At 32.2% G+C, this 144,179-nt stretch overlaps 7 protein-coding genes across 9 annotated transcripts; 3 read left to right on the top strand and 4 right to left on the bottom strand.

The window, feature by feature from the left end:
- The first annotated feature begins 14,204 nt into the window (after positions 1-14,204).
- On the top strand, positions 14,205-21,025 carry LOC128984904 (uncharacterized). Its single transcript, XM_054404274.1, has 5 exons — positions 14,205-14,218; positions 16,311-16,415; positions 18,556-18,719; positions 19,197-19,606; positions 20,922-21,025. The coding sequence occupies exons 1-5, from the start codon at positions 14,205-14,207 to the stop codon at positions 20,958-20,960; spliced, it is 732 nt and encodes a 243-aa protein (XP_054260249.1). The 3' UTR covers positions 20,961-21,025.
- Positions 21,026-33,296: 12,271 nt separating this feature from the next.
- On the bottom strand, positions 33,297-39,094 carry LOC128988058 (uncharacterized). The gene is made up of 7 exons (XM_054409243.1): positions 39,052-39,094; positions 38,354-38,462; positions 37,176-37,227; positions 36,214-36,305; positions 34,736-34,898; positions 33,733-33,778; positions 33,297-33,499 (listed from the first exon to the last, which is right to left on the bottom strand). The coding sequence occupies exons 2-7, from the start codon at positions 38,429-38,431 to the stop codon at positions 33,439-33,441; spliced, it is 492 nt and encodes a 163-aa protein (XP_054265218.1). The 5' UTR covers positions 38,432-38,462; positions 39,052-39,094; the 3' UTR covers positions 33,297-33,438.
- A 9,679-nt stretch (positions 39,095-48,773) lies between these two features.
- LOC128986572 (cytochrome P450 4C1-like) lies at positions 48,774-73,211 on the bottom strand. The gene is made up of 13 exons (XM_054407006.1): positions 73,113-73,211; positions 71,548-71,736; positions 70,519-70,640; positions 67,804-67,891; positions 65,901-66,086; positions 64,747-64,822; positions 64,062-64,194; positions 63,423-63,501; positions 62,014-62,123; positions 60,444-60,512; positions 54,045-54,216; positions 51,252-51,431; positions 48,774-49,930 (listed from the first exon to the last, which is right to left on the bottom strand). The coding sequence occupies exons 2-13, from the start codon at positions 71,732-71,734 to the stop codon at positions 49,671-49,673; spliced, it is 1,662 nt and encodes a 553-aa protein (XP_054262981.1). The 5' UTR covers positions 71,735-71,736; positions 73,113-73,211; the 3' UTR covers positions 48,774-49,670.
- A 13,586-nt stretch (positions 73,212-86,797) lies between these two features.
- LOC128987863 (uncharacterized) lies at positions 86,798-94,000 on the bottom strand. The gene is made up of 6 exons (XM_054408922.1): positions 93,918-94,000; positions 93,166-93,249; positions 92,136-92,202; positions 89,279-89,373; positions 88,706-88,838; positions 86,798-86,944 (listed from the first exon to the last, which is right to left on the bottom strand). The coding sequence occupies exons 2-6, from the start codon at positions 93,247-93,249 to the stop codon at positions 86,841-86,843; spliced, it is 483 nt and encodes a 160-aa protein (XP_054264897.1). The 5' UTR covers positions 93,918-94,000; the 3' UTR covers positions 86,798-86,840.
- A 3,426-nt stretch (positions 94,001-97,426) lies between these two features.
- LOC128987327 (uncharacterized) lies at positions 97,427-102,615 on the bottom strand. Of its 3 annotated transcripts, none has more exons than XM_054408110.1 (6): positions 102,502-102,615; positions 101,444-101,527; positions 100,526-100,592; positions 99,371-99,465; positions 98,795-98,927; positions 97,427-97,906 (listed from the first exon to the last, which is right to left on the bottom strand). In XM_054408110.1, the coding sequence occupies exons 2-6, from the start codon at positions 101,525-101,527 to the stop codon at positions 97,821-97,823; spliced, it is 465 nt and encodes a 154-aa protein (XP_054264085.1). In that variant the 5' UTR covers positions 102,502-102,615; the 3' UTR covers positions 97,427-97,820. The 3 variants fall into 3 exon arrangements, with proteins under 3 accessions (XP_054264085.1, XP_054264087.1, XP_054264088.1); XM_054408112.1 differs by having other exon boundaries at positions 101,444-101,533; positions 102,502-102,610; XM_054408113.1 differs by having other exon boundaries at positions 101,444-101,556; positions 102,502-102,596.
- A 22,077-nt stretch (positions 102,616-124,692) lies between these two features.
- LOC128984905 (peptidoglycan-recognition protein 1-like) lies at positions 124,693-128,765 on the top strand. Its single transcript, XM_054404275.1, has 4 exons — positions 124,693-124,780; positions 125,861-126,094; positions 127,781-127,908; positions 128,602-128,765. The coding sequence occupies exons 2-4, from the start codon at positions 125,865-125,867 to the stop codon at positions 128,763-128,765; spliced, it is 522 nt and encodes a 173-aa protein (XP_054260250.1). The 5' UTR covers positions 124,693-124,780; positions 125,861-125,864.
- An 802-nt stretch (positions 128,766-129,567) lies between these two features.
- Positions 129,568-133,977, top strand: LOC128984224 (peptidoglycan-recognition protein 1-like). Its single transcript, XM_054403525.1, has 4 exons — positions 129,568-129,640; positions 130,928-131,149; positions 132,350-132,474; positions 133,721-133,977. The coding sequence occupies exons 2-4, from the start codon at positions 130,935-130,937 to the stop codon at positions 133,885-133,887; spliced, it is 507 nt and encodes a 168-aa protein (XP_054259500.1). The 5' UTR covers positions 129,568-129,640; positions 130,928-130,934; the 3' UTR covers positions 133,888-133,977.
- The last annotated feature ends 10,202 nt before the right edge of the window (positions 133,978-144,179 follow it).

Raw genomic sequence — 144,179 nt, forward strand, 5'->3', positions numbered from 1 at the left:
CAAGCAAACTACAACATTTTACAATATTGTCCATAAGAATAACATAGGAATTTTAAATTTACAATTTTTTAAATTTTCTCCATTACCAATAACCGAACAAAAACACTTTCATATACTAAATTAATTGTTTTTTTAAGCTCTTTTAATAGGTCTAAAGATAAATTGGGATATTTTGCGTTTTGAGGGTCAAAAGAGAGAAAAAACAATTTTTACCCCGCAAAACCCCCGTAAAGCCTCGTTCCCATGGTCCCCCATGGTTATGCTGGAACTCATTCAAGTTAAACCCGCTTTACACCTTTAAACCAAATTTTTATTAAAATCGGACAAAAATTACTCAAGTTATCGCGTTCACAGACGTATATACAGAGTGTCCCACGAAGGGTTTAAATGTTTGATTTTAGATTACTTGCCCATTTATGCTCCGAACATTTTGAAACTTTACACAATCTATAAAGTACATTTGAAAAATATTGTGGGAAAGTTTCAGCTCCCTACCTCTTGTAAAAACAAAATCGGAGCATATTGAGAAATGATGTTTTAAACACATTAAAAATAGTGTTTTTGGTTTTGTAGAACATTTGTATTAACGCATTCTATGGAAATAAGGCTTTTTCGTCAGGAAATTATACCATAGCCTAGTGAAACCCCTAAAGTAGAGTCCAAATTTATTGTAACTGTTATCCATCACTAGTTAAAAATTAATAATAAATTGATTTATATAATATAATTAGTTAATAAAAACATTCAATACGCCACAATTTTGTTTCTACAAGGGATAGGGAGATAGATCTTTCACAGACATTTTTAAACCTTCTGTACTTTATAAATTGTGTAAAGTTTCAAAATGTTCGGTCCATGAATGGGTAAGAAATATAAAATCAAACGGTTAAACCTCTTCGTGGGACACCCTGTATATATATAATTTGAACGAATGGGTTTTTTGGCCTCTAGGAAAATCAAAATGAAAAAGTAAATTGGTCCCGGGTCTAGGTCTTACCGTGCCACCTACGGTAATAGCTACTTCCCTATAGGGAAATTCGCTAAAACAAAAGAGTGTACTCTATACAATATTGTTTAATTTTTATATCAAAATTCATAAATATCATATACATCAAAAATATAATCCAGGCTTAAATCGAACAGATTAACCCTTAGTGCCCATTGACCAAATTTGTGGGCACAGTATTATAAACATCAATATCTGTATAAATATAAATTATGTTATATAAAAAATATATCTAACCCATAGATGGGGTTTTAGGAACAAATTGAGTAATTTTTGTCCGATTTGGATGAAATTTGGTTTAAAGGTGTAAAGCGGGATAAACTTGAATGAGTTCCAGCATAACCAGCATAATCGGACCATGGGAACGAGGCTTTACGGGGGTTTTGCGGGGTAAAAATGGGTTTTTCTCACTTTTGACCCTCAAAACGCAAAATATCCCAATTTATCTTTAGACCTTTGTAAAGAGCTTAAAAAAACAATTATTTTGTATATAAAAGTGTTTTTGTTCGGTTATTGGTAATGGAGAAAATTTAAAAAATTGTAAATTTAAAATTCCTATGTTATTCTTATGGAGAATATTATAAAATGTTGTAGTTTGCTTGTTTATCGATATATTTTGATCAAACTTGGCAAATTTATTTATTTTATACTAAGCTATCAATATTTTACTAAAAAAACACACTTAATTAGTTTCCTTGTAGCAGCAAACCTAGGTACTCGTTAAAGCTAATGTTATTAAAATATATTTAATTGAAAATGAATTCAGACAAATGGAAATTCGCTTAGTTGGTAGGTTTGCTGCGGCGGGGGTATTTAAATCTTGTACTTAATTTTATTGTCTCTAATTTTAAAACGAAAGTAAAAGTTTAATAGCACTCAATAGCGCTATTACCTTTCGGTCCTCTTATAAATTCCATCGGGGTGATAACGACTCACTGTGTACCACTACATTGTTATGGCAAATTTTGAGCAGTGTTTTTGTATTAAAATATAAGTAATATATACCGTTAGAAAGGTAATATTCTGACAAAAAAGTGTATGTAATACGTTTTCAGCTACGTGTAACACGATCCACGACACTTAGCAAAATGATTTAAAAAAATCTAAATCAAAAACAAAATATTTAATACAAATATAAATATTCGTAGTATTATGAATGTAAATAATGAAGTAAAGTACACCATCGGAAAGGTAATTTTTTCGTGATTAATAATCACTAAAAATGTAGGACATTATTAGAATATGAACCCGAGTTATATAGGGAAATGTAGAATCATGTCACACAACTTTGGCGGCCATTTTGATTACGTCATCAACACCCATAGAGTGCCCGAAAAATTTGTGTCTCGGACTTTTTGGACTTGTCTACGCATGTACTATCTGAATCCAAAGGGGCGCGTTGGTTGCCAGATGTGAAATATTATGGTGTAATTTGTTGCTAACCCACCCCACTATAACGTCATTTTCTTTTTGTAGACACCTGTGAAGTCCTTTTAAGCTTATATAAGATTGTTGTAAACTTGTTAGTACAACCCAGCTTGGGATCCTAACTCTAAGTTATCCAACGTTTTAACACCAAAGTTTCCATCACTCAAGTGGAAAAGTTTCCACCCTTATTTATTTATCCAATTTTTTACGTGACCAGAGTAACACACACGTGAGATAAAAAATGTTTCTTCAACACATGTTTGTACATCAGTTTAAATATAAAATTCTGCCCGAACACTTGTATAAGCACACAGTTTTATTGTAAAATTACTTACACTTTTTAATTGAAATTACCGTTAAATTAATTTCTATGATACAAGTAACTACTATATATTTTGTTTAATGAATTCTAGCTAGTTTCAATTTATGTGTGAAAAAGTTACGGCTTCTTAAAATAATATATTAGTAGAAATATAATCGTCAAAAGTTTACTTAGTTTCATAATGCAATGATTTTGACACATTAAATAAGATAGACTGTAACATATGAACTGTTCAAACAAAGATTAACCTAGAGGATAAAAATCGATTTACAAAACAGAGCTTATCCTTAGGGATTGTATGGTTGCGAATACAAATAAGAATGTGTCAAAGCCTATGTTGCGTCGGTCTGGAGAATTACTACTTCTCCTAGATCGTAATATACAGTAATACAGTGTATATATCTATGAAGTGAATTTTACTTTGAAAAATTACGGATTGGATGTAAACTAAAATTACGGATTGGATGTAAACTCATATTACTTTCCAAAAAAATATTATAAATATATTTTAACGATTTTTAAAGCTAAAACATGTTTTTTTATCAAATATATGGATCAAATTATAAATAAAACATAATTAATCAAATTTGTACATATTATGAAAAAAATATAATTTATTATTTTCTTATACATGTATCACAATTTTTTTTTTTAGTTACTGACTTGATCTTTATTACTCACATTGCACAAAAAATTGTATATGTACTCTGATCTACAATGCTTATATACTATTTTGACAATGAAACATCAAAGTTTAAGATGTTAAAGACTCAAGATCAAGGTTTTAAGACTCATAGTTAACGGGGCAGGTGATTTTCCTCTGCAATGGATAGAACTTTTTTAAGTGCTTGAATTTAAAAGTTGTTAAGAATTAAACTACTATTTTAATTGGTTTCAGATCTGTTTCTTCACCTCGTAGAGATAACTAATTAATCCATGAATATTTCAAAATTAATAATTTAATTATGATTGTATTTATGATGTTATTGCACAGGAAAAAGATCATTCAAGGAGGAAATTGAAAACCAGTCTCACACGATGTTTTATATCAAAGCAAGAGCTTTCTAGATCTAAGTCTTTGCTTCAAGGGATTTACCACTTGGCCATTCAAACGATCCTTGAACAGTAGTTGAAGGGATTATTTCTCCACTCACAGTGTAATGTACCGCCCCATCCGCATACTCCCTCTCTTTAAGAAATATTACAAAACAAAGTAACGTTAAGAAATTACCTAAAACGTATTATTAAGAAGTAATGTCAGTGTATTTGTATTACAAAAATTGTTTTAAAAGTTAATATTGACAAAAATTTTATTTTTCATCAATGTAAACTTTTAAAACTTGCGCGTAATAATTCGATATGAATGATGGAATAGGTTTATGAGTAAAATAATTAACTTACTACATTTGTCTTAGCCACAGAAAAATAACTATTAAAAACTGTAACAAACTACAAAACCATATTGTACCTAACCAACCACAGATTACAAATTCATTGATGGTATAAATTTAACAAAGGAAGAGCTAGTTAATTGAAAACTGTCAAATCATTAATTATTCGGAAAATCTTTCCTAGGGCCCCAAAAGTAATAAAGGAAGGAAACAAAACAAAAATGTGGTTGGCTAAAGGTCCCTAAAAAATTTATAGCCCAGACTGACCCAAACCTGCAAATCCCTTGAGATGATGACCGTATAATTCTGTCTCCAAAGATATTTGTCTGGTTTTGTTTTATGTGTGGGGAGAACTTATCGGAGTCGTGATTGGTATTGTAGAAACATTTTTGGTTTTATTTTATTAATTGATCTGTTTGTAATAACAAAAACATGATAACACATGTATTTGAATTTTTTTATACAGGAATGAATTTGCAAAAATATTACTGAAATGTGTGTTTTCTGTGTCCAAAGCTTTTGTTTAACTTTTTTATACGCAAGTAAATATCTTGAGGTTACGAACTATGTAAAAACTTAAATGTGATTGTTTGAGTTTACATTCCATTTTATTAGTAGTATCGGACCTATCAATTATTGTAAAAGCAGAAGTTAAAAAACTATTTCACCTCAGGTATGTGCTACCTTTTTCAACCCAAACTGATTTCTAATGCATGTTGCTCTAATTTGTAAATAAACTATTAAGTTTGGTAAATAATTGTTCCATAATTTATATTTATAGAAAATATTATAAATAATTATAACGCTGTTGTAGTATTAGCAATATTTATATAATGTGGAACAACTAAAGCCTTGAAAAACAAAACATTCTCTCAAGCTTGAGAATCTAAATCCAATTACCTCCAAAACCCTACAGGAATTTCATGAGTATACAGAGTGTTTTTTTTTAACTTGCATCTTTATGTATGTAAAAACCGCAATAGATAGAAATATGTAGTTTGCGGGAATCATCTATTGAAGTAAGGACCCAATTTTAAGGAAATGTTTGATGAAAAAAATTGAAAATCGGTTCATAAATTTGTGAGATATCCCCCCCTCCCTCCCCGGAACTTAATTTTTTTTTAATAGCAAGCTACCCCTTGTGACATATCAAATGAAAGAGCATGAAAAAAGAAAATGTTTGGTAAAAAAAATTGAAAATCGGCTCATGAATTTGTGAGATAATCCCCCCTTTTCCCCTACCCTTAACTTTTTTTAATATCAAGGTACCCCTTGTGACATATCAAATGAAAAATGAATTTCACCAAACATTTTCTTTTTTCATGCTCTTTCATTTGATATGTCACAAGGGGTACCTTGCTATTAAAAAAAATCGCGGAGGGGGGGGGAATATCTTACAAATTTTTGAACCGATTTAAAATTTCTTTTCATCAAACATTTTCTTTTTTCATGCTCTTTCATTTGATATGTCACAAGGGGTACCTTGCTGTTTAAAAAAAATAAGTTGGTGGCAGGGAGGGAAAGGGGGGGAATGTGAATGTAACGTTGAATTTAAAAGAATTGGGCCCCCTACGTCAATAGATGATTCTAGCAAACTGCATATTTCTACCAATTGCGGTTTTTACATAAATAAAGATTCAAGTTTTTAAAAAAACACCCTGTATAAATAAGAACAGAAAGACTACCATGTGCTAAAACTGTTGCACAATATAACGGAATTCAAATCCATCTAAAGCAAAGCACTCAACCTAGATTTTTAAATACTGATTACTATGCAATCGTAGAAATTCATTCAAGCCATACGTAAGTTCGTTTATTTTATACCAACACAAAATTGTATTTAAATTATCATAGTTACTAAATATGTGGAAAAATACCGTGCCATTATAATGAATAAAAAAAGTTCATGGGTATAATGAAATCAAAGAATTATTTTAAAACATTAGTGTTTAGACCTTTCCCTTTTAAAACGTAAAAAATGTAATTGTCGTTAAACACAAAAAAGTAGAAGAAATGCACTAACAGGCTTTACTTGGTTTGTGTTATTGTAAAAAAAATAAACCCATTTTTGGTAATCAATTAAGATTTGTATAATGGATGGTTAATTTTTTGTATTTGTTGTAATTTGCAAAAGAAAATAATATTAAAATGAGTAATTTCATAAATTAAGTTTAGTAAAACATTAGCACGTCATGTCAACAGAAACGGAGCCCTCTCTGTTCATTAAGAGGGGAAAAGGCTTCCATTAGCCCGGTGGAAGGAAATAAGGTTACAGATTACAACTTGAATTAGAATTTGTTTAATGTTACCTTAGTAATGACAACAATTACTAATAAATATACACTACATATCAATACTCAAAGTTAATAAGGAACGCAAACTTTTGAAAAAACCTCACACATTACAGCATAATTGATTGAAAGGTCTTGATGTTACATTTACTTAGAGGAATAGGTCCCATTTCATTTTAATTAAATTACTATTCTAGTATTAGTAGTCATTAAAAATCAGGCACTAGAAGGCTGTGTAGTTCAATTTAATTCTAACAGTAGAAATTTTACGTCAATAATGTAGTATCTACTGTATGAGTAGCCCGTTTGTATTTTAATTATTGGTAATCTTCTGGGACATTTTATTTCACATAGTATAAATAAATAAATTTACCATATAAAAGATTACAGTTTTTTTGCCTTAACGAACTCAAAATTTAAAATTTAACAAGTGTAGGCCTAACTATAAATGTGTAGTGAGAAAATAAAATGTTTTTCATTACATGTATAAAGTTTGAGATTAAGGTGGAGGTCCGGATGATCTCTACTACATAGTTTTCTTCTTTCTCGCACGTCAACAAGGCTAGAAGAAATCTGAAGGTGTCCTTACACGTCAAGAAACAATGTTAGACAATATGATGGATCACCTTTGCCCAATACATCTTACATCATCAACCGAGACAGGCGAGACTTGGTGTTGTGCTCATGTGATTGATTAGGACTAGATGAACTACTTACTAGAAGACTTTAAGTTTTAAAGACTTTAAATTATTTTAACCTCATAATTTATCACAACAATTGTATATGTCAATTACTGTTGTATGTTTATTGCTGGTTTACTCTCTGTTCTAAAAACGTATGATTTATTAACTTTTTTATTACAAAGTGTTTGTTTAGAGTTCGAGATCAAGAGTAATGTAACATACGATCAATATTTTCGTATCAATGTTTATGATCGGCTTTTGAATATGCTTATAGAAAAAAAGTATATAATTACTGCCAGTACCCGTAAAAAAATATAATTTATGAATTTATTGAAAAGAATGTGTACATACAGCTTTAAGTTCAATGCTAAGTATGTATAATAAATAATATAGCCTATCTAAAGAGGAGTAATTGCGTACATACCTTAATTCTTATGCCTTTAAACCTTGTAATTTTGCTAGTCATGGAGGAGGACACACCTTAAACCATGTAAGTTCTTATACTAATAAAACATATAATACTACGTCACAATAATTTTACTGCACAATAAAACTAGTTCAGATGACTTTGTTGGGAACTTTTTTATAATTTGAGATACGGGATGAAATAACCCTTTTTCGTAATGCCATTGTAGCATTTCAAGGAACAAATATTGAGTTGATTAAAAACAATTTTAAGATCAATGTATAAAGTTTGTTTTCAAATCATGAAGCAAGCTGAAGGAGGATAATATCCGTCATTTTTCAAATGCTACAAATCAAATTTCTTCCATACGATTGATTTGTCTCGTATTTTACAACATACGATGGCGTCTGTGACGTAATAAACGTCCCAAAAAACATCACAGTTAATTCAGGGTGTATTTTCACGCACCCAAAATTACAAGTACCGTAAGACACTTCATAGATAGTTCATGTTAATCGTCATTTTATAACTCAGCGCATTTCAGCTGAATAAATATTATTTACCATCACAGATACGCTAAGCAAGTTGATGTGTAAGTTTAACAATTTAATAATGTCTTAATAAAATAATTGTTAGGTTAAAAAAATACTTTCTCATTTTGGTTGGGTCTTTTTCAGAAGGGACCACCACTATTTAAACAGTGGAAACCCCACAGTTTAGGTTAGGTATTTTTGAGTTTTTGTGATTATTTCTGATCAGTAGGCCTAAACAAAAAAACTTGTGAGTAATGCTATAAACTAAACTAACCTAAACTGTGGTTAATCCACAGTATAAAAAGTGGCAACCCTCTTCAGAAAAATACCCCTTTTGTTTAATTTTACAAGTACTAATTACATAAATAGCATAAATATTCATATTTAAAAATGTTTAACTCACAGAACTCGTTGTAATAAACTGAACTGTTTGCAGACATATCCTAGCTTACGTCGTTAACCTGAATGCTGGGTACAAAACATGGATGAGAATAGTTATTGCGATATTCTGGCACGTTTCGTGTAAATGTTCAGTTTATATTTCCTTTAGATGTACTTTTCAAAAGCCTTTAATACTTTTTTGTGACGAACATGAAGTGTAAAAACTTCTTCATGAAGATTGTAATATTAAAATTATCACCATTCTTAGATACGTTTTCACCTTTGCAATATTTGTAAGAGGTTTAAGTAGTTGCGTTTTCATAAAATTTTAGAACTAACAGAGATAAAATTAGTAAACGATAATCCGCAATTTAAAAAATCTAAGACCCCCAAAATGGGTTTGGCGTATGAAAACTAAAAAAGTTTGGTTGAAAGAAAAATGTACAAAAATTAAATGTTATCAGTTTATGATATTATATTATGTAAATTATGAAAGAATATCATACCTTTCATTCATGAATGAATAAAATACTGATGAATGAGAATATAGATCAAACACCATTGTGGTGGGACTCAAACATAACTTCTCGAATATTTTGCTACGTATCCTAAACTAGAAATAAGTATGTGTAACCATAATTGTTATAAAATTATCTATATATACATATATATAATTTAGTAGTTTAGTCATTATATACAGGTAAGTAGTTGAATATAAAGCAGGCAGAGTTCTCGTTTTGCATCCAGCAGTTCATCATTTTAAATTGTTTGAAACTGGAGCTAGCTGGTCTTGTTTTTTGTATCTTAATAAATTTATTTTAAATAAAAAAAATTTATTAAATAAATTAAATAAAAATAAATTTATATTTAAATAACTTTTTGATCAGCATCGTACGTATTATCAAATTACATGAAAGTACAAAAATACGTCAAATAACATTTAAAATAATAAATTTTCCACCTATAATTTTGACTGACAAGATTGTAAATACACATAAAAGATAGTGAGTGGTGATCGATTTCGATTGGACAATTCATCTTTTATATGTATTTGCCATCTTGTGAGTCAACAGTATAATTGTAAATATATTATTACAAATGGAATTCAAAGTATTTTTTGTACTTTCAATTAATAATTAATCCTTTGGACTAAGATTTAGATGGCATTAGTAGTAAGAAAGAAATCCTCTAACTATTTCAACACTGATATATAGTGGATAAGTCCACTCTTCTTAAAATACATTTTTGTTATGTCAACATTTTACAAGTATAATCTACATGCAATGACATGTTTTATATAAATCTGTTTGGTGTAATTTTTTTATTTAACTATTTCAATTATTTAAGTTTATCATTTGATACTTAAAAATCCATAGAAAAATAACCGTCCATTAGCAAGTTCTCTTTAATAGTCTCTAAAAATTTACAGATCACATAGGTCTCACGTACTTTGTTTAACTTATGAATTTAATAGTTAATTGGTAACTTGGGATCAACTAGTCCAGTCCATAAACCAATTTTATAATCTACAGGAAAAAAAATACCAGTCAATGCATAAGCGATATTATCTCTTGTAAAATGTGTACTATTATTGTTTATTGTCGTTCTAGTTTGTAGATAGGAAGCTGTATTCAACAGTGCAGAGGAGAATTTTTAATTCACTAAATTTTATTAGTTAAATTCATGATTTGTTGTAAATTTGTTATATGAATTATAACTCAATTCTTTACCTTATTGTATTGTACCTGAATAAAATACTAAAATACCAAGCGTATTTCAGATATAGTTTTTTAGGTTCCACTTTTACGATAGTCTCCATTTCAGACTAGAGTGTAGAAGCATTATTACGAAGCGAAATACGTTCTAGTTGTTGGGATTTGAACCCAAGACCTTATTTGTTTTAAGCTCTGCGCTCTCCTATACCAGCTTAATTTCCATGTAATGATGAGTTTTGTATTTATAAAAAAACAAAACAAACTCATTTAATTTTTTTTTGTAAGTGCGTTGGTGAAAACGAATCAACTTAAAGCATTGATAAAAGTAACCTTGAATTTTTTTTCTAGTCCTTGTGAAAATTGCCAAATCAGCAAATTGTATTAATAAAACCTACAAAATAGAGCACTAACAACGAAAATTAAAATGACTTACGAACAGAATATGAAAATTAGAATAACAATGTCAGAGGTTTTCAGAAAGTTTTCCTGTAATTAAGGCCAGTGACCATCGCAGAAGAGGCTTAGTTAGAGTTAGGGCTTATATTATTTAGAGGCATTGCATTGTTATTGTAGTTATGTTACAACAAACTCCAAAGAAACATAGTTAAGTTTTGTCTGTGCCATAAAGGGGATCACGTAATTTTAAATTGAATTTTGTGGTCAAATTTTCAAAAGTAGTTTAAACAATGTAATGCAATGCAAGAGGTATCATTACCAAATATATTTTATAAAGTCGTCCCTAATTATTAGGAACATGAACATTTTGAATTTATTTAACCCGTTAGTAAGCTAAACAAGTTTTTAGAAGTTCAACGTCAATGTTATACAGATTTTTACCCTACGTAGGCAATGCATAGAATACCTAATCGTTCTTTAGTGTATCTGATTATATATTTTCCCGGTAAATCATACATGTAATTAATAAAGTTAAACCATTGAAAATTTTTAAACTCAAGTGATCTACTTTATCATCTTAAAACTTTTAAAAGACATCTCCAAAAAAAAACAAAAAAAACAGAGCAACAAACCTTAATTGTTTCGTTGTGGTTTCGCTTTCAGCATAGCTGAAAAAGTCAATTTAATAATATCCTTTGGGCATACTTGATTTGTACGTAAGTATATATTTATTCCCTTACGCTGCATACTATAAAAAATATCTTGGTAGTATTTCGCTGAATAAACAGTATTGCTGTAAAGTAAATAAAAATATTGAATGACATGTTTTTTTTCTCAATGCTAAAATTTTCTGTCGAAACAGTAGGCCACAATAACACCCGATCATATTTTGTCATGATTGTAAGTATGATTTACTGAGGGTTTGATGTCACATGATTAATTCTTTGTTATCTCGCATTGCAAAGGAAATGGTATGCCTGCGATAGGCAGCTAATTGTAACATTATCATTGGCACAGATAATACCAAACAAATTACCTATGTCCTGAGGTATTCATGTGATTAATCTTGTCATAATTGAGTTGCCTATGCTTAGTAACATTATAACATGTTAAATTAGTGCTATAACAATATTCACACAAAATGGATGTTCAAATACATACTTTTATGTCCGGTGATCATATCGCAACGAAAAAGTCTATATATGCCAACAAGTATTAATAATGTGATATTTTGGTTTAGGCTGAATCCCATTCGTTATTTTGTTTATTATTTTAGCAATTTATTTTGAATGCAGCATTTTAATATTAAACATATCTGTGAAACAATACATGACAACAATCTACACTAACTTGACTGAAATCATAGATGCCTATAATACACAACATGTCTAAGGAGAAAAATAAATTCACGTTTTGCTACGGGCTTTATGTAGAGGCCAGTTTTGATATGTACCATGCAATGTGGACTTTGAACTGGCTTTGACCAACGAACCTTGGTCCATCATGAGCTTAGTTCAACATTGATATTAGTTGACTCATAGCTTAGGCATGTCATGTAGAACTGATTTACTATAACCAAGATAATATGAGAAAAGTATTTTTAATTGGTTTATAATTCCCTAAACCACTTAAAACACGCATTAAAGTACGGGTCTATTTAATAGTGTAAAATCGATTTCTTGCTTAAAAGGGTTTCAGTTACTTCCATAAAAAATTCAACTGGCTTAGTCAATATAATCTAAATAATCTATGGAATTAAAATAAGTAAATAAATAAGGAGTTTATTTGTTTTATATGGCAAAGTTTTTTTTAATATTAATCGTTTTTGAAAGTAGTACATGGAGTGAAAATCAACATGTATACATGAAATTCACACGGTAGCGAGTTATTCAGGTGATTCTTTTCATTTTGTTTGGTTGGTAAAACGATGGTTAGCATTTTTAAACAAATTACATAAAATATGTTTATTTCCTAAAATACTTAACGATCACGATTTATTTTTTAATGTTTCTATACTATAAAAAAATGAATTTACAAATGAATTAAATATTGTCAAAAGATTAATTTAAGTTTAATACTATGGTAAAACGTTAATAAGACAATTCATTATAATTCCTACCTCCATGAGGAAAACCCACATTAACATGAAATAGCAATGTGAATAACAAGCTATTAGATATGCATTAAAGTTTGGTTTGGCCCCAAAGTAAAGAGACCTGTTTTATTGTTACCAAGACTAAAATTACACATAATTCAAACTTTATTTTAGGTTAGTGGTTTTTTATCAAGGCTTTAAAGTAGTTAAACAAGTGTTATTGTTGATGGTTCCTCGACCTATTAGGAGAAAAGAATCTTTTTAACAGATGATTTTGACAATGTATTAAAAACTGATTTATATGATGTCAAAATAAATGTAGGTTACTTTTAAATCCACTCAGAGTAAATGTACTAACATAGGCATACTATCGTTACTTATACACATTAAATATTAACGCTTATTTGGTGCATCATTCTTGCATTTCTGTAAAGATACATTTACAACCAAGTGTTCTTCAGTTTCAAATCATTCAAAGCCGTATTAACCAGCAAAATATATTTGTAAAGGCGTTAGTACTAGCATTAATAATAATTAATTAGTCTTCATGGATAATAAATAACCACAACTATTTTGGAGTAAGCCATCTTTAATAATGAGACCGATTGGGGTCACCGACTTGGTGACATCATCATGAGCATAGAGGATTTACATAAGTGGTATGACAATATTATATAACTATATGACATCTCCCTTCTTTACTAAAGATATTTAATTTAACACAGAATATTCAAGAAAAAGTTCAGTTGAATTGAAATATAAAAATGACAGACAAGCTATGAAATATAAAAATGACAAACAAGTTATTCAGCAGTTGGTGGTTGATCAGACATAAGAACATAATAACTTAACCTAACAAAAATACAAAAGAGTCACTGATATGAGATACAATAAAGGATTAAGGAAAGCTTTCATGAAATACAAAGTGATATTACAAGTTGAGACATTGATAATGAAATACAAAGTGATATTACAAGTTGAGACATTGATTATGAAATACAAAGTGAACGATAAATGAGCTTACATAAAATACAAAGTGATGTTACATAAAATACAAAGTGATGTGTTACATAAAATACAAAGTGAAGTTACAAGTTCAGGAATTCATAATGACATATAAAATGGGTTAATTAAAAATGTAAATGTGTTCTTGGAATATTCAATGCTAAATCAGCTAATAATAAAACAAAATTTAAATTGACAATCTTTCTTTATGGCTTACCTCCAATTTTTTTTCTTTTGCCTTATAAACAAACATTGGCCTAATAAAACAAACTCAATACCGTAACTGGAGTTACTGCTCAAAATAAAATACACTTTGAAATCAGTTTTCCATAAAACATTTCAGATAGCACGAGAAAAATAAATCATCATTAGGCCTACATAAGAGAATAATAAAAGGATGACTAAAAAATACAAATTCACTGTAGTAAAACTAAAATAAGAATTCACTGTGAAGGGAATACAGTACACATGAGATTACAAGTTCATCTTGATTGGCCTATTAACATTTCTGCCAAACCTAGTTGTATAGGGCCTACTCCCGGGACTTACATGATGGTGGTGGGCAGGTACTGGTACAACGGTTGGTGGGGTTTTTAGGACACAATCATCTTTCTTTGGTGTTCTTCTTGGGGATTTACATGGGCTAGGCCTACTAACTTTTGTGTCATAACCTTCATCAAATTCAAATGATACATTACAATTAGAGTCATTGACAGGATTACCTTGTTTTTTGTGCACTGGTTTCAAATAAAACCTGTTACGAACATATGTCTTACCATTTTCAGTATTAACATAGTAGGACCTAGGACTAACATTTGATTTTTGTATTTTACCTTTTTCCCAAGAGGAACAATTCGATTTACGTACAAACACACTTTCATTGTTAGCAAGATTACGCATAGGGCGTGTTTTTCTATCATAATAGAATTTTTGCTGTTTCTGTCTAAGAGATAGGTTATGTTTCACATTCTTTGTGATTCTTGGTTTCAATTGACAAGTTCTGAGTGGAAAAATACCTCTTATTTTCCTGCTGAACAAGATTTCAGCTGGTGATGGGAGGCCTGAGCTGATTGGAGTATTCCGATACTCTAGCAAAACTAAGTAGGGGTCGGTACCCTCTAGGCTTGACTTTTTTAACAAATTCTTTATTGTTTGTACGTTACGCTCAACCATACCATTAGATTGTGAAAAGTAAGGGCTGGTTCTTGTGTGTTTAAAATTCCAGCTACAAGAAAATTCTTCAAACAAATGTGAAATAAACTGTACATCGTTACCTGTGATAACTTCCTCAGGTATCCCATGCCGGCTGAATACTTGTTTCAATACATTTATTACATAATCAGAAGTAGTGCTAGGCAGGTGGATCACCTCTGGATATTTTGAAAAATAGTCTACGATCAGTAGATACATCTTTTGATTTAACTGAAATAGATCAATACCTATCTTCTCCCATGGAACATCTGGAATAGAATGTTGCATTAATGGTTCCTTACGATTGCTGTTAGAGTAAGTCAGACATGTTTCACAAGTATTTACCATATTTACAATCTGTGAATACATATTTGGCCAATACACACAGTCTTTTGCTTTCAACAAGGTCTTATTTACGCCAAGATGAGTTAGGTGTAATCTAAAAAGCATTTCCTTTCTCAAACATTTTGGAATGACTATTGCATTGTCTTTCAAAATCAAATTCTTAGCTTTACAGTAAGACAAACTGTCTTTAACACTCCAATATTGTCTTATAACCTCAGGAACATTTTTGTTTTGTTTTGAGGCCATTTACTTAACAAAAAATGTTTAAGATGTTTCAACTCTACATCTGAATCAGTTAGTTGAGAAAGCTTACACAGTTTGACATCAGAAATATTAATACTATTGATTACAGCACATACCTGAGCTTCAATGCTTTCGTCCACACACAAATCATCTGATTTTGTTGACATTAGACATGACCTTGATAAGGTGTCCGATACATACATCAACTCACCTTTCTTATAGATCAAAGTGAAGTCAAATTTTTGTAGCCTAAGTAACATTCTCTGTAAGCGAGGAGGACAATTAACAAGGTTTTTCTTAACAATAGAGATCAATGGTTTGTGGTCGGTTTCAACCACAAAATGTTTACCATATACATACTGGTATAACTTTTCACAACCAAAAAGTACAGCAAGCATCTCTTTTTCAATTTGACTATACGATTGTTGCACATCACTTAACGCTTTAGAGGCGTGTATGCCACTGGGAGATCATTTTGCAAAATTGCTGCACCTAGGCCATAAGAGCTAGCATCCACAGAGATGACAATAGGTTTGTTTATGTCAAAAAACTGTAAAATAGGACTGCTAGATACTAACGACTTTAAATCATTAAAAGCCTTCTCATGTTCTGGAGACCAAATAAAATCAGAATCTTTTTTAATTAGACCGCGCAATGGCAGTGTGACATCTGAGAGATTGGGTAGAAATTTGCCTACATAGTTAACCAATCCCAGAAATCTTTCAAGTTCTTTCTTGTCTGTGGGTGCTGGCATCAAAGTTATGGCTTTAACTTTCTCATCATCAGGGGTAATACCAGCCTTACTTATCTTGTGACCAAGATAATTTAACTCAGTAATTGCAAATTTACACTTACTTTGATTTAATTTTACATTTTCAGCCCTGAGTTTCAAAAGAACATCTCTCAGGCGCTGATCGTGCTGTTTACGATCAGAACCATACACCAGAATGTCATCGACATATACACTTACTCCTTCCAAGTCCTGTAAGAGGAAAGACATTTTTTCCTGAAATACCTCACTTGATACATTTAAACCATACGGTAACCTCAAAAATTTGTACCGTCCAAAGGGTGTATTAAATACACAAAGATCAGAACTTGGTTTGCACAACTTAACATGTAAAAAAGCATCTTTTGTATCCAATATGCTAAAAACCGTAGCTCCTGAGAGCCTAGAACTAATATCTTCAAACGTTGGCATTTGAAAATGTTGCCTTTTGATTGCTGCATTTATATCTTTAGGGTCGAGACACAATCGTAAATCACCATTTTTTTATGTACAATTGTCAAAGAATTTACCCAATCAGTAGGATAATCTACCTTACAAACAATGCCAGATTTTTCTAGTTGAGTTAGCTTAGCTTTGAGCTTGGCCTGCAAGGCCAATGGAACTTTGCGCGGTGGATGTATCGAAGACTAATATTGTCCTTCAATACAATAGTATATTCACCTTTAAGACAACCTATGCCTTCAAATACATCAGAAAATTCTTTAAAAATTGAGTTACTATATACACTATTTACATTATCTAGGCCTACATGACTTGAGCCTAATTGATCCACTCTTCGAATAAGGTCGAGCTTTGTACTCGCTTGGTGGCCTAAAAGACAAGGACTTTTGCCTTTAGTGACAAAAAACTGTACATCATGATTATTACCTTTGTAATTACATTTGAGCGTGCACTTACCTAATATGTTAAGCTTTTGACCTGTATAAAAGGTGAGACTAGTACCAGTAGGTATTAAATTATGTTTATCAATACCTAACATTTCAATTACATCAGTGTTTATGAGATTAGCCTGTGCACCACTATCAATCTTAAATCTAGCGTTAACAAAATCATTGAGAGTTAGGTCTACTAACCATTCTTTGTCGTCATTACTAGGCTTCTTCTGGTCGATAGCATTTATACAACCTAAAACTAGTTCAGTTTCATTCTCGTCGACTGCATGCACACTGAATGTTCAAACACCGAATGTTTCCTTAGAAAACAATACTCCACTCCATATAAGGTCAGAGGATATAATCTCGGGCGGTATACACCCCGACTCATGCAAAGCTAAAGAAGATATTATTAGTAACGACGATCAAAAAACTCTTCAAAACAAATATTCGAAGAAAAATCCCAAGTCTTTCGGGCCAAGGGAATTTAGAAGTAACAACCACAGTGACAACAACTGGAAAGCAAAACGTAATAATAAAGGCAGTGACTCTCTCGAATCTAGACGTAATCCCGTGGCCGTGAGTTATGCTGAGGTAGCAGCAAGAGAAAAAGTGAATGTAAACATAACCAAGAAAAGTAGAGACTCCTATTCTTCAACCTTAGTGTCGACACATAGGCCTAGCTCTGTAAATAAAGACTCCCTACCAGTTCCTAAGCGTATTATCATTGGTTCAAACGAAAATACTGATGTCCTAGCGGGCGAAAGGAAGGCCTGGTTTTATTTAGGTAGAATTAAAAGTGAAACTAGTGTCTCAGCTATTGAAAGCTTGATCAAGAACTCTCTAACAGGTAATTTAGACTTAGTTATTGAAAAACTAGAATCTAAAGGCTCCAACGCTAGTTTTAAAATAGGAATAAACTTTGATAGGAAGGATGAGTTGATGTGTGGTTCACTCTGGCCGAAGAACTCGATTTTCAAGCGTTTTTTATTCAAAAGACAAGTAGGGAAACATCCACTTTAGGTAGCATGCCTACTCTATCTGCACATCCAACATCTACAGCAAACACAATGTTCTTAAAAACTAAGGACCACCTAAAGGCTAAGTCAAATTTAAATAAAGGTAATAGGCCTAGGCCTACTAGTGAAGTTTTATCTGTAAGCCTAGGACTAGTCATGCTTTTTCTAAATGTACAGTGCATAAGCAATAAGTGTAATGAACTCGAAATGATCTTGTCATCCAGTAATTTTGACATTCTCTGTTTTACAGAACCCTGGTTGTCACATGATCAATTATGTGTGTTTAACTTAATGAACTATAACCTAATTTCAGAGTTTAGCAGGTCCTGTAAGAAGAACGGAGGCGTTGCGTTGTATGCCTCTAAAGATTATGCACCAAAATGTAAGGCTATAGACGTTAGTGGTTTCTGTTTGGAACAACATCATGAATTTGCTTGTCTCAGTGTGCCTGATTCCAATCTCATAGTTATAGGTGTGTATCGCTCACCCGATGGAAATCTGGAGTGGTTCCTTGACAGCCTTGAAAAACTAGTCCTATCCCTTGAAAATAGAAGAACGAAAAATAATCTGGTCCTGGGTGGTGATGTTAATATAGACATTTTAAAAGGTGAGAAACACTCAGAAGACTTTTTAAATCTTTTGAAATCCCTAAATCTTTATTGCTTGGTGTGGGAACCTACAAGAGGCAATTCGTGTCTGGACAACGTTGCGACGGATTTACCCAAAAGACTCCTGAAAACGGAAGTGAAAAGACTTGCTGTAAGTGATCACGACGCAGTCAGCCTCCATGTACAAACTGCATCAAGTGCAGTACCTGATGGTTCTGGTCGAAGAGTATGTAGGCCTATTTCAACAGACAAGATAAATAATTTTATATATCGCCTAGATAACACAAACTGGGACTTCCTTTATAATACTGGTGCGGCTGAAGATACCTTCAATTGTTTTTTTCAAAATTTCCTTCTTATGTTTAATGAATGCTTTCCCACAAGGTTACTGCCTACAAAACGCTCCAAGAAAAATCAAAATCTTCCGGACTGGAAGGACCAATCCCTAGTAACGTGGAAGAAGTAGGTGCTCCTAGCCTATGATCTCTACAGGGACAATAAAACACCCGATTCAGAGCTACGCTACAAAACTATTAAGAAGCAGTACAAACAAAAACTTCTATCAGCTAGACTGGAAAGAAATGCTCGCTTCATAGAATCTGCCAGTAATCGCTGTGCAGCAGCCTGGAAAGTTATCCATGAAGAAGGTGCTCCGTCCAAATCCCAGTTGATATCTTCAGTGACTGCGGAAGCTTTCAACGCCCATTTTATTGACTCCGTCCAGCAGACCAGAGATGCTATCAACGGTTCAGCCACTTCTGCCCTAGATATGCTGGAGAAACGTGACCCTGCAGCCTCACGGTTCAACATTACCCTTTTATCCTGGGAAAGTGTGATACGGATGGTCCAGAAGCTCAACAACTCTCCAAGCAAAGATATATTTGAGGTATCTGTCAATCTTATTAAGAGTGTGTTTCCTAGCATTGTAAAGCCTTTTACCTATTGCCTGAACCTATGTCTCTCTGAAGGAGTCTTTCCCCAAAGACTAAAGATAGCCAAAGTTATACCTATCCATAAGAAAGGTGATCCAAACAGTCCTGAGAATTTCCGCCCTATTTCCCTACTTCCAGTATTTTCAAAAATATTTGAATCTGTAATTAAGGATCAGTTGTACAAATATTTCGAAGAGCACAATCTGCTCATGACCGGCCAGTGTGGCTTCAGGGCGGGTCTCTCGACCATAGATGCTCTAGATAAGCTTGAAGCAGTAGTACTGCATGGATTTGAGGCTGGAGGCTTTACTGGGGCCACCCTGTGTGATCTCAGTAAGGCTTTCGACACGGTCGACCATCGGATACTGCTGGATAAATTGAATTTTTATGGAGTAAAGGGCTCTGAACTCAGGCTCATGGAGTCATACCTGGCTGGGCGTGAGCAGAGGGTGCTCATAAATGGACATATCTCTAGCCCTTGTCAGATCACTCATGGTGTCCCACAGGGGTCTGTACTTGGCCCCCTTTTGTTCATTATCATGACCAATGACCTCATTCCAAATTTTGGAGGAAATGTCGTCGGCTATGCTGATGACACTACCCTTTTTAGTTTCTCTAAAGACCTGATAACTCTAAATGGTCAAATGTCTGAGTCCATGGGGATAGCATCAGCATGGTTCCGAGCTAACTTTTTTAAGTTAAATGAAAGTAAATCCCAAACCATTGTTTTCACTTTAAATCAGATGGATCATGAAGGTTCAAATGTTAAATTACTAGGCCTATATTTGGATCCAAAGTTAGACTGGCACTGTCATATTTCTCATGTCTGTAGTCGTTTGTCTAGGGTAATTTTTCTCCTGAGAAGACTTAGAGACTCTGTACCCAAGGAATGGTTAAAAACAGCCTATGTAGCATTTTTTCAGAGTGTACTTCTGTATGGTTTGCGTCTGTGGGGCTCCGCATCTGGGGTCGAGAGGGTCTTGCTTCTGCAAAAGAAAGCAATAAGGATTGTGAATGGTGCAGATTATCTGGACCATTGTAAACCAATCTTTGTTGCCGAGTCCTTGATGACAGTTTACAATCTCTTCATTTTGCAGTGTCTCATGTCATGTAAGAGGAAGCTTGGCACTTTCGAGCTCAGAGGAGGGGTCCACCACTACAACACTAGGAATAAGCAGGATCTAAACATACCTTATGTTAGACTAAAGAAAACCCAGGCTAGTAAGGAAATCTTAAGCTTGAAATTAATGAACAAATTGCCTTGTACAGTTCGGAACCTGCCAATCACTAAATTCCAAAAGAGGGTGAGGGAGTTCCTATTGGCTAACCCACTTTACTCAATCCATGAGTTTTTTGAACTTCCTGACAACTTGTAAGTATGTTTTTTATGAGTTTTGCAAGTGTGGTTTTATTTTATTTTCTATGCATGGAGTGTTGCAGGAACAAACAAATCATGTAATTTTTGAAATTTTTTAGTACTCTAACCTAGTATTAGTTTATTTGACTTTTTCCATACATGTATCATGTTCACGGAAATAAAGCATTTCATTTCATTTCATTTCACACCTTTACTAAAACACTGAGAGGCATAATGCCCTATTTTGTGACATTTTGTACACTTTTTTCCGTAGGCTGAACACTGACCAAGTTTGTGGAAGTAGCCACATTTTGAACAGGGTGAATTAAATCTTTTACCTTGGGATGTCTTCTTAAATCGATTCCAGCCGCTCGCAGCGTTGTTAGGCCTACCTCGGTTGCCGTCACTATTAGGAGTCGAGTTGGATGTAAATGCAGGAGCATTTTTAGAGTGTTGTTGATTGTGACTAGATGTCTTATTTTTAACTTTAATCTTGTTAACTTCTGGGTTTAGGCCTATATTTTCAGCGTTGTTACAAATACCAGCAAGTTGAACTTTACTTTGCTCATAGGCCCTACAAACTTCAAGCGCTTTAACTAAATCAAGATCCTTGATTCTTAGGAGTCGATCCTTTAAGACAGTGTCTTTTATACCTATGATTATTTGATCTTTGATAAGGCTATCATTGAGTGAACTAAACTCACAACTTGAACTAAGGTCTCTTAATTCTGTGACATAATTGTCAATAGTCTCTCCGTCCCGTTGGTGTCTAAGAAAGAATTTATGCCTTTCATATGTTACATTTTTCTCAGGCATAAAATAGTCATCAAATTGTTTTAAGACTTTTTCAAAACTATTCCTGTCAGTTTCTGGTGAAAAAACGAAATTGTTAAAAACCTTAAGAGCCCTATCACCTATGACACTGAGCAAAAGTGATACTTAATTCTGAATCCTCTAGATTGTTCTTAGAAGCTTTAAGATAGATACCAAACTTTCGTTTAAAAAATTTCCAATCATCCGACATGTTACCTGTCCACTGCAGGTCGGAGGGCATACGTACAAAAGCATTTTGTAGCAGTTTTACCTTTTCTTCACTAGGTTTTTCTTCAAGATCTTTCCCCATTGCAATTAATCATTTCTTCAATAATTTAGTAGGTTAATTTAGAGACTGCGCCATGTAAAGGCGTTAGTACTAGCATTAATAATAATTAATTAGTCTTCATGGATTTTAAATAACCACAACTAGTTTGGAGTAAGCCATCTTTAATAATGAGACCGATTGGGGTCACCGACTTGGTGACATCATCATGAGCATAGAGGATTTACATAAGTGGTATGACAATATTATATAACTATATGACAATATTCTTTGTACAAATAAAAAATCTGTAATTAGAATTTTTTTTATACAATAACTTATTTTTAACGATGTTTGTAAAACTTACTAAGCATACAAAATAAATTACTTATTTGAACAAAGCTTAGCTAGTAAGTAAGACCTATTCCATGAACATACTTAATCCTTTTTTTATTTTCATTACTCTAGTTGACAATCTACTAACGATTTCATTGTATTGAGTACGTAGGGAGCATAATAAAAATATTTTAATTTGTAACAAGTCGTTAAAATGATATTTTCAAATGACACAATAATACCATGTAAAGTTTTGTAAAATAGATGTTATCAAAATCTTACCGAACGATTCTTAAATATCACATTGAAAAAGTTATGTGTCATAGAGTTTGCAGACTTGGCAACTTTAGGATTTCAGATGTTGGATGAGATTTGATCAAAAGGTTTTCTGTCAATCTGTCATTTATCTTCAAATGTGTTATTCACTGAAAACAACACTAATGAAAGAAATAAATTACCTTTGCGTGCTAAAGGATTCTATTTTAGTATTAATAATAACATAATTTTACTTTTACATAGTGAAATTAATTTACTTTATACGTTACGAGAATATAGTTTATACTTAAAATTGACTTATCATCAATGTATGAAATCCTAAATGTAAATTATTGTAAATCCGAAAGAATTGAATGAACACTGAAGCCAAACAAACTAATAAAAAACAATAATTAATATTAAAATTAATGGAATAACGTAATACAATTATTTTATATAACACAAATTTGTATACATATTAGGTATGTCAACGTTTCAAACCTAAAAGCTTGAACTGCAATTGGATAAGCATAATTATTTTTGTTTTATAATTTTATTCAATATGTGAATATAAAATAAAAATGTTCTTGCTTCGCTCCAAAGAATATTTTATGAAAAAACATAGTGTAACTTAAAATGGATGTAAGATAAGGACGTCTGAGGTTAAATTATACTGGTCAAAGAAGCTGTCATGTATTTGAAGGTGAATTTGTGGCACAAAAGGTTTTTACATAAATAATTCAAGTTTTAACAATTAGTTTTAGCCTACACCTTAGCCCCTTTTTCCATTTATTTTCGTTTTGAACAGTGAAAAAGATAATTTTTTTACAGCACTAGAAGTCTACTTTTCGAATTGGTAAATTTAATTTTATTTTGTTATTAATATCTTAGTTACGATATGATATAATATATAGACTATTTGATTATCTAAGGGGCTTGCAGGATGAATCTTAAAACTGTTGACTGAAATCTTCAGATATTTATGTTTCAAAAACTTTATATTCCTCACAGTTGAATTCCATAGCTACGAATTGGCTTAATTTAGTGTAAAACACCTAAAAAAGCTAGAAAACCATCCTAATCACCTGGATCTAAACCTCTTGGCCAATAGTACATGCAGACTACAAACAACCTCATGTTATAGAACTCAGTCCACGTCTCGTTTAACTAATTCCATTCTGTATTGTTTTGAATATTTTTCCATTGGACTATTTTTATGTTAGATCTGCCGTTAAATAGTGGCTAACAAATGTTTTATTGGTTGTTATAGTATTTACTGTACGTTTAAAAATCTGAACTGATTGGAAATAAAAATGTGAAAAAATCAAATAAACTGAAATATGCAACATATTACCGCACCCACTCAGTTAGCTCAGCAACGCTTTTAAGTGAGTATTGTATTTAAAATAATATTTTAAGTAGACGTAGATTAACAGCTCATTGTAACGACACACTAATATCTCCACAAAACAATCGCTACAATAATGACAATAATCTTGTTATATCAAGGATATAATCCAGGCTTAACATCGTCAATAGTTATTGCGAATGTTTGGTTCATGTCGTATTAATAGTGGTGTATTATTTTACTTTTCTGTTACCAAGGCATTAAAATATTTATGTTTCAGCATTAAATAATAGCTATAGAATGTTCAAAAGAAAGATTTGAGAAGATTATCTCCAACATTGAATCTATAAATTATATAGCCTAAATCGCACGTTTGAAAATGATTAAAGTATAAAGACGATGGAAGAAAAACAATTAAATACTGGGTGGCGCATAAAGAACGCATGGATTTGAGTTGAGTGGTGAGAGCGATAGGAGCGTAGTGGAGGGACTGGGCCTGGTTGTTTTGTAGGTTAGGGTGTCCAGTTTTAGTAGCAATGGTGCAGTGGTCCGTGGTACATCACATTTTTGCGGTAGAACATTTATTCAAAAGTAATTAAATCTGTTAAAACTGTTCAACGGCTTTTCTGCACAAAGTTCAATGTTCCGCGAGTCCTGAAAAAAGTACGGTAAGGCCCAAAAATAACAAAAGTTACACCAAAAGTTAAGTTTCAAATCGTGCAGTGGTTTTTGATGCAATTCTTTTGGGTCTTCTGCTGCCAAATAGTGCCAGTTTTGCTTATTGACATAACAATCCAAATGAAACTGCGCTTTTCGTAATCACGTTCATAAATCTTCTGTACGATCATAATTTTGTAAGGATGAAATTTTAACTCATCTTTCAGGTTGCCCTGCAACGAGCGTCAAGACAAGCACACAATTGGAGCGCATCGCCTAGTGTAACAGACGCCCTTACTCTGTCGACATTTTGTGGAGTTCGCGCCGTGCAAGGACAACCAAACCACTCCTGCTTCATAACTGATTCAGTTGTGCGAAAAGAAGCTACCCAACAAAGTATTCTGTTGCGATCGGGTTTTGTTTTGAACCATTGAACTGTACACGGAGAAGCCATTGAACAGTTATATCAAATTCATTATTTTTTAATAAATGTTCTACAGCTAAAACGCGATGCGCCAGGTCGATTGCTACTAAAACTGGACGCCCTAACCTACAAAACAACCCGGCCCTGTCCCTCCACGGACGCTTTTATTGCTCTCACCACTCCACTCAAATCCATGCGTTCTTTATGCGCCACCCAGTATTATTAAATTTAACACTTCTTTACAACAATTTTTTTTCCTACATAAGGTGTACATAAATCCATAGTAAATGTATATGTAGTACGTTGGTGCACAGTGGTGCCTGCATTATCAACTCAACGTCATAATATTACCTCATCAGCTATGACGTCACATAATGGTGGATTTCACATGATTACACTGTCACTGTTGATGATTTAAAGGTGGAAACCAAATTACCTACAATCGTGTTCGTGTATACCGTCCAACATTCGAACCCCAATATAATTCCTTTTGTATGAATAACAATAGATATAGCTTATACCATGGACTGTAGGTTATCCTATTGACCATGTTATTGGGGTTGAGGGAGGGATTATGGGGATCAATGCATGATACAAGGTGTTTAATAATCTTGTCCCCGGACATCTGCCACCTTGCTGGACCGACTAAAGTTGTTATTACTGGTACCAAGCAATACTAATGTACAAACAAACTGAATGCAAATGGCCAATAAAGTCCTTAAATATGTTCTGGAATCACATATTACGTAATCTGGAATCGTATACATAATTTAAAATGTATTTACGTATTTCATTAATGCAAATATTTATCAAAACCGTAAACTGCGGTGATTTTTAAATTTCGTCAGACTAAAACGAATTTTTCTCTGAAAAATAATTCAACGTCGGTACCTAAGCGAATTATTTTTTTAACGTGTTTAGACTAAAACCATATTTTAAAGTCTGGGCTTAATTTTTTTTCACAATACAAAATTAACTATCCCTTAAAAACAATATCAACTGAACTGTTTTGGTTCTAAAAAAATGTTCAAACATAATTCTTCTTAACTTTTTTGGACCATCCCATTACTAAAAAAAAATTAATTTCCAAGTTCTAGCACGGACTATACTAACCATTTTTACTTGGAAATAATTTCACTTGGAGTTATACCTCGGTTTTATAAACGCTTGGAGTTGTAAAACTTGGACTTATGATCTCTAGGTATTAATTTGGATCAGTTTACTTAGGATTATTTTAGTTATGACTTCGGTCTAGCAGGCCTAGGTTCAAATCTACCAATCATCCAAGGGGTGCGAGCTGATCTAGTAGTAGAGTACGGGATTCGGTCCCTGAGGTTCTGGGTTCAAATCCGGCCAATCACCAATGGTTTTTATCTAAGTGATGATGCCGCAACCCCTAAGTCCAAAACAATTCCGAGCTCTTGCCTAGCGTCCTAAGTCAAACCCCAAGGAGAGTAGCTACAGTGTGATAATTCCATGACCCAATTGTGTGAAAAACACTTTAAAATAAGTTCGCTGGCATTATACGATGTAGGCTATAACTGGACAAAAAATGGTCCACATATATACATGAAGGATACTTCCCATACACACATAGACCGGGTTAATTTTTTTTAAGAGAACTCCTTCCCAAAAGTCACCAAGATAATGTTTTTTAGGGTAACTCCTTCTCAAAAATTGCACAATACGAAATGGTAGGTACTCGTAGTGGTTACAGTTAAATTTACATAACACAATATCCGTGGTTACTGTACAAATACAAACGCGAGGGAAATGAGTTTACCCTCTTTATGTGGAGGAGTTTAATTGTTTGTTTCCTTTTCCCATTTTGCCTTAACCCCGAGAGAGATCTGGTATACAGTAGTTTTTGTTGTTAGAAAGCCCATGTTTCCCACACTCTGTATGCAGATTATATACAAACAAATATGCAATTATACTATCAGTAACGTACGCTTAGTTGGCTTAGGTAACAAAGAAAAGGTAGCTCGGTTAGCAAAATGTGTGGCATGACTAGATTTTTTTTCGTTTTAATTGGAATGATAAGTTTTTTGTATGGAAACGGTGTATGTTGGTATTTTAACTATATAAATCAAGAGTCTTAGCTATTTTTGGTTGATAACCCAATGTAAATGTATTAAATTGCATCTGAGCGCAGATTATTTTCAGATGTAAAGCTGACCACCATAGCCAATAGGCTACCCAGGCGTTTGCAGCAAAATAATGGTTTCAATAAACTTTCTCTGATACATTTTTATAGGGATGTGTACTTATAAATTGTTTATGCTCTCTTTAGATAAAATTGATATATTTATTACAAGTTCTTTTATAGCTCCATAACATTGTTTCATATCATACTCAGTAAAAAATCCAACATAAACCAAACTAATCATGGATTTTTACCAAGAAATTAAGTGACTAAGATATAAATAGGGGCTACATAAATAATTATCATCTACCTCTATGTAAGAAAGGTTGATGTTTACCAAACCAGGAACACCTTGGAAACTTTAATCACATAAGTTGAAAATCCCGAGATAAGACGAAAATGTGTTGAAAACAAGGAACAATCTAATACAAGTTCATCCACCAAAACCAAACTATGTCATTAACTAAGTTTAAAAGTCCATTTCCCATTGATTTCTCTAGAGACAGTTTATTACCTGAGTTCCTTAGGAGGTAATTTTAATTCTATTAGTATTAATTATAAGCAAGCTTAAAATTTCTCAGTTAAATAATAAAGTACAATTTAACCAAGGACTAGTTGGCCCCATCTTTCCTTAAAACTAAACAAGTCACATAACGCAATATAATGATAACAAAAACCATAATCAACTAATTTTTATGTTAAACAATTCTTTAATAGATTTCAATATATTTTCACTCTTGACTTGTATTAACCAACTTATCTTAACTTAACTTGTATTATTAAGTTGTATACAATCAACGAAAACCACCAGTAGTAGTTTTAACAGTTTTATTCTGTTCTTTATAGTTTATTTTTAATATTGTCTCATTGCTTTGATATAAATAACATTACGGAATATTGGCCAATTTAATACCTACTATAATAATAATTGGATTACTTAGTTGGAACCGTTTCTTGTATGACAATCATTATTAGTGACCTCCCTATGGATCATGTATGCCAATGTAGTTAATTACTGTATCATTTATGCATATTCTCTATCATAATATTTGTTTGATGAAAACCATTCATAAATCAGCTGTATGCAGCCTCATTTGATATTCAGAGTCTTGTGGAGCGGTGGTGATTTGTAAGCTCTCATTGTTTGTCGCATTACCACAATATACAGGGTGTCCTACAGCGAACAAGCATGCCATTCAAACCTTTTCTCCTTACCTGCAGCCTATAATCCTAGGTACCGACCCGTACTTAAGGCCTTCCTGAACTTTTGGAAGGTTCGTGACATTATCCTATAGCTTAAAGTCATTAGTAATTGATGGGATTTTAACTAGGTAACTCATTGACCGAAGGCCCTCGATTTACCACAAGACAGGATTGCCACACCCTGACGTTATTGTAAATACTAAAATGAAACTGATAGTTTTTGTAAGTAAAAATTTATTTTATGTTACTTTACTTGATTACTTTGCATTTATAGTTAATAATAAATTTCAACAGCATAATGTTGTTCAAAACACCACCAAGGCTTTTCACCTCCATTCATTTGACATTGTCATTATGTATTCTTGAACATATATTGTGTTGCAAATGATTTAAAAGAAAAATCGTAGGTTAGAATGCTAATTAGTGGCTTTGCAAAGGAAAATGAACTTACAATAAAAACAATAATTACTCTAAAACTACTTAAATAACGAATTACAATTGTTAAAGGTGCTTTATAAAAAAAAAAAAAAAAAAAAAAACTCAAAAGTTATCAATTCTTCTAATAAAACATTACATTTGAAACCTAATTTATATTACAAATATTAAGTTAGTAATAAAAACAATTACCACACATACATTACAAAATAAACCTTAAATTGGAACTGTAATGTAAAAGATATTATTTGTAGCTAAACGAACTACCATTAACCAATTAACTATAGATGCTGTATAGTTTTACTACACATATTATAATTATTGTAGCAGACTAGAGATAACATAGCATTTAGCAGAACAAGCAAAACACAGATAATTATAATGGGTGTAATAGTTTGTGGAACTGAGTTTGCATAACATTCTGTGATTTAATTAAGGTAAACCAATTAAGCTTAAAACATACTGTAACGAGATTGCAAATATATCCTTGCATATGAGTCCTAAATGTCCGTTAATATAGTGTTAATTAATGTATAAGGTAATATGTATTGCCGTAAAGCAATAATTATTATAAAATACTTCTAAATATATAACTTAGGCCTAATAGGTAAAATTTTTTAATGACATTAAATATTGTTAGGGTACAAAGCAAAATACAGTAGGCACACGACTCTAATGACAGAACGAATCATATTATTTTACATCGCAAACCTTTTTACACGGACAAAGATTTATTTAATATACGATTAACACATAGTTGATTTATAAGTGATTTATATTTACTTATCTATAAAATACCAACTGTTAAGGCTCGTACCTTCAATTTTCTACTCTTGTCGTTAACAATATTTATGCGAGTTGCGTTACTACTTTACCTACGACAGTGTTTTAGTTACTAAAAATCACTTACTACTCATAACTTCTAAGAGAGGTTATGTTTTCGTTTATAACCTCTCATTGCCAATGACAGTGATGCAACGAAACATTGTACCAAACACTAATTGCACCACTCAACAATTAAATTGGCCTGAACAGCTGTAAAAGCCTGTCTGTGAATTGTAAAACCATTACAATTTTACTTCTTCTCTCTCAATCCTCTAACCTCAATAGTCCGTTGCCCGTGTTGTTATGAGCAAAACTATGCTGTTATTAAAGTAATCAATGCTGTTATGCGAAACTTTTCAATTCTAAGAACTGAACTGAAACGGCTACTCTAAAAAACAGTTGTAGATAAATTTTTAATCGCTCTCGTTGATTAAAAATTGTGAAAAATATTCTATGAAAGTATAAGTTTTCTTTATATGCTCTTTTCTTTAATATTAACAGATTGTAAGGATAAACATATGCTTATAAAATATGGATGAATAAGTTCCAGACTAATTGTTGAAGATTAATATTGGTACTTTAACTAGTAGTGCTCATAAAGTTCTAGAAATCCAGTGTGTATTTAATATACCTTATGAGTGTACACATTTTAGAAAATTTTAATGAATAAGATACTCTTTATAAGATACATTCTACTGACTTAAATCATCTCACGTTCATAGGTTTTAAGCAGTTATGAAAAAAAAAAATATTAGTCAATAAACAGTGTGAGCCAGGAATACCACGAAACAGCTGTTCGAGATTTCCCAATACTGTACCAATGACACCACAATCTCCCGTAGACGCTCTTATTGGATTGGCATAATCTAACAAACAGCTGTGCCTAACTTTAAAACATATTATTTCACAATCAATCAATCAATCAATAAATCTTTATTCAATACATACAACAAGTGTACATGAATGTGTCATCAACCTAAAACTACTTCACATGATTTCACCTACTTCCCTACTTGCTTAGTCATACAGTTTTAATCATCACTAATCACAACTTAATCATTTCTGCTTCGAGAAATATTATATACACGAATAATTCAGATGAACCCTGTACCGTACTATTGACGTATCTAATTTATTTGTATTCTTTCACTTGAGCCAAGCTTATAATTGGTATACTTTTTCAAGAATGCATATTGTGATAAGTATTCTACGAAGTATATTTTAGTAAGTTCACACATTATAATAATATAATATAATAGTTTAATAATTTATTAAACCAACATTTGCTTATTTTCTTGTTTCATTTGTTAAACGAAAATTAAATGCATATTATTAGATTTAAAATGACCAGATATAAGCTCTATAAATACAATTTAGGAACGATGTTGGTTCTTCACAATATATACGATTTGAATCAAAGTGACATTTATCAATACATCATTAATTTACCGAATTCATTATTTCTCTCTATATTATTAAATTATTATTTAGTTTTCAGTGATTTTGGGTGTTTTGGGTATGCTCTTTTCTTTAATATTAACAGATTGTAAGGATAAACATATGCTTATAAAATATGGATGAATAAGTTCCAGACTAATTCTTATAGTACATTATGCATGTACAATGTATAATGTACATTAGTACATTAGTATAGTATTACTCTACAAATCAGTGTAGGCTCCAAACAACAACAACAACAGCGCATATTAACTTGATTTAGACATTCCGCAGTATTTTGTAAGTTGAGGTTGAATTGAAAAGACAATTTTCCAAACGCCCGTAGGTAAACATAATGCAATTAAGTGCAATTAATCTTGAGTAAATCTCTTACAGTTATAAATGTCAAGCTATCCATACGGTTAAACACCACGGATATAAGACTATCATAATTATAATTTCGCTTATTTGTAAGGTCAATTTAAACTAGACATTAATAATTTGTGAACAGTTTATTAGGTGATTATGTAAAAACATAAATAATGTTAAATAAAATACGACACCTACCCAAATCCATGAGGTTTTTACAAAATGATACTTCACCAATTGTCACATCTACTCACAACTAATTCTATCAGTTTTATCTTCAACTAAGTTCGATATAAACAGCATGATGCGGTATTCACTATCAGTTATGAAACATTTTAGGACAATGAAAACGGAAATCAGAGGACAGACTCACAATACGTTCGTACCACAGCTGATATCGCAAAACGATTATATCCCAATTGGACTGTACAATCCCTCCCTTGGGCTTTATTTTGCTCACCCTAAAGACTTTAGACGTTTCATTATAACCTTTAATAAAAATGAACTTTATAATTTGAAACTCTATTTTTTCGTTTATATGTTTGTTAGAGTAATTAATTTTTTGGTTTTACAAAATAAATATGTTTTTACATTGCTTATAACGTTACGTTACGTATGCTTTTTCCATAACTCGAAATAATGATGGAAATATTAAACTTCTATCCATGAGCTTTAATTTAATAAACCATCATAAATATTTAGGCAGGGCGTAGTTTAAACTATATAAATAGGTGAATACCCAGATACCCAGCTGCATGCAAATTATCTTCAACTTCTGTGAAGTTAAAAATAATATGCTTTGTAAAGTGTCCTGATATATATAACTCTAAGATCTTCTCGTAACTTTCAGCAAATGGCTTAATATCCTGTTATATTTTTTAGTTATATACGGATATTTCAGTTTTAACACGTAACCGTATAAACATTAGCCAAAGGTTTAGAAGAAATGTTTCAAAAGTGTATATACTATGTAAAAATTTTTTCGCGATTAAAAACTAAATAAATATTACAAGAACCATGCAAATGGGAACCGAACAGTACAAATATCTAAAATGAATACCCATAATATACCAATAACGAAATGAAATTAATTCAAATTTGTGTAACTTCCGTTCTAAAATTGTAGCACGATATTTTTTATACAACTTTACAATATTATTAGCATTTATATATGCCTGTTTTTATAAAGGACTAAATAATAGTTCAAAAACAAATATAAACTTAAAATAACTTGAAAAACCGTGTTTGTTAAAGATGAGAGTTCATTCCTCTGTTAAGGTTTAAGCAACATATACCACATTAACTATACGATAAGTTGTGAATTTTCCCTTTTAGCTAATGGAAGCACGGGAAACTTAACTTTGCGGGTTTTCGTAGCCACTCAGATGATAAAAACACTTAACTGACGGCCTACACTTATGACAAACTTCATATTTTAGTAGTCCCAAAGTCATGAAAACACTACGGACTTTTACACTTATAGTATCATAATCTTGAGATTAAAGTTTTATCCTGAAATTTTGACCTAAAATAGGAAATAGATAAAAAATAACATTTAACGAGTCTAGAAGTTAAAATTATGAATTATTATGACACAATAAATGAACCAAACATATTCTCTCGAATTCTCTTATGTGAAATCTTATACAAATACAAAATTTAAATTTCGTTACACTTACAACGTGTAACATATTGAATTACTATTAATTTTACTCTTAACATTTTTATAAAAACTAGTTGAATCGTTTTCGTCCCACGCTAAGGCCACCATTTCTATTTTTATCTGCGAGATATTGCACGTAAAATTCAAAACATACGATTTGGGTGGAATTTACTGTAAAAATGACAATATGATCATGTATGATTAATTTTCATTTTTTATTAAAAACATGTGGTTTATATTATTTCCTGAATATTTACCGATCTACTTTTACTAACAACTGTTGATAAGGTACGTCATGCAGGCAGTTCTTGTACCTAAAAACAAACAAAAAACCGTTAGCCAAGATTATTAAAATGGTACAGAGAATAATAATGTAAAACAATATCATAAAAATTCTTAACTGATATTTTAAGATTATTTTCCTTACTATATAAATATCAATTAAGGTTTAAGCAACATATACAACATTAACTATACGATAAGTTGTGAATTTTCCCTTTTAGAAATATCAAATATATATTAAATTCCCAAAATTTCGAAATCTTACCTTCTTGAATAATAGTATGTTGCACAGCAGCAAATAATGTCCCACACTAAAACAGGAAGACCACTCATAAACAACGTATAAGTAATAAACACACCTACACTTTCCAAAGTTTTCATTTGAGATATTTTAAAACTGTTATAAAACAAAAGGTTAATACATCTGTTGATAAATACATAACCAAATTTATACAGTGTGTATTACTGTACAAATGTATCGAATATTTTTTCCCCTAAAAAACAACGACCTACATTGCTAAATTTTGTTTTGTTTACGTGCACTGTCAAATAACTAGAAATCACACGTAACATTTGAAACATCTAGAATTTAAAATTTTGTTAATGCTCTAACAATGACCATAGGAATTCGTAGTGCTTAACGGAAATATTTACAAGAAGAAATACACATAAACACTTATAAAAAATAATACAAGCTACTCTATAATCTTTCTTTTAACAACAAACACATACGTTAAAAAAACTTGTATTACAGTTGTATTTTACTCGACATGTAAAATATCAATTAATATATCAATATATTAATTATCAATATATTAATCACCTCAATTAATTACTAATCACCTCAATTATTAACCGAACAATTAATATATCAATATATTAAAATATAAATTAAAACGTTTCCGACAGGCAGATTAGTAAGCCATCAGAAGAAACCTTATTGTAAATCCTTTGGTTTTGCCCGGAGCCAACCTTGTCGGTTGTCACTTGACAATGCGTCAAAAGTAAGGCTTTAGATGAATTATTCTGACCAAGTAGAAGTTTACTATCAATAATTAAAACCTCAAATAATGTTCTTTTTTATCCTGACGTATTCTCACTTGAGGTTCAGAAAATTTTCTCTTAGACGACATAGAATACTGTCCATCAAAACATTTTTAGTATGATAAGCTCGTCAACGTGTCATATATACCATAAAAGACGGCTGGTTGCTATTCACAAGGTTACAGCTAATGTAGATGTGACGTATAAAAAAGAAAGCAACCTACATTTTCTGACATTGCAGGAATACTTTGGTGCAAGTACAAGAACACAGTGCTCCAAAATACTTCCGATGATGAATCCCATTATCCAACAAAGAATCCAAAACTGTGGAGCTGGTAGGACTGGGCTGAATATGTTGAAGATTTTGTAAAACTCATGTTTGCGAACCTAAAATCAAAGATGCATAGCATTTAAAATAAAACAACAAAATTTATAGTACAAAATCATGTTGGTAAAATATATATATTTAAAATATATATATACTCGTAGGTTACAGAACATTTGTAATGGTTTCGAAACAATTCAGCTGTCTCAATCTAAATATTAGCTTGTTATAGTTTATTTTGAGGAATTAACCGAAAAAGAAATTTAGGTGTTGGATCATGGTAAGCTATATTAGAGGCATTGCTGTGTTGTAAAATGATAATTCCAGATGTAATGGCCATTGAAAATTATTATGTAAAATTTTGTAAAATGGTGATATTGAAATGATATTACTTGATGTCACCTAAATACAAAAGCTAACTTTCTCCCTCTATTCTTTTACCTAAACGGAAGAGGCGAAAGCTCATATCTTAAGATAGCTTTCCTGCATAATATCTATGAGTCGAATGGAAGATTTTCCTAACTGAATGATAATTTGCATTTCACATTGGAAGTTTCGAATGTATTTTAATTTAAAGATATGTTATGTTAAAAATCTATAAAACAAGATTTTTTGATATTAACTCAATAAGTCTCCGAATTTTGATTGATAGAATAATACCAAGGGACGAAATATGGGTGACAGAAATTGTTATAAATCAGTTTTAGATTGATTGATTAATTAAAACTATTTTGACAGATATAATTGTCGTTTATAGTTACTTACCTACACAGTTTGTACATACAATACCTCTCTATTTATTAAAACAAAAACAGAATATTAAGTTACAGATTTGTTACAACATTTAATGCAAAATTCTGCACCTTTGATATTAATTGGTGTTTTGCTTTTTTTCGATAGGTTTCCAAGGTCAATAATTAAACAACATCGTAGCCTGTTGGTGAAGACCGTATCAAATTAACAAACAAATGTTCTTCACCTGTAAAAAATGGAATTTGTTGATTTTTACATGGCTGTCACCAGAAGACCACGAATCGACGCGTTGTTATGTTTTAATGCACTCATATCTTATGTTATATAATCATATGCCAAATTGACTATTTCTCAGTTGCACAGGTTAATGTTTTAAAGGAATAAATGGAGGAAACATTCACTTATCTTACAGCAAAAGACGAAATCTCTTTTAGATAACTTATCCACGACGTAATGCCGCATTTTAAACACAATGTTTTTTCCAAACCAACCCTTGAACTAAATGGCATTTTGGTTGTATGTTACAAAAAATATATTCACTAAGAAACGTAAAAAGCTTCGTTACACTCGACTCATAATTTTGTTCTAATATCGATTTAGACTAAGTATCACACTACTACATACATTCCACACTGTCCTGAGAATAGTGAGAAACGCCAGTAAACGAAGTGAGGTGACAAGTATTTCCATTTCATGGCAGAAATATAGTCTTAGACCTGAAAAATATATAATCTTTTAATACATACATTCATACCAATGTATATTCCCTCCCTTAATGTTCATTCTCCTTGTTACACTTTATTGGATTAACAAATTCACAACACGGGGGAAACCCCTCTTATTTCAAGTTATACTCTAAATGGATGATGATCGTGCATTCACAACATTTCTCACAATATTATAGACATACAACTGTTTATAGAGATCAAAAACTCTGCACTGTCGTCGATATATTTCGGCAGTTGCAAAGAATGGAATTAAACAGTGTTCCGGTCGTCAGATGAAGCTCCATCTAATTTGCAGACAATAAATAGTACGTGTATTACAAATTAAACACAAGACTGGGTTTAAAGTTTTTTTTTCTCCTATCCACAAACTAGCACCCTACTTTACCATATGTAGAAGAATGCGTTACATATAACCTGCCCAATGTTGGCCAAAACATTACATAGCACCAAAAAAGCGGCAATCTGGTGATAGGATAAGTTAAGAAATAAAGCCAGTACCTCTAATAATCGGTTGTTGACTATCCAGCTATCTGGCAATTCTTTTAGGCCATGAGTGTTTACTTGGAAAATACTTACTTAATTGAATTACATAATATAGTAACAATTATAAAACAATTAACTCTTTTCACAAAGTATTAAATCTTTAACTGTTCATATAATGTTCTTGCTCAGCGGACATTGCTCTGTAGGTTGCCATGTAAGAGTATTGTATGATGAAGCGGTATAATTGGTTTTTCAAAGCAATAGAGGATAATTATGTTACAATTGTCTAAATTTATATCATGAACAAATTAATATTTAAACTCACTAGTATCATCCCATTGCGAAGCACGGGTAAAACAAGTATAGTAAACTTACCAGGGTCCAGTAAATGTATTGTGTCACTTATGATATAGCTTATGCAGTCAAACTGAAAAGAAAAAATGTTATTATTGTTCAAAACATTGGGCTCTTACTGTTTGTCAACCCTCTAAAACTTCAAAACTTAAACTTAAGACATTTATTTACACTATTTTTGTTAATTCAAGCCATTAACCCACGAATCATGTTATTTTTAGTGTAGGTTGCTGTTTAGAGAATGAATGAAGCCACATAATAAACTAAATATGTATTTTTATTAAATAATCCGTATAACTTGATTAATCTGTAATCTGTAAGTCTTGATCAAATCACTCTTCTTTTTGTTTATACATAACCTTTTTTTAACAGAGACACATCCATTTAATACATTTTGACTTACGCTTAAACTTTACTTTAGAAATAAGAACAAATTTAATATGACTATAATTTTTTAGAAGTTTAAATTCAATAAAATTTTAAACGAATTCAGCAACCCAATTTGATATAAGTTAAATTCTGAAGGATGAATTTTACATGCTGCATGTACTTTGTGTTATAGTATATTACGTTACTAGTCCGGAAAGTAAGTGTTTACCGGACAAGTATGGTTGGTTTAATTAAATACACACATTTTTGACGTACGCTATTTTTTGTCATACTACTCACCTAACAATAAAACTACTGTACAAATATAAAATAAATTACCACCGAATAATGGAATTAACAATCACTACTCATAACGTCTAAAAGAGGTTATGTTTTCGTTTATTTCATTGTCACTGAATAATGCAATCGCAATGACTCATTCTTGTACTAACCACTCATTGCACCACTCATTGTATAATCAGCTGGTGTCCGGTTAACGTTCATTACAGTACGTAACGAAATTATATTTGACTAAGCAGACGGCAAACAGCTGTTTCTTCCTGGACTAAGTCATCTTTACGTGGAAAGTCCTTTAAAACAGTGTAGTGTGGAGAAAAAATACTTTATAGATGCTATGTACTTTTCAAAAATAGCGTTTGAATATGAATACAAAAAAATATATTCATGTCACATGAACAATGAAAAAAATCTAATTAAAGGACAATGATGATTACTAGTTTTGACTTGTCATGTTAAGACTTTTTTGCTGTTATAAGTTGTTGAATTTGTTAATTGACCAAAAAAAGAATGGAGCAAATAATAATACAAACCAAAACTATCAGCCCAACCACTTTCAGAGCAGTGTAATATAAAATGCATCTTGCACTGGAGAAAATTTGACAATTCATCCTTCTTATCCATAAATATTCCAGAGCTTGCCTGAAAAATTTAAATTGCCTTAAATTTAAGTGCCAATTCAACGTATATTATTTTTAACCAAAGAAACATTTTCACTAAAAGCCTAGTTTAACTAACATGGGTTTTTCTTAAAATGTATTAATTAGGAGAGGAAATCTACCTATTTCGGTGATTTTACAATTTGCAACAATAATTTTTCTCAGCTAAAAAATTTAGCACTTTTGGAATTTAATATCAAGTTTGGCTTGCCTAAATTTATGAATGGCGGACAAATATAAAATTCTAAGCTCAGTTAGAGCAACATATACAATTTGTCATGAAAGGTCTCATATTAATGTAACATTATGTGATTTATGCCATTTTAAATGCTAATTTGAGGTTCCCATACGGTGAGAAGTCTCGGTGAAAAAAGTATAAGTAGTGTATACACACTGTATGCCTACAAAACTCAAGAAAAGATATATTTATACCCAACATTTATTTGTGTAATTTATAAAGAATTGCGTTTGGACTCATGTAAAATGTGGCTGTTGTTGATTGACTAGTTCATATTGAATAGTCTGTAACAAATTTTACTTTTAGTATATATTTAGGTATAGAATCTACTTACTCAATATTCTTCAAAATACAACTCCCACTACACTAAACTGTGCGTAACTGTCACCTAGTTCTACTACCAGCTGTAGATAATTGCTCGTAAGTAAACACATGATTAGTGACTGTTAGGCCGATCCAGCCGATACATTGAATTTTAGTTGTTAATTTGTTATAAAACTGTAAAACCTATGTTTTGTGATATTTTTACAGATTTTCTTGAGTATGGGGAGTTTGTGTCTTGGTATCGGACTGTGACCAATTATAAGAAATGAGGGTGTTTGATAGTTGTAGATGGTTTAAGAAATTACCCTGATTGAATTTATGAGATAAAAGATTTGGCTCAAATGATCAAATTTTACAGTCGAGTACTTCTCATATGAGAAATTAAAATTATTTTTAAAATAAAAGAATAAAATTATAAAGATAATAAATAGCTCGAATAATTAAGGGTAAACGTTAAGAAATAGTAACGTCAAAAAGAAATAAAACTAAAAAGGAGACACAATTAGTAAAAACGCTTACAATTGTTGTATGAAACAGCCACTTATTATTCGCAGTGATTATGGACTTAATTTTTACACACCCCTTAACAAATTGCTATTGAAAAATTTTGTTTACACATAACAACTAGTATATCTAAAAAAACATAATTATTAGTCAACAAAATCACCTGATACTTTTACGATGTTGTTAGGGTAGTATTGCCTTTCAAACAGTTACCATTAATTAAATCTCTGGCGATGAAACAGTAGAACTTGCTCCATTGATGAGCTCAGTAACCTCCATTATAATCAACACATCCTAACAAATTAATGGATAAAACCAAATTAGATATTTGTTCTATGGAATGCTTTAATGTCTACTATGGTAAGTTAAAAGGTTTTAACAATCTCAATTCTTTCACCGGTCAAAATCTTACACTTTTTTTATCAATTTAATTAATTAATAATCGGTTTTTGACTATCCAGGTATCTGGCATTTCTTTAGGCCATGAGTGTTTACTTGGAAAATACAGAAACCTTCTTGGGTTTCTCTACATGGGAATTTCAACAAAAGAGGTAATGCTAGGTATCATGATACAAGATACGCAAGCCCCATCGAGAATAAATGCATTCTTATAATAATGAAAGAAATAAAAATTTGATACAAAATATTAGTAAGTATTAGTAGTAAATCGTGGTATAGTACACTACTTATTTTATACCATAGACAATACTTTAAGTAAACAAGTATGCAAGCGTTTGTGCCTCTACAGAAAATATGTTTAACTCCTTTTACATTTTTTATGGTTACACTTATTATATATTTCTCATTTAGTTTTTTCAAATAAAATAACAAACTATCATGTATATGGATCTTTTCAAACTGTATAATAAATGAATGGAAATAGTCGTGAAAAATATTCAGCTTTCCCCTATGTCATGGGAGGTAAGAAGATTTACAAGAACATATTTAACTGCCGCAAACCCTGGACAAAGCTGTATTTATCATCAAGTCATAATCTCAATAGGCCAGATTGTATCTTTTGCATCCATAAACCAGCCTACAAACGTCTCTAGGGCTTTTCCAAACCAGACAGAATTTTCAATAGAAGTACAATGATGAGTGGACCAGTTAAAATTAGCGTGATATTTAATCATAATTAATAGTAGTGTTGAACTAGTGGACTTTCAACAAACTAGGGGAAACGTATTTTGAAACTGGAGTCAACTTGCCTAATACCTTTCAGGGTTCAAATCCCGCTTATAATCAATGAATTTTATCCATGTTGCCGCAAGCCTCTAGGATCAGCCTGAAGTATTGTAGAAAGCAGTTCCGGAATAGAACTAGCGTCTTAGGATGTGAAGGTGGCACATAAAACAATCACTTTTAGGTATAAGTTTTTGAGAAACAGGTAGTCAGAAGGGAACGAGATTTTTTTAATATTCTTACTGATTATGTTTTACGATAGTTTAGTTTATACGTATATGTCTAGGGTCTAGGGAATAATGAATAATGAATAATGAATAATGAATAATGAATAATGAATAATGAATAATGAATAATGAATAATGAATAATGAATAATGAATAATGAATAATGAATAATGAATAATGAATAATGAATAATGAATAATGAATAATGAATAATGAATAATGAATAATGAATAATGAATAATGAATAATGAATAATGAATAATGAATAATGAATAATGAATAATGAATAATGAATAATGAATAATGAATAATGAATAATGAATAATGAATAATGAATAATGAATAATGAATAATGAATAATGAATAATGAATAATGAATAATGAAAAATGAAAAATGAATAATGAATAATGAATAATGAATAATGAATAATGAATAAAGAATTAATGAATTATGAATTATGAATTATGAATTATGAATTATGAATAATGAATAATGAATAATGGATAATGGATAATGGATAATGGATAATGGATAATGGATAATGGATAATGGATAATGGATAATGAATAATGAATAATGAATAATGAATAATGAATAATGAATAATGAATAATGAATAATGAATAATGAATAATGGATAATGGATAATGGATAATGGATAATGAATAATGAATAAAGAACAAAGAACAAAGAAAAATGAATAATGAACAAAGAATAATGAATAATGAATAATGAATAATGAATAATGAATAATGAATAATGAATAATGAATAATGAATAATGAATAATGAATAATGAATCATGAATAATGAATTATGAATAATGAATAATGAATTATGAATTATGAATAATGAATATTGGATATCAATAAAATAATGAATAATGAATAATGGATAATGGATAATGGATAATGGATAATGAATAATGAATAATGAATAATGAATAATGAATAATGAATAATGAATAATGAATAATGAATAATGAATAATGACTAATTGATAATGGATAATGGATAATGGATAATGAATAATGAATAATGAATAATGGATAATGAATAATGAATAATGAATAATGAATAAAGAACAAAGAACAAAGTAAAATGAATAATGAACAAAGAACAAAGAAAAATGAATAATGAACAATGAACAATGAACAATGAACAATGAACAATGAACAATGAACAATGAATAATGAATAATGAATAATGAATAATGAATAATAATTAATTAATTAAGGCTAAGGTATAAAGTATAGCGGATCAAATTTCGATTTTCGATTCTCGATTCTCGATTCTCGATTCTCGACCCACGTCTCTCGATTCTCGATTCTTGTGATTCTTGATTTTAGATTTTAGACTCTCGATTCATGATTCTCGATTCTAGATTCTCAATTCTCAAGAAGAAGAGAACAAGGAGTAATGAGTGATGAGTGATGAGTGATGAGTGATGAGTTATGAGTTATGAGTAATGAGTGGGTAGGAATAGAAATAAGTAGGTATCAATGTCTATGTTTACAGCTTGAGGTAAAACTATTTTTTAAAGGTCCTTGTTGAATCTTATGACCTGTATTTGCATTTAGTTCAGACTTTTTTTTATTTTTTTTATTATGAATAGATATTTTTTATCCATAAAACATGTTTACCTCTTTATTATTGAAAATATGGCAATGTGTAAATATATTGTAAGATTTTTAAACATTTTATTTTACGATTTACCAAAAAACTAAGAATACGAATTTATGTGAAAATATAAATCAGTTGCTCTTTTGGACGGTGTTTTATTTCTACTCGATTCGTTGAATGGAAATAATCCATGGAAAGCCTATACAAAATGATATCCACGTACCACGTACTTTTAATCCAGTTATAGAGATGATATTTGATTGTTTTCAAAGCTGAAGCAGAAATAAGTCAATAACGAATACGACCTAGTTCAATAAGGTCTTTGTATTGCGTATGCGAGTATTAAACATTAAACCACAATATACGACAGATATAATTTTAACTCTTAGAGATTTTTCGTGGAAATCGTTTAAAATGAAATGTAAACCCGTGTTTTATACTGATTCAATTAGCAGGACAATCAATTATGTGATGGGATTATTGAAATTATTGCGATGGAATTCAACGAACCAGTAAACAAGTTTGCTATCGGTACGTACATGAAAATGCCACTTTTTATTAAAATTGTTTTACTACTGGGCCTAGGCAATATTTGCTCTAATTTTTTTTTAAGAAGTTTAAATGAATAATGAATTTACATTTTTTATGGTTACACTTATTATATATTTCTCATTTAGTTTTTTCAAATAAAATTAGATACTTGATTCATGTGACGAAACCCCATTTGAAAACATAGATTAATTATATTTTAAAATTCAATAAATCGTACCTTCCATAAATTTTCTATGGACCAGGAACACACGTGGACATGAAACCATATTTCCTGGACTGAAGATCTCTTGGGTCTAAGACTTTATTTGTCAACGTGACAGGTTCTCTATCTATTTCCGATAAACTTCCTCTGTGTAAGGAATTCGCACCAAAACGTGGTAGAAATTCTATTTTACCGAAGGCTTTTAATTCAGAATATTTTGTTAAGATGAATTATGCTATTTTTAATTACATAATTGTATTTTGCAGTTTGCAAGGACGTAAATTTGCTAATTTTAAATAAGACTTTTAGCAATTTAAAGTAATCAGAAATATTTGTATTTACAATTAATTGGTTACTAGCAGTAGGATATGATTAGCATATCCCTTATGTATACGATATTAAAACTATTCAGGTAATCAATAATGGGTTAAGAATTAAGGTCAGTAAGGAAAAGGAAACTTTAAAACCACCATCACACGATACATTTTATATCAAAGCAAGAGCACTCTAGACCTAAGTCAAGGGATTTACCACTTGGCCACTCAAACGATTCTTGAACAGTAGTTGAAGGGATTACTTTCCCCAACTCAGAGCATAATACAACCAATCCATACACTCTTTTTGTACAAATACTTGTACTCAAAGCTTGTTCTTTTTTAATAGAATAGACAATATAATCGAACTACAAATATTGTTTGACAAAACCAGTGAATATTAAATAAATTAAAACTAGTTTATCCATAGATGTTATAACTATACACATAACACACTGTTAATATATTCACCGTAAACATGCAGTTTTTTCTACATCTAAATGATTTAATTACTTTTATTAGTCCTAAAAATATTATCATTAAATGTAGTTGTAATTGAGACCAAGACATGTATTCCTGGAAGCATTTTTGTTGAAAATACAAATATTAATAGCACGTATTGTCTCCAAAGAGAAAAAAGAATTCTAAGGTATTGATCAAACAAATGGGTTGGTTAGCTAAAGGTGTAGAAGAAATTTAAAACTAAGACCAACAGTTCAAACCAGATAACTCCTTAGAGACAAAGACCGTATCATTCCATCGAAGCTATCGTTTATTTATCTTGTGTTTTACCATTCTAGTCGTAATTATTATTTTAAAATATAATTGGGTTATCAGATTTTTTTAAGATGTATCCATCTAACGTTTGGTTTTTATATTACCGTTTTATAGTGTAGCATGTAAAATAAACAATTTATATGTAATAAGCTAATTTCGTTATTACTTACCTATATTTTGTTATATTTTACTTAGTTAAAACTACTGTGGTCGTGTCGGTGTAAGGACACTAATAGTATATTTTGTAAAATTTAAAACTGCCAACATCGAATCATAATCTTTATGTGAGAAAACTGAATCCAATTTCAGTACGTACCGATTTATAGTTTTATTACCGCACCGAATCACTTCTTCAGTTAATATAACTTGAAAATCAATTAGCACCAAAATATGTATTTTGTGATATAGTGCAAATGGAAAGCACAAAACGGGTCATTTGTGTAGATAGCTACTACTCAATGTGAAAGGAGGGAAGCTAAAAACCCAAATTCGTGGATCGAGGAGCGTTTGGTACCTGCTCTAATGGGTCGGAAATAAATTTCGTCGGGTTGGACCTTGGCGAATTCTTCGGCCGAGGACGGGTTAAAAGTTGTATGACTGACGCTGATCTGCCCGTTTCCCCAAAACCCAGGTGCACTCCGACTTCTACCTGCTATTGCAAACAGCTCGACAGGAGAAACGGGGACCATGTGACAAATTCCTGTACAATAATGGCAATGTGTAAGGATGGATTTGTACCTTGTGTAGTTTGTGATGGGTTACGGCTGTTTCAGTCACGCCAGTTAAGGATAGGCACAGAGATGTAGATTACAGAGAAACACGTTTCAGCTGTGCTAGTAGTGCCGAAAATATACTTGTCTTAAGTAGAAAAGAGCTCGAACGGCGAGAAATTTGCGTAAATTCCTATCGCATAGGGGAAGCAGAGTGTCTTCCTCCCCCCCATGAACTTTGTTGTAGTACATTGTTAGTGGTGAGGAGCGTCGTGGTGGATTTTGGCATAGACACCAGCTCTGGTGCTATACACCACATAAGTGTACCATTGAATGTTTCGTCTATACCTTACTCTCATGTTTCTTATCTTTCTATGGTCACCATTTAAATGAAAAGTATAAAAAGTATTAAAGGATAGGCAATATCGTGTGGCATCCACTGCCAGGGCTTTTCCAGAACGAGGATTTTACATTCTTCCGCTGCTCAGGTAGAAAAATGGGTCAAATTGAGGGTTGAGATCTAAGGACACAATTTTTATTGGATATGACCAATACACCACAAAATTACAAGTGGTATTTGATGCAGAGTGTTAGGGTATTTGGTCTAAGAGGGGGTCAAAGGTATTACACTCATAAAATGTCAAAACATTTGCGCCTTAAGTTAAAAAAACTGAACTCTATGATGGAAAATAAAATCTAGACAGTTGGGGTTATTTAAACTACGAAATCGTTATTGTACAAGTCTGGGAATTTAAAATTTACAAGATAACTTTTAGTTAGTGTTTTTAAGTGTAAGTTAGCACTACAGATTGGCTGACGGTCAAAGCAAAGGCGTTGATTCGTTCTGTACCTGATTTAAGATCCAATTTTATTTTTATTTACTTTTATAGAATTAAATAACTTACTAGTGAACGTTATAGCTAAGTAAATTATGAATATAAAAATAACAAAAAAATTCACACCACCAAACAAAGTCTTAGAACAACGCTTCAGTATCGATCAATCAAGGTCAGTTTGTCAACCACTTTAACTGTCATGTTATTGTTTGAAGAGTATAGATATCAGATATCTAGATCTTGGAGATCGCCCACACTGCCGATACAATATCTGCCACTATTTAAAACGCTGAATAACAATAATACCACCGCCGCAGCAAACCTGCCGACTAAGCGAATTTCCATTTGTCTGAATTGATTTTTAGTTAAATACCTTTTAATAATATTTAGGTTTAACAAGTACCTAGGTTTGCTGCTACAAGGAAACTAATAAAGTGTGTTTTTCAGTAAAATATTGATAGCTTAGTACAAAATAAATAAATTTGCCAAATTTGATCAAAATATATCCATAAAAAACAAGCAAACTACAACATTTGACAATATTCTCCGTAAGAATAACATGGGAATTTTAAATTAACAATTTTAAAATTTTCTCCGTTACTAACAACCGAACAAAAATACTTTTATAAACTAAATTATTTGTTTTTTAAGCTCTTTAAAAGGGTCTAAAGAGAAATTGGGAAATTTCGTGTTTTGAAGGTCAAAAGTGCGAAAAACCAATTTTTACCCCATAAAACCCCCCGTAAAGCCCTGTTCCCATGGTCCGATCATGCTGGTTCGCGAACTCATTCAAGTTTATCCCGCTTTACACCTTTAAACCAAATTTCATCAAAATCGGTCAAAAATTACTCAAGTTATCGCGTTCACGGACGTATATATATTTATTTAAAGTGTATAATATATATACATCAAAAAAATTTGAACGAATGGCGTTTTTGGCCTCTGGGGACATATAGGGAAATTCGCTAAAAACAGTAAAATAATAGTGTTGAAATCTAAAATGTTTGGAAATTCTGTTAAATGTTCTGTCTTCGGTTAATTAATAAAAAATCTTAAATAAAAATCTTAGGTGCGTCTTTGTTTCCCTAAAAGAGTATTTATAAATTATTGCTTCCTCGCCGATAATTGGCTTAGCTTTAACAGTGTCACATACAACGTTGTATAACTATTATTTGTATTAAAACAACATATTTCAATAATGAGACTGTTTAAAAATCTACAATTACTGTGTCAAAAGCAAAGACACACATTTGAAATTTATAAGCAATCGCATTGTAAACACAGTTTTGATTAAAATGTTAATAGTAATTGAATGGAAGGAAAACATTATGTATTCTGAAGTTATATAATGATAAAAAACAGGGGCTTGAACTTTTAAACATTTCAACTCCTTTTACACAAGCAATTTGATCCAACGTTGGCTATAGAATAAATAAAGCAAACCTGTTTCCAGTAGGTTGTTTTTAGTCAGGTTTTTTACTGTTGTAAAATATTCATATAATAATGAATATAATAATGATTGGTTAAATTTAAATTAAAATGACTATTATAATGAGCAACAAGTGTAGCAAAATGTTTTCTATCCATAATCGGTTTAAATTATACTATTTTACGACTATTCAAACTTGCCGTAGAAAATACCCTGCACTTAAGCTCAAGATTTTAAATTCAATTACTTCTCAAACCCTAGAGGAATTTCCTTAGTCCACAGAGAAGAAAAGGCTTGAGACTGGAATAGTGATTGCATAAGATAAAGGGTTTTAAATCTATTTAAAAGCACTCAAACCTTCTCCGAAAACCAATCTTTTCTGTCTGAAGACTAACGTTTTTAACTATCACACGGATTTTCAAAGGATTTTTCAAATGATTAACCATTTATCCAAATCCACCAATATTCTACTATTCAACTTAAGGGTTGAATAACTACTCGAATTTAAAATTTTCTTAAAAAATAGGCTATTATTTTATTTTTGTATTAAGTATTAAGTATTAATTATTTTCTTTTAGTATGTTTTTTCGTAAAATCGCTTGTATCATCAAAATAACATCTGGAAAATAACATTAATATATATTTCACGGAACAAAATATTATTCACTGTAAAAATATTTGTTGGATAAGAAATAGATTTAACATTGCGTTTAACATGATTTTCCAAAGTGAAAAATCTATTTCCTACAATTTTTTCGAAGTGTATTCTTGCTTTCCATACTTACCTGTAGTGTAATACTAAATATAAACTGCATTGAGGTAAAACATTTCCCATAAATAATTAAATGGGTAGTATGAGAATAAGAATAAGACATTATTGAACACTAAGCAAATACATTGTTTACAATCCAATAACTAAATTTAAGTAAAATTAGCCTACAAAATTTAAGTCAAAGCAGAGCAACAGTCATCAAGTTTGTCTTGAAGCTAAATACAATTTTCTAATCCAAGCTATGCAGCATGCTTAATAACTATTTCAGATTTATAAAAATCATAAACCTTGTACATTGGGTTTTATTAGGGCTTATTTATGCAGCATTTCAAAGAATACATTATCACTAGGAATATCTACAACATAGTTTGGCAGTTTATTGTCAAGCTTTCAGCCCAGAGTGGTGTGATATCTGTATATTAGTGAAATGGGCAGAAATAAAAACTAAAGTGCTTAACTGTATAAGATTTTAACGAAATTTTTTTATTAATAAGAAACTATAAAAATCAAATTAACTCATTACCTTTTAATACACTTTTTTATATTGATAGTTAACTGATATATTTTTGAACTGAATTGTAACTGTTTAACCACAATCATAATTAATTAAAAGGTTTGTTTTTTTCCTAACCTTGATACCAGATATATTCCTAAAATTATCTTTTAAGAGTGAATGTACTTAAATACATTTCTCTAAAATACTTTAGGTTAAAGTTGACAAAATATACCGCATCTATATGTTCAGAAAACCGATTATAAACATTATATTGCGCCTCGAATCAACAGTTGAACAGCTTTCGTCATTTTACCACTTTATACTTCTGCACATTCTATCTGTCTATGGATGAAAAATATGTTAGTTTTATCCTAAAACTTACTCGTATACATAAGCTTATGCAAAGTACTATATGAGCTTGTTATATCTAAAACATCCTTCTTGAACTTACTTTGCCGTATTTTCCTGCTTGTAGCCTGCTGCACAGGCCTTAGGTCTGTTAAATGATAGTTATCCAACGAGTTAGCGTTGGGAAAGTTTTGAACATGGGCATTAAATGTAATACTGTTGATATATGACTACATATAAAACATTGCTTATTTCACTAATATTAATCTAACATAGATTGTCAACATGTTTGAGATTAAATTATGAACTAACACACATTAACATTTATTTTTGTATAATTTAAAGCTAAAAACACTCTATAATGGTAACAATGTAGGGTAAAGTTCTCTTGACAACAATTGAAATGTTTATCCACACAAAAATGTAGAATGGTTTTACAACTTTCCTTTGTTATGTTTGCTACGCTCACTGTTTTGACCATGCGTTGGTTTCCAACATTTTTGCGACTAAATACTCTCTCTATGAAGTTTGATTGTGATGAATTAACAATATTTTACACTTAGGATATCACAATTTCATAAATCTCTTTTCACTAGCCAATATTTTTTCGGATAATTTCTAAAACTATTGAACACATTTTGAGCACAGGCCATGAACAACTAGTCTATGAATTTCCCACTTCTGCTGGTGTTATGAATCTGTGAGATATAAGGTTTTGGCAGTGGATGGCCTTCTACAGACTCTTGAGGAGTCGACTTTCGTATTCTGGGCTCTATTTGGACCCAATACCCATTCAGAAGTCCAGTTATGACTCCTCCTGCCACTGGTAGAGAGGTGAGGTCTTCAGTAGTCGAAAACTTGAACCTCTTGACAATGTGAACTAAGAAGGTCTTAAGAACTAGCATGGAGTAGTTTTTCCCTGCAAAGGTAACATTGCGTTTAGAAAGCTATCTTAGGCCTATGTAAGATTTGTATTGTTTTTTGCCAATTTAATTTTAAATCCGAAAGAATGAGTGTCGGAAGAATGAGTGTCAGGACAAAAGAAAATTAGTCACACTGAAAGAGTTGTTTACTAAATTTAAGGTAATGTTGTAAAGGACAATTTTGTGAGTTGCTTACACTACTTTAACCACGAACGTCCGTTTTCGTTAATAACTTCTCATTGCTACTGATTGTGGTGCAAATACTTATTGTCCCAACCACTCACTCATTGTTCAATCAATTAAACTGGTCTCAACAGCTGATAATTTGACGTTAAAAGTATTATAATTATACTTCTTTTCTCTCATTCTTGAACATCATTGGTGCTAACTTGTAATAAAACAATACTGTACGGACTTGTAAACAATACTGCAAAGTAAATCTTTTCAATTATACGCCGAATTGAAAAGGCTCGTTGAAAAAAACGGTCGTAGATGATTAAATTTTTGACTTTCCGGGTGAAAGACACTATTTTGGAAGTAGTAGATTAAAGAATATTTCTTATTTATTAGCTTAGGCTCGTAATAACTGTTGAAGAAAATATTTTTAATATTTACCTAATTATGTATCCTTACCTACCTAATTATTTACCCCAGATTGTCATCAACTAAGTCTGGCAATCAATGATTTAAACCGATAACAAAAAGGTTTTTGGAGTACTAAGGCCAAATCCCAAATAATCCAACCTGTTCTTCTCTATGGTTCGGAAGTATGGACCCTCACAAAGAACATAGAGAGAAAATTAATAACTTTTGAGAATAAAATACTGAGGAGAATATACGGACCAACTTTGGAAGATGGGGCGTGGAGGATTAGAAAGAATAAAGAGTTAAGGGACCTTTATAAAAGACCTGATATTGTAGCTTTAATTAGAAGTAGGAGAGTCAGATGGCTTGGGCATGTTAGAAGAAGAGAAGAAGGCAGCAGTATAAGAAGAGTGTGGAGGGGAAAGCCTGAAGGAAGACGCCCACTGGGGAGACCGAGATTTAGATGGGATGACCAGGTTGCTGAAGACATCGGAAGACTGGGCGCAGAGTTGGACGAGGCAGAAGATAGAGAAAGATGGAGGCACCTTGTTGGCGAGGCCAAAAATCTCCATGGATTTGTGTGGCCACAGGAGTAAGTAAGTAAGTAAGGTCAAATCCCACATGATTATAAATACCCGCCATTGGCTATTATTACATTTCTTTTGAATGACAAATAAATTTTATCTATTGTTGAATCCTAGTTAATCCTTTACTGATCTGAAGTTAACTCACCAATGCAGTTACGAGGGCCCAGGCTGAACGGCATGAAACTATATCTGTCTCTCGCTGCCACATTTTCAGGACTGAAGCGATCAGGGTCAAACTTATCAGGATCAGGGTAGTAATTGGAGTTGTAATGGCAAGCGAATGGCAAAACTGCCACAAGTGATCCTGAAGGAATCGTCCATCCCTCTGTGGATAACAGGGTAAATTAGAACACCGTGAAAAATATATATTAAATATATATTATATATATCATATGTATATTATATATATATAATATAAATATATAATATATGTAATAAATATGATATATATGATATATATAATATAAGTTATATATAATATATATTTAATACAACTTAATGTGTCTAGTCGTGTTTATTGATTGGCGTTTGATATAGATATATACAACATTGTGTGCGCTGGGAATTTTTATAGGTATGTTTTGATTTTGGACACTATATTACAACTTGTTGTCTAAATATACGTTAAATATATTTTGAAACAGTTAAAGAAAAATTTGAAAATTAAAATTAAAAGTAAAATCTTGCAAACACAGGTTTAAAAATCGGTAGAATCACCTATATGCAATGCAATCATTTTTATATAATTAGTGGAATTCAAAATGTTCCAACAGTTAGCTCTGACTTACTGAAAGATTTATTGTTACAGTTTTATCGCTTGAATTATTTACGATTGTAGATGGCTTCAGTTTTATGTTTTACATGAAATGTCAGAATATAAGTTGAATCTTTTGTACATAGGGTGAATAAAAAGTCAAGACCCCCCCTCTAATATTTTTCCAAGTAAATATACAGAGATATCCTTTTGGTGGTCGAGCAATCTTAGCAGAAAGTTTCATTTTATCAATTTGAAATTTTTGAGTGTCCCCCAAAAGTGGGGATTTGGGGGGCAACTCAAATATTTCAAATGTAAACCCCCTTCAAGTGACACCTCATTTTGAAGTGTTTACAAAAACTTAAATAATGGTGAAAACTAGAGGTCGCTATCTCTTCTCTATCAAAAATGGTAGCCCGTCAAATGTTGTGGAAAATCAACGGTAAAATTGTTAATATTGGCTGCCATTTTGGATAGAGAAGAGATAGCGAGCTCTGGTTTTCACCATTCTTTAAGTTTTTGTAAACACTACAATATGAGGTGTCACTTGAAGGGGAATTACATTTAAAATTTTTGAGTGTCCCCCAAAAGGGGGGAATCGGGGACAACTAAAAATGTTTCAATAGAAACCCCTATCAAGTGACACCTCATTTTGAAGTGCTTAAACAAACTTAAAGAATGGTGAAAACCAGAGCTCGCTATCTCTTCTCTATCCAAAATGACAACCAATATTAACAATTTTACCATCGATTTTCCACAACATTTGACGGGCTACCATTTTAGATAGAGAAGAGATAGTGACCTCTAGTTTTCACCATTCTTTAAGTTTTTGTAAACACTTCAAAATGAGGTGTCACTTGAAGGGGGTTTACATTTGAAATATTTGAGTTACCCCCCAAATCCCCCCTTTTGGGGGGAAACTCAAAAATTTCAAAATGATAAAATGAAACTTCCTGCTAAGATTGCTCGACCACCAAAAGGATATCTCTGTATATTTACTTGGAAAAATATTAGAGGGGGGGGGGGGTCTTGACTCTTTATTCACCCTGTATAGTGTTCTCCTAAAAGCTGCAATTACTGAAAACATTTTTTTTTTCAAACAAAGTAAATTGGTCAGGTTTTCAAATGAGGAAATAATGAACTTTTAATGAATTTTTTCCCTCTGATATTGAATTTAATATTGAATACCCTGCCCAAGTGTGATTTAATATAGAGTCTAAGAACCATCACATGTTTAAATAATGTAAACAAAATGCAATCGGAATTATAAAGCTGACACTTAATAAGTAGACATAAAGAAAACGTACTGGTTGTAATATTGTATGGGTTTTATTTACAACTTCATCAAAAATAGTAGATGATAAATTATGACTATTAATTAGATAATTTTAAATGCGATTTAAAGATTGATTGTTTTTATATCAGTAGCAATGTAATAACTAAAAATTTTCGTTCGACATTTAGGTTCAACGAAATGATAAAAAGTTAGATATATTAACAAAGAGGTGATTTTGTTACCTTTTACACTCAAAATAATAGCGAATTTGTGTATTTGTGTAGTTTTTTTTATCAACTATTGTCTTGACTTTAATAAGCACACCCTTACGTACTTCTAAAAATTAACACAAATTGTAATAATGTAGTGCATTTTACTATTAATGATATTAACTTCAACTTTACAGTGTAAATTTCAAATATTTTGCACAGTTAAACTCCCAAATAGTTTGTCCTCTCGTACTAGTTGTTTGCATGAATACATTAAGATAGCATATTATATTCATTGATATTACTCATACGATTGTATGAGTTGTCACAGTACAACAACAATTTTTTAACTACGAGTATTACCTCTGGGAATCCACTGTTAAAATATGTAGCGTACACATTAGGAATTTATACACCTCTATTAGCTAGTAAAATTAAATCTTTTTGAAACAAAACATTACTATATCCACTAACTGTTATTTGTACTGCTTAGTAAAATCAAGCTTATATCAGTATGTTCGTTTGGATTTAAGCTATGATTACATAAAAACTTTAAATCGTATCCCAACCAAACTTAACGTTCCTCTAAAAAAAAAAAAAAAAAAAAAAACATGCTGACTCGTTCTCCAACTACTATCTTATCACTTCCTATTAATAAATCCCTAATACTCTTTTAAGACCGGTCAAATGGTTCCATACTTAGCTGTATATCCTCTTGGACCGTTCTAGATGCTATAGGAACAACTATAAACCTCCTGAGTGTTTCCTTCAAAACCTGGTCCAAGTAAGGCATGTCTCGGATATCTTCCAGCGTGACGTCACTACCTATATCCGATCCTGTGACTGCCATAACTTCGTTGTACAGCTTTTCCTAGAACGTTAATAATGCTTTCATAATGTTTTCAAAGAAAGAAATTGTATACTTCTTGTTTTTAGGGATTAAAATGTGATGCGTTTGACTATTGATGGAACTAGACGTTCAAACACCATGTTTAAGTTGACACCATTTCTTTCTAAAATGGACGTAGTTGAGTGGGTTGAGCCATCAACAGTGTATGCTGACAGCAATTACTGATTTATGTCAAATACACAAACTTTACAACCAATTCAAACGAATAAGTCGACTAATAAGCTACAGATTATTTTTGTCAGGTTTACAATCTCCGTAAAACAACACTAAGAGATAAATAATTTATAAATAAAAACCATTTTTTAAAACAAAACGTTTTTAAACGCACTAAAAAGTAGAAAATAATGTATAAATATGTGGAGAGTATAAACACTTGTAAGATTTAAAACGAAAAACGTGGGGTGCTTGCAATAGATAATTTACAAAATTACCTTCACCTATTGAACAAATGTATTATTATCAATTGCATGCACCCCACGTTTTTCGTTTTAAATCTTACTAGTATTTATACTCTCCACATATTTATAAATTATTTTCTACTTTTTAGTGCGTTTAAAAACTTTTTGTTTTAAAAAAGGGTTTTTATTTATAAATTATTTTCTACTTTTTAGTTATAGTGTATAAAGAATCTCTTGGGAGGGGAGCGTAACCTGTACCTCTTAACCTCTGCTCTTCGAACAGTCAAATTTAAGCATATACAGCTGACTTAAATTAATTGATATATTTACATTCATTCAAAATATAAACAATTTGGAAACCCATGGGGCGTAGCCCAAAGGAAATATTATAATTAAATGATATAATATTGCATTGTCATCCATTTGTGAGCTATGCTTCAAATTTCAAGTCTCTAGCTCATCGGGAACTTCGTTTGAAATTGATATCAAAATTTGTAGGAAAGCGAGCCAATAAAAACAAGCCCATGGGGCGAAGCCCAAGGGAAATATGAAAACTAAATGATATAATATTGCATTGTCATCCATTTGTGAGCTATGTTTCAAGTTTAAAGTCTCTAGCTCATCGGGAAGTATACAAATTTGCAAGAAAGCGAGTTAATGAAAACAGGCCCATGGGGCGTAGCCCAAGGGAAATATGAAAATTAAATTATATAATATTGCATTGTCTTCCATTTGTGAGCTAAGTTTCAAGTCTCTAGCTCATCGGGAAGTTAGTATAAAATTGATTGCTAATAAAAACGTTTTAAAATAGTGCACCACTTTGTATAAATAGTGCGTTAGTGCATTCTGTGACTGATTTATCTCAACTATGTTTTTATTTCGTTAAAAATAGGCTACAACTGGTTCATATATATAGGACATAAATTCCCTACAAGAAATACTGTTCATAGCTATGGTACAAGACATCGCTCCGACCTGGACATACCTTTCTGCCGGCTGTCTAAAACCAAAAACTCTTTCCCAACGCTTGCCCTGAAGATTACAACCACCTGCCTACGTCAATCAAAAACCAATGGGAAACTGCCTTTCGTACAGCCCTGAAAAACTTGTTGAGGGAGAAACCATACTACAGCCTACAAGATTATTTTAATGAGAAACTTTAAGTCAATAAGCCTGCGGCATGATCATCCACCGCCAAAGTACTTTTAATATAGTTCATACTTCAATCTATGAAAGTTTTTATGTATATAGTGTAAATAGAAAATTGACGCAACCTATCCAGCTCTGCTGGTCTCGGTCAAGGAGGAGGTAATTAAGGTGGTGATTAAGGTAATTAAGATGTCTACCCCAGTATATAAAAGTCAATAGCAGGGTATACTATAGTATTGTTATTTTATCTATTAATTAAACTAGTTTAATTAAATAATCATTTCCAAACAAGATAGTGTTTATTCTCCAAATTCATAACATAACATAAAAATCAACAACTAGAGATCAGCTGGTTATAGCAATACCAACATCTCCCTCTTTAACTTTTAAATGGACGAATGAATCTTCTATTGCGTCTAAATAGTCTTCCTTCAATTGCTACAATGTAAGTTCTCAACCCATCCACAGTTACTATTACGCCAGGCGTCCACGGTTCTGCTTTCATGTCTGGTCTCTTCTGTATTAATACCTTTTGCCCAACTTTAAGTGGGTCCAATGCATGAGTGCCTTTCTCATAGTGCTTCTTGTATTTTTCTTGTTTTTCCTTCAACTTGTCTGTGACTCCTATGTGTATCTTTGAATTTAGTTTCATCTCTGTTACTGGCAAACGAGTCTTTGTTGATCTTGACATTAATAACTGCACAGGACTTGCACCCAAGTCAGCCAGTGGTGTATTTCTCCACTCTAATAGAGCTGCTTGAAAGTCTTCTTTACTTTCTTTAACATTCTCTTAGCAATTTTAACCGCTGATTCTGCCTTACTTTTGGATTTGTGATTATGCGGTGAAGAAACAACAATTTTGAACATCCAAGTCTGGGCAAAAAGCTTGAAGTCTTGACTAACTAGTTGGGTACTACTGTCAGAAACAACAACGTCTGGTATTCCGTAGCGAGCAAATTGTTCTTTACAAAACTGAATCAGGCCTTCTGTTTTCAGTGAATTCACTTTCTTTAGTTCAAAAAATGATGAAAAATAATCCGTCATTATAAGAAAGTGGTCACTGCCCAGCTGGAAGAAGTCAATTCCAACTCTTTGCCATGCTCTAGTTGGAGTATTATGAGGCTGTAAGGGTTCGGATTTCTGAGCTGGAGCATACTTTTGGCAAGGCCAACATGTTTCGACAGTTCTTTGGACATCTCCAGCCATTCCCGGCCAAAATAACACCTCTCTTGCTCTTCTTAAACAAGACTCAACTCCTTGGTGAGAAGAATGTAAAATTTTAAGCATGGCAGGTCTCAAAGAACGTGGAACTACTATACGGTCTCCTTTTATTACGATTCCATCTATCGCTGATAGTTCATCTCTAACACTCCAGTATTCCTGTAGGTCTTGAGGAACATGAGTACGTTTATCAGGCCACCCTTTTTTAATTGTGTCCACAAGATTATTCATTACAGGGCATTTGCTTGACTCTTCTTTTATCTCCTTAATCCTCTCATCGGTAATATTAATGTTGTCTAAATCATTAATGTTCTCTAACTCTGCTTGGAAGATTAGGTCGTCAACTGTTTCTCTGCCGGTTACTTTAAGAGGCGATCTGGACAGAAAATCTGCGACATGCATTGATGTGCCTGGCTTGTATTGTACACAAAAGCTGTATTTTTGAAGTCGTAAAAGCATCCTTTGCAGTCTCTTAGGAGCTGAAATCAAGGGCTTGTGATCAGATTCAACTATAATATCTCTATGTCCCATCAAATACTGTTCAAAGCGTTCAAGTCCAAACACAATAGCTAGACACTCTTTTTCAATTTGTGCGTAGGCAACTTCAGTCTTAGTTAATGTTCTTGAAGCATAGGGAACGGGCTTACCTTGCTGCATGAGACAAGCCCCTAAGCCATATTGACTAGCGTCACATTGCACAACACAACTCTGTGTCTGGTCAAAGTACTTTAATGTAGGAGCTTCTTGAACCATCTTGAGCAACTTTTGAAAAGCATCTTTCTGTGGGCTGTCCCATACCCACTCACTATCATCTTTCAGCAAATTTCTAATCGGTGTTGCTACTTCTGATAGTCTTGGTAGAAACTTTGATAGGTAGACAACGTATCCTAAGAATCTCTTGACTTCTTCTTTTGAAGTAGGAGCTGAAAGTTTGCTTATAGCTTATACTTTGCTAGGATCAGGACACCACCCATCTGCTGTAATAAGATGTCCCATGTATGGAATTTTTTCTACACCTATTTTACGCTTATTCTTGTTGAACTTTAACCCTTTAAGCTGAGCTTGTTGCAAAAGGGCATTCAGCTTCTTGTCATGGTCAATCTTAGCTTCTTGAACTGTGTTTCCTTTTCCAAATACCATAACATCATCAGCTATTGCCACAACCCCTTCAAGACCTTCAAGGTTTTCGTGAACTCTTCGTTGAAACTCTTCAGGAGTATTAGCAACACCAAAAGGTAGTCTAGTCCAACGAAATCTGCCTTTGGGGGTCCAAAACGTGGTTAGCCTGCTAGATTCCTCATTTAGCTTTACATGCCAAAACCCATCCTTAAGGTCCAGAACACTAAAGAACTTTGCTCCATGTAGCTGTGGAGCTATTTCCTCGATAGTTGGTGCTTGATAATGAGACCTTTTAATGGCTTTATTAAGGTGAAAAGGATCTATACAAAGCCGTATCTTGTTAGGTTTCTTCACTACTACTAAACTACTGACCCAGTCAGTAGGCTCTGTTACCTTGACGATGACTCCGAGCTGTTCAAGTCTATCTAATTCAGCACATATTTCTTTTTTCAACGCTAGAGGATGTCGCCTGGGTGCTGCTATTGAAGGTGGTACCGACGGGTCAGTTCTTATGCTGCAAAGACCTTCAAAACACCCTAATCCTTCAAATACAGTAGGAAATTTATCAAATATCGTATGTTGATGTGTGGCCGTTTGGTTAGATGCTGTGAGAGCCTGGAAAACCTCTTCATCTGTTGAAATCAAGCCTAGTCGAAGACAATCTGCTGCTCCTATAAGAGGATTTCTCTCAGAATTCAGAATTTCAAATTTTAAATCAAAAATATTCTTTTTGAATTTTGTTTTAAGCACAATGCTGCCTAGTGAGTTTTGGGATGACCCGCCATAGAAACACAAAGTAGTGGAGCTACTGTTAAGTTTAGGATTTTCATCGTCCAGAATAGTTTTTAGATCTCGTAGCCCCATAACGTTACAAGTTGCACCTGAGTCAAGCTGGAACTTTCTGAGCTTTTTGTTGACCATCATTTTTACAAAAAGTCGTTTTTTGTACTGGATATCGTTAAGTTCCATTACTTCCTCTTCACTTTGGCTATCTTGATTAGCTTCACTGTCATTATCTTGGACCAAATTAACTTTACCGGAACTTCGGCACACGCTGCTGAAATGGTTCTTCCTTCCACAATTGCTGCAAACTTTACCAAACGCAAGGCAGTTTTTTGCTCCCTTGATATGGTTTTTACCACAAAAACGACAGGTCCATTTGTTATTTAAGCGTCTACTCTTTGCTTGAAATGCCGCCTCTTCTGATTTCACTGTCATTTTTGTAACAAACCTTTCAGTTGTTTCATGATGCATACATATTTCTATAGCTTCATCAAGTTTTAGGTCTTTTCTACGCAAAAGTGTCCTTTTTAATTCAGTATTGGTTATGCCTACAACAAGTTGGTCACAAATTAGAGTATCTTCAAGGCCTATCTTGCCCAGATTTGCTAAAGAATCAATATCACACAATCGTATTTGCTCTTTTAAACGACCTATAAAGTCTTTAGTTGCTTCATCAGTCTTTTGAACGATGCCATTAAAAATGAATCTCTCATACAAAGGATTGTTTGTCCCTAAAAAATACTTATCCAAAGCTTCAATTACCTGATCCAGGGTTGATTCATTGGAGCCAAGTATTTTTTCAATCAAACATAGTCCATCGCGGCCAATTACAGTTGAAAACATGGCCATCTTCAGTTTAGGTGTACTTAACCTTGTACCACCTAATGCTCATGCTTCAGCTAAGATAGTTCTTCCATTGTTTCTTGAACACTTCCCAGTTTTCTCTTACTCGCGTTGGGTTACTTAAGTCCAGTGGATTCGGTACTACTGACACCACGTTATTTTATCTATTAATTAAACTATTTTAATTAAATAATCATTTCCAAACAAGATAGTGTTTATTCTCCAAATTCATAACATAACATAAAAATCAACAACTAGAGATCAGCTGGTTATAGCAATACCAACAAGTATGTTTTTAAATAAGAGGGGAGAGAATAGACAATAAAATGTCAGGGTTTTTAAGAAAGTTCCCTTAGGTAAATGTCATATAAATTGAGAATAGGTTAGGAATAGATGTGTTTACGATTACATTATGGTTACGTTATGGTTAGGGCTATTAAGAATAATAACGATAGTGAAGGTAACGTTTGGTTACTAAAATTATTCGCTTCCAAGGTTGTCACCGAAACGTTCTTGTTATTTCACTAATTATAAGTTAAACGAGTAAACCCTTGTAAACTTACTTAGAAGTCACTTGTCAATATCACTTAGAAGGACGATTTAAGTCAAACTTTATTTAGTTTGTTGTGGATTAAATTTGAACATTTTCTGTTTGCATAGTACAAGTATGGTTACCTGAATATCAGGATGAGCGCCCAATGCGAGGAGACAAGAAGATAGAGTCACTCTGGTGCTTTCCGAACCCTAAAACATAAATAAAAAAATACAATAATCTAGAATATATCAAGGAAATAGAAGTAATATATTAACATATGGTTCATAAAATAACATATATTACGACATACAATAAAGCTCATAAATATTAAACCTATAAAGAATTCAGCAGGCAACTTAATAGAAATACAAAAACAATTCAATATAAAACTGGCAATATTATAAATAATTCAATATAAATCAAGCAAGTTATAAATCCTCACATGCAGCTAATAAACGAATCACCACACTCTAATAAAATGAAAGATTATTATATAGCGGCAAGATTCCCCAAAGTAAACTATTTTACGCACAAAATGTAGACTTTACTAAAACAGCCTTTAAAAATATTTAGGCAAAATAAATATACGCTGTGCATAATCAGAACTGCTACTGGCTTCAAATCTGATAAACTTTACAGATACTATTTTGCCATCAAAAGTGTTGATTATTTTGTTGACATAATCAAATCAAATCATTTATTTAGCCAGAATTTTAACAAAACAAGTTGCATTAGCTAAGTCATATTATTTTTTAAAACATGCCTTACATGGGTCTACAAATATATACAGGGTTTCATTATACAAATATATTCAGGTCTACAAAATGGCTTACATTATACTATAAATTTTATCAGAGTCTTATAAATCAATATTTGCAATTGCATTCCTAGAGCTAATATGAGTAAGGAATTCCTGGACGCTGTATGAGGTAAAATTTATCAATAGAGATATTTTTAAATTTTGAAAGGTTTGGTTCAAGCTTAAGAGAAAGTGGAAGAGAATTGAAAAGTGTAATGCCATTGTACTGTAAGTGTCTTTTAAAAAATGTTGTAGAATGTTTAGGGATTGGTAATGTGTGTGAGTTTCACAAAGTGTAGTGGTTTTTTACAAAAACGTTAAATTGAGAAAGTTCTTGTTTTACAAATGTCAAGGATTCAAGAGTATAAATGGATGGAAATGTCAAAAATTTGGAATAAGCAAAATATTTACGACAGGGTTTACGCTTTTGCAAGGAGAAAATAGTCCTCATAGCCATTTTTTAAAATTTAAACAAAATGTTGGTCTGCTAGCACTCACATAATATATAGTTATTATGTCTTCTTAACATATTTGAAATTGTTGTTTCAACACATATTTGACGAATGTTTTTGAAAATATTTTATTTTGAGTGTGCTGTTTTTATAAACGGATGGTAATTTTTCTTCAAAAACATTAATAATAGTAAAACAATTTAACATGTGCGAAAAGTATCATTCAATTGAAATCAATTCGGAACTAATGCAAAGATTTGATCTAAATATAAGACTTCCTATACTCATTGTAACACAAATCATTAAATTCATTATTTCTTCTTTATTGAATCTAAATATGACTATATCTGTTATTTCAAACTTTTATAAATCCTGGATAATGAAGCTGAAATAAGCAGTTTATAATAAGCTGTACTAAGAAATATACACGTTTATTAATTCGTTCGTATATGTACTTACTCCTAAAAGTATATTTCTTATTTCGTAGTGGAGATCTTTCTCTGTGACCGATGGCACATGGTTTTGGAGGCTTTTGTAAGTATCTTGCAATGTTATTGTTTCTAGACCATCTAAAAACAATTGAAAGGTATTAATAAACAGAATGTTGAACTATCAAGTATTAATTTCAACAAAGCATTTTTAACTAAAAACTACTTGAGTTATTATTTTATGTCGATGTTGTTTATTACATGTACAAAAATCAGATAGTATTAACTACTTGTAAAAACTCAAAATACTTATGTTTCAGCAAATCTCCATTGGAATGGCTTTTTATGATTTATTTTTATTATTAGTTTATTATACCGCGAGTCCATAAAATATTCATCAAGTTTTAAAATACTTTAATGAACGTACAGGGATACATGAATGCTACTAAAAACTGCATGGATTGAAAGAGAACACTCTCAATTATTGTTTGATATAACTAAAGTTGCTCAATATGCTGTTCGTTTGAAGCAACATGTTTCCAGTCTATGTTGCAACTTTTCCCAAACGTTGGTATGTATATGGCTTATGATGTTGCCACTGCAAGGCGAATCCTTTCTCGACGCTCTGGCAGGGATTGAGCTAATGGAAGGATGTCCCTGTATTCACATAGCCCCAGAGACCAAAATCACACACAGTAAGATCCGAGGAAAGGGTGGCCACCTTAGGAGAGCTTAGTCATCCTCAGCACAGTGGCCCCCTTAACCATCAAGGAGTCTCTATTAAAAAAACTTTGGACACTGCATGCCAATGAGGTGTAGCCATCCCTTGCTGGAACATGAAGTCGCCCATGCCCTCTTCAAGTTCGGGAAACAACCCTTGTTTCAACATGTACAAAAATGTGTATGTATATGATGTGTATATTTAATAAAAATGTGTATAATGTAAAATATCAGTATAACATATACCGATGTGCAACACTAGTTACAGTTAGTTAAAACACTAACTGACAACACATAGAAGGGTTTTTTTCTTCAATTATAAGCATTTTAAAAACAACTGATGAAGGTGAACAAAAAGGGAAACGATGAACAATGAACATATCAATATTAAACTTGAAAAAATTATCTTTAACCACGTGTGAGTCACAGTGTCGTGGAACAAATATTAAGTGATATATGTGTAATTAAAACCTGATGTTTATTTTATGGACGCTTTGTATAAAAAGAATAGTGTTACGTTTCTCTTAAAACTTTTGATAAGTTTTAACGTATTTTTCTTTACACTTTTACCCGATTTAAAACCTAAATATCGATAGTGTTGGTTAAAATAGTGAAAAAGTGCAATATTTCCAAACATCTACCTATGTAAACTCAGAAAGTTGTAAATAATGTAAACAGAAAATGTTTTAAAGTAACGCAATATGTGCCTAGTGATCTTACCAGACACGTTTTCTTCTCCGTCACCAATCTGCTGTTTGTCAGGGGTCGTACTTAATGAACTCCTACGTTTTCTGCTCTTCTGCAAGAAATTTAAGTATGTTAGGAAAACTGTTAGGTAGAGGCGATTAAATGAAAAGGGACTATGTTTGGCCTAAAAACACAGTAAACTAAGTAATAGGAGTGAGGACGAGCATTTTTATTTTATATAGATATATTTGACATTGTATTTAATTCTGAATAGTAAAACTAGTAACTGTGAGGAACAAGATACACTAAATATATAAATTTGCCGTTTCCAATATAAAATATATATGTTCAACTGAGTGGGAAGCTGGATGGTCATAGCACTCACGTAGCAGCCAAAGATTCTTGGATCAATCCTGAAAGAAAATCTGTAGCTGTTTAGTCCAAAACTGGACCCAACTGTCCCTTATTTTTTAGCTATAAATAAATGATCTTAGCTAATGAAACCACTATTTTTTGTCAGAAACAAACTACACGGATCAACCTACACCATTCTACACTCTACTTATATTTTGGTTCAAATACGCACTTAGGGGGTCCATATCTCCATATATAATAGCAATAATATTTTTTTTACTTTAAGTATGTAGACAATTATAGTAGTTTTTCATTTACCTCTAGAGCTTCAATGATGAACTCATCACAGCTGTCATTTATTTCCTTAATTTTTTTACTGCAGAGAGTTTTAAAGATGGACTCCGGCCATAGCCAAAGTTTCACAAATCGTTCACAAGTAAAGAGTGAAATACTGGAAATAAAGTAAAATTTAGTTTTTCCCAATGCCTTGTCAGAAATTTTAAGTCGGTGATTGCTGCATTCAGGTACAACCTAAAATGTAGTAAAAATTTAAAGTATTAATACAGCACTAATTAACTAATTAGTTAAATAACATAACTTTTCACATTGGGACGGGGGATTATTTCACTTTACTTAATAAACAGGGGGGAATAGACAGTGGAGGTATAAAAGTAGCAATTTCATTTATAAACTAAATATCACATTATTTTATATTTAAATAAAACTTTTTCTGTAAAACCTATTAAAATACTTTGAATTTAGGAAATAATAGTTCCAACATGAATATAAAGGTATATAAAAAATTCATTTAAGCTGCCAAAAAAAGAATACAATCTTATCACCTTTGATAACCTCGACAAGTTCATAGTTAGAAGAATAAAGATCTTAATTTAAAATATTGTAAAACTTTGGAAATTGGAACAAATTTGAACTAGAGTAATGCCCAATGATAAGCTGGGTTTATAACTAAATAACAGCTATCGATTTATAATGGTAAAATTACTCTGTGATGGCGTTCATGACATTCTTGAATTTATCGGTCTCAACATTGATTTCAGCTTCAGGTCCAAAAATCAGTTCTGCAACAAAGACAAATTCACTGGTAACAAAACCTAAAAACTAATTTATTTCATTCACTGAAACCTGCGATAAATGTTAAATAAGTTTGCTTTTGTTTTAAATATATGGTCTTTATTGACTGTGAAAGGAATTTAAACTTTATAAAACCGCAAAAACAAGATACAGTAGTTTTTATTTAATAATGGCACGTTTTTAAGTAATAGGCATATATTTAAGGCCTCCCGTGAATACATTTATAAATTATTTTATATTCACGATTTGTCATTTTAAACAATATAGTTCAGTGTTAAGATTAACTATTGGATACAGACATACAGACATTCCGTCTATAAGGACCAGCTGTTCCAAATTGTTTTCCAGAATGCGCTAGTGTCTTCAATTCTATTGTCTACGTTAATTTTTTTTTCTGACATAGTTCATGGGTCATAACAGTTGCTATAGCTCATAATCTGTTGTTCTAGCAGTTTGACTTGTTAAAAATATCGTGTTTCCGACTGAAATTTATAATTTTTATCAGGGAAATCTGTCGGTGGCTCACACCAACTACAAAAAATTTGAATAAAAAACTGTCAAGAACTTTAACATGGGGATGGAATGTCTTAATGTCTACAATATAGTCAAATGTGTTGATATGGTCAGTTTTAAAATAAAGTAGAAAATATAATTACCATCAGCGCAAAAAAAAACTGTAAAATACATATTAGCCAATAGTATTAAAAAAGTGTAAACTACTTGTAAAAAAATAATTAAAAAAGTAAGGAAACATGATAAAAATAATTAATTGTGGTACCTCGATAACAAGACCCTCAATAACAGCCTTGATAACAAGTGTAATTTTCAAATTCCTTGAAATTAGATGAATACTAATCACATATATTGCAAACCTCGATAAAAAGTAAACCTTGATAACAAGGTTATTAGTCCCCTTGAGAGTATTCTTATTGAGGTTCTATTGTCAATCATGTTTTGTCAAAGATATTGTTACTAAAATTCTTGGCTTTCAGATTACTATAAATGTTTCAAATATTTTGTAAGGCAAATATTAACTTATATGAGTATAAAGTATCGAATACTGACTGCAGGTGCTTTTTAGTGCAAAAGGGTAGACTAGAGGCTCAACATCGACTTGTCCAGCACTAACGTGGTGAGTCAGCTTGGAGGCGATTTCTCTTCCAATGTCGTTCAGTACCGGCAACATTCGATCTATATTTCGAGGGTGGAACATTACGTTCACATGCCGTCTGGTCGTCTTCCATAGCTTGGCTGTAAGAATACAAAGGGGTAATAGTTAATTTAAATCTGGCTAAGATATCTAAACATATTACGCTACAAATACTATGAACAATTAATTATTGAAACACACAAAATAGTTTTGTTATGACCTCGCACCTCAGCGCCACCAGCCTCCTGACCGGAATCGTTTGACCCAATACTAAAGTTGAGGCTAGTCGTAGAGGGTTGTAGCATTAGCATGTAGCTAAATTGGTGATTAGGGGGATTTGAACCATGAATCTCAGAGATCGAAGTCCCGCGCTCTACTACTGGACCAACTCGCACTCCATTGCAAATAGTGAGTACATGGTTGTGTCCAACTAGTTAAGTAGGTTTGTAGGTTGTTTTACATTTGAAAACACCAAGCCTATTAAAATAGTGTCAAAAATTTGGCCTCTATTACACGCCTACAACAATTTCTCAACCAGCACTTATCAAGCTATCGCTCCTTTTTAGCAGCAACTATCTAGTAGGAAAGAATATAAGGAAATATAACATGTAAAAAAACTTTAGACAGCCTACTCTCTATTGAGCCTTGATTTATTATTAATCGGGGATTACTAATTGAGGATACTGTCCCCAATTTTGTGTCCTTTGAAAATAGGTCGTTTGAATATTTCCGTGAACGTGTTGTGTTTGCATATGTGTAATACAGACAGTCTTCTCCGAAAAATGACGAAATACCCTTGAGCAACCTGGGTGTGGCCCCAATTTAGGAGTATAAACTAGGTACTACCTCAATTAATTTCGATTGCCTTTAAACATGTACTTTGAAACAATAAACTTGGAAACACCTGAGGCTAATGAATACAATAAAGATACAATGTGACGCGTTAAATGATCTCTGATTAAAACTTGCGTCAAGATAAATGAATAGAGTGCTGAAAAACATCATATATTATTCATTTGGTAAATTGATGAGAAAAAAGTCGTTGTTTGACGTAAGTTGTGTTCTCATTAAGTTAATAACAGCACGTGTACATTGATGATTGATCAGATAATTGGCATACATTGTTGTTTTTACTTGAATCATAAAACCTACAGCTAGTGTAAAGATATTGGATACAGAAATGGTACATAGGCCTGATTAATTTGATATAGTTTAAGAAAAAGAAAATTACTATGAACAGTGCAAGGTTTTTATTGTTCACAAGTAATACACTGGATAGACAATATGATAATATTTTTAAACAACAACACATTGATCTGATGAATGACTGTGTCTTATAGGCTGACCCTTACTTTTTCAATAAAATATTTAAAATATAACCTAAATAAAACAAACTACGAGTTTATCAGAGAAAATACACGTTTTTAAAACATGTTACAGTAAAACGTAATCTAAAATATCGCTTGTTTCAAAACTAGTTCTTAAAAGAACCTTTACGTATTGTCAAAGATATAGATGTAAACAAGTTTTTAGAAACTGTTTGGACAGACCACACCTCCTCTAGTATATGTAATTGACTTCCTAACATCAGTTATATAAACAATACAAGCGTACTAATTTGATTGTTTTTGATACATATTATTTTTATCGAGCGTACAGCTTTTGATCTGTCAGTTAAAATCGTGAATTTTCTTTGATTTATGAAGTGCTTTCTCAATTTTTGAGCTTGTATCTCTTAAATGAAAACAATAAAATGATCTCTAAACAAACCAGATATTCTGTAAGCCGTTCTCTTGAAACATCCGACAAGACACTTACCAGGTGCGGTTATTAGTCCATTTCCTAAGAAATTTCGAAGCAATTTTTCTATACCTCCTTCGAATGATTTAGAATTGTTGAGAATAATCTGGAACACGTACAATAGATCGTTACCTCTAAATTAGAAAAGTATATCGTCAAGGTAGTATACATCAAAACAATCCAATCAAAGAACTCCAAAATTTTCAGCAGTATTCAATAGTAGAGAAAAACACTAACTTCACAGAACACTGAGCACATTCTTCTGAATGTTCCTTTCTTTTAACAGCCATGCAGTTTCATCCAGAAAAGTCACTATGATTACCTAATTATATTGCTCATTAAAAAGGGTGAATTCAAGAATACCAAGAACCTGACGTTGTATTGTGTATTCTTAAATACAGGATAAATTGTAATTGGAAATATATTGCACAATTATACGTTGACCTGCAAAAAACTTACCTTTTTCCACCGACAAGTCCGGAAAAGAGTTTCCGCAACCCCTCGTATACATATGACTACGACCTTCTCTGAATTCCCTGAACTATGTATGCAAATTGTTTATTCCCATGTTCCCCTAGATCCATTCGTGATGTGGTACCAAATCTGCAATGGGTTTAATCCTAGTGACAACACCACAACTTCTTGGTCCATCCAGAAGTAATGTGTAAATCGATCTCAGGCTAGTGCCTAACGTACTAGGACGAAAATCCCATGAACACTCCTGTAAAGACATCTGATATCTTGAAAGGATTTTAATTGGGGATTATCCTTAAAACCATAAGGAAAAAATGCATGGCTGTAGCAACAGTTTTACCTGATAACTTTAACGGATCTTTCGATAAAACTAAACATTTCATAGAGATGAGGACCTGGTTGTACTAGGTGAAGTAATAAACATTGCACAAGTCTTAGATTACTTGATTGGTTGTGTCCTGATTGCGAACAGTCCAGATTGCGAACAAGGGTAAAATCGTCCAGACTGCGAACACCTCAAAAATGCTGTGGACTACCTGAACATGAGTCGTCCAGACTGCGAACAAATATTTTTGAATCTGTAAAGATGGTTTAGTAGCTGTTGTTGAACGTGAGATTTAATTGCTTGTTGAGTTGGGAATGTGATTGAATGATTTATGTTGTAATGTGTAATGCATATACATGTTATTTCGGATGTAAGATGTATGTAAGTATGGTATTTATTTTAGTTGCTATTTAAATTGCTCGTTGACGATGTTTTTTTAGGTAATGATTGAGTTTGGAATGTGATATTGGCAAATGCATGATATTTCGGCTAATTATAGTCAGTTTCTCTTATATTAATATGTGAGGCTATTTTTGTGAACAAAACTCCTCCGTTATTTCTGGACCGATTTTAACGTTTGAGGTGTCAAATAATTCGTCTCAATTTGTAGTATTTCATAAACGTTTTAGAACTTAAAAAACTCTTACCCTTAAGGGCACGAGACGCTATCAAAGGTCGCATCTTCCCCATAAGAATTACATTGAAAGCAAATTTAAAAACAAAAACAACTGTATATAAAAAGAAACTCACCAGCTTTTTGGGAGTAAATATTGATGTTTGTAATATTTATGAGGTAATAGACAAATCTAAACAGTCAATCAGTTTTGTTGGAAGAACAGACAATTTCTTGAGTTTAAAGGAGAAATGTTGAAAACAGGAGGAGGAGACAATTAATAGGAAATCTTATACGAATAAGAAGAGTAGAGGAGAGGCCTGGTCTCACAGTAAGGAATCCAGGTACACACTCACTTGGGGAGATGAATCATTTTTGTCAGTTATGCTAAGCAACTTAAAAACATGAAGAATATACAACAGATGTTGTCACAGTGATAAAGTAAACCTACCTAAAGTCCGAACAAATAAATACATGCAAGAAATGTTTACTGGTTAAAAGCTTTAAGTCGGGAAACATTTGTAGAAAACACTAAAAAATAAGGCCGGGTCCAAAAAATTCTAAAATACAAGAAGCCTTTATTATATCAAAGAGCTATTTAATAGCGTGGGTATTACAATTAGTCACATAAGCATTTAGTCGGGTCTTTTAAACTCATCGAAAATTATTACTGTTATTACTGTAGTTTTAAAATAACTTCTGTACCTATAATACCTGCACTTGACAGTTGCTCGATTTCGAGCAACAGGTACCCTAGTTCATATGAAATGATTGTTTTATTTCCTTTACTCTGAGATTGTTTAGTAGTTGCTTGTTCAAGTCAAACATATTATAATTAATTTTAAATAAACAGCCAATTTAAATACCTATTATCAGAACGAATTTGTGAGTCTGGAAGAATCTGTCTGTTAATAAGGGGCTTTACCACCTAATTATACTACGTCTCATAAAGATATGTGTCTTCAAGAACATTCATCCTTTCCATTATGTATATTACCAGTCTTAAGTTGTGATTTAGGCTAAATCATTCTGTTAAGGGTTTATGAAAGGGTTATATGAAAGGGTTGAAAACCCCAACCACTCAAAATGTGTTCGCAATCAGGAATCCTCCCCACCCCACGGACGACCCCCTCCACCTCGTAGACCCAAACATGTTCGCAGTCTGGACTGTTCGCAATCAGGACTGTTCGCAATCAGGAGGACACCACTTGATTACTACTTTGTGACAAGAACGCGTTTGTAACCTTAATTTACGGACAACTCTTATAAAACCAGAGTTTTAGTTCTAAACTTTATGAAAGTACAACGTAGCAATACATACGTGAGCATCTTCCGGATGTGAAACCATGAACACCGGATAAGGTCCGGCCCAGAACACTCCCTTGTTATGAACACCTTCTTTTAGTGTGTCTTTTATAACGTTAACTCCAGCATTAATCATAGCTGAAACAAAAACACCAGCAAACTTAAACTGGCTGCTGGCAAAACACACATAAAATACAGGCATTAAATTTTAAGATTGATGGAAATGTAAAAAGGGTGTCCCGCAAGCAAACAGTCAAACTCCGGGAAATACTTCTACGGGTCGAAATAAAAAGACGGCCGAGATTAAAATTATTTCCGCAATCACTTTGCTAATCAGATATCCACCATTTTGTATTTTTCACGTAAGGCGATCTTTATAAAACATTGTACGTATGTTAGGGTAGAAGATACCTATGTTATGAAAAAAAAATTAGCTTGGTCCAATTCGAAATGTTAAGCGGTCGGCTATTTGAATTTTTAATATTAAAATTTGTAAAAAATTGCTAATTTTACAAGGAAAATTTCAAAGAAACTTTTAATTTGCATATAGAAGCTAGCCAGGCTGCAACCTAATTATGTTTTTTTACAACTAAACACCGTAATATTTAAGCTATTTGTAATTTCTTTTTGTACTTGTATCGTGTAATAGGGAATTTTTAATGCTAAATACCAGTTCCTTTGAAATTTTTTTATAACCGTGCCATTTTTTTTAAGCTTGTGTACACTATAAAGATTAAAATGACCACCATTTTTAAAATGTTGAATTGTACAAAGTTAACTTTTTCAAACATAGATATCTCGTAAATATTGGTTTTATAAATCTAAAGGATAAACATGTTCATGTGAGAAACACAAAATGCAATATTCGGTTAACGAAGTGATTTTGGAAATAATTAGCCTTAATTTTCTCTTTGAAACAAGATATATAATAATTATGGCACCAATTCCCGGAGTTAAGTTGTTAACTTACAGGTAACCCTGTATGCAGTCTAAATGGTAAAACCTAGACCTTCCGAAAACTTTGTATGCAGAGTTTGGTACTCACCATCGAGGCCAGAAAAAAGTAAATATCCATGTCCCAATAGCGGATATGATGGTAGAATCGGATGCAAACTTCTAGCAACCCTCAAAATCTTTCTGTGACTCCAGTAAAACCGACATATCAGAGTCAAGAAGAAAATTGCAACCACTGCCAACAATTGCTGAGCGAAGAATCCGTAAATAACAGTCATTTCTGAAAACAATATTTTGGTTTGGTAAATTGATGCATTAAAAAATAAAGTAGTAAGTATTAGGCAACATATAAGAGTAATTATTAAACGAACAGTATTATTATTGAGTTTCAATTTATGATAATAGATTGTAAAGCATTGCACTCATTAAACTTTAAAATTACCCTATTGTATGAAAAATAACTAATACTAAACAGCATTATTTCTAGGTATATATACAGAGTGGCCCAGACCACCCGGCCGGCTTCTATAGCCGGAATGAAAATAATTTGAAAATAATAATGAAAATAATAATAGGAATGAAAATAATTTTAAAGTTTTTCCACTAAAATACTCAGGACTCAAAGAGCTTTAAAATGAGGTATAACACGACCCCCTTTACTTTTAAAAATTTTCCAAAACCAACCCCCACCCCCCAAAATCTGCCCTATGAGGTGCTTTTTTGGGTTTGAAAATAATTTTTTGAAATAATTTATTTTTAATGAATTCCTTGGGGTCAAAATAGATGGTTCCAGTTGCAATTAGGTTTCTATTTGCTTTCATATTGGACCTATATAAGCCGGCCGGGTGGTCTAGGACACCCTATAATAAGAAAATAAATAAATTGGGTGTATTTTACCCGTTAATTTTAAGATAGTTCTTCATAATTTACGGTTGATGCTTTCCCACTTTCCTCAATACCAATAATTGGTATGTGGGAAACTGTGTGTTTAACAAAGTAGTTATCTTGGTTATTGATAGAAGAGCAAACTAAGAAACTTATAATCTCAAACATTTTACGATTATAGGTATAGATCAAACAATTTGGAACAATAAACATAAGTACTTTGATAGGTTTGGGAATTAATATTTAAATTTCAGTCATGATAAGACTATGTTTTAGCGTAAACCTACATTTTTGAAATTTAAAAAGTAGTTAATTCCCCTAAGTTAACTCGCTTGTGAATAAATAATGCTCATGGCTTTTATTGTGAAGTAATTAATTAAACAATCTACGTAATTATTTACAAACATCTAGGTTGCAATTATACCCATGATAAAACCTCATACAAAATTGCGTTATTGAAAAATTAGTATTATTTTAGTCAACAAAATATAAAAAATGAGCTAAAATAATCAGAAAAGAAAACATATAAACGCTAAAATGTTAAATTGGTAAAATAATAAACAAAGCCCATGACTATCTAAAATCCAGGCTACAGTTAGGCCTATGTTTGAACCACTTAGTTTATTTGAATGAATTTAAAAATGTATGAATCAATAAAAGTTTATACATGAAAATATCATACGGTATAATCTTTGTTTTCTTTTTACTAAAAATATGTAATAATTTCAACTAAAACTTATTTTATGCCACTTCATACCTAAGTAATACTACCTGTACTGTAAGTAACGCACAAAATAACCTAAGTTTTGAGGGACAAAATAACCTTTTAAACGTCTTGAGGGTACACACACGCGCGAATTTGGATATACTGTCCGCGGACACACTCTCACCAAGGCGTTCGTATCGATACTAAGTAAGGCAAGTAGGGATTAGTTGATCCAGCTAGCCTAGGACGTTGATCTGTTATGTGGTCCGGCATGTAATCCTGTTTCGGCCAAGGGCACTGGAGCATTAGGTCACCACTAGTAAAGGTGATCAGCTGATTAGCACTTTGACACTTTCTACCTCAAAATTGAATGACCAATGTGTAATGAATAGGTGCATAATTCAATATATTTCTTAAAGTTTCTCATAACGGTTAATTCTTTTTTAATCTGAAAAAATAATTATTTAGGTATGGCGTTCTATTATTGGCGGTCATTTAATCAAATAACAAAAATAATGCTTTACGCTTTTACAAATATTCTTAGTTATTCGAATTTTTAAGACATTAACATACATTTTAATAGTAGTTTACGCAACGATTGCGTTAACACTAATTACGTGAGTTGTGTACTTTACCTACGACAGTAATTACTAAAAACCACTTCTCATAACTTCTAAGAGAGGTTATGTTTTCGTATATAAACCTCTCATTGCCACTGACAGTGATGCAACGAAGCATTGTACCAAACACTAATTAAATTGGCCTAAACAGCTGATTAGTTGAAGTTCGAATCATTACAGTTTTACTTCTTCTCTCTCAAATCCTTGAACATCATCGGTCCGTTACTCGTGTTGTTATGAGTAAAACTATGCTGTTATGAAAGTAAACAATGCTGTTATGGGAAACCTTTCGATTCTAAGAACTGAACTGAAAAAGGCTACTTAAAAAAAACCGGTTGTAGGTAAAAATCATAACTAAACTCTAATAAAACTTAACGACATTGAAACACTTATCTTTATTTAGCCATGTACACGGAAAATGCGTCGATAACTGTTTTACTACAGTCAGTGTGATACAGGTTCGAAAAATTAATTCGCACCGTTAAAATCAAAATTTGTTTAACACATTATGATGTTTTTAGCCGCTTTACACTTTAATTGGAGGCTGAAAGCTACGTATTTCAGTCCTCTCACTGTAATTTGGGGACCGAGCAGGTTTTTACATCACTAGGACCGAAAATCAGCTGTTCACTTATTTACTTAAAACATTAATGTAAAGCAGTATCCATATTATGCATTACAATTATTGAATACATTGCTATTATAGATTTGTTGTATTGTCAACGCTGCCTAGCAACTGTTTATTATTTTTGCTGTTTTTCACACATTCGTCACATACAACTTTTAACGTCTTAGTTGTGAGCATTCATTGTATATATTTTCTCAATTTTGTATAAATGTGGTGAAAGATTGCGTTCATGCCACGAGATGGAAGGCTTTTGCAGCTCTCGATTGTTTAAAAAATGATCTCAAGCCGGCAAAACGTCATTTTCGGCCCTAGGTACGGTAAAACATTTTTAGGATACACAAAAACATATAGTTATGTAGATTTACTTGACCTAATAAACACTAAATATTTCTTATCGGTGCTCTTCATTCGTGTATGAATTTTGCTCGAGAGAAATATAGGCTAAACATAAATTGCTACTAACTAAATAAACACTGTAACCAACCTTAAAGGTTTTTTACGTATTTTTGGTTAGGACAGCCTATGTCAATGGTTCTATGGATAATGGAATCATCAAATAGAACCTCTCATCGGAAGGACTCGAATTCATACAATAAAAAGCTTATGTAACTTGCTATATTTTACTTGCATTTTTGACATAAGCATTTCCAATACTGTATAAATCCCCACATTCCAAGTCATGAACTTAATCATTCAATCAAACTGTTCAGGAAGAACCAAAGCAAGACTAACGGTCATAAAACTAGCAGTACAGTGTCAAGAAGCAATCATTTAAGTGTTTAAACTAAGGTTTCTCAACCTTAAAGAGTATCACTTTACAACCAAGTCGACCTACTATTGTATCTCTAGTCCGCCTTGATTCGCCGGTTCACCTTGTCGATTCCGATTCCATTTCAATGGATCCATTTAAACAGTTGTATTTTATTGACCTAAATGATAACGTTAGCGTAGTATTAGGCCGGTGTGGACAGCGCGTTGGAAACCGGTTTCGTCAGTTTCATTTTCGTCCGAACTGTTCAGGCGCACGGTTGCTTCATTAAAAAAACAAACACTCTTATTTTCCTTATTCCCTTTCTCTAGTTTCCTTATACGTGGTGGAATTTACTATGTCACGAGGTGTGTGGTGTCAAGGGAATCGATTGATAGAAAGGAGCGGACTCTGGGTCCAGGCATGTAGACTGTATCTTATTCGCTTATTGTGCATAACTAATAGGCTAGCTGCTGTCTCCGTAAACACATACAAGTTCCAATATTTGGAGTGACCGATTTATCTCTAGGCATAAAGTAATTAGTTTAGCCCGCCTTTTTAGTAAAATCTAAACGAATGTAAAATAACAAGAGCTCAAATCACAAGTACCGTAAGACACTCTTCAACCATACAACAAGTTCAAATTGTGTATCTCTGTTTTCTTTACTTAATTGTCAATCAGGTAAAATTAATATTTGCATAGTTATCTATGAGTTTCAGTGTCTATATATTGAAAACTATTGGCTTTTCTTTTCCGAGTCGGTTCTGTTCTTCTACCTGACTAATGTTCATTACTTCGGTCTAAAACTAAAGGTACGCACAAACTTGCCTTCAAAGCATCGGCATGCATTTATCCGACGTATTTCGAGCTATGCACAAAAGCAACCTTCTCCCTGTATATTTCTTATAGGAGTTTAATTTGGGTTTTCTACGCGGCCAGTATTTTTTACTCAAATTAAAAGTATGCTCGCACAAATTTTCCATCATTCATATATCTACTGTATTACTCAACCAAAAAAACATAAATTGGATTTTTTCGAATTCTTTCTTTAATTGTTCATTTGATGTATTTCACCCGTTCTAATTACATTAGACAATGTGTTTTGGTCTAAGAACCTCCAGTTACATATCAGCTGAAGAAAGTGTAAGAAACTCACGTTCTGCTTCAGTAACTTTGCGTATGCCTCATCATAGAACGGCAGTTTATGACAGAGCGTTTGTTGTTTCTGCTTGTCGCCTTTGGAATGATCTCCCTCTAGCCATAAAAACCCTTGATAGCCGTCCCCGGTTTGTGACAGCACTAAAAAATCTGTTTTCTGGACGTATGGCCATGGTTGGTATATCCTAGGCGTGCGCTTGGTTGATCACTGACAGGTGTGCGTGTGTGTGTGCTAGTTCTTGCGAGTGTGTGTTGTGTGTGTGCGTGTACGTGAGTAGGTGTGTGTGTGTGTGTGTGTGTGGGTGTTTATGTAAGGTGGTATGTTTTAAAAGTGTATTGTTTCTTTTTACATTAAATATTGTAAATAGATTATAGTATTTTATTTGTATTGTACATTGTTTTGTTTTATTTGTATGTTTAGATTTGTATAAACAGGTTAAGTGTAAGAGAGGGCCATGTGGCCCTAACTTTGCCTGACTAAATAAATCATTTTCATTTCATTTCATTTCATTTCATTTTCATCAGCTTTAATTTAAGCGATTGAATTTGTGAATTGAATTTTCTCCAAACAACTTTTGAACTTGAAGGAGTATTAGCATTGTTTAAATGGAGAAAAGTGGTCATTCATTTGGAAATGAAGACATTTCTCTGTTATTATTTATCCATTCTTATAAAATAAGGTATCATTGAAAACAACATAACATTTACAAACTGTTTTGTCTCCTGCAATGTTTTTGTTACGTTAACGGTTTTCGTGAAATTGTGTATCAAATATTTTAAATGGCTGCCATTTTAAAACAGTTAATGATTTTTAGTATTATTTTGAACAAAGACAGGCCTTAATAAGATAAAAGTTTTTGCAAAATGACAATGCTGTATCTCAAACATTTTAGAAATTATTAATATTTTTGTAAAATATTAATTACACATTAATATTAACCAATATCTGTATTTGTTACACATAAATACAGACAGACGGAAACTAGGCACCACAGGCCCATGTTCCTATGGTGAAATGTGTTTGTCTTGACTTAAGCAATAACGCTATATACATGAGTCCAGACAGTTACGGGACACCCTGTATATGTAAACTACTCACCACCGGTATGCACTGTCGTTGCGTCTTCAGAAGCGAATGTGCTGTGCTTTTAATTTTGAATGGGAACTGCCATTAAATACCGGTTGGTCTGGATACCTGCATTTCAAGGTCTTTCCAGGTCGTTAGACACCTAAAGTAGTAATAAGTTTCTGACTCAATAATGGGGTATAATTTTAGGATTTCCTTCAGAGATAATAGGATGCCTCGCCCCCAAACAGGTTAGTAGCTAATATGCATTGCAATAATGTATAGGGAAAACAACAATGTTTACAAGTTGGTGGGCCTGGCTGACGTAAAAGAAGGAATTTAATTGCTTATTTGATAGCTAAATAAGCTTTGAATTTAATTAATAGTCAGTGAATTCCCATTGTAATTGTGTATCGGTGTTTCCCAATAAGTCGTGTATTAAAGGATGACGTATAACAATATTTAGAAACTGCAGGTGTTTTTGTATGAAACCAATTAATTGATTGTACTTGCTTTTATAAAATGAATACCGTATAGGGTTTTTTTTACTAATCCTTTTTTTGAGAATAGTATATTATTAATTTTCCACATGATTCTTAATAAGATTTTCCACTTAGATTTTTGTTTACTTTTATTTCGTAATAATTATATTTTCCATAACATTTTCTTTATTAGGCTATGAGTAAAAGTCGATTGTTATTCAAAACCGTCTAATATTAACTAACGAGAATTCTATTGTAACACATACATATCCTCCTATGAATTATCCTCCTGTTGATACACACAAGATTAGAGTATTTTTTTTCACTAGGCTATTAGTCACTTATAGGTAAAAGATGAATGGATCTAAGACCTATAAAGTCACTATCATGTTTTATGATTGGTAATAGCAAAATACAATAGAGCGAGGTTGACAAACCAATCTTCAACACATTGCCTGAATTCCAAACAGTTCCGTAGAATGATTTGTCAAAGACCATTGTATTCTTTGTTCTGTTTTGATCATTGTGGAATCGCTTTAGAAATTCCTCTTTCTCTTTATGACATCTTTAACTAAATTCTTTAGCCAAAGCAACTCGTTCAACCAAATCTTTGGTCGTAGATATGTCTGTAAGCACATTTTGTGGCAATATACAAATATTAAGAACTGTAAACCGTACGTGTAGACGTATTGTATTTATGCTTTCCAGACTTTTGAACACAATAAATAAAAAATAAAACACAACATCCTTTTTTTGTATAAGGAATCCTTGCTTTTTATCGCTGAATGAACAAAACTATAAAGTACATTTAAGCTAAACTATTTCTATGGCGAATATAGATCACATGTACCTAGCGGTCGTTTGGTTTTAAAAATACTTGTTAATGTTCATATCTTGTCCTATGTTATAGTGGTATATTATTGCAACTGTCATAATTGTAACTGTCATAATTGTATGACAAGAAAATATTTAACATAAAATATATTTGTTTTAAAAGCCCTGAATTCATAAAGAAATGAATGTAGCATTACTAAGATTAACACAAAATTAATTATAGCTAATTACTGTTCCTTATACAGTATTAGACTAACTTCAAAATTTTTCCCAAAACATTTTTTCTACTGTTTACAAAATTTAATTGTTATATTCCTTTGATATATCTATATATAAAGCCAAAAGTACCCATGAACTTTTGAGAAAACTACAAGTCACACCCCCATAAACCATATACTTAAAATGTTCGTCATGACGAGAAACTTTGTGCAAAATTATCCATTATTTCATAAGTTGCTTTCCAAAGGGAACTTTCCATTTACCTAATGTTAAAAATACCTCAGCTGTTATTATTTGTTTGTATTCTGCTTTGTTTATTTCATCTTAACTTAACCAATCAATAGTTTTATTAATACTAATGTAGTAAAATGGGGTGGAGCCCATGGGTAACAGCTAGTTATAATAAAACATTATTCAGATTATAGTATATGAAAATATTTCAACAACCCCTACCACCCAGTGACTGTCGATTTTTTCAAAAAGGGTACAGTCATATCTTTAAACTCCATCAAACTATCTAACAGGTAAATAATCATCTAACCTAATTTCATCATACTCTTCTTGTAAAACCTGTTTTTACTAAAGAATACAAGACTGAAACTACCTTGCAGCTAAAAGCGATGCATTATTGAGCGTTCCAAGCCACTGGAAGACGTTGTTTCAGGCAGATCACGCTGAAAGCTGTATCAGGATTCAGATCCGGCAGGTGGCGTAAGTCAATGTTAAAAGCTACTACATAATACATGAGAGCCTTTACACCGAGACGGTTGGTTACCGGTACATTTTGGTACTAGAGAAATCACTTGCTGTAAGACACGCCTGCTTGACCACAACAGGGACTTAAGCTATTATGGGCTATTAAGTATTCAAAGAGGAATATTGTATTGTTTAGAATGTTTTAAAATTTGTATTTTACACCCCTACCTCTGGCACTATTGTAGGTGAATAGTGATAACGTAGTTAAACGCATAGAAAATTAAAACAGCATCTATAGTGCTCAAATAATAATGTATAATACTTCCGAAATAATTACACTACCTATATAAATAAATAAAAAGAAATAAAAAACACTTAATACAGTAAAAGTAAGTTTTTTTCCTAGGACGCTAGGCACGAGCACGGAATTGTTTTTCACATTACTTCAGGCTAGACCTAGGGGTTGCGGCATTATCATATCGATAAAATTGGTGATTTGGCGGGATTTTAACCCGGGACCTCTGGAACCGAAGTCCAGCGCTCTAACCACTAGACCAGCTCGCTCCCCAAAACGTAAATAATGATTGAAATATATTTTAATAACAACAGTTGAACCTCGATAACAAGGATCATTTGTAAATTATTAAATAAGACTATCTTGTAATAAAGGATGACTTCTAATCGAGGTTTGCACTGATATGTGATTAGGGGTTGTGTAAACTCAAGGGGGTTTAACTATACTTGTTATCAAGGTTCTTCTGTATAAGAAAAGTTAACATAACCTATATACATTATTGTACTGGTTATTATTTCATGCAAGATTACTTTATCTTTTATTTTGTATGGTTTTGTTTGTGGTTTTACGATAGTGGCATTTCTTAGAACCCTCAAAAACAGTTCAAAGTTTACTAAATAAGTTTACTAGGTTATGTTGAACAGTCTACATGAAAAATGATATAACACAACACACACTAGGGACCAAGGTACGTTGTCTTTTGTTTTATTACTGCTTTTATGTGTCTAGACGCTTAACCTTCGTATTACGAAATGAGCAGTTTGCCCAGCTGGCTACTTAGCTGTGCTATATACACTTTCCAAACCATTGAATACTTTACATAAATCCCTATTACTTGTGGAAATTTGTAAATCATTATTTATAGTACAGTGCAATTAGCGTAAAAAAGAGCAAACCGGGACATCCAAAAAAAGTTCCAATCCAGCGCCAAATTGTTGAATACACTTCCTTCAATATGTAAAATAAACGGTATCAGCATTCTGACACATACTTTCTCCCATAAGTTTGTCAACAACCTTTATCATGTGTAAGCGGTGAGAGTAAATATACGGAAATGGGATTTGTAAGATTTTCTTCAGAATTTAAAGGACTATAACATACTAAATTTTTATCAAAATCGTTCGAGCCAATATTGGGAAAATATGATTTTCCGTTATTTTATGGGGTTCTTATGGGGAAATAACATAATTTACAATAAATTTTGAACCGTAATTTTTACAGAGATGGGATTTGTACCATTTTGTTCAGAATATAAAGGACTATAACATACTAAATTTTTATCAAAATCGTTCGGGCCATTTTTGAGAAAATCAGATTTTTCCGGTTTTTTATGGGTTTTTATGGGAAAATCCCCATTAAAAATCAAAATTTCAAAAAAATAAAAAAAATACCTGAAGATACCATGGATTAGAACCTACATGCCAAATTTCATCGAAATCGGGCCACAGGTGTAGTCTCTAGCTCTGTACACATCCAGACACACAGACACACAGACATCACTTCGAAAACCACTTTTTTAGGTCCAGGGGGACCCAAAACGAATATATCCACTCAAAACTCAAACTCGAAAATTTTGACGAAAACAATACTTTCTCCATATACTATGGTATAGGGGGAGAAAGTAAAAAGTTACACTGATTTGAGAGTCAGCTGATTTCATCAGCTGATTTTTAAAAAGAAGACTATCCTATTTACGTACTGTATTGAAATTACGATCTAAATTGAATCAGAATGACCAATAAATCGTGGTATAAAGGATTTGTATTTATTTATTTACTACTATAATAAGTGCAATGCTTAATTAAAACATTTTTAATTTTTAATACGTTTCCATCAAACCACAATAACATAGGTTATAATGTGTAGAGTGTTTTCTGAGAACGAGATAGTTTCTTTCCATGAGAATCAGCTATGTTTTGGTCAGGTCCTTGAATGTATAATTTAATCTGGAAAGACAAGTTAGAACTTGCCTGGAAATTCGAGCCAACAACCAATAACGTATTGAAAGGAAATGTTTTAAGAACAAACCTATTTTTAGTATATCTGAAATTGTTGATGCGTTAAGTTATTCCGCAATAATATTAATATATTTTTTTTGTTTTTTTTTAGTTTATTTAAGAATTTGAAAGGGTCGTACACCTTTTCAAGAAAGAAACTTCTATCACTTAAAGCCGATATTTATTAACCAGTTAAGTTAAAAACATCTTTAACTTCCTATAAACCAAATCCGGATTGCAATACGGTAGTAAAAAACGATGCAGGTAGCGTTACTAGATGAGTACTTCCATAAAAAATTTATATTTATGCAGAACACGTGTATGACAGGACTTTTACAGCAAAACATCCAAACATGTCCACCTTAAACCCCCAGCAGGTCATTTCACACGTGTAGCATTAACCTTGGGTTGTATATGTGTATCGATGCTCAGAGTAATGCCTCATTAATTACAAGCCGCAATTACGGAGTTTCCAAGTAAACAATTAATCGTACATTGTTGCAGGATGTGATGTTTTCTGTGCAGAATATGCAGATATAATTATATCATTTAGAATAATTATTTGATTCATTATGTTTGTGGTATAAGGAAATGAAACTTGTAAAATAAAATGTTTGAAATTGCATTTGTGAGTCAAAAATCAAGATAGACTATTTTAATATGTATTTATATTGAAATTTGACGTAGCCTATTGCTTTACTGAATGGCTAAGAACATTATTGAATCATTGAAAATCTTTAAGGGCTTAGGAGATGTTTTAATTATCAATTTAAATTTTAAAACAACTACGTAAGCTAAAATGTTCTTAAGTAAAGAATTATATGATACAGAAAGTCAACTCTTTTGTATAGTATAAATAAAGTAGGTAAGAATTTTTTTGAGTAAGACTTACTCACTTGGTTTACTACATTTACTTTATCCCCTCAAGCGTAAGAATATAACAATAAGTAAATTGTGAAGAAAGCGTAGTTCACGTGGACGTTTTCGAGTTTTTATCTTTTATAACAATTTCTTCTTCGTGACCTAAACCAGAAAAGTAGCTGTTAGGGTATGTGCTTGTATTTTTTTACCGTTTGAATAAGTAATTTTTGTATATGTATAAAAGCGGGATAAAGCTGATCGTGTTTGCTTTTAATTATATCGTAACAGTTTTAGTAAGAAGCTATGAAGTTATCAGAATGTTGTATTTTAATTTTGAAAATTTCCTATTTTTAAAGCTGTACTCATCAAGCAAGGGTTAATATTTTAAGTTATATAACAACGATAAAGTATTGAGAATGTTTTGAGTTAACCTCATCGTCACTAGACCGTGTGATAGCCTTTTAAGCAAGTTACTTGGTCATTACAACTTTAAACGACAGTTTTCCGAACGTTTCTGTCGTGTGATGTGGCCCTTAATCGTTCGCCATCGTCTAAAAGTACCTCTTACACTCTAATAGGTATTTGGTACCCAATCCTCATACTGCCCAATAGCTTTTAAAAGAAGATATTTTAACTACGTTTTATAACGTCCAATTATTTGTAAGATTAAAACATACATATCATAATTTGAGTTTGTAGCATTTAAATAAGAAGAAGTTCAAAAGTTACAGCTTTAAAAAAAAATATTAACGTTTCTAAATACTATAGTTATTGGATCATTTTTTTCTGAATCAGTCACCATATCAACAATGAATCTTTGTAAGCCCACCGAACAATGAATACTTAAAGACCTGAGCATTATTAATGATTCTATCCTTTCGTAAAAACAGCAATCCCATCCTCCTCTTTACTACTTTCACAGCATACACAAGAAACATCTCTTGCACAGCAACTCTTTAAACATTACAAAGAGATTGGACTAGAGGATCGCAGCATTATCACATGGCCAATGTTCATTTGTGGTCGGCAGGAATTGATACCGGTAACTTGGGAGACCGAACCACGCGTTCTACCACTGGGCCAGCTCACTCCCCAAGTATTAAGATTAAGATGTGCGGCTTAGCTATTAGTTAGAGCACGGGTCTTTTGTTCTAGTGTCTTCAGTTAAAGTCTAGTCAGGCACTAATGGCGTTATACGACGTCGACATGTCCTGGTGGTTCGGAGTCTACCCTAAGGTACAACCCATTCGTAAAAAAACTGTTTTAACTGTTACGTATAGAAACGTGATCTGCATCGGACTACCATCTCCTCTAAAAACCATGCAATAAAATGAAAATTAGACCATATTTCGGACAGTTTCATAGCAAAAAAATAAAAAAATAGCTTGTATAAAATGTTTTTAAAGTAAACTAGTGTGCTTAGGCACTGTGAACCACTGCACCAGCTGATCGTAGGCGTAGTTTCTTTAAGTGTTGCCAAATAATTGTCAAGCATACATGTTTTACATGCCTTATAAAAACAAACGGTTTTGTGTCGTTTCGTTAGAATACTGGAGTGCAGCAAAAAAGTGTGACAAAAGAAAAATGAGTGTGACAAAAGTAAGTAAATTGAGCAATTAGCTACTTTGCGTGTTATAATCAGTGCAAGAAAGCTGCTTTGTTAGGCAAATGTAGGAAACATATTTTTTTTAAATTTACGAATAGTCGTGAAGTTGGCACGTTTCTAATTTGTATATTATTCAGTTGGACGGATTAATTAATATGATTCTACGAAATTCTCAATATCGAGATGAAGGGAAGTCTTAATTACAGGAAGTGAACTCTTAGTTATTAGAAGAATGAAAAGCCCCACTCCGACTGTCAGTTTTAACTAAGAGAATGCAATTTCATCTGTTTGTTTCCTCCTGAATTCTAATCACTCTAATGATGAATTTGTTCTTTGTTATTTCACTTGAGTTTCTTTTCAAGATTTATGTGGATTTCTGATCACACAATTAGTTATTAAGCTGTATAAAATTGTTTATTATATATTTATTTTATTTTATTTATTAGATTATTATTAATTTATTTTATTTTTTAGAGTTAAGAGTAAGAACGAAAAATATATTTTGTTATGAGAATTATCTAGTCCCCCCCATAATTAATAAAGTTTTAAATTATTTATTACTATAAAAGTAATATTATCACATTAGATTAAATATTTATTTATGTATTATCTTATCATATTTATTACCATAGTTTACATTCTTATTTGTGGTCTTAGAAGGATCGTACCATTAGGTTTACTATATTCGCTTTATTCATATGTTGAAGTAATAGCTAACATATTTTGCATTCTGTCCTTAAACAAAACAACTCAATGGAATGTGCTTTAAGATACAGCATTATTTCGCTCAGTTACTTTTTTTCTTATGGTGCTTTATTTACTTGTAAACTATAAAAACAATATTTGTTCTGTTAATTTTTTCATCAGATTGAAATTTATTCCATATATATACAAAATATTTTAAACATTCAAATTCAAACATTAACCTATATTTAAAAAAAAGTGTTAAACTTAATTAAGTGAGTAGAGCTGAAATAAATACGATTTATTAAATTTAATGTAAGATTGAAAAAGGTCCTAAAGTCATAAATCATAGTAATCATAAGTATAATCCAGAGACTATTTAGCACCTCGTTCATAAAATCAAACTAAAACAGTGTTTTTACCTAAAGGTAAATGTATTTGACTGAAATAACTTTAAGTGAGACACTAAACCAAGTGTGTAAGGATAAGATAAGACATTCTGGCTCTAGAAAAGACAGGGTGAGCCAAAGCCGGTGTTACCTTTTTGCCCTTCAATTTCACCTACACTTGATCAATCTGAAAAAAGTAGTCGGCTGATATCACTCAATAACAATTTCTTGAATCCTAGTTAATATGAACATAAAGCCAAATTTATATTTTTATCCTACTAATATTATAAATGAGAAAGTTTGGATGTATGGATGTATGGATGTATGGATTTATGGATGTATGGATGTATGTATGTTTGGGACAAGTAAACACGAAAAATACTGGTCGGATTGGGCTGAAATTTGGCATGTTGATAGCTCACATTCCCGATTAACATATAAGCATATTCTTATCTCAAAAACCCTTTTGGGTTCGGCCCTGTGGCTCCGCAGTTCCCCATGTTAACCTAATGAGTATTCAAATTTAAAGGGGATTTAAGTACTGTATTTAGCCAGCTGATATGCTGTATTTAGTTCTATGATATGCAAAAGCATTAAAAATGTATAAGATTTACCAACAGGGTGCAGCACAATTATTTTTTTCATTATTTATGAAAACAGCTAATTTGAACTAAGCAGCAACAAAAAACTGTGATACACAATGAGAACTGTCAAAGTAGGATTGTTTACAGTTATGTTTGTTTTTAATTTCATGAATAATTTATGATATTTTGTGAATTTTTAATAATCTATCTTTCTCTTGTGTAGGTGAAGTAGCAGAACATTATGGCCATGATAGATGTGTAACACTATCACATACCGTAAATTTGAGGAAGCAAAATTTCTCAAACCGTGTTTTCTCACATCGCAAAAGCTAAGATCGGGTATAACTGCAATAAGCATTTTATACTTATTTGCCGTACCCGTACGAAGGACGGGTTTTCTGCTAGTATTATATATTTATAGGTTATTTCTAGACTTAGATTATTGTTTTCAAATGATCTTATTAGTGTACAAAATTTTTGTGTATATTATTAGTAACTTTTAACGTCATAAATAGTTATAAAGCTATCATATACTCATTTCGCATAAAACATTCATACGTATACTTATTACGCATTTATGAATATTTATTACGCAATGAGTACATATTAAAAACACAGACTCAAATGCAGATTATAAAATTATTTATCCAAGATCCTTACGATAGTTTTATAGTAATTACTATCTTTCGGATAATTTATTTCAAAACCTTGATACAAAGAATGCTTCAATTCCAAATAGGATGTGTCATGAAAAACAATTTACAAGGTAAAAAACTGTCTTTGAAATATAATAATTTTCTAACCATAAAGTACTTCTATATTGCTTGGGGCCATGATAACGTATGCAATAGATAATTGGAGTAAGTAGAGAAAATAAGATGGTAAGCGAAGAAATATCAAGTTTTTTGCAGTTTGAATGCTTTTTCTATGATACATGTCGTAACTTAAAATCCGCTAATTCTTCAGGCGCCCCCTCAATGAGCTGCATATAGTAGCTGTACGCAACATAACATCCATACAAATCCCAACCTGTGAAAAGAAACAAGTCGTGATAAAACACTTACTGTATTTAGAAGAAAATCTCTATACGAAGCAAATATCTAGAAATTTCAAGATTAGTTATCAGGATTGAACAAAGTTTATTGTTAGTTCAACGTGTGATACCGAAGTAGAAACCAAGTATATCAATAACCAATTAATATCCATTTCAGAGCAAAGAGCCTACTGAGCTTAAAAATAAAAAAATCCTGATAACCTAGAAGTGAGCACTAAATTGACTATGCAATGTACTATTGATCATAATGTCTTTTTTTTTAGTCCAAATATAGTCCAACAATTATTTCTTAATGGGCTTTATTCTATGGTTCAATCGGTAAAACCATCTTAATTTGATATGTTATAAAAATTACAGATAATGTCAATAGATTTGACTAACTTTGGGTTAAATTCTTATGAAAAGTCTAATTCAACAAATTATTACATTCTTTGAACTATTACATCACCTCAAAAAAGAATCTCTCCATAAAAATTATACTAGACGTTCTATTCCCATGATTAAGTTGTTACTAGTTACTTTCTCCCCCTATACCATAGTATATGGAGAAAGTATTGTTTTTGTCAGAATTTTCGAGTTTGAGTTTTGAGTGGATATATTCGTTTTGGGTCCCCCTGGACCCAAAAAGTGGTTTTCGAAGTGATGTCTGTGTGTGTGTGTGTGTTTGTGTGTGTGTGTGTCTGTGTGTCTAAATGTGTACAGAGCTAGAGACTACACCTGTGGTCCGATTTCGATGAAATTTGGTATGTAGGTTCTAATCCATGGTATCTCCAGGTGTTTTTTTCATTTTTTTGAAATTTTGATTTTTAATGGGGATTTTCCCATAAAAACCCATAAAAAACGGAAAAATCGGATTTTCTCAAAATTGGCCCGAACGATTTTGATAAAAATTTTGTATGTTGTAGCCATTCAAATTCTGAACAAAATGGTACAAATCCCATTTCTGTAAAAATTACGGTTCAAAAGTTATGGTAAATTATGTTATTTTGCCATAAAAACCCCATAAAATAACGAAAAATAGGATTTTAGACAAAATCCTGTTTTGATTTAACATTGTATGTTATGGTCCTTACAATTGTGATAGTTTTTTTATTTTTTAGAAATTTTTATTTTTAATTGGGATTTTCCCATAAAACCCCATAAAATAACGGAAAAATAGGATTTTCGCAAAAATGGCCTGAACAATTTTGATAAAAATTTAGTATGTTATAGTCCTTTATATTCTGAAGAAAAGTGTACAAATCCCATTTCTGTAAAAATTACGGTTCAAAAGTTATTGTAATTTATGTTATTTTCCCATAAAAACCCCATAAAATAACGGAAAATCAGATTTTTCCAACATTGGCTCGAACGATTTTGATAAAAATTTAGTATGTTATAGTCCTTTAAATTCTTAAGAAAATTGTACAAATCCCATTTCCGTATATTTACTCTCACCGCTTACACATGATAAAGGTTGTTGACAAGCTTATGGGAGAAAGTATGTGTCAGAATGCTGATACCGTTTATTTTTCAATCAAAATAGTCGTAGTTGATGTGTTGTGATCGTGTTGTGTGTTTTTTAATAAATAATTGGCGACAGCTGTTCCATATAGATGGGATGTCTACTTCAGTATCCAATAGTCAATGATAATACTAAGACATACTACTGGGGAACCAATTCCTTCAAAAAACCTACAAAGTGACAACAGGTTTTTGCCTAAATGAAATCAAGTATTTTAACGACCTCAACTTACATGAAAATGCTATGTAGACAAGTTCAGATCCTGCAGAATGCGTTCCAAGTAAAGGAACTACTAGGAAGGTACTGAGCAGTGACCCAAATATCGTAGCGAACACCCACCATAATATTAGCCGAGGGTGAGCAACCTGATGAAACAAATTGTAAACAATATACTTTCGGAGTGTTAAATTTGTGATTTATTAGGACTAATTGTATTAAACGAAAACTTTAGAATTGTACTCCTTTTACTATTGTAAGTTCATTAAAAAATTCTTATTTAACGTTAGTTAAATTATTTAACTTTTTTAAATACTGTAAATTTTTATTTAGTCCGACAACTACATTAGATAAGGAAAGATGATTTTTTATTGACATCCCACTGACGTTTAAATACTGAGTTTTTTATGCATAATTTATTTTGATTTTACTTGCAAAATATTTCTCATTAGAGCAAAAGATTTAAAAAAAAAAGTCCATCACCATAAATGATTGGTGAGAGACTTCCTCTACATATAATCTCCAATAGAATGAATATTTGTATCATTTTGCTAAACAGGTAAAATATATATATTCAAAAAGTGTTTACCTTGTAGAGACTCATGAGCATTCCAACGACGAATAGAGTGTAAACAGTTCTATAAGCAAGCCCTCCAAACACTAGGGCACAACCCATCCTTTCCTCTGAAATCATTAAAAACGTTTATGGTAGTCATAAATAGTCAACATTAAATTATAAGTATTTAAATTGATATATAATTTTTTTATGTGAAATTAATCTTTGAGCTAGATTTTCTTTTAGGTTAGAGTGGCCAGATATTTCATATGGATGTAGTTACACTAATTTGTATTAATTTATCATTGCATAAGGTTTTGATAGATATTATATTACGTTACTAGTCCTGAAAATAAAACCGCAGGGGGCTCACGCTTGCGTGGGTTCGTGGCCTGGGCGACCACGCGGACCCTGGCTCTCCCAGAGGGGAGGTAACTGCCCGGTGTCAGACCCGGCACTTCAGGTAGACCACAGTTATGGACGACTGGTAAGCGCCAGCCCCTTAGGGGGAGCCTCCAGTGACATTCCCTCCATTCAGGGTGGGGGGGGTGTTTAGCTCTCAGTGACGCCGTTAATTCCGCCTCTCCTCAACTACCTGTAACTGTGGTTGTGACTGAGTCCTACCTGTTGTGTTCGACTGACATTTTGTGAGGCATATCCTCGATTTTGGAAGTAGCCTCGTCCTGGGAGGTGAAATACCTAGCCCCCAGAGGGGAGGTAAATGCTCCGTGTTGGTATCGGCATTTCAAGTTGGCCACAGACATGGTCGACTGGGCATCGGGTCCCAGTGACATTCCTTTATCCAGGATGGAGGGGTGTTTAGCTCTAGGAGAGATGGAAGTACATCATAATCTCTAACCTACCTGTGTCTGTGGTACTTTGGGCTTCGGCCTGCTTGTGGTGTGCGACCAGCATTCAGTGGGCAAATCCTCGACTTTGGAAGTAACCTTTCCTGGAGGTGAAAACGGGCAAGTACCCGCAGCTCACGGGGACACTCAAGGGCAACGTAACTTTCCGCAGTGTGAGGGCAACGGTTTGTAGGTACTTATGCAAACCTATCCCTGTCTCTGAGCACGGACGGTATGGTTATCTTGAGTGTGGGGGGTTCTTCCCGGAACCTCAATTGAGTCAAGGGTGTCGCCACCTCTGGTGGATAGGTTCATCCGGGTGGGTCCCACTTCTATACCTGCCTCCTTTTGGGAAACCCTGATGGCCTGGCAGTGATGTTGGGTCTGACGGGCAAACGAAGTAGATCGGGTGCTGGGTCCGAGCCCGCCAGGGGTATCTGGGGATCTATCGCTCTGGATATCTCTGGTTCCCAGCAATGGGTCAGGCCTCGATCGGGCAGCGGTGTAAATGGGAGGTTGGGGTTCCCCCCGTCAGCGTGCTGATGGTCCCCTTCCTCCTGGCTATTGATGGCGGGTTCTGCCTGTCAGGGATGAGATAGGTCCCGAGTGTTGCTTGCACTAAATGCGTCGGGGCGCTCTACTATGGACCTCTAGGTTCCGACCTAGTGGAACCCAGGTGGAGTGACGCTTAAACAAGCAGCCGGAATCCCTGGTTAGGATTGAGGGGCAACCCTCTTTCCGAAGGGTCTGCTTCGGCAGCCGGCGAGCCTGATGACCTTAAGTCATCCGCCCATGATGTGCTAAAGGTTGATGCGTAAGCTTCGGCCTACATCATGGGGCCCGGGTATGTCCTGTAGGATAGGTACCGGGTAAGCAGTCAGGGGGCTTCGGCTCTCATGACAACAAATAATAATAATAATAAAAATAATAATAAAAAAAGTCCTGAAAATAAGTGTTTACCTTCGTGTGAGACGAAGTCGAGTACGGGATTACCATACGAGTCCGGTACACACATTTTGGACGAGTTAAGTACGATAGTTTATGCCATACTACTAAATTTGTACAAATCCTTATATATTTCCACCAACTAAAGGACTAAAAATCACTAGCCATGTTATGTTTTGGTTTATAACCACTCATTGCCACTTAAATACAGTATAATTAGCTGATTGGTGTCCGGTAAAACTCAGTAGTACGCAATAAAACCCCGTTTGAATAAGCTGGGGGCAAACGGCTGTTTTCTGGACTAAATCCTTGCGTGGGAAGTTAGTCAAAATAATGTAGTGAGGCGTTTGTTCTTCTACCTCTTTTTTTTATTTTATCATCCATCCGTTGATCAATTGCACAACAAAAAAATATAACCAAAACAAAAGCATATATTTTATTATGATAAAATGTGGTAGTAAAGGAAAGGTTTAAGTAAAATTTACTCGTTTTTTGTGGTCCTATACTCTACCATCTGAGCAATAAACCCTATTAATTTATCTGGCAACAACAAAATTTATCATGTCGTGGCCTTCTATAAGATGAGAGCTGCTTTGATAGGTTCTTAGTATATTAAAAATGAAACGCTGCTTAAAATAGTTTATTGGCCTTTTAAAGATCAATAGCTCCCAAAGACAACACCTAAATACACTGCTCCAGAATAGATTTTTGGAACAGTGCCTCGTGCATCGGTTTGGCGATACACATTTTAAAGTTTTATTTTATAAGACCTTTTGTCAGCTATGGCATCCATACCATCACAAAAAAGTTATAGTTTTTGTTTCTGATGTGCTTGATGAGGATGGCAAAAGGCCCCTTAAAAATAAAATTAAAAAAATATTGATGCAGTTCTATTTTAAATGTTTTTGAAATCTATGTTTACAGTTCTTCTTAAAAGATTGTTATTGTTGTGGATGTTGTGTTTTGTGTGCTTTGCAAGTGAAGCTGGTTATGTGCTGGTTGCTTGGCAATTGGTAAGGTCGTGCGTTTTCCCTTCTAACCACTTGTCTTCAAGCTCTAATTATTCTGCTCCATAACAATATTAATAGTTGACTTACCTGTGCAGCTTCTCATCCCGTGCATAAACTCATATAAGGATGAAAAATAAACGAAGACACAGTTAATCTGAAAACATAAATCATGATAATGTGGAAAGATTAGTAATAATAAATACTACTTTTAGATAGGATCTAATGACATACTTTTGATGTTCCCCGTGCCAGGGTGTTCGAAAAAGGTGGAGACATATTTTACCAGATATCATCCACCACTTTGTATTTTTTAGATAAAAACTTTTATCTTATTTTGTAACCAATCTTTATGCAAATTGGTATGTAAGGTAAAAGAGACCCGTGTTAGAAAGAAATTTAATCTTGATTCAACCTAACATTTGAAAATGGCGGACATTTAAAGTTTTTAAACTTAAATTACTCAAAAATGGCTGGTTTTATGACAAATGTCATTTAGAATTTTTAATTATCTTTCAAACGATACCAAGTTCAAAAAGATCAAATAAGGAATAGCTGAAATATTACGATTTTCAGTTGTAAAATGGGGTAGAATAAGGCAGAAGCTAGTAAGGTTTGTTGTCGGATTAGTTTTGGGAGCTATTATTCGTAATTCAAGCTACTACAACTTTTGTAACCTTCAGTATTCTCTGTACATAGTTTTCACGTACATTACTTTATACTTCATAGCTAAAACATGGCGGCATATTGAATTTAGGTGTTCAAACCATGCAAGCACAACACCAACACTCATAAATATTAAATGTAAGAAAACTAGTAACATCTCTAAGTTTTAAAATCGATAAAGGGAGACTAGCTTGAAGTTAGCTTGCACTAGCTTGAAGTTTAAAAATATAAGAAGAAAGTCTAATTTAATTATTAAAACAAAAATGTGGTTAGGTTAATAAAAACAAATATAAACTACCAGAGATAATCTAAACTTTTTGACATGCTTCTTGTAGAGAAATTGCTAGAAAAACTTATTGAATATTACGTGTTTTAAATACTTTTTCATTGGATTATTCTACTTCTTATGTAACTAATATGTTATTTTTTATGTTCCAGTTTCAAGTTTACGTACCAGTGCTAGGATCCCAAAAATCTTAGTTCCATTTCGTAGAGAAATACAAAGACAGCATGTTTGAAGAGGTGGTAGACGATACATCTACAACAAAGGAAGGTTTGAACAAAATAGAAAACAAAATAAAATAACCAAACATACCGTTGTGAATACCATATAAAAAACATTAACTTGCAATATTCTAACTTGGATCCTTGCATGATATGTACGTTTCTAATACACAATACGAGAAAAAAGTATATCATTCACATTAAGTATGTCTATACATCTCTTTAAAATGTAGAAAACACTTCGTCGTGTACCTTCAGAAATATCTTTATTTGTTTTTTTGGGGGGTTTGTGAACCTAAAACTTACTTATTGCTTTTTTTTAACTTTGAGAGTTGCCAAGATAAGTCTACACGAAGAATTTAACTGATTGGTTTTCTTTATACCTTCTATATTTTATGCTTATACCTTGCTACAAAGCATAGGTAGGCTTATAAAGATACTGATATTAGCCTAATCATAACAATAAAATATGAAATATTACAATTTAAGTATTTATGTATCGTTATTGCAGTTTTGTACTGTTTAAGAGAATCCAAGTTTCAAAAAAATTTGGTGTACCTATTCATGATAGACATTTTACAACTTCATAAACTATTTAGATTACAAGTTTTTATCCATTAATTGAAACTGAAATATTGATACTATTAAGCTGATGACCATATACGACTAACCAAGTTATTATTTTCAAAACATACGACTTACCTTTGACTATCAGTACATACGGTTCTAAACTGAATTTATTACTCAATGTATTGGCGCTATCGTGGCAAGTAACTGAAGATATCTGTCACATTTTAACAGATGCTAACGATTAATCGAAATCGAACAGATCCATCACTCATAGAAAACGTTACGTAGGTATAGCACTGTCAACTAACTGAAAACTATACTTTAAATTCGTTGGCCTGGATTTTACTGAAGAAAGGCCCTAAATGTCTTACCGTAACGACGAATTCTCCATAAGAAAGACATAGACATTTTAAAAGTTGAATGTTTTGAATTTTCTTCGTAGCTAATCACTGTACAATAAAACAGCAGTATACTAAATTATTATTGTTTTCTTAAGTTCTTCGACATTGGTTGAAAATAAATTGGTTATATGTTTTTAGGGTGAAAACTAAATTCATACCCCATAAAATCCCCTATTAAATTCAGTTTCCACAGTCTGATCATGCTGCTTCGCAAACCCATTTATATGAATGTACAACTACAGTGAAATTGAAATTTGTACAACATTTCAACAAAATCGATTAGATCTTTGAGTTATGTATATATGAATTTGTGTGAGTAATTAAATACTGGGCCCATTAATTAAATCAATTCCTTATTACATTGTAAACCAAATGTCTTTCGATTGTATAAGCCGTTAGTTTCAAATTATGCTACCAGAACAGTACAATTTATAAGTAAACTTGGAAATTTACAACTGAAACAAATTGTTAATTTAACGTTTACTGTAAAAACCAAGACTTTTCTTTTGAAATATCATTTTTCATTGCTTATTATTCCAAATGAGCCTAATCAATCAAACAATTTGAACAGAACAACGCAATTTAATAAAAGTTATTACAATTAAAAGTTTAACAAAAAGTTTGCAAAATATGACTGATTTGCCTAGCTCTCATAGGGTTGGATTACAAACAACGCAGCACCTTTCTTTTCATACGCATAATTAACAAAATAAACGTAAAACAAAATAAAAAGAAAGGCTCCTTTACACTCTACCAATAGTTGAATATTTTGTCCGTAGACTGAATATTTTAAAGTTCGTAGACAGTTTTTTTACGAAGTGGAAATAGTGTTTACCTACGACAGCTTTTTCAAAGTAGCCGTTTTTAAAAAGATTCGCCTAAAGTGGTTTAAATGACTGCATTTAAGTAATCCCATTCGTTGCTAATGTTGCAACCGGTTTCAACTCCGTGGAGTCATTTTTAGGCTTCCAAGAATATAAGTTATCACTTCATTTGAAAGTCATCATAGTAAAAAAAAAACTAATAACACGAAACACGTACATTGATCACTGATCACTGATGTTTAACAAAAACACACAAAATTACTGAGAAGGTGAGCGACGCGCACCGGCCGGACGTAAGTCTAGACTATTGCCTTCATATCTTGTCACCGATCATCGCATTCCCTTCTACCTTCTATCTCATCCAGTATCATGATTGCTGTATTGTAAATAAAATTAGACTCAAATGAGAAATTTTCGTTCAGCAAGTTCTCTTTGTCAGATCTTACAGCTCTGTAAATCTCAAATTCCTCCAGTGTATTTCTATAAAAACGATCTTGTGAGGAATGTAAAATTTCCATATTGTTGTCCATACTTGTAAAATTATGATTATTTTTGTAGCTATGGGATCGGCAAAATTTGAAGACTGAGGGGATGTTGTTTTTCTTGGTATGTGTTCTCTGAAACATTTCTTAAAAGATATTTAAGTTTGACCGATGTAGTACTTTGTACAATAATTAAACTTGATCTTGTAAACACCGTTTTTATCATACATTGGTATGCTTTCTTGTGGGCGTTCTTTCAGTAATGATTTAAGTTTATTTGTAGTTCCGAACGAAACCGTTACATTAGTTTTAGCCATCAAGTTACTAAACTTTTTGCTGAAATGGGTACCATAATCTGCAGAGATGTATGTTTTTGGTTCTTTGGGCTCGTCTGGTTTTTTATTAGTGTATTTAAAAATTAACTTGTCAATTAAAGAGCTTGTATAACCATTTGCAAATGCAATGTGCTTAGTTGTGTTAACTTCTTCGTTGTAATCACATAACTCCTTTCGTACGGACAACAACCTATGAATGAAGCTATTGGCTGCGGGTTTATGAGAATAGGGATGGTGCGATTCTGCATGTATGGTCTGGTCCGTGGATGTAGGTTTTCAGTATATTTTGAATTTTAAAGTGCCATTCTGCTTAGTTATTGTTAAATCTAGGAAGTTTAATGAGCCGTTTTCTTCTTTGTCAATGTGAACTGTAGGTTTGGGTGTAAGCTGCATAAATATTTATTTAATAAAGATAGTTGTCTAATATTTCCATTAAAGAGAACTATGGTGTTATCCACGTACCTATAATAAAACAAAATATTACTTCTGTAACGATTGGCACTTGTGAAAATGTGTGTATTTTCAACATGGTTTAAATAGATTTCTGACATGATACTGGAGAGGGGGGAACCCATGGCCAGGCCTTCTTTCTGCTTGTAATAATTGTTTCCGAACTTAAAATAATTCTGTTTTTTAATACAGTATCTGTGAGGTTTATGAGTTCATCCAACGCTTTTTGAGACAATTTTGAGTTTTTTGGTGGGTTTGTTTTAAAATTGTTATTGTTGCTTTTATAGTTAACTTACATTTGTGTTGAGACTAACAATGTCAAACGATGCCAAACTATAACAGTTTCTGATTGTTTGGTCTTTAAGCCACATTAAATATTATACAGTAATCCGGAGGCTAACATCCATAAATATGAAAAGATTCACTTAGCAGCATTGTTAATTTACTTTATCTACGTCCATTTTTTAAGTAGCCGTTTCAGTTTAGTTCTTAGAATTGAAAAGTTTCACATAACAGAATTGTTTACTTTCATATCATCATAGCCTTACCCATAACAACACGGGTAACGGACCAATGAGGTTCAAGGATGGAGAGATAAGAAGTAAAATTTTTATGATTCGAACTTTAACTAATCAGCTGTTCAGGCCAATTTAATTGTTGAGTGGTGCAATTTGTGTTTGGTATGATGTTTTGTTGCATCACTGTAAATGGCAATGAGCGGTTATAAAACAAAATATGACCTCTCTTTAAAGTTATGAGTTAGCAATAACACAACTGTTTTAGTTCAAGTAATTTAAACAAACCCGCGATATTATCCTCTAAGACAGAACCTTTAAAGTCACTCGCCAAGGTTTGTACCTTAAATCTTCCAGAGACTATCTTTATGCGATCGTTGCATAAACTACTTGTTGTTTTTGGCTTAGGACACTAAGTTCTCACCTAAAAATGTTTTCAAATTACTTCAAAATAAATTGGATTAAATTAAATTGCGTCAAAATCGGTTGGATAACATCCATTTTGGTTTGGCTGGAATTGTTCTCTTGATCTATGGAACAAAAGCCCCTTGATTTCCCACTAGATCAGCTCGCTGCCGTCACGTTTGATTTAATGAGGTATCAAAATATAAAAACCCAGATTCAAATACAGATTATAAAATTATTTATTCAAGATCATTAGAATCTGTATGCTTACAATGCCCAAAATTCGAATAATATATACATTTTATCTTATTAGTGATGAATATATTTTGTTTGGTACTTACATTGAAACTTTGATACCACGAATGGATTAATTCCTTATAGGATGTGTCGTGAACGTCAGAAAAAAAACTTTTTAAGTTCAAATACAAATGTTGTTCTAACCATAAAGTACTTCAATATTTCTTGGTTAATTAGCCATAAAATTGTATTAAACAGATAATTGCAGTAAGAAGAGTATAATTTACTATCAAAAATTTAGTGAGAGAATAAAAATCAACTTTTTTACTGTTTAAGTGCTACTGCTAAGATTAATGCGTTCTCTTAAGTTATCTAATGTTTCTTGTTTAAGCATCTCCAGATTCTTCAGTCGCCCCCTCAGTGAGTTGTATATAGTAGCTGTACCCAACATAACATCCATACAAGTCCCAACCTGTGAAAAGAAACAAGACATGATAAAACTTAATTTAATGATAACGTGAGATACCAAAATTATATTCAGTTAGTCACTTTATTTGTGCTGCGTGAAAGACAAAATATGTGTTTTTTTTATTTAAAATGCTAATATCAAATTTATGAGCTTAATGATGTTAAATAAATATATCCATTACCCAATATTTACTTATTAAATTATCAGTTACGTAACAATAACAGGGTAACCATACCTACTGAGCATGGAGATCTTAGAAAGTTTATAGCTATCAAGTGAGAGCTAAACAATACACTATACTTTATGTAACTATGCAAAATTACCATTATATATGCAATAACGTTGTCTCGTCAGCTTTATTAAATTTATGCAAATTAGGATGTTGAAAACGATTGAACGAACTTATTACTTTTCTTTGTAATAAGTTCTATACGCTTAGCTGACGATGCCTGACGTATCATTTCGCAGTAAGCTGTTATAAAGCCATGAATGAGTTTGATAAGTTATTAAATTTTACGACAGAGGTCCTAACCCAATAATTTTATGTCGATGCATTCTCATTTTGGTCTGGGATTACAAAATGTATATAATGTCAACAGTAACTTTTGCTGTAATAATTTAACTATTCAAATATGAGTATGTTTAATGCAAGTTTAGTTATGCTGAATAACCTTCACATGATTGGTAATCGTCTTCAATCCATTTCAGTTATTAAACTCGATTGATAAAACCTCAAAAGGGTATTTTGGAGAAAACCCCTATAAAAAGTAATAAAAAGACAAATACGTACTATTGGGGGGCCAGTTCCTTACAACAACCTACAATGCGAGCTTGGAGTTTTAAAAAGTGTTCGGCTAAGTGAAATCAATTATTTTAACTACCACAACTCACATGATAGTGCTATATAGACAGGTTGAAATCCTGCAGAAAACTTGCCCATTGCGGGAACCATTACGAAGCTGGTGAACAGTGACACAAATATCGTAGCGAACACCCACCATAATATCAGGCGAGGATTGGCAGCCTGATGAAACAAAATTAGGAACATTATATTTTTGTAATATAAGAAGTATAACTAATAACTTATTACTGACTGCAAAAACTACAGACACAATTGTACTCCTTGCATGCACTATTGTAAGCATGTCCTAAATTATTATTTAACTTTGAGTTTTCAACATATCATCAGTTTTAAAATTACTGTACGTTTTCCGTAGACTAATAATTCACTGGCCACTGTGTAAAAGCTACAACAGATAAATAATCATATTATTGACACCACACTGACATTTGAATACGGAAAATTTGTTTACGCATTTTTTACTTTACTTTTAGAGCACCAGATAAATAGAATAAGAGTTCAAATTAATCAAGAAAAATACTTATGCTAATGTTCTCTACATTTTGGTATTATTTTAGTGGGATGAGAATATTTATTTTTACTTATAGGAGTTCATAAATCTTTACCTTGTACAAACTCATGAGCATTCCAACGACGAAAAGAGCGTATATGGTTCTAAGGCCCACCTCTCCAAACACTACAGCACAAGCCATCCTTTCGACTAACAACATTGGAAATATATGAAGTAGTCATAAAAAAAAAATAAAAAGCAAATATTTTTTTAAAATACAATTTTAAAAAGATCATTTAAAAGGTAAATGAAAAGGCTTTTGGTAAAAGTATTCATTTTGTATAATGCAATACCCTTGCTGACCAATAAACCTAGATATAGATTAGGTATAAATAGTAAATAGCACGTATTAATCGTAACATGAAAACCTATAATTTTATTGATAGGGTTTGATTATATTCTCCATTAATAACAGGCCATGGTGGTGGTGTTTGGTAACATTGCACCGGCTGGCCTATTGCCATGGCATTAACAGTAACAACAAACCTGTAAGCATGTAGTTGTCACTGAATTTGGTTAAGAAAACTATTCATTACAGTTGTTTCTGCCATGGCAAATGTTCTTAGATTCTTATATAAGCACATTTAGAAATGTATCTATGTATCCATTACACAGAAACTTCATTACATGTTAGTGAAACAGCTGATTTTGTAGGCCGGGGCTGCGGTGGCGTGGCCACTTATGTCTCGCCGTGGTAGAGGAGGTCATGGAAAGAGCTTTGAAAGGTGCAAGTATATTACTAAAGTATACTAAATAAAGGCTATACAATGAGGATTTGACCTTTGGAGATCTAGCTTTGTGCCAGAAGACATAGCTCTTTAACAGTGCTCCAAAAATTATTTCGGAGCAGTAGCAGAGCATTATGAAACAGTTTTGGCCATGTACATTTTTTGGGCCATACATTCACATTCTTTTCGGAGCTGTGAATTTTTCACCAATACCTTTCGAAGCAATAATACGAAACGTTTAGTCATTTCTAGTGAGGCTTGGACTTAGTGATAGATTTCTAGAATGTGAACGATAAGGTCCATGTTTAACAATTAATTGAGGTTGTTGATTAGTTTTTTGCTGTTGTGGTTTGTGTGGTTGGTATGAAAGGTGTATGTTCTAGTCATTTGGAAGTTGGTGAAGTTGTGGATAGTCACTACTAATCACTAGTCCCTCAGGCTCAGATATCATTGATTTAGTAAAATATTAATAGTTGACTTACCTGTACAGCTTCTGATTTCGTGTATGTACCCATATACGGATGAAAAATAAACGGAGACACAGTCAAGCTGAAAACATGTATCTTGATGTACCAAGGAATTAAAATTTGAAACATTAAAACATTTATAAAATTAAAACAACACATTTTTTCAGATAGGGCTAATAGGGTCAGATGCGGTATGATTGAGGAAGGGGAATACGTATGATGTATTTTGTACCGTACTCAAAATTAGGTTAATTAGAAGCAAATAGAAAGTTTTACTATAAATATTCTTTAACTACTTTACTCTTTTTATCTTACCAGTAATAACACTTATTGCATTGGTAGCTGTCTCGATCATACAAAGGATTGCATTTTGTGATGTATTATAAGTAAGCCGACTGTTGTTTAAAGGCTAGACTTATATTATGGCTGAATTGGTTGTCACTAAGTTTTTGTAAGCGTTTCAAGCTATTATAATCTTTGTAGCCTTATATCTTTATATTTGTCATGCACATTATACAATGTTTCATCGCAAAGACATGATGACATCTTTCTAGGTACAAAAACCAAAACTAAATTTAAATTTAGCATATAGGCCAAGTAATTAAAATAACGATATTTATAAATGGTGTGATAAAATGTTACAGCTTTAAAATCGATAGAGGGAGAAAAAGTGCTAAATATTTTGAAATTAATGGCAATCAGAAAAAAGAAAAGAAAGACTAGTCTTATTATTGCAAAACATAACTGAGTCTGGATTAATCAAAACAAATGAAAAGTAGCATAGAGAAACCAACCTTTTTACATTCCTATGGGAAGTAACTAAAAACGTATTTCAACATTTTGGTTTTGAATGTATTTTTAATAGGATTACTTTATGTCTAAAGTAACTAACGTGGTTAGTACTGTAATGTTTTTAGTTTGAAAATCACCTACCAGTGCTAGGAACCCGAATATCTTAGTTCCATTTCGCAGAGAAACGCAGAGACAGCATGATTCCAGAGGCGGTGGATGATACATCTTAAATTGCAACAAAAAATTACGATGGCCTTAATAAGAACAAAAGAAAACATACGATTATTGACACCAAAGTCAAGTAGCATTATAAGCAGTTTTTAAACTAGCTTTCTAAACTAGATTTCTAACAAATAGAAATGTGAAATAAAACGGTGTAGCCCTAACATACACATTCATAAAATCGTGTGTACGTCAACCTTGAACATAAAAATACCACCCCTTCGTATAACATCTGATAGATTGTTTCTTGTATGTTGGAAGGGTTGTAAATTATTTGCTACCCTTAAATCACGTATTGTTTTTTTATCGGAGTTTGAACGTTACCAGGATAAGTTTACGTGAATGATTTAACTGATTGCTTTTCTAAAAAAAGAGGAAAATTCTAAACAGTTTATTTTTGCTTTGTTTTAATTTTTCAAATACTTTTTACTAAAGTGTAAACACTGTCATGCAATAGATGGAAACAAATAAGGTGTAATACATTTTAGAATTTAATGATAGGTTTATCCATAAACTTTGATGTCTGCCATTTATCAAAGACAATAATATAAAATAATAATTTGTGGTACTAGGGGTCTTTAGCAGCACTAAAGCCTGTACTTTGTTTATTTTGTTTTTTAGGCCCATACATTGCAACAGAGCACAGTTAAAGATACTAATATTAACCTAATAGTAACAGTAAAATGTAATATATTATCATTTAAACTATTTATGCTAAAAATTAAACCATCGCAAATGCACTATGAAGAGTAACGTTTAGGAGAGGCCAAGTTTCAAATTTTTATAAGTGTAAAGTGCTTTAATGGGGTTGTAAATATTAATGAGAGGCATTTCACAATCTTCATAAACTATAGTTTAAAAGTTAATTTCCAGTAATTGAAACTTAAAATATTGTTAGTCTACTTAAGTATTAGTGAAAATAAGCTCATAACCAAATACGTCTATTCAAAGTTATTATTTTTCAAACATGGACTTACCTTAGGTTAACAAAATATACGGTTTTAAACTGTGCTATATTACTCTGCTTGTTGGAGCTATCGTAGCAAGGTACTGAAAAACAGCTGGCATTCCAACAGATGCTAACGATTAATCTAAACCAAACAGTTCTATCACTCATATAATATTTACGTAGACACAATGTTACAACTTTCAATTTATACTTTAACTGCGTTAGTTCTAGTAGTCTAGTAGTCTAGGGTTTACTGAAGAGATACTTTTAATGTCCAGACGAACCAGATATACGGAACCTAGCACACCGAAATTCATAGAACAATAGTTTTTTTTTTTTTATTTAAATTAATGATTTTTATTTTATTAGTTACTGTTTAAATGTAAGATAACAAACATAAGAGCTATAGTAAGAAAACGTAATTTATACATTCCAAATTAGTTGATTGCTTCATTCTAAATTGTGTATATGCTATTGCATTTAGTTAAGAACACCATTCATTACAGTAGTTTCTATCATGACAAATGTTCTTCGATTCTTATATAAACACATTTAGCAATGAGTGATTTAGAAAACATTATTAATAAGAACATCATTGCTTATTAATTACGTTGTTTCGATTTTTTTTTAAAGTAAGTACATTTGTTCTCACTTTCTTAATTGTTTGTATTTCGTTCTTCATTCAAGGATACAACACACAAACCTAACTTTTAGAAAGGTTTGGAGCAGAGTCTAGGCTCATACTTATTTGTAGCGTTTATGGAATCTCCGATCCATAACCAATTTTACAATCTCCTAATAAACAAGCTACCGTATGATTTTCTAAAATATTATATTTCTAATTTGTTTAATTCAAATAGATAAATCCATGCAAGAGTGTGTAAACGCAAAATTAATTATGGAAAAGGTGTTAAGTTCCATCCAAGACCTGTAAAATGATATGAAAGTCGGATATACTACCATTTCTGTAAATCTTGAGCTACCCCCTGACCCTTCTAAAGGTAAAAGTTTGTAAAATTCACCATCATTATTGTTGCCCTAAGAAGGTTGCCACAAACCAATTTTAAATATCTCAGAAAGTTGAAAGTAAAGGGGAATGCAAGCTATGTGTAACTAGGGTGGAGCAAGCCGCCCTCTACACAGGGTGATTGATATAAGTGTGCAGGCTGTTTTATTCGAAAACTATAAGAGATATAAAAAAAGGTTCAATGGTAAATGCCTTGGATTTTAGCGAATTTCCCTATAGGGAAGTAGCTATTACCGTAGGTGGCACGGTAAGACCTAGACCCGGGACCGATTTACTTTTTCATTTTGATGTCCCCAGAGGCCAAAAACACCATTCGTTAAAATTTTTATATATGTATATATATATATATATAGACTTATATATATATACGTCCGTGAACGAGATAACTTGAGTAATTTTCGTCCGTTTTGATGAAATTTGGTTTAAAGGTGTAAAGCCGGATAAACTTGAATGAGTTCGCGAACCAGCACGATCGGACCATGGGAACGGGGCTTTACGGGGGGTTTTATGGGGTAAAAATTGGTTTTTCTCACTTTTGACCCTCAAAACACAAAACTTTTCAATTTCTCTTTAAACCTTTTTAAAGAGCTTAAAAAAACAAATAATTTAGTATATAAAAGTATTTTTGTTCGATTATTAGTAACCGAGAAAATTAAAAAAATTGTAAATTTAAAATTCCCATGTTATTCTTATGGAGAATACTGTCATATGTTGTAGTTTGCTTGTTTATGGATATATTTTGATCAAATTTGGCAAATTTATTTATTTTGTACTAAGCTATCAATATTTTACTCAAAAACACACTTTATTAGTTTCCTTGTAGCAGCAAACCTAGGTACTCGTTAAACCTAATGTTATTAAAATATATTTAGGCCTAACTGAAAATCAATTCAGACAAATGGAAATTCGCTTAGTCGGCAGGTTTGCTGCGGCGGGGGTATTTTATTTTAAAAATTGTAGTCAAGTCGAAAAAAAATATTGTAGCCACCATTTTTCCAATATGGCCACAAACTTTAATTTTTCTTATGGAACACCCTGTATTTTATGATGTATATCGGTAGAAAATGTAATTTTAAGACAATTTTACTCTTATGCTTCTTTTCATAAACCTAGCTAATTCAAAGATAATAATGGTTAAAGTTGTGAAATTTCGAATAGTTTTCGAATAAAACAGCTGGCATGCTTGCTTAGGCCTTTATCAAAACTCTTTCTCATGCCGAAATTTCAAAACTTTAACCATTATTATCTTTGAAACGGTTAGATTTATGAAACAAAAACACAATAGTAATTGTCTTAAAATTACACTTTCTACCGGAATACATAATAAAACACAGGGTGTTCCATAAGAAAAATAAAAGTTGGCGGCCATATTAGAAAATGGTGGCTTAAATATTTTTTTCGACTTCACTACAGTAACAAGGCACTTACCATTTCACTTATTTTGATATCTCTAATAGTTTTCGAATAAAACAGCTGGCACACTTATATCAATCACCCTGTATATGTTTAAAAAAAATAACCGGCTGTTCTGAATTTGAATGAATAGCTTTAGATTCAGTTATACAATGGTGCAACATCGTCCCATCAACATATGTGGGTTTTCCACGATAATTATCTATAATGGCCCCCACAGCCTCACAGCCTGGGAACACACAGTTGGGTATTGTCGACCTAATTAGTGGTTCTGCTTTTGCATTATCAATTCGTAAATCTTTATTGCGTTTTAGAGTTTCACTGTTACAGTTTAAAAATGATGAGTTTGCCCTTAAACGAGATACCAAGACTGGAATACTGTTTTTTCGGTGTATCGCTCCACATTGGAACCCAGCTTTTCGCTTTTGTTAGTATGGTAAGTTGTAACTGGTTAGGATAGAGTTCATTACAACATCAAGAATCCATAAATCAATTTCTTTACTTACATCAATATTATTTAAACTATAAACATGTTAAAATATCAGTGTCATAGTCAAAGTTATGGTACAGATTGAATAGTGTGTTCGAATGTTTTCGATCTTTTGAACTCATCCCAGAGGTGACCATAATTGAATTGTTAAAAACGTAAAACTTGGGATAAGGATAGGATTAAAAAGTCAATAAAAGTAAATGTTTGACGTCAGTGTAGATAGACAATAACTACTCAACTCTGTTAAAATGACTTCCTTTCCCTGATTTTGTATACTTATATTTCAAATTTTTGGGGATGTTTTTTTATCTTTAATTACAAAGTTATTTTTGGGTGACAATAACGCTACAAAGTGATAAGCCTAAGGAAAAGTAATGTACTGTTACTTTTGGCAAAGCAATGCTTCGTTTAAGACATTAACAGTATAATACTGTTACGATGACTCGAGTTTGTATTTTTATTCAAAACTAAGATGAGGAAAGGTTTTCCAAACTGCCAATTAATTGTCTATCCACAAAAATCAGCCATAGTATTTGGTTTCAAACATGATGATTTGCTCTATTCCTATGATATATTATGATAATTTATTTTTTCTTGACTGTAATGACTTGATTTCCAGTTATCCTGCCTGAAAGCATTTCTGATGCTGTTCGGTGTATCATTTTTCGATCATATCGATTGTGTGGGTAAGTAAAACCATACAATGAGAATCGAAAAAGTAATGAAGCTAATTTACTAATACTAATAAATGCATACATTGAATTTTGGAATTTGATAGTTTGCTTTACATGGCATATGGCTGTATGGTGATAATTTGGTTGGATTTTTTTTCGTCATGTGAGCTTTACATTTTGGTGGGTAGAGCTTAAATAATTAAAATAAACCTATACAGTTAAAATAAAAATAAAATTTTTATTGTTTTCAAATCATTTAAGTATACAATAGAACTATAGATCTAGAACTTACTTTATTTATAAATTATAGAAGCTAAAACTTAGTTAAAAACCTAGCTAGTATTTGGAATCTAGTATTAAAGAAGCAGCTATTATTTTATGCAAAATCCCTAAGTGACTAAGAAACCACGTAAAACCTCGTAGGTGGGTGGCCTTTGACCAAACATGAGAGAGTATTTTTGTTTTAAACACTAAACCCAACTTTGATACATATTTGGCTAAACTCTGATCGCTCAGGGCTTCTGTGGAAGTTTAAGCCGCAAGAATACCACGAGCTGGCCGAGCTGACCTTTAACGCAGCTATTCAGTCTAGAATATGATGGATAAAATCAAAGTTTATTATCTATAGCTCTTAGATTTTATCAATCCTAGTTCTTGTACACAGCAGTCGTAAACATGTATTTAAGTACGGTATTGAAATAATTTACATGACATGTGAATGTAGTTCAATATGATAGATTCAAACAATATTTTTAGCAAACAACTTAAACATGAAGAATTGTCAAGGTCGATATTGTATGAATAACTCAAGTTAGTTACCTCCTTAAAAAATAAAAACGGAAGTCTAATAATGCAATAAAAAATACATAAAAAGTATTAGTTTATTCACCCTAGACTGCCAACTACCATGCCAACAACGGTAATTTGACTTTTATTTTACTACATCCTTCAGATTTTTTGTGTTTAAATTGTATCAAGAAAATGAAATGTACTCTCTATTACATTTTCTCCTTTTAATGAGGGAAAAATGTGATTCATGATTTGGATAATTTTTGATTCAGCTTATCTGTATTGTATGAATATATATTTTAATTTAGTTAAAATTTTTAAAATTACGTAACCATTTAATTAAAATTTGATAAATTTGCTTCAAAAATAAAAATAAATAAAGCTGACTTTTCTTATAAATTATTGCTGTATGTGACAATGACGAAAATAGTTCCGAAAACAGAATTATTTTATTACGAATAATTTTCTGTTTTAATTTTCCATTTCAAAAGGTAGTATTTAGGATGTATACAAAAAATATGTTAGGATGAGTTACAGTTTTCATACCCCCCCCCCGTTACTATGGACAGTTACTTATGGAAACTCGAGTTACTATGGAAATCCCAGTTACATGGAACCCCTAGTTACTATGGAAACCCTAGTTATTATAGAAACCCTAGTTACTATGGAAACCCTAGTTACTATGGAAACCCCAGTTCTATGGAAACCCTAGTTACTATGGAAACCCTAGTTACTATGGAAACCCTAGTTACTATGGAAACCCTAGTTACTACGGAAACTACAGTTACTATGGAAACTCCAGTTACTGTGGAAACCCCAGTTACTAAGGAAACTCCTATAACATCATTGGAGGTCATGGTTCATTATTAAAATATAAGGTTACTAGCTTCCTTTGTGTTTTCATATTACAATGAAAAAGGAAGGAAATACGTTTTTTATTTAGATTTATAACTGCCTGCATAATAAATGAAACTTTTAAACGTACCAATTGGGAGTGAGCTGAGTTAGTGGTTAGAGTGCGGGACTTCGGTCCAAGAGGTCCCGTGTTCAAATCCCACCAAATATCCAATGTATTTTACCTAAGTGATAACCTTAACCTCTAGGTTGAGCTTGAAGTAATGTGAAAAACATTTCCAGGCTCGTGTCTAGCGTCCTAGGAAAAAATATTGGTTTAGCCAATTAAACACTGTATTTATATTTTTCCAGCCAGAGCCGCCGTCTGTAGACTCCTCTTTTTATTCTTCATCGTCAAAGTGTTTTTGATCACTGTAAATGCCTTCTTGTTGTTCTCCATCTACACAGTAAGTTACAGCACAAAATAAAACATCAATAGCATTTTAATTTGTTTACCATTAAACATTTTGTAATTGTATTCTAACATTGCTTCCTTCAAGGTGATTTGTAAATAAGTCCCAATGAACAGTGTGAGATTTAGTTTACAGCGGAACCTCGATAACAAGGCTATTGATTATAATCTCCCTCAATCCCTTAAGTGTCATTTTCAAATACCCTTAAATTTATATAACCCCTGAATTTTATTGATGTTATAAAATTCATCTACTCCTACAACTGCAGTTATCCGCGCTGACGACCTTCTTGTTGCCGAAGACATTCATCACCCTGCGCTCTCCTGCTCAATCCTGCTGCAGAAACGCTCAGCCTCGAGGGACGTCAGGATTGTACCTGACTTCAGAAAATGCAACTTGGACGCTGTATTTCGTGATCTGCAGAACGTTAACTATCCTTCACCTTCTTCTCTACCTGATGTCGAATCTGCCTTCTCTGACTTCTGCGACCACCTTGGCTCAATCATATCTCAACATACACCCACAAAACAGCTTCAATCCTCAAGCTTTCCTGCCTGGTTTACCGAGGAGCTAAAACGACTTGTCTTAAGGAAGAAGGCCACCCATCGACTTCTTAAAACCTCAGGAAATCTTCGTCATCGTGAAAGTTTTCGCAATTTGAGAAGCCAGTGCAAGTCTTTAGCCACCAAGTGTCATCGAGACTACTTAAAAAGAATTGAAGACGACATTCCTCATAACATAAAATCTTTTTGGTCTCACGTCAACAGACTCAAGAGCAGTCCATCCCCTGCTGCTAAACTATCATTTGATGGTAGAGAAGCTGAGTGTGCTGCCGGAAAGTGCGAACTATTCTCAAACTACTTTTCATCCGTCTTCACGGAGAACCAAATTCCCTCGCCTGTCTTCGACTTTGGCTGGAACTTCTCCATCACTAAATGTGTCATCACAGCCTCAGACGTTCAACTCAAACTTGCCTCGCTTGACCCTAATAAGGGAGCCGGTCCTGATGCTATTCCTCCGTGCGTTCTTAAATACTGTGCCCCTATTTTGGCTCCTCATCTGGCTATCTGGTTTACATCCCTGCTCTCACTTGGAATCTTCCCATCGGCCCTTAAGCGTGGCTTTGTCGTCCCCATCTTCAAATCTGGTGATCGTTCAAATGTCAGAAACTATCGGCCCATTGTCATTCTCTCTGCTGTTGCCAAGGTGTACGAGAGCATTGTTTTGGACTACCTCTATTTTCATCTCCGTAAATGTATATCCTCCTCTCAACATGGCTTCCTGCGCTCACGCTCAACAGTAACAAACCTGATGGAGTTTCAAGAATACGTCATGGCCGCTTTTGGCGATGCTCTCCAAGTTGACTGTGTTTACCTTGATCTCTCCAAAGCCTTTGACAAGGTCAATCACAACATCCTTGTGGCAAAGCTTGCCGGATATGGCGTGGGGGGGGCCCTGCTTGAGTGGTTAAACAGCTACTTGACCAACAGAACCCTTGTAGTCAAGTACGACGGGTGCCTTTCTACGCCATTCAGTGTCCTATCTGGAGTCCCGCAAGGGTCCCACCTCGGTCCCTTGCTGTTTAACCTGTTCATGAATGACATTGGCAACGTCATCCTCACCAAATTTCTCATGTTCGCCGATGATATTAAGGTATTTGGCTCGGTGTCATTGGCTTCTGACTTTGAGCGCCTCCAACTTTCTCTCACTAACATCGACGCCTGGTGCAAGGAAAACTTCATGGAGCTCAACGTCTTGAAATGTGTCGTCATCTCCTACAAACGTGGTGCAGCCCCAGTCCAATATGACTACGTCCTCAATGGTTCTACACTGAAGAGAGTGGACAGGGTACGAGATCTCGGAGTGACAATGACCCCTTCGCTCAACCCTCACGAGCACATTGCCCACATTACAACCAAAGCTAGCTCCCTGCTTGGTTTCATATTCAGATCAACAAGGAATTTCAACTCACCCTTCACCTTGATCACGCTCTACAAGTCCCTGGTACGCCCGCTGCTGGAGTATGGGTCAATCATCTGGTCTCCCTTCCAGAAGAACCACGTCAGCCAACTGGAGAGCATACAAACCCGCTTCATACGGATGCTTGGACCGAGACTTGGTTTTACCTACCGCACTACCCCGGTTGACGATGTGGAGAAGTCCTTCGATCTTCTGCCTTTGTCACTCCGACGTCATCATGCCGACATATTCATGCTCTACAAGCTGGTTAACGGGTTTGTCGATTGCCCCAACATCCTGAGTGGTATCGACATTACCACGCCCAGAGGCACCCGCTCCAGGACTATATTCAGCAGACGCTTTCTCCCAGCCTACTACTCTTACAACAGCGGAATTAGCCGTCTACTCAAGGCTGGTAGCACGGCGGCTGCTCAACTGGATTTCTTCGGTGAGAAGCCCCTCCGGTTCAAAAAGAAGGTCTCCCTGATCACTTGAGCAACCACACTCCAGCACATCTGCACATTTGTCTTCTCTTCGTTAAAACTTGCTGTTCATATTCTTTGTTGATACTCTTTTTAGTTTATTCTTCTGTTATTAATATTTGTTATTACTTTGTTATTACTATTGTTATCACTATTTGTTATTACTATTGTTATCACTATTTGTTATTACTTGCTATTACTATTTATTATCACTTTGTTATTACCATTGTTATTACTTTTCTAGTCAGTAATATTGCAAATGCCATCTAAATTGTATACACATATTTTGTAAAAAGGTGCAATCCGTTGGGAAATAAATAAATAAATAAATAAATAAATGTTAGATAGACTACCGGAAAAGAACTAGAAAGAGTTAAACGGCAGAACGCCAAGGCGGCCATCACCTGGTTCTTGTAGTCGTCTGTACGTTTGTCTTCATATATATGGGAGAGGTGTTGGAATGTTGGAAGTTGCCCCTTTAAATATTCCACGGGCTAACTCACTTCCACTTGGGCTTCAAAGTGCCTTTTCCGGGATGACAAACATTACGATACTTAATGTCCCTTCCGAATATACTTCTAATATAATACTTATTTATACCAAATCAAACACCAAATAATGTCTTTTACTTAGCCTATAGTAATTGCAAACCTCGATAAGAAATCAACCTTGATAGCAGGTCTTATTTAATAACCCTCATGAGAGTCTTGTAATTCAGTTTCTACTGTACGATGATTCAAAATAGCAAATAAACCCAACAATACAAACACTATGAAATCAATTATATTACATTATGCAATACCTTAATGACAAACTAACTTCTTAAACTGTATTTCACTACAAAATGGTTATTGGTTACAATTATAAACATGATAGTTATGTTTTAGAAATAACATTTTCATATTGATAAATATAATATTTACTTTGTAGTCCAAATACTTCAAGTTTATGACAATCTGGGTCTGGTACACATTGGTCGAGTCTGTGCTAACATTTGTCTTTGGGATCGCCTTTCAAAACGTCATTCCTGACCCTGCATGGAGGTTTATAGCCCTGTTTGGTAAGTTTTAAAAGTTTAAACATTACACAAATAAACAATTATATAGCATTAGTTTCATGTATCAGAATCTTTTAAATGAATTCAAATGGATTTCGATGAAATTGTCATTCAGCGATTTAATACTGCAATCACACACTTTTTATAAATATTTCAAAGGAGTTTATTTCGTAAGTAACCCACCTGGGTTAACTGCATGATTTAGAAGATTGTAAGAACTATTACTTTGATTGGCCTAGTTGTCCATAACAAAAATTTAGTTTTTTAATACGATAACTTGAATTCATCATAAAAAGGATTAGGCATTTCATGTACTTGTAAAAACCAAGTCAAGCATTTAAGATATTTTAGTGTGTTCGTGTAAAAAAAACTGAAAAATAAATCTCTTCCTTATTCAAATTTTCTTATTTTACTAAACCAATCGAAATAATCAGTAGGCCTAAATTGTTTCAGCATGGAACATGTACGGCTGTCTTGTGGTCTTCAGCTACTACCAACAACTTAGAAAGGGCGGAGGAAAGTCTGCAGTTTCTGGGATTTGAAATAAACAAAATGTGTTCGTGATAAAACATGTACAACTATTTTAGTAAATGTTAAATAAATCATAAGTAAATGTACCACGATGCAATTCTGTTTTGCCCTGAATAGTTTAACTTAATACAAAAACTGACTTGAAAAAATACAAATAATATTAAATTACATCATCATTTTAGCGAATTTCCCTATAGTAGCTATTACCGTAGGTGGCACGGTAAGACCTAGACCCGGGACCGATTTACTTTTTCATTTTGATGTCCCCAGAGGCCAAAAACACCATTCGTTCAAATTTTTATATATGTATATATATATATACGTCCGTGAACACGATAACTGGAGTAATTTTTGTCCGATTTTGATGAAATTTGGTTTAAAGGTGTAAAGCGGGATAAACTTGAATGAGTTCGCGAACCAGCACGATCGGACCATGGGAACGGGGCTTTACGGGGGGTTTTATGGGGTAAAAATTGGGTTTTCTCACTTATGACCCTCAAAACACAAAATTTCCCGATTTCTCTTTAGACCTTTTTAAAGAGCTTAAAAAAACAAATAGTTTAGTATGTAAAAGTATTTTTGTTCAATTATTAGTAACGGAGAAAATTAACAAAATTGTAAATTTAAAATTCCCACGTTATTCTTAAGGAGAATATTGTCAAATGTTGTAGTTTGCTTGTTTATGGATATATTTTGATCAAACTTGGCAAATTTATTTATTTTGTACTAAGCTATCAATATTTTACTCAAAAACACACTATTAGTTTCCTTGTAGCAGCAAACCTAGGTACTCATTAAACCTAATGTTATTAAAATATATTTAACTGAAAATCAATTCGACAAATGGAAATTCGCTTAGTCGGCAGGTTTGCTGCAGCGGGGGTATTTAATAAACATTATTATTGATGTATAATGTACTTTTAAACGTGAAGTGTTGTATTCCACCAGCAGGCCTGCTGGTATTGTATGTTCGTCCAAGCAGGTGTGCAACGTCTATATACTTGTTTTAAATGTTTACGTGTCGTGTCGTTTTCGTGTTTTATGTTAATTTATTGAACTATGACGAAGCCATCTGGTGGAATACGACACGTCACAAGTAAAAGTACTCAGCTGAAGATGACACAAAGTGTCGAAACATGTTCTGACTGAAATTCAGCATCCAGTATTGCCCTATTTGGCGTAAGTAATTTATTCTTACAATAATATTGACAGCTCAGGGGCTTAACAATGAATTTTAAGAATTTAGTGGTAAAAGCTATATTTTAGTTCACGGGATATAGATTTATGTTTGTGTTTTATTATTTACATTATTAATTTCTTTTTTAACTTAGTTGAATGAGCCTTTCTTTCTCTTCTATATAATTGTTACTGTTCTAGTTTATGTGTCATAAAATTGTTTATACCTTACAATAGCTCTGGGGTTGAAGACCGAGCAGGATCACCAGACTTTTAAAAGAGCAGTGAAGAGTCTGCTCTTGAATGGGAATTACTACAGCCTCCAGAAATTTTTGTCTAAAAGTCATAACAGCTTGTAAATAGTTTTAAAAAGATACTAAATCAGAAGTTTTGTATTTTTGTTTATTTTGACATGGCAAACGCTGATTTTATTTGGTTAATTTGGCCAAAAAAATGACTTATGACTTAATTCAGTTAGGCTTGATAAATAAAATTCTTATTCAAGAACAGAACTTTCTTTGATTTAAACAATTTAAATAGTCTCATTTTTTATTAATAACTTAATACAATAACTTAAAATGAAAATTGGATGTCTAGTTATACCCATAGTCAAAGATACAAATCGTAGACTACAAATACCAAATAATAAATTAGAAAAATTTTCATCGTGATAAAATGAAAAACTTCATCTCAAAACTTAGGAATTGTTAACTTAGATGGTTTTTAAAGTATATTGAAACAAATTGCACCTGTATTAACAATGATTTGTTGCCGTATACACAAACACACCTCGCAGGACCATTCTGTTTGTTTAGGACTGTTTGGTCATCGGAGTTACGAGATATACTATTGTTGTAACGAGATCTAGAACATCATAAATTCACTCTGTTATCCCTCCACAGCTTTGCAGATTCAATACACTATGTTATTATCTCTCTAATCTGATTATAGTCTTTTTTAATGTAGTTTGTATTGAATTAGCGGTACATTTTGGTGTGCATTGTAGGTGTAAATGCTAAATTTGGAGTTAAAATTGAGAGTATCAAAGTGTTAGCAGAAATCCACTTTAAAACTTTAAAAAACTCGATTGAGTTATTTTATTCTAATCCCAACGTTAAGTGTATTTCATTTTCTGGAGTTGCATAGTATTGTTGCGTTATCTTAGACACAAACTAGAAATGTCAAGGATTTACGATCAAAATAATATTGATTTAACTGAAAATAGTTTGGTCAACATCATGCTCATCTTGAGTTAGGTTGATTATTGAATTTTCTGGTTGATGTATTACTCGTTTGACAATTGAGTAGTCCGGGTATCTGAGTGGTCATGGTGCTCATCTAACAATCAAATGGTCAGCGGTTCGACCCTGAGAAATGGCACATATAATAGCTTTTTGATGGTCGAAACGTTACCCGGCTGTTCCTGATCATTGAGCTTTAACTAAATTATCCTTGCTAATGAAACAGCTGATCTTAGTCAGTTAAAAAGCAAAAAAAGCAACACAGATCATCTTACACCATTCTAAACTCAACCTTCACTAATAGTTGGGTTAAAATACGCACCTAGGTGTCGTCCTCATCTTAATGATTGATGATTGATAAAGTGCTTAAAGGCTGATAAATATATTGCAGACTAGTGAATAACTGAGATTTACCTCAGAGATGGTAAATTGTCTATCCGATTACCACCTGACATTAGGTTAAAAATTGGTTATACCCACTTAAAAGTAATTTTTTTAATTATGATCAAGGCTTTGAACGTTTATACAAATATTACGAACTAATATCTTTGCGTGAAATCACTATCTCTACCATGTCATTTAATAAAAACAAGAACATACTAAACCTCCAATCAGTTTTGCACCAAAATATTTTAAACATACGTACCTTTAAATATGCTAGTTCTGAATGCTTTGCAAGCTTAAATTGGAAACAAAGAAGCTGTAACTCATTTTAATCTATAATTCGTTATAATGTTGTTACAAACACTAGCTGATGGCACTTCAGTTTCGGCCTTTTGTATTCCATTATTTCATCGTTGTCCCAACTGTGCCCTTCAGCTAGCGACAAACTTTTTATTGCTCTTCAAACACGGTTTTTTACTCACCTTCTTGTTCCTTCGTATTAGATTTTTTCTTTATATACACTTTTTAAAAGGGTTTTTTTTTGGTGTAACGTTGTTTTGAAAAGTAGTAATGTTAGAATTTAAGTTAATTTGTTATTAAGTTTTATTTCATCTAACTAATGATGGCATAGTTCAACAATCATATTAGTTTCAAAAATGTGCACATTTTTCATTTGTTTATTTTGCATCAGACTAAACCTCATAGAGTTTTTTGCATATCTAGATTAGTTATACTGTAGTGTGACATTTAAAGTAGTTAAAAGTTGAAGTATTCGAATATCTAACAAAGTTCTTAATAAACTAGCTTAGCTCAAATTAAACAAAACATATAGTGTTCCTTCTATTTTTCCAAAATAAATGTTTATATTCAAAACAAGACAAGATAGACTGCGTTGTTTACAAAAAATGATTTCAAGTTTAAACAAATTTTCTCTATATAAATAAAATCCAAAACTCTATTTTAAATTAGTTATACTGGTAACAAATAACAAATAATAACAATTTCACCACTACTTCTATTATTTTATATTTATAAACTAACAATGTTGCATATAATATATAAGCATGCTTTTGAAGGAACTGCTAGCTATAAACAGGTCAAGAAATTTCAATAAAACGTATACTTAAGTCATGATATAAAAAGAAAAAACATTCAGTCACACAATATAACTGCAAACTGCAAGCTGCTATTACTTAAAATATGAACTCATCAATAATAAGTAAGCCAAACCCTAATCAAATCCTGATTGGATACTGTGGTTGCGTGACCACGTGTCTACATGTGACGTCATGTCTACCTAAACATCTATTGAAAACAACACACAGCTGATCACATTATTTTCTGAATGTTAAAAAAAACCAACTGCGTTTATACATTCTCTCATTAATGACATACGTGCGTATTTATGTTTAGTTTAATACTTTTAAAAGAATTAAAGCCTTTTATGAGATAATATTTGGCTGATCTAAAACCATAAACAGTGTAAAATTTTATTCTTTAGCAAAGACCATCCATGTTTTCGTTGATTTCGCTGCACAACTTAGGCTTAAAACATTTGTTATTTGGGGACCGAATTAATTTTATTGACATTTGCATAGATTGGCTTATGAACACCCTAATATTTCAACCCTATTTTGTAAAGCTATATGTATGGATTTGTAACAGTTCTGTGTAGTATATTTATTTTACATAACACGGGCCCAAGATAGTTTTATATATAGCTGGGTTATCTAAAATATTGCTATTTTCATACAAAATATAATATTACAATACAAAATTAGGCTATTGTTCAAGCTAGCTTTGATCGTAACTATGTAATATTTTGTGTAAAGCTATATTTTTATTTGGAATGCCATAAGGCCTGTTGGTTAAAAAACACATTTTTCTCATTATATTTGTTAAACCATTCCAAGCTAGAACCAAGCCGATAAGAAGGTGGGACATAATACACAACACATTGTTGAAAATTAACAACATGAACATTTACAACTGCATTTAGTACATACTGCAGAAACATAAAAAATAAATTTCCCTTCAAATTCACCAGTTAAGTTAAGATGCTTTGGCCAATACATTTGTCAGAGATTCAAGAGGTTGGCTGTAACGGCTCACTACACGTCAGGGCTGGACAGGTAACAAATGGACTGCAGATGGACCTGCCTTTGATGGATAGGGCTACTTCAATGGCTATGGGACATCAGGCTCATGATAGTTGCAAAATTTAATTGTTTGGCAGCACAATACAGGTTGTTATAAATATTTATTTCGTTGCAAGAGTGCAATCTAGACAATCAAAATCTTGGTGATTTAATTAATTTCTACAGTACACACAAAATAGTTGGCTCCTAGCTACTTGTGAATGACTTACTCATTGGTTACTTTGGTTCACTATTTTGAGAATTATTATTAGGAGAATTATTAGGCGAGCGAGCTTGTCTAGTGGTACGATTTGGGGCTTCAGAGCCCGAGGTCCCGGGTTCAAATCCCGCCAATCACCAATGGATTTTTATCCATGTGATAATGTCGTGACCCTTCTAGGACTAGCCTGAAGTTATGTGTAAGACAATTCTGGGCTGAACCCAGTGTCCTAGGTTGTGAAAGGGGGGCATACAAATTATTGCGAGAAATGATTACAATTGATTATCTTTTAACTAGTTAACTTAATAGAGTTAAAATACCCCCGCCGCAGCAAACCTGCAGACTAAGCGAATTTCAACTTGTCTTATTACATTTTTGCTCAAATATTTCCATAAATAAGATATATTTTTATTCCCTACTAGCAGAGCACCCGTCCTTCGTACGGAATCGGCATATAAGTATGTATAAAATGCTTAGTACAGTTATACTCAACATTTGCGTTTGCAATGGGGGAGGACACAATATTATAAAAATTTGCTTCTTTAAATTTACGGTATACTATAGTATTACACATCTAGGCCTACCATAGCTATAATGTTTTACCACTTCACCCAAACAATAGAAAAACATTAATTATTAAAGATTCACAAAATATCACAAATTATTCGTGAAATTAAAAATATAAACAAAACTGTAAACAGAAGGTTCTCATTGGGTATCACAGTTTTTTGTTGCTGCTTAATTCAATTTAGCTGTTTCATAAATTAAAAAAAATTGGGCTGCGCCCTGTTGGTAAATCTTATAACTTTTAATGCTTTTGCATACCATAGAACTAACAATTTTAGTTGCAACAGTTGACTAAATTCTTTAATTCCATTTAAATATGAGTACTCATAAGGTTAACATGGGAAACTCTAGAGCCACTGGGGCAGAGCCCGAAAGGATTTTTAAGATAAGAATATGCCTATATGTTAATCGGGAATGTAAGCTATCATCATGCCAAATTTCAGCCCAATCCGTCCAGTAATTAATGCGTGATTGAACTTCAAACAAACAAACAAACAAACAAACAAACAAACACACAAACTTTCACATTTATAATATTAGTAAGATTTAAATAACATTAGATTTAACGAGTGCTTAGGTTTGCTGCTACGGGGAAGGTAAAAGGTGTTTTTGACCATATGTCAATAGTATAGGATGAAATAAATAAATTTGCCAAATTTTATCAATATATATCCATAAACAAGTAAACTACAACAATTTTCATTTTCTCCAGAAGAATAACATGGGAATTTTAAATTACACTATTTTTGAATGTTCTCCGTGACTGTTAGGCATACAACAGCGCTTCAATATACTAAATTATTTATTTTTTATGCTCTACAAAACAGTTTAAAAAGAAATTGCAAAATATTTTGTTTTTAGGGTCAAAAATGGGAAAACCCCATTTTTACCCCATAAAACCCCCCATAAACCCCCGTTCCCATAGTCCGATCATGCTGGTTCGCGAACTCGTTCGAATAAACGTAGGTTTACATGTTCGTACCAAATTTCATCAAAATCGGATCATTTTTGCTTGAGTTATCGCGCTAACGGACACATATATAAATATATATATATATATAAATATATATATATATATGAATTTGAACGATTAGTGTTTTTGGCCTCTGGGGACATCAAAATGAAAAAGTAAATTGGTCCCGCGCCCAGGTCTTACCATGAGACCTACGGTAATAGCTACTTTCCTATAGGGAAATTCGCTAAAAAGAACTCTGTTACATTAAAAGGATAACGTCAGGTTAAAATGACAACATGAAAGCCTCTTGAGCGATAACAGTTTTACTTGAATCAGTTGTAGAACAAATTAAAACTTGATTTAGTCTTTATTTGTGTTAACAACGTTTTTGTACAACTCGAAACCATACGAATATTGATATTTCCTGTATTTCATGTGGTTAATTTATAACGAAACTTTAAACAAAAAAATATGAGTTATATAAAATCTAAATTAAAGTAGGTTTTGCCATGTAATATTTATTAACCATACCGAAGTAAACTAAACAATATAAATTCCTCTTTTTTTAGATTAAACATAAACTGAGTGATGCAATCTCAAAAAGGATGAATTGGTATAGGATACTGCCATTTTATGCCTTCTCGGCTCATTTTTGTCAATACCTTCAAATATGATACATTTCAACTGTCCTTTAACATACTAGCTAACAGAAAAAAGAAACTCCATTCTAACTGTGTACAAAGGCGGCTTTTCTTAGTGGGTTAGCACCGGAACTCCGAGGAGGTTTTAAGACGTGGTTTATCTACCTTTCTCTTTGTAGTTTGCATTTGCATCTCTTTAGAATTTCAAACAAAAGGACGACTACGTAAATTTTATTACACCTGTAAAAGTCTTTTTCACAAAACCTAGAATACGATAAAATCATAAATAGAAGCTTAGTGTTACCTTAGCACCAAGTGTAACGAGATATGTACCTATTTTTATTATGGAATTAAGAGGTTCTCAAATATAATGCGAAAAGATATATTTTAGCAGTCGTTACTTTAATTAAAATTTAATTTCCTATAATATAATCTTTTAATGAAAAGTGTCTATGTTTCTCGAACAAAGTTGTAAAAGTTGTTAAGGTGTACTAAAATATCATACACATGTATTTCATACTATATATGTTTATGTGTAGTAACTCTATGTATATACAATACACGATTATTTCTAATATACTAAAATCATTTCACTAAAAATGTAACTACCTTAACACATTTGCAAAATAATATTTAATTACTGAGAATTACAGCGTAATAATTACTCCAGCCAATCAACATGGATTCTCATATTCGGATAGCAATTGCTTGTGAGCGGTTGATCCAATGTCAACGGTTTGAGTGGGGTTGGATATCCAGTGAGTAATTGCTACATGTGGCTGACAACCCGTGGATAAAAGGCTTAAAGTTGATGATTAGTTGATCGTTGGGTGGAAAATCAAAGTCGTCAAACAATTATTATTATGCATACGTTACTGTTACTGTAAATTGCTAAATTTTTCTCAAAATCTAGTAATTTACCTTGAGACTATTTTGATATTAAATAATGCACTAGATAGTTCCTCAGTGTCCACTATGGGGGGGCGAGCTGGTCTAGTGGTTAGAGAGCAGGACTTCGGTCCCTGAGGTCCCGGGTTCGAATGCAACCAAATACTATCAATGGATTTTATCGAATTCATAATGCCGCAACCCCTGGTTTAGCCTGAATTAACGTGAAAAAACAATCCCGGGCTCGTGACTAGTGTCTTAGGACAAAAATAAACAAAAAATACTCTTTCTCTATAGTTGAAAATACGAGTATATGAAAAGAAAATTAATCTACAAATAATGAAATGAAAAACCAAAGACCATTCCTCATGCTAAACAATATTTATTTGCTTGTGTAACGCAATTCTATGTATATTAGTAGCTATTGATTGACTCTGCTATCTTCTAGGGCAAAAAAAAAACAAAACATAACTCACTAAAAAGTAAATATTTTCCGGTTTAAAAGATACCAACTGTAACTTAGCTATTGATAAGAATATACTATTTTTTTACACATTACTATAGTCGTTATGTAATGTAATCCTAAATTTAAAACAAAAAGTAAAAAAAAACATAGCTTTCAAAGCACTTGTGGAATTAAAAGATTATACTTTTTTGGCCTTTTTGAACCTTTATATTTAGTATTACATTACCTACATTAATTTGCTAATATTTCTAACATAAGTTGTATAGTGGATATGATAAACAATAACATAGACGATTCTATCGTTACAACTTTTAAAGAATAATTGTACCAAGTAACGGTTAAATCTTCTGAAAACACTGTTGACAACAGTTGAGTACCTTCCGGCTACTTTCTTTCTTTTACTATTTAATATTCCATTATTTCAGCATGGTTTCAGCTGCGGCCCTCAACGAGTGGAACTTTATGTTCTTCAAAACGTTGTTTTACTGCTTGGATTATATCTGGACCAAACTGGTTTAGTACTTTAAACATCGTTTACATATACAAATCTAAAAAAAAATTTTAAATGTAACTTACCTATTGATTTTAAACTATCTTACAAAAAACGTTTAATAATTTGAAACAGTTAAGGTCATAACATTCGAAAACGTTGATGTGTTTTGTCTAACAAAACTAAATTGTATTATAATTCATTTCACTAAATTGTATTTTAGCAAACTGGTTCAAAAAATGATTTAGTGGAAAAATGACTTTATGTTTAATTTTTATAGGGTTGAATATACTTTCTATATTGTCCTATTGGGCATTAATATATAGACATGATGTTATTATAAATGCTTTGTTTAAAATTAAATTATAATGAAGATAGTGTACAACGTTTTGATTTTTTCAGTTTGGTCTTTCGAAATTAATATTTATTTTTTGATATCTCGAAATTGTAACTAAGAACACTCAGAAAAGATTATCTCTATGTGAAATATACTTAAAAATCAAAGCTTATCTGTCTACGTATTTTTAATTGCCACTAAGGAAGAATTAACGAATATGGCAACATATTTGACAAAAACGTAAACTTGATTATTGAAGGCTTGATTTTATTTTGTCACATATGGCACATCCTGATACAGGATTGGATGTAAATAACTCTGCAAGATCACTGGAACATTGATTACGTTGCCCCGATGAGGTTACATAGATCACTCAGTTCTGTAATTAACTTGGTATTGCATTTTATGCTCTCATAACGTCTGTATTTCAATATGTACGTTTCAATACGTATAGTTGTTACACTTTATTGTAACACATAAAGTATAGTAGAAAACATATTCTGCAATTTGGTCTTTTTATGTATTTTATGTGTTTCTATATTCTAAGCATATTAGGGAACTCAATTTCATTTAAAACATCCGCATCGATAACTTCGTTATTAAAGATATTCTCAACATATGCAATGCAGAATTCAATAAGTTGAGATTTTCAATATTCTTTCTTCAAGTGTTTATAGTCGTTTTGATTCTAACTTCTTCTGTAAAAACATCCTCGATTGTAATTGATTACAGAACATTTTTTTAAAATTTTAGCAGTTTACATATTTCTTGATATATTCATTAGGCATGTTGGTTTAGATACAGCAAATTTTTATGTTATATACATCTTATTAATTTTAAATTTACACCTTTTGGTTTATATGTATTCTAACGTATCGATTTACTAACTGTCTACGAGAGTATTTTTTTCTCCCAGGTCTTTGAAATAAAAGCTGTATAATAAATATTAATAATTGAATATTGAAATTATAGATATATAATATACACTGGATGGACCAAGGCAAGCTACAAAAGGTAAGAAGGAAAATCAGGATAGTAAAAATCTGTACAAGTACCTTAGACATTGACGAATGAAGAAGCGATGGAGCCTACAGGGAATGATGGATAGAGGACGTTCTTATCTTACTGACTATGTGGACATCACTTCGGTCATTTGGGGAAAAAATAGTTAGTAACAAAGTGTTACTTCAACATTGTATGGATTTATTTTAGATTTATTATTAATATAGATTTTGTACCATTAGTTTTTTTGTACAATAGGCCACAATCCATTTATTAATCAGATTTAAACATTCATTTATGTTTAAATAATGTATTTATTTTTAATTTCCTTTGTCCATATAAATTTATTTAGAAAAAAGTATAGGCCAATTTTCCACTAAGGTAACAATAAATTCATTCAACTGATTTGATGTTCCTTGCAAAAAATATATATACAGGCAATATAATGTGAACAAATTTCTCTTACCTACTTTTACTGCATGTTTAAGTCATATATATTATATTATATATTTAATATCATAAGACACACTTTACTCGCAGTTGTCAGCACTGCTTAAAATATCGAAGTAATTAACTTTATTAGTTTGTTTAACAGTTGTGCAATCTTGATCATTTATCTTTCCTACCCTGTGTGAGTTTGTTTGTTGTATTCTATCGATTTTGTACTCTATCTTCAATATATCGTATCCTTAATTTAGTATTTTAATACAAGTTACAGTTAATAAAAGCTTTGAGACTACACTATAATTTTTTTTCTGTATGCCTAACTAAAACAAAAGTATCATAAACAGTAAATATTTACGAATGTCAAACTATATACAGTTCAAGCACGTAATTCACAACATGTTTTAAGGCTTATATCGCAGCTAGAAAGAGAGGTTTTAGTTGACTAAAGTGGATTTTGCTTTTCTGCTGAGACTACTCTCTGGAGTGTCGCACTGCGATAAGCGAAAATATATGTTACCTGGACAATCGTACCAACCTCATCGTATTATAAATCACATACACTGTTATAATATATATATTGGTATTTTTATTATATATATTAAAACATTGTATCTGCATATACTCTACTAAATAGAGTCCAAAACTATAGGCCCTGCATTCACATGTGAGGGTAAATGCATTTTCAAAACTCTCCCAAAAAAAAAAAACTTTATTACTTGTATAATATAGGTAACAAATAACAGTGACTACAAACCATCAACAAAATATTGCTGTTCAGGGTTAAAAAATTTAATTGACCAGGTAGTTAATTTAATTATTCGCCCTCAAAGCTGGAAGTCACTGGTTTGATTCCAAATGAGATTGTTTTTGTAACCTGATGCCTTTTGTCATTTGGCTATTGGTTAATGGTGCTGTATAACGAAAGTTTGGGCTACCACTTAAAGCAGAACACTGTAAATCATGCATGACATTATTTTCGTTTGAATCGCATGCGAAGAGTGGTTAGAAGTGGTATTGGTTTTGAAGCATAATTTTAGGAGCACTTCTTCCACTGTTAAATTAATGTTAATAAAATCTATGGAGTTCAACACTTTTTGTTTTATGGTTTTCACTTGGTTTATCCCCTAAGGCAAGGAACTGAACAAAATGTTAGGGGAAAATAACAATCTTAGTACTATATAAAACGTCTTTAAAGTTAGTCGCACTAAAAACAATAACAACAAATTATTAATAGGCTTATACCCAAAGTTTCGATTTCCATGGTATTTAGTTAATTTTACATTTCAAAATACAATTTATAAGTACCATATTTTCATTTCTATTTCACATTCATAATCATTTATAAAAATCTTGGAAGGATTATTTTAAATAATTTAAGTGTAGTTAATATGGAATGAAGTATTATAGTGGTATTAATTAAGTATTAAGTTCCGTATTTGTAATTTATATTATAACAACTCAGTCTCTACTATAAGATAAAAATGTGTTAACATTACTGATAAAACTTGTGCCTATCGTACAGATAGTTGCGGTAGTGTGTTTTTTCAACTATTTACATTTGGTTCGGGTTTTCTACATGTGACTTTGGTGAAAGATTTAGTCTAATACAAACTACATTTAATCGAGGTAGGATAAAGTGTTGGTTGGTCAAAAGTTGTGAATCATATGTAGCTTTAATGGTTACTGAGCTAAAATGTAATCAAAGTATAAGGACAATATTTTATTTTATTTATGACAGAAACAAACATTGGTCATAAATATAATACACATGGTTGGTACATTGGCTATAGTTGCCTTTGTTTATTTTTAATTTTTTAACAGGAAATGTAGACAAGCGATGTTAGTTATTTAAGCTTGACCTTAAGCATTAGTTTAGTTTATTTAGGCATTTACGCTCTATGTAAGCATAGTTGTTTTTTTAATGCATAACAATAAAATATATAATATTTTTGAAATAACTGTTTGTATTTGAAACGTTGTAATATAACTAATAGTTGAATCTGGTTACAAATATCCTATAACCACGTTATCTAACGTCTAATTCATAATCTGCAGATATTAATAAAATCCAACAATGTCTCATGTGGTAAAAATCTTCTACCGAACCACCTTACACAAAAACAGAAATACAGTATAATATTTTTCCAGAATAGGATTGCTCATTCATTCGGATCTTTTAATGGTTTTCGGGAAAATAGAATTAGAAGCATAAAGATGATGAGTTTTTAAATGTTTTTTAATTGGAAATGCCAATCCTAATCCACGTAAAACGAAGTTTTAGCATATTAAATTGATACAGCTTAAACATTTTTACTGAATGTAAAAACAATTTAAACAATAGAAAGCAGAAAACAGAATTACGTTGCATAAGCCAGAGTTTAATGAAAACATGTCTAAAGAGTATATGGAATTGGTTGTTCTTTTGGGTTTCTCTCTTTTAGTGCTGCAGTTGACAATTCGCTCAGTACATATAATATTTATGAGCATTTAGTTGGAGATATTATGGATTGACATTTTATGTATCGGTTTAACAGTAAACCAACTGACTCCTAAAATAACTAAAGATAACTAACTACAACACTAACTCATATTAATAATTAAAATATTGGAACTACATTAGCCATCATTGTCTTAATTTTTTCCAAATATAAAACAAACTTCTTTATAGATTATACCATCTAAAAGTCATTTTATTTTGCCATGCAGATTCATGAAACGAAAGGACTTCCGAAACTGCTCTTGCTCAATTTTCCGAGCCGTCTGGGAGAACACTGTCCCCAAAAGGAAGAAGTATGTTCCTATGAAGCCTCCTCAGACTAAGGTGGTTGTCCACTACAACTCACATACAGATACTTGCACCTGGTATGATCATTGTATGGAGATGATGCGACAATTGTACAAGAAATACCAGGATCTAGGATTCGAGGACATACCCTACAAGTAAGGTAATGTCAAGTATATTTTACATTTGATCAGATAAATGTGATAAGTATGTGGGTGTGAATGTAAACTGGTCGTTGTGATACGTTGATTCTCATCCAAAAAACCTTTACTTGTTTAGCCCAATTTACATTGAAATTGCTAACTTGTTGTTTTTTACTAGTGGAGAAACAACCAAAAGAAATTTAGTAATAAGAAACTACTCTTAGTTAGGTAGGAAAAATGTAAGACGAAATATCTTTATTTTATAAGGTGCAACTTATGTGTATCAAATTTTACCTTTTCAATTTCCCACCTTCACATCATGCACTCTAGCTTCTAGCACATTTTATAGTAACCTTTTTACAGATTACTTCAGGATAGTAATATATAGAGTCGTGGAATTATCACATGGATAAACACCATTGTTGGTTGGCGGGATTTGAACTCAAAATACTCTGGCTATTGAGTAACTTACAGTTACAGTTAAACAGTTATAGGTTACACAATTTTTGAATTACATATTATTCTTCAGGTGAGTTTGGACCATCGAGTTTGAAATTATTTGTAGGAGTGTTGTTTTTACAACTGGGCAGAAGGTCTGATGACTATTATTGTCTTTCGTGCTAATTTGTACAATAAATTACTGTTCTATTATATTCTACTGTATGTAGGAGTGCATACCATGAAATAACTATTGTAAGACTTGTAGAATAAGATACTGTACAATATGAAATATTAGAGAAATGTAGTTGTTTCAAGCTGCCAACCGTCCTAAGTAAACAAACATTTTGTGTTACCACTTTAATGCAAACCGTTGAGACGTAATGACAAAAAGCTTTTTGCATAAGTGAGTAACAGTAACAACCTAATTTTATGACCCTACTTCATGCAAAGTTGCATAAGCCATAACTAGGGCCATAAACCTTTTACTGTAATAAAACGTTAAATAAAGTTGCATAACCGTTTCGCCTATGGCCATAAAAATCGTTCGCTAACGGTAAAGTTTAGTTTTTATTACTCATGTAAAGCTGTCAACCAAAGTGTACGTTTTTTTACATATTTTATCGATGTTTCAGGGTCATTAAGTACTAGTTCATCACAAAAACATAATTAAGTATTATTACTTGATATTCTTATATGTGTAGATGAATTTAATGAACCAATTCCATACGTTTTACTAAAATCTAGAAATTTGCGTACATTTAAACTGATCTTATATGTATATTATTTAATCTTTTTTATTCATTGAGCATTATAGTGCAACATAACACCATATGCCAATACATTATACTGTTTTAAGGAGAAAATGCTACAATTAAAATATCTTTATTATTTTATAAAATAACAAAAAATAGTGTTTTTCTGCAAAACAATTTCCGGTTTAAGAAGAAGAATTTCATTTACTTCAGTATCTTGAGACACTAATTTTATTCAACTCATTACTGCAATAATTATCATTAAATCTGTATATTTTAACTCTCAAAACAGGTATCTACTAAAAGGACACGTTCCTGTACGATACTGCATAAAATATTTAATATATTCAGAAAACATTTTACCTTATCAACACCATTAACGAAGCTCTGAATAATTCATATACGTACAAAATTTTCTAAAGATTTTCTTGGGTTTATTTTCCAACCCTTCCCTTTTTCATGTGTATTTACTCACATTCTAGTTTCTTCTTGATAATATTTCTGTTAGTTTTGTAGTGGGAGCGGACGGTGAAGCATATTGTGCTAGAGGGTGGAAGAGACAGTCTGACCCAAGTCTCCCGTACCCGGAGTTGGTAGGAAGCAAGATAGACATTCTGTTGTTTGGAGACTGGTCAGGTAAGTTTAACAGTTGAATAAACCCCAGTTTGATCGAAAATCCCTTTGAATAATAATACAAGTTGAGACATTTAATTCCCATAATCGCTTGTAGAAACACAACCAAGGGACCAATTGTTTTGACAGGAGTGTATGTAGAAATCTTGGGGAACAATTAATTTTGTGACGAAGGAAAGCTTTTCCAGTGATAAAAACTAGTTAAATGTGAAGTGCTGGAAAGTATTTAAAGGGCTAATGTAAAGAAGGAGGGTTCAAAAAGATCGTTACAAATAAATCCATAATATTTTAATTTTGTTAATGTACCTATTTACTATAAAATAATCCCTGCATATTTTATATAAGCTATCTCAGACAAAACCAAATCGATAGAATATAATTTCGATTCATATTTGTTCCGTTTGAATAAAATAATTACTGGTCCTTATAGATGGTCTACTTCAGTATCCGGAATTCAATTATGAAACATAATACCAAGTTGGACGTAACTAGACAACTAGTTAGCTAGAGCACTATCATCTATTACAATGTATAACTACCACAGATTCCCTGCTAATTAGAGGCTTAATAAGCTGGTTGCAAAAGAAAATTACAAAAATCAATTACATTCAAATCTCTAATTATTTTTATACATTTTAAGGTTGAACAATCAATGCTTTTACTTGAGTATTCAATGTCTCTTCCGTTGTGTTGCAGACACGATTCCTCCCAAACGAATGCGGAAAACGCTTGCATCCTTCATTGACTACGGAATCGAGTATGGTAGAATAACCAAGGACTACGATTTGCTCATCGTAGACAATAACTTATGGGATGAATATACAGCGAAACATTCGAATATAGTAAACAATATTAAGTGAAAAAGTACGTTTCATTTGTAATCGCACTTTTTATTTTACTATCTACTTAAGGATTGAAGAATATATTCTACAAAACAATTGACAATCAATGTTAATAATCTCAAAAAAGATATTCCATGGCTGTAAATAACAATACTTATGAACAAGTGATTATTATTTAATGCTTTAACCCGATATTAGTAGCTATTAAAATAACTTTCCACTTAAATATGATATTTAACCGATAAAAAATGCTTCAAGCATACAATACTGATAATCAAAGTGGTATTGAGATATTAACCATCGTCAAAATTAATTGTATAAACAAAAACAAAACTACAAAATTCAGAAATATTATGTATTTCAAATTATTCAGTGTGATTATTACCTACCTATTTCAGTATTATTTTTTGTTGCACCCCTTTACTATTCCAATTAGTAACACTTATAAAACATATATTTTTTTTAAATACTAGTATTTTTTTAAATAATCCTAAATATTTTTACACAACAGAAGTTGAAACAAATTTATTGAGTGTGTGGACACAATTAGGGGTAAAATGAATCTGTTTTCCAGCTATATTATCTTGATTATTCATTTATAAGCCACAAAAAATTCACTTAAAAAGTTTAAGAGTCCTACTTATTTTGACAAAACATGTTGAATTTGTAACAAAGCTTTATCATAAGACCTTTAAAAGTTACAAACTCTGTGATATCATTGAAAACATGAGAGTAGTTTAGATAACTAAACTCACAATTCCATTAAGATAACGTCAGTTTATATTAGGGACTAGAACAATCTGTGTCTACGTCAAAGCGTATTTTAAAGCTCTTGTTGTTTGTCAGTTTTATCTTTTGACGACTGCTTGTCAATTTAAGTTTAGACAACAAAGGTATGTTATTTTATATGTTTGTTCGTAACATTTATACCAGGGTTCTGTTTTAGCACTTTGGTGACCCATATATGGGGTATTAATATATTTGTACATACAACCTACTAAAGGGTTGTGCTTTTACACTTCAGTAGGGATATTAATAAATGTTTATGTGAACAAACAGTATAATATTATAACATGTCGTCATAAGATTTACACTTAAGGATAAAATTATGGGTTGATGTGCAAATACAAATCAAGGAGATGGTTTTATATTTATTTAAATCAAACAAAAATCTTTTATCAATCCCAACGATAGTTTTCCTAAATCCTTGAACTGTGCGAATTACTTCTCTGTTGCATCCAGCAGATATGTTTAGTATGAAGTTGTTTTTTTTCAGATTACAGGGGTTTTAAAAATTATTTTGAAATATCACATATATTAATTTCAGTACAGTAATACTTAATGATTAACATCTAGCAACATGCTTTGAGATTTTACATTTTGCGATAAAATAGATCAACATCATGTTTTACTTTAACTTAACCCTCTGGTAGTTACAGATTCAAAATAACTGATTTGATTAGTAATAGGCATCCTCATATTTCTACTGAAAGTTCCTCGTCGCCCATGGCTGCAGCGGATTCCGTTAACAAATTAGTTTCTCTCAAACGACATCAAGTGTTTTTCTGGCATTCCAACTAGTCTATTTCTATGATTTTTATCTGTCAAGTAATATTTTAGTCACCCTTACATTACATAAATTCTTAAAGATATATTAAACAAAGATCCTATCTCGTTAATTTGCAATTTCTTATATTTATTTCCCATCTTAACAGTTGTCTAAACCGTGGGGTGGTTCTTTGGTATAAACTTGCAGTGTTTATTAATGTAATGTATATGTGTTTATTAATGCACCTCTTAAAGTAAGGAATCAAGCCAAGTTAAATTGGAATTTGACTACTGTTGCTAACCTCTTACCAGGTTAAACTATCAGTGTCGGTCCCAGGATTACATTTCGGGGACGATCATTGTGGGGTCGTGGGAGTATTGAATATTCCCCAGAAAAAGGGGGGTTCGGGGGTCCCCTGCCGGAAAAAATGTGGAATTTATAGCGTAAAAACCTATGTTTATACATTTTTGAGCTCTTAAATATGCTCAAGCTAATAGTATTTACGTTAACTAAAAAAATATAAAATATTTCGGGGGGGGGGGGATATATCCCTCCCATCCCTCCCTGGGACCACCACTGTAATAAACTTGCAACTACTAACCTGATTTTATTATTCCATTTCGTAATTCAGGTGAACGATGGAGTTTGACGTACTGCCGAGGTTCGTAACCCGTACTAACTGGGGAGCAGAGCCTCCAATCAAGGTCCACCTCAACAACAACCCTATGGAACATGTGTGTTTCAACTACAACACCGGAACTGCAAGCTGCAGCGGTGACGAAGAGTGCTTCCCTCTGCTGAGGAAAATGCAGAAGGATTACATGGACGAGGGCTTGTCTGATATTCCTTTCAGGTTACAAATATTTTCTTCAATTCACGATTGTGCAGACAAAATACAATTTTATATGCTTTGCAGCCATGAAAGTTCTATAAATTAGGAAAAAACACTATGACCTTTTTGGCAATAAATGTGTCTTCACAATGTCCCCTACAGTGGAGTGGGGAATGGGGTACCTCAGGGAGGGTGTCAGGGTCCCATAGGGTCATTGGGCCAATCTGAAGGGTCGGCGGAAGTCCCTTACATTAATTTGCGCCACATGGACTACACGATGACAGTTTAGCTTTCTTTTACTATTTGCAAGCAGAAGCAGGTTTCTGGAATGCTGGAGGTTTTCTTCGCGCTTCCTCAACGCAAGAGGAAACAGATGAGACTCCTGCTGCTAAACGTCGAACCTGATTGATTTTTATTGTTTCCGATTTGGTCCTGTCTTAAAATCCATCTGAAAAGCCTCATAACTTATTTTACAAATACCAATTGATCGAATGTATTGGTTACTTATTTGATATACTGCGTAATGTTTGATAGACCAATCAATTAATCAGGATCTTGTTGAAATTAAATAAACTGTAAAACCACCTATTTTAAATGAATGAATCATACAAAATTATCCCTTGTGATTGGTAATGAACTGCTAAGAAGAAAATGTTTACGATGTACTAGGATCATTTTATAAAACAAACCAGAATTGGTCATAGGATAAACAACCAGCAGAATTTGATGATGCGCTAGGGTTATTTTAGGTGTGTATTGGAACAGTATCATGTTGGATCTTAATGAACACATTAGTTTTATATAGAAATAAAAACCAACGTGCTTATGTGATAGGTGTTGAAGTAATAAAATGCAGAACTTTGTGATTATTCCAGGGCCCTCGTACAAAACTAGGTTATTGTGGGGATTGGATAAGTTTGCATATCCCTTAACCTTAAATACAGAGTAATTTTCCTATTTTATGCACTTTGAAGGTTACTTAAGCTAAATAACTCAACACAACATTAGCAAAAACTTAAATCGTCTTTCACGTTACAGTTGGAAAGAACCAGGCTAAATAGTTTTAGGATATCATTGCAGTTAGTTTCATTTAGATCTACCTAGATTTGATATAGAAAACGAAAATATGTCGGAAAGAATAATGTTGGAAAACTTTGTATGTTTGTCATGAAACCGCTCTTGTGGTCAATGACAGTATGTTGATCTGTGGTTGATTTTCAGTTTCCTAGTGGGAGGGGATGGCACTATTTACGAAGGTCGGGGATGGCATGTAAGATCCTCATCCGCAATACAAGGAACCACCATGTCTCCCCGTCTAGACATTGGCTTTCTGGGCACGTTCCATAGTAAGTAACCACTGGTTCTTCTATTGAAAATCATCTTCTTTTAGAAAATAATATCTTGGACCTACAATGAACAGTTTAAAATTGTATTAGCTTCTCGCAGGATATAACGCTGTTCATATCCTCAATTGTGAGTAAGTAAAAGATTAATGGAAAATGGAGAGAGATGCCTTGTGCAGATATTTTTTACTATGTTCATGTTGCATGCAACAAATAAGCTATTGACTTTTTAAAGTTGATACAGCAACATTTTGCTTACCAAGCGCACACTATTACCATTGACGTCGAATATTATTAATAAAGTATGTAACAAGATTTGTGTTATTTCAAAATATAATGTGTAAGCATACACTATTATAAGAAATTAAAAAGTCTTCAACCTGTAAGTCTGAAAACTAATTTATTTACGAAACAGTTTTAATAAACCACTAATATCGTTATGCTTAGTGGCCCAGGATCACTTATAGAATAAAAATGGTTTATATTACCTGTCCGTCAGTGATCCTATTGTTGTCGTCTTATGCGACCGGTTTCAGGATTAAAATCCCATCATCAGGCTGATAAAAATGTCATGTCACTCAAGTTGAGGTCGTCGGTAAACATAAAAACACACACATACAACACGAAACAAGAAAATACGAAATAACATTGCTAGCTACTGGCCAGTACAGGACACTACGACGCGGCACGGGTAGTTGCGTGGTCATGACTGAGTGGCGTGGTAGTGTCCTGTACTGGCCAGTAGCTAGCAATGTTATTTCGTATTTTCTTGTTTCGTGTTGTATGTGTGTGTTTTTATGTTTACCGACGACCTCAACTTGAGTGACATGACATTTTTATCAGCCTGATGATGGGATTTTAATCCTGAAACCGGTCGCATAAGACGACAACAATAGGATCACTGACGGACAGGTAATATAAACCACTTTTAAACCACTAATAGTAGAGTACTCCTCTTTGACACTTTCATGGGTAACTATTGCTAATTTTAAATGATTTTGAGTAAGGTAGAATATTTTACGAAAATATCTAGAGAAACTATTACCACACAACTGGAGCTTTTAGTAAAATCTGTTTGGAAAAAAAACACTTTTTAGTTTGCAATTATGTGGTGAACTAAAAAAATTACTGACCAAATGTTTTTTTCTTCACATAATAAGATATACCTTTTTTGTCCTAAACAAGAAAGTGCTATGACCGAATACTTTTACCATCTCTGAAATGCTAAACGAGTAGAAATTGTTTTCAGGAGATACAGTTCCGAAGAAGATGTACTTCAGAGGGATCGACTGGGTTTACTATGGAGTCAGAATGAATCTACTCATAAGGATGTATTCCTTCCAAGAAAACCGTCAACCTCCAAGGCCGAAGTACATGAAAACTTACATACCATATTTAAAAAGCTTAAACCAGTAGGATTAGTTTTTGTGCATAATTGTCTGTCCTTATTTATTTTGATTGTTTTATTTCAATAATACGAGTATTAAAATATTGTTAAAACAACAGGTTATCAGTAGTTATTATCTCCATATCAAAATAAGTTCAAAAGTGAATTGATTAACAAAATAATTGGTACAATTAATCTTAAAAAATGATATTTATTATAATAAACATTCTACACAATAGCTTAGTTGATTGTAAAGAATTAAAGCTTTCTTGTGTATTTATTTAAACGTTTAATATATCATATTCCTACAAGTTTATTTACGTTTACCTGAAAAAGATTGTTTAGTCTGTCCTGATATTATACATTTCTAAATAAACTCTCAATTAACGTCAATACCTTATGTTAATTCAGTTTAATTATAAGGGCTATGAATGTGACTTGAAACAGGTAAAAATACATAAAAATAAGTTGTAACAGGAATCACGCAAAAAATAGCGCATTAAGTTGAAAAAAAGAAATAGGAGCGTCATTGACCTCCTGTCACTAGTGAGTGATGGTCTTATCACATCCTCCCCACTGCATCATTTGTATCTTACATCTACTTCATCTGATAATGTTACAATATTACTTATCTGATAATGCTGAAAAAAATACATCCGTCATAACCGAGTAAAAATAGGTCAACAATGAATGGTGGTGTCCACTTATCTTTATCTAGCACTATTTTGAGATTATGGCCTTAGTTTGTAAATGCACAATGTTATAATGGACTAAAAGTAATGTTATAAAAAGTTCTCATAACTTTAGAATGGATAAACATTTTTTTCAAACGAATTAAAGCATCGTATTCAGCCCCTGGTTTGAAACGATGGGTCACAACCCTACCTTTACTTTTGAAAAAATAAATCTGTATCCAATATGGCGGATCCAAGATGGCGGCCAAAAACTTAAACCCAGTGAAAATGAAGTACTTGCTACTCTACAATGATCTGACGTGGTTCTGAGTTGATATCTTAAGAAATGTATAAAAAAGTAGGGGGGGAACTCATTTGAAACTCACCCTGTATAAAACAATTCACAATTATTTTCCTCATATTTTTTTAAGTTTTGAACAGCCGCCATTTTGAAATGACTTGATGAAACTTGACCATTTTCAACCCAGGCCGAGATAATGTATTCCAGCACTTGTGAGCCAAAATTCATGAAAATCGGTTCAGGCATTCGGTCGTTATAGCCAATTCACGGGGACCCAGCATCCGCCTACGGCTGCCATTTTGATGACGTCATTACGGACGACCGAGGTCCTTCAACATTGGGGTCTGGGCGGTTTTAGGTTCAGAAACTTGTATACTATAACCTCCTAAAATTGTAGCCTCTCTGCCAGAACTGAAATATTTTCCTGCTACCCAACCTGACTATTAAGCCAATGTCATTTTGTATGACCTAATAATAGATAAATATTTGAAGTTGGCAATATTTTCTGGTTAATTTGATCAAAATAGAAACCTTTGATTTATTGACATAAAAATCTGTACAATAATTAACATCTGAAAGCTGTACAATAATTATCCTTCTACTCTATTTATCTAAAAATTATTTAATATTTATTTTTAATTACAAATTTTATTTCTGTTCGGTTTCTTAATACACAAGACTTCAAAAATTATAGAATATTTTTTACTATATCCAACTTAATCCATAGTAAAGATTTTACATTGCTTAGTCTCTCATAAATTGTTCATTATATTTCACATATTAACAATTAGCAACAGTTAATTTTATTCTGTCATCATTTAATTTATTGTTCTTATAAAAATATCCTTTAGAGTAAATACGATCAAATAAAAGAAAAATACCAACCAAAACATAGACTCAATCCGAACATTCCAAGCATAAACATTGAAAACGCCGACAAACAAGTGATATTGACAGTGTTGTGTGGTTGTCATCTGTCTACATCCTATCGCACATTAAAAAACAAACACAGACCTTCAAAAACACTCAGTGGAAGATTTTTTAACCATAAAGAGTATTTTCATTTTTATCAGCAGACGTTTAGTTAAGAACGTTTGTAGTAAAGATTATTTAAGTTTTTTTCAGACATTCTTTTTCCATGAAAGTAAAGTGTTATGGCATATATTTAAATAACTAAATATTATTATCGAAGCCCCACATACTGTAGTATTAATTATTATAAAAATATTTAAAATATATATTTTTTTATATTTAAAAATTGTGCTACGATTAATTGGTTATACAGTATATATGCTTAAAGGTTTATTTACTATATTATCGACCTAAATAGTACTACGAAGATGTAAATATAATATGAAATGACACTTTTATTTATAAGAAATCGTTCAGAAATACTTGGTAACCTCTAGATGAATATTCAACTAAATTGAATTTACTCTAAGACTAATTGGACAGTTAGGTTGATCTGCTCAAGGCGTTGTCAAAGGAACGAAATTATCACAAGAACTCTATTGTACCGAGAAGCGGACTAAACTCACAGCCTAAGGGTCTAGTGTTTGTTTTATCTTTGTTACGGTCTTTCTATGTAATTCTGGTTACACCTTTCAAAATGTTGTGTTTTAATTAAACCTGAGTTTATTTTTAGATTGCTTGCTTGGCAAAACGTTTGTAGTTTTTTCTCTGCAATAAAAATATTGTGTATCTTTTATTTGCATTTTTCTCTAGGTGAAGGATTGTGCTTTAAAATGGTATAAATTAGGAATTTATCATCGAAAACCACTAAATGTAGGGAATAAAGGTAAAAAATCCGAAATTTTGTTTACGTATTTTCTTCATTGGTTTTGTTAAAAATATTATATTTAAGTACTAGTAGTGAAAGTAGGATTTTCTGGAGTGCACTCAAGTTTCATGTAAGAGGCAAAGCCGAACACAAGGAACACTAGAGTTCACCTAAGAGGCGAAGCCGAGTGAGGGTTATTTTCACGTACGAAGCGAAGCCTAGAACAATTGGGTAAAGTGCCGGAAAATCACTTTCGGTTCAAGATACGCCAAAGCAAGGCTTTCTGTACTATAATCTGTGCAAGGAAGCCCACTTTGTCGGGTGACAATTATTACTTTCTTTGATATCAGCTGTGTTTGAAAATCATATAAGCCTACTTTCTGTAAGGAGTGATGAAGTTTTTAATCAAAAGCTTAAACTCTATCTGCTACAGGATGTACTTGAAAGTAACCAATTACTACAGTAGTCTCACGCCAGAACGATTCATCCACTATTCTATTTACGTTGTTCCGCCCAGTGAATGCTATCGTTGTAGTTTGTTGAATCTGGTGATTGGTTTGTCTGTCGTGCCATTGGTGGAGGATGTATTTTGTTTTAGCAGCAATATGATGGAAGTAAAGACAGCATTATTTCAGGATTTAATCTTACTATTGACTTAAGTTTGCACGATAAGTTAATTACATAAGCACACACCAAATTTTAACAAAAATTATAAAATAAATTTAATTTTTAATAAACCTTTTTAATGTAATTTTAAAATAAAAATATTAATTTGATAGGTTGTTTTTTATAAACACATGAACAGTAGATAATTCTTAAATCATCGTGCATGAAAGGAAATTCTTAAATATAAAATGTTATTTATATCACTATTACACGATCTAATTTATTATTCATACTACATCAATGCATAACCTATCCCTTTCCCAAAATCAGTTCATCTTATGATAAAATAAAAACAAAATTTGGACACTAAAGTAGATGTTTATTAGCCAAGTATATTATTTGCTCAATAAGGGGAAATGCAGTTGAACAAGCAAGTGCTAGAGTCAGGTTCTAAATAAGTCCAGTTTTCTCTTTAAGTTTTTTTATATTATTATAGTTGATAAAGAAACGCTACGGCTTATAATATTTTGCTCTTTTAGTTTGACACAATTCCAAAGTTAGTGTATGAGCAGTAAACTTTGGCTGTAACTGAATTAAACTTAGTTTCTTACCTTGAACTGAAAAAATGTTTTAAAAGGGAATAAACTAATGGGTAATTTTAATGTGAATTTCTTTAATTTTTTTCTGGTATCATTTCGATGAATATATCAATAATTCTTCAAGTTTAGAAATAAATGCAGATATATTTGGGCCTAAGCCCAAATGACCTGTTTGTGTTGTATTCTAATATGTTGTGAATATCTCAATAAAAACTGGACTTTATTCCATTTAGGAAAGCACAACACACCCAACATGCAAATCATGACAACTACTGACTAAATCTAAAAAAGACAACCCCACGTTAGAAAATAATTCTTTAAATCTATTTAAACTAATATGGGCATACAAAGCAAATACCAGCAAACAATAAACAAGGAATTGGACCCCATCAAAGTGCATTAATATTCCAAACAAACTAAATGTGCTTATACGATCCATCCCGGCTATTTAAATATTTACTTGTATCATCACTGTGTCAAAGCTTTGTGTGGTTGCTTAACAGCTGATTGTACAGCTGATGGTATGATGGTGTTAGACCATGTGATGAGTAATCATTAGTACATGCAACACCTGACCTATGTACTTAACAATATAATGTCAGTGTGGACATGCCGGCATACTGGTCAAAGGGATGTAACAGTATAATAGATCAGGGAACCAAAGCATTGATTAAATCATGAATGTTATAACTCTTCATTGCAGTATCAACTTCAAAGGCATATAAGTTATTATAAATTAAAACTAAAAATCCAAAACTGTCCTACACCAATCTGTCAACATTGCTATCGATTGGTCTTCATGTTTGCATTCATTGAGTTTCATACATCTGCCATCAAATTAACATTTTTTGACGTAACAAATAAAAAAGATTGTTTTCAAATTGTTTAGGAATTAAACTACGTTACAACTTTATTTATTATACAAATAAACCTGAGCTTTCATTTTCTAACACTTAATAAAAATAAAACTAGACATACGGCAATTAAATTGTGTTATTCTAGTGGATTAGGCCATATGACAGCAGATGTGATTTATTTAAAAGCTTGTTAACAAAAATGTTGTAAGGATTGTTGCAAGAAGAATTGTTAACCACAAAATATACCCATGAATAATTTATGTTTGCTTACTGGGCTACAACGATGAAAATGTATTTTGTTATTATTTAAATTATGGTTATAAATATGCTCTGTCTGGTTGTACTTATTGCTAAATACTTTATCTTAAACATAAATTATTAAGGTGAACTAACATTTTATCGGCCACATAAAGATACAAAAATGTTACAAATGAACTACATTTTCCAGAATTAACATTTCTAAAGGAGAGTCATTCGTGACATTCCGTGTTTAAAACCATCACGGCTGACATTGCTATCTGTGATTGGGAGAAAACATCGCTACAAAAACCAAACAAAATGTATTTTGATTTGAAATTTAGAGTGGACAAAAGGTAATACATCGTCTATAAGGAAGTGACGACCATATTATTTTCTTAGCTATTAATTTAAGCAATTTCCAATTTTAAACAGTCATTTAAATCAGAGGCAATTGTTTACTTCTAGTTTTCAATTTTAATATCAAGCTGGAAGTGCTAAATAATATGTAGGTTGTTAAATTAGTAAATGAAATCAGTTAAACATACATTTTTGTCCATGACTCTAGTTTGAATTGAAATTATATTTAGGTTGCATATATTTGTATGTTTATACAAAATTAATTGTTTTACATAGTTCTAGAAAGATTCAAGCTAGGGTCCAGAACTTAATTCATCGCTGGAAAATATGATGTGAACTAAAAGAGAAATTAAAGCAAACGCCATTAGTTATAATGAAAGGTGAAGGGATTTAACTTATAAAACCGAGTTCCGTTTCTAATGAGGTAGCCTTTTAGCCATAAACTTCATTGACCAAATAAAATATCCAGGAAAAGACCCGTTCACTCTGAAACTCGTATACCTTTTCAAAAAATTGACGATACATTTAGTACATAATTTTCTCGCAAATGAGAATCTGAAAACCATTGTCGTACCGTTTTTATTTACACTTGTAGCTCAAGGATTTAAAACTAAACTAACTTAATTTATATTACAAAAGAAATTGGAAATTTTATTTTATTTCAAAGTCTATGTTTTGCAATTTGTTGTACTGTATTTAAGTTATGGTCTTATAACAATAATGGTTACAACGTCCAAAATGTAAATTCCCACAAACAAAGAACAGACTTTACTATTCCATGTTATTAATTAAAACCCATAAAAGAGATATTAGGTTAGCAATATAGGTTATGGGTTTCAAGAACTTAGTGGGATTATCAACCATATTTTGGCAAAAGCATAATATATACGATAAAATTACTATTTTATAAAGTATAGCTGCGTAAAAATATGGTTAAACTAAAAAAAAACTCTTTCCGAATGTCTACTATCATCCGTTTCATGGCTTAAAGTACAAAATGATTTAGGGTAAAGAACTATAAATTAATAATTCCCAATTTGTATACATATTTTGTATAAGAACAAAACAATAAAATCGTATTGGTGTATAAGGTATCTCGTTAAATTTAAGGAAATGGTTTTGGGATTCAGTGGAATTATTATTATTAGACCTATAGTTATACTCGATAGGTGGACCCTAGACTTGAAGTAAAATCTAAACCAGGGAAAGGACTAATCGCTATTCATATGGAAATCGGTGAAAAAGAAAAAAATAAATAGTTTTCGTGATTGGAAAAAGTGTTATGACAATGTCATATTTACAATATTTGTAACCTCATTTGCATACTTCATAGTATTAAAATTTTTAAATAATTGAAAATAATTATTCAAATGGCCTTCAGTCTTTGTCCACACAGAAAAACCACTAAAAAAATGTTTTCGATTTATGTATTTCAAGATTTTTTTTTATTTTTTTTATTAATATAAATGTATGAATTATTCAAACAAATTTATTTTCAATAAGAACCACTGTCTAATCTTTTTAATTCAGTTAAGAGAAGTGTTGCAATCTTGCAGCTATTTCAAAAACAAACATGAAACCTTGTTAACGAAACTTTTTTATCAACTTCATCTTAGTCATCCGAAGATGAGGAAACGAGAAAAGCTTAGTCTTAAAATCTTCTGATTCCCATAAGTTGTTGAAACCTGTTGTAGATAGTTTTAAGTCAATTATTATAAAAACAGTTTGAACTAGTTTTATGGGAATGTAAAAAAATATGATTTTACAGAATTTAATGATAATAACTCGACTATATATTTAATTTTAGTTTCTCCTTCAAGTGAAGTTTTACAGAAATAGCATAGATTTTTATACTGAATTATATATCCCATCTATGGACAAGGTGTTGCTATTTTTTTTTCATTAAAAGAGATTCTGGACTGGCTCATAAAACTATATTAGTTTTAAATTTTTTTTTAATGGCGACAGCTGGTCCATATAGATAGGGATGTCATATAGGATGTATCCAATTGTCAATGTTTGTTTCAATATTTAATGCATTTATATACATGGCGGGTCAGTTCGACAGGGTTTTTATAAACCAAATTAAGTATGTAGAACATCACTACTATTTAACTATCAAGGTTTAAGCATGTAATGTTTTAATTTCCCTTTATAAATAAAAATTAATTTCACAAAAATTAACGTTTACCTTGAAACAAAATTTTCTTATTGCAGTATAAAACATTAATAAGTTGCACTGTATAATACATAATGAAACTCGAAAACCAGAGGCTTATATATAATGAAAATGTAATTTTTCCGTTTAAATGCCTCCTCAATATATCTTCCAAAATAAAATGGAATAGTAGACCAGTACCAGCACCAGATCTGCTTTGTCTTCAATGGTAACTAAACTCTTCCAACAAACGTTTTTCTCAGATAGATGTGCTTTTATCTTAGAGAGCGTTTTCCGCATCTTAAAGAGAAGCGTTTTAAAATAAAAATCCAGACCGACGACATTTCAAAGAGAGTGATATAAACATCCCTCACTAAGTCTAAACCAAGTCGCTAGCAACACTACTTTTTTGATAAACTCTTTCAACTTGTTTCATTATATTCGTGTAAAATAAATCGTTTAAACTCTATTTAAATGTTTTAATCGTTATTTTTATTGTTGTTTTAATTTTTATTCACAGTTTTTTTTCGATGATTTTCACGAAACTTAATTTGAGACACGTTCCTAAGTTGTCCAAGCCTGGATTTGAGCTGTAGGGCCCATCATAGAGTCTGTGCCCTTTGATATGAATTAACAACATTATAAAATGTTCCTACAGTCCATGTACAAGTCTAACTTAAAATATTAAGTCTTTGTTTCAAAACAATGAATCACTACTTAATTTGTAACCAGATGTAATCATATTCTTGTTTTTTGTTTGTTTGTTTAGCAAGATTTTTATTCAATATAAAGTCATATTTAATACAACATATTCTTAAAAACATGCATTGGAATAAATACTCTTAAATTATATATATGAGAAATCCTGCATAGTATTTAACTAAACCAACCAATGCAAATTACTAAATTATTAATTATTATTATTAATTTTATGAACGCACCAAGCTGCCAGAAGCTACATTTTTAGTCCACGTGAGGCTATCAAGTTAGGAAAACTGTAAAAACTCTTTGAAACTTATTACCTGACCAAGCTCTTATTTATATGTTTATATTTTCATCGCCATTTTATAATGCAACAGCGTGTGGTAAAGATTATTCTTATGTTTAAAATATAAGGTCTGACTTTATTATAGGGTATAGTTTATTGTATAAAACAATTAAAAGCTAGAGGTTAACACTTGTCACGTTTATACACTTGCCTCTTTTCTCTGATTAGTTATGGGTTTTCTAAGATCATATTTAATTGAAACTGGTTTAGTGTATTGAAACATTCAAATCTGTTAAGATACAATATCGTTATCCCAATTAAATAAAACACAATTAACCTCAACATTCCTCTATTTTGCTTCACATCGCTTCATATATATAAGCTAATGTTTTAATAAACAATTCTATTATTTTATTCAAAGGACAAATATTTCTCTTATTTGAAAAGTAATTTCCCTCACGCGTAATCCCAATGAAATAAATATTGGTCTCCATAACAGTATTGGCTAGAATATTTTTTATTTATTAAACAATTTTATTATTTTTTTATGAAAAAAATATGTTTTTAAATTTAACAGTCTTTTCTATCTTTCGTGATCCCAATAAAATAAAACTTGGTTAACCTGAAAAACATTTCCTTCAAATCGATTAATGTTGGCTATATTTATTTAACATATTATACAATTCTTAGATTATTTTTTTCTTAGAGGAAATAATTTTCTTCAAACAGTCATTTTCCTCCACCAAAATCTGCAGCAATGTGGTACTACCACTACCACTACACCAGTGGTAGTGCGGTCCACAATCACAAACTTAATCACCTCACACACATTTGTCTCCATTACCCTCTCCACAAAGGACTTTCCGGAGTTCAGTGATATATAAACCCACCACCTCATTCATCCATAATATACTTGTATTCTGTGGCTCTAAATGATTGTCAATTTGTGTTAAGGGGGCTGTTTTATATTTTTTGTGTAATCGACTTACTAGTAAAATGTATTAAAAAAAAACTAAAAAAATTGTGTTCTGGCTGGGTATGATTGCATTTTTTACAGCTTTTAATATGTGTTGATTAAGTAGATGACACTTATATTTTGAAAACAATACAATTTTAATATCTTTATGAAATAAAGTATACAATTTCAAGAAGAAAAAAGTTGTTCGCAAAAGATAGTTACCAATAAAAATATATTTATGTTTGAAAATGGTGGCCATTATATTTATTCTTTTACCTACATTTCTTACATAAGGCTTTACGTAAAATAGTTGTATCTCTTTTAAAAATCTAAGAATGAAAACTAGCAATTTGTACTAAACTTTAAAGCATTCAAGGGAGTTTATTGAGTGATTTTGGCCCACGTGTATCTAAATTTTCTAATTGCTCTTCAAACATCTACTTTTTTGGGTGGATTGGGTTATAAAAACACTGTTTCTTGTTATCTACAGCTACAATTTTTCTTTAACCATCAGAGTTCTCACATTAATGTACGATACTGCATAATACGTTAATGAAACACAGTATATTTATTGAATTAAAAATTAGGCCTAAAAAAGTTAATTCTCACACATACGTCCAAATTATAAATTACCTACCCTTTTTAACATGGAAAGGGACAAGACACTAAACTAATTGAGATGTTTTCTGGGGCATGAAATTAAGGGAGATTTCAATTAATATTTCGTTAAGCGCATGCAGCAAAATATATTGAGAAGATACTGTCCTAATATGACTGGCAATTATTGTAGCTTTTCATATTTT

The sequence above is a fragment of the Macrosteles quadrilineatus genome, unplaced genomic scaffold (assembly GCF_028750875.1).
Source record: "Macrosteles quadrilineatus isolate MER2022 unplaced genomic scaffold, UCM_ALF_1.0 Scaffold_2__2_contigs__length_208266976, whole genome shotgun sequence".
In the NCBI taxonomy this organism is placed as follows: Eukaryota; Metazoa; Arthropoda; class Insecta; order Hemiptera; family Cicadellidae; genus Macrosteles; species Macrosteles quadrilineatus.

What these genes read in the sequence shown, in the direction of transcription:
- LOC128987863 (XM_054408922.1), bottom strand. Translation starts at nt 93,249, where the DNA reads ATGTATCGTCTACCACCTCTTCAAACATGCTGTCTTTGTATTTCTCTA. An exon ending in TTTTTGGGATCCTAGCACTG is followed by an intron (nt 92,203 to 93,165) that starts GTACGTAAACTT and finishes TTATGTTTTCAG; the next exon opens with ATTAACTGTGTCTTCGTTTA. An exon ending in TGTCTACATAGCATTTTCAT is followed by an intron (nt 86,945 to 88,705) that starts GTAAGTTGAGGT and finishes TTCTTTTCACAG; the next exon opens with GTTGGGATTTGTATGGATGT.
- LOC128988058 (XM_054409243.1), bottom strand. Translation starts at nt 38,431, where the DNA reads ATGAATTGTCAAATTTTCTCCAGTGCAAGATGCATTTTATATTACACT. An exon ending in AATACATTTACTGGACCCTG is followed by an intron (nt 36,306 to 37,175) that starts GTAAGTTTACTA and finishes TATATTTTTCAG; the next exon opens with GTCTAAGACTATATTTCTGC. An exon ending in TTCCTGCAATGTCAGAAAAT is followed by an intron (nt 33,779 to 34,735) that starts GTAGGTTGCTTT and finishes TTCCTGTTTTAG; the next exon opens with TGTGGGACATTATTTGCTGC.
- LOC128984224 (XM_054403525.1), top strand. Translation starts at nt 130,935, where the DNA reads ATGGAGTTTGACGTACTGCCGAGGTTCGTAACCCGTACTAACTGGGGA. An exon ending in TTGTCTGATATTCCTTTCAG is followed by an intron (nt 131,150 to 132,349) that starts GTTACAAATATT and finishes GTTGATTTTCAG; the next exon opens with TTTCCTAGTGGGAGGGGATG. An exon ending in CTTTCTGGGCACGTTCCATA is followed by an intron (nt 132,475 to 133,720) that starts GTAAGTAACCAC and finishes AATTGTTTTCAG; the next exon opens with GAGATACAGTTCCGAAGAAG.
- LOC128984904 (XM_054404274.1), top strand. An exon ending in ACTTACTCCTTCCAAGTCCT is followed by an intron (nt 16,416 to 18,555) that starts GTAAGAGGAAAG and finishes TGCTTGTCTCAG; the next exon opens with TGTGCCTGATTCCAATCTCA. An exon ending in TAATATAGACATTTTAAAAG is followed by an intron (nt 18,720 to 19,196) that starts GTGAGAAACACT and finishes AGGTGCTCCTAG; the next exon opens with CCTATGATCTCTACAGGGAC.
- LOC128984905 (XM_054404275.1), top strand. Translation starts at nt 125,865, where the DNA reads ATGAAACGAAAGGACTTCCGAAACTGCTCTTGCTCAATTTTCCGAGCC. An exon ending in TTCGAGGACATACCCTACAA is followed by an intron (nt 126,095 to 127,780) that starts GTAAGGTAATGT and finishes TATTTCTGTTAG; the next exon opens with TTTTGTAGTGGGAGCGGACG. An exon ending in GTTGTTTGGAGACTGGTCAG is followed by an intron (nt 127,909 to 128,601) that starts GTAAGTTTAACA and finishes GTTGTGTTGCAG; the next exon opens with ACACGATTCCTCCCAAACGA.
- LOC128986572 (XM_054407006.1), bottom strand. Translation starts at nt 71,734, where the DNA reads ATGACTGTTATTTACGGATTCTTCGCTCAGCAATTGTTGGCAGTGGTT. An exon ending in TGGACTAATAACCGCACCTG is followed by an intron (nt 66,087 to 67,803) that starts GTAAGTGTCTTG and finishes GTATTCTTACAG; the next exon opens with CCAAGCTATGGAAGACGACC. An exon ending in GGGCCCTCGTAACTGCATTG is followed by an intron (nt 49,931 to 51,251) that starts GTGAGTTAACTT and finishes TTACCTTTGCAG; the next exon opens with GGAAAAACTACTCCATGCTA.
- LOC128987327 (XM_054408110.1), bottom strand. Translation starts at nt 101,527, where the DNA reads ATGTATCATCCACCGCCTCTGGAATCATGCTGTCTCTGCGTTTCTCTG. An exon ending in TATTCGGGTTCCTAGCACTG is followed by an intron (nt 100,593 to 101,443) that starts GTAGGTGATTTT and finishes ACATGTTTTCAG; the next exon opens with CTTGACTGTGTCTCCGTTTA. An exon ending in TGCTCATGAGTTTGTACAAG is followed by an intron (nt 98,928 to 99,370) that starts GTAAAGATTTAT and finishes TTGTTTCATCAG; the next exon opens with GCTGCCAATCCTCGCCTGAT.